Source organism: Halichoerus grypus, chromosome 10, assembly GCF_964656455.1.
Source record: "Halichoerus grypus chromosome 10, mHalGry1.hap1.1, whole genome shotgun sequence".
In the NCBI taxonomy this organism is placed as follows: domain Eukaryota; kingdom Metazoa; phylum Chordata; class Mammalia; order Carnivora; family Phocidae; genus Halichoerus; species Halichoerus grypus.
In genome coordinates, this window is record NC_135721.1 from 114477151 (window position 1) to 114599046 (window position 121896).

General features: G+C 45.8%; 3 protein-coding genes across 5 annotated transcripts in view; 2 read left to right on the forward strand and 1 right to left on the reverse strand.

Annotated features, from left to right (window-relative positions):
• PXMP4 (peroxisomal membrane protein 4) overlaps positions 1-619 on the reverse strand; it is a 19774-nt gene extending 19155 nt beyond the window's left edge. For both annotated transcript variants that reach the window (XR_004913192.2, XM_036079492.2), the window contains exon 1: positions 397-619. Coding sequence is in view for 1 of the 2 variants with exons in the window: in XM_036079492.2 (XP_035935385.1) it covers positions 397-509 (113 nt within the window). In the remaining variant the exon portion in view is untranslated. The remainder of the gene's footprint in view (positions 1-396) is intronic.
• Positions 620-5958: 5339 nt separating this feature from the next.
• ZNF341 (zinc finger protein 341) lies at positions 5959-48774 on the forward strand. 2 transcript variants are annotated; one of them, XM_036079495.2, is made up of 15 exons: positions 5959-6055; positions 11215-11325; positions 13721-13917; positions 15735-15884; positions 19646-19897; positions 24205-24400; positions 25975-26065; positions 28173-28366; positions 29836-30026; positions 33681-33889; positions 40555-40651; positions 42350-42482; positions 43975-44086; positions 44344-44414; positions 46229-48774. In XM_036079495.2, the coding sequence occupies exons 1-15, from the start codon at positions 6025-6027 to the stop codon at positions 46756-46758; spliced, it is 2565 nt and encodes an 854-aa protein (XP_035935388.1). In that variant the 5' UTR covers positions 5959-6024; the 3' UTR covers positions 46759-48774. The 2 variants fall into 2 exon arrangements, with proteins under 2 accessions (XP_035935388.1, XP_077913218.1); XM_078057092.1 differs by having other exon boundaries at positions 15735-15800.
• Positions 48775-60772: 11998 nt separating this feature from the next.
• CHMP4B (charged multivesicular body protein 4B) lies at positions 60773-113753 on the forward strand. The gene is made up of 5 exons (XM_036079499.2): positions 60773-61117; positions 108081-108258; positions 110384-110498; positions 111536-111662; positions 112881-113753. Exons 1-5 carry the CDS (start codon positions 60928-60930, stop codon positions 112943-112945), a joined length of 675 nt encoding a protein of 224 aa, XP_035935392.1. The 5' UTR covers positions 60773-60927; the 3' UTR covers positions 112946-113753.
• Positions 113754-121896: the final 8143 nt, after the last annotated feature.

Here is a 121896-nt window from a genome sequence, read left to right on the forward strand (position 1 = left end):
CAACGCGCCGCTGGCCTGCTAGATGCCAGTGGCCGCTTCTCATTGTACAGATGGGGCCGTTGAAGCCAGACAGACCCAAGGTCACAAAGCAGGGGGGATGGGGTGGGGGTCGGCCCAATCGAGGGGATACAGGGGCTGGAGTGGGAGGTGGTCAAGGCAAGTGCCCCAGGTTGCAAAGCACGGAGGACCCAGAAACAGCTTAATGGGAGCCGCAGCTCAGAAGGCGCAAGGAACCCCAAATCCCCAGCGCCCACTGTGCAGATGGTGGACACCGAGGCCTAGAAACACACTAGGGCTGCTCAAGGGCACACAGGGGGACAACGCGCCCAGAATCCGCTCCTCAGACCTCAGCCGCACCCATCCCTCAGCCCATGCCCAGCCCGACGCCCCACTCACACTGCCCCGTTCCGGAAGCCCTTAAGCATGGCCAAAGCAGCGTGGTAGCGGCGCTTGCGCAACAGTTCGTTGACCGCCTGGAGCAGGGCTAGTAGCTTCGGCGGGACGGCCATAGTGCGAGAGGCGCGCGGGGTGGGGAGCGAGAAACAGCACCAGCACTGACATCCCCGGTTCCGGCGGCGCCGCTGGCCGCGCTGGACCGAGCAGCGCGTCTTTGCGCTCATAGGCTGCATCTGCTGTCACTCTCACGGGAAGAGCCGATCAAAGGGCTTACTCGTCTCACACGGGGAACGAGATGCACGCACTCTCCCAAATAGCGGCCTGATTGGAAGAGTGGGAGAGTTTGTAACCAATCACAACGGGCTCCGCCCGACCAGCTCTAAGGAAGGTCAGAATCACACACGTGGATTTGTCCAACCAGGTAGCCTGTTTCCTTCGTGCTTGGCAGGAGTTATGTCACCTGAGAGCTTGAAAGGACGTTTCTTGAAAGAGGAGCCGCCCTCCCTAGAATCGGGAGGGTGACGCTGGGAGGAGCCAGGCCTCACAAGTCTTTACACAAGACTGTTCTGATTGGGTAACAGTGCTCCTAGCAAACTTATTAGGGCATAAATTATATGAGATCTCAAGGGCTTCCGTTTATTCTTCAAATCCAAACTCCTAACCACAGTCCACAAGAAAGACTATAATCTGGCCCCTGCTTCTTTCTCTAACCCCATATCCTGTCACTTGGCCCCTCGCTCACTCCTCTCCAGCCAAACTGGCCTCCTTGCCGTTCCTTGAGCATGCCAAGAAGGCTCCTGTCTCAGCGCCTTTGCACCTAATATTTTCCTGACTGGTATGCATTACCCCCATGGTGGGCTCCTTTTCAATCTTCAGGTTTCAGATCAAATGCCACCTCTTCGGAGAGGGCTTCCTAGATGTCCCATCTAAAGTAGCACTGCCCTCTCTTTTATTTCCTCCATATAACTTTTCACTCTTTGAAATTATTTGTTTGCTACATTTCCATTGTCCATTGCCCCTACCAGGCTGTAAATTCCATGACCGCAGAAACCTTGTCTGTCTTGTTTTCTGCTGTAACCCCAGCACTTAGCACATGGTGGGTGTCCAACATATGCTTGTTGAAGCAATACAGTTTGGGGTTGACATCTCCCAGAGTACTGGTGGGTGGAATTTATGTGTGTCACTATGTGGAGTTGTCATTGGATAACAGCTACACGTTGAGTGGTGGCTGTGGCTTGTGAGGGTATCCCCTAGGACTTGGGCCATGTGGTATTTATCTGGGATATTATTGCCTGGGTCAGTGTCAGAAGACGGTGTCAGAGGTCAGTGAAGGAGGAATTATACTTGGCCTATTTTAGCACCGAAACTGGATTTTCTTTCTTCCTTCCTTCCTTTTCAGTAATAGTGGACTGGTTTATTCAGGTAATCCTTCCTCTGAAAATAGTGGCAATGTTACACAAAATACAAAAATTTTCCCCTGAAAAACACTGAAAGGTTTATAAGTGATTGTCTTCTCCTCGTGTCTTCACATGGTCTGTAACACTGCCTGTGTGTACATGGTCTGCACATACCTTTGTCCAAATTTCCTCTTTTTATAAGGACACCAGTCATACTGGATTAGGACCCACTTATATAACCTCGTTTAATCTTAAATACTTCTTTTAAAGGCCCAATATCCAAATACAGTCACATTCTGAGGTACTAGGGGTTAGAATGTCAATATATGAATTCTGGGGGAAAACAATTCAGCCCATAGCAACCACCATGTTTTGCTGTCTCCTACCAATGCCAATGAACAAGATGTCAGGGCCCAGCATTGCTATGTGTGTCCTTACTTCCTTTCCCTTGCAACTGGGACTCTGGTTTAAGCTGCTCATGATTTCTCCCCTCCCCATGGAGAAGTTAACTTTTCTGGGGTGGCGGAGCACTCATTGTGGAGGGGGACACTGGAAGTTTCCCAAACTTTCCTTCTTCCCTACATGGCTCCATGCCTAGAATTACCATATTACTTATACCAGGAGTCTCTAAGCTGTGATTTGATTCAGTTCAGTGCCAACCAGCTGGCCTTAAGGAAATAGGACTGACAGATTTGGGTGGAAGAAGAGATGGAGGCGAGGAGCACAAAGTTCAGAGCAGGAGTCAGCCTGAATGGGGAGCCTGTTGGAAATGGATTCTACATCCCTGAAAGCTCATTCAGTTATTATATCAGCCAGGTGGTCAATTAACAAGCATTTCCCAGGTTACTCTGTGTCTAGCTCTGAGTTCCAACCAGAATGGATGCACTACCTCCCCTGCTCAGAGAGCTCCTATTGAGGGGTTGGAGGAAAGGGGAATTTCCAAGAAAAGTAACACATGACAGCAGTAGTACCAGGTACTGTGAGAAACGGGAACAGCAAGGGAGGGAGGGATCCCATCCAGGCAGATCATGGAAAGCTTTTTAGAGGAGGCACAAAGGCAAGCTTGTGTTGTTCCAATGAGGGTGGAAAAACAGCATTTGGTAAGAGAGAACACAATTTGCAAAGTCCTGAAGAAGAGAAAAAATCAACTATGTGCACATACACCTGGATATATGGAAATATATGGAAAACTGTCAAGACTTGTATTAGTGGAAACTTTTACTGTCCAGTGCCTCCCATCACCCTCAGAACTAAACTTCAACCCTCACACTGGCCTTGTCTGTCTCTCCATCCTCATCCTCATACCTCACTTATTATCCTCAGTTGTTCCTTTACATTCTTTGGCCTTCTTTCATTTAGACCTCAGGGTCTTTGCACTTGCCCAAGATGATATAGCTAATAAGCTCTGCATGTTTCCTTTTCTCCATGTGACTTCATATCATTTCTCAAGTCCACCTCCTCAGAGAGGCCTTCCCTGACCACCCTGTCTAAAGTAGCTTCCTTTCCTGCAGAGGAAAGAAAATATATAATCACAGAATATTTCTCTTTTTTTTTTTTTTTTCTTGTTTATAGTCCATCTTGCCTGCAGGACTAAGACTCCATGAAAGCAAGGATTTTTGTCTTTATGTTCATGGCTGTGTCCCCAGCATCTAGAACAATGTCTAACACAATATGTATATAATAAATATTTTATTTTTTTTAAGATTTTATTTATTTGGGGGAGAGAGAGAGAGAGAATGAGTGGAGAGAGGGACAGAGGGAGAGGGAGAAGCAGGCTCCCTGCTGAGCTGGAATCCTGATGTGAGGCTTGATCTCAGGACCTTGGGATCATGACCTGAGCCAAAGGCAGAGGCTTAATCAACTGAGCCACCCAGCCACCCCTGTAATAAATATTTTAAATTACAGTTAACCCTTGAACAACATGGGTTTGAACTGTGCAGGTGAATTTTTTATAGTACAGTGCTATAAATGTATTTTCTCTTCTTTTTTTAAAGATTTACTTTATTTATTTGAGAGAGAGAGCGAGAGCCAAGCGGGGAGAAGGGTAGAGGGGGAGGGAGAGAGATAACCCCAAGCAGACTCCCCACTGAGTACCAAGCCTGATTCAGGGCTCAATCTCACAACCCTGAGACAGTGACCTAACTGAAACCAAGAGTCCGAAGCTTAACCTACTGAGCCACCCAGGTGCCCCCTCCATTTTCTAAAGATTTTATTTTTAAGTAATCTCTACACCCCATGTGGTGCTCAAACTCACAACCCCGAGATCAAGAGTCACATGCTCTACCAATTGAGCAAGCCAGATGCCCCTCTTCCTTATGATTTTCTTAATAACATTTTCTTTTTTCTAGCTTTATTATAAGAATACAGTATATAATACATATACAAAATATTTGTTAACTGACTTTATGCTATTGGTCACGGTAGGCTATTAGTAGCTACATTTTTGAGGAGTCAAAAGTTGTACACAGGATTTTCAACTGTGTGCAAGTTTGGTGCCCCAACCCCCATGTTGTTCAAGGGTCAATTCTAACTAAATGAGTGTGAATGTATTAATATATTACTTGAATAATTTTTAAAAAGAACAGTTATATTGAGAAGCTCTTGAAGGGGAGAGATGACAAGAATCTGAGGCCATTTGATCAAGGGGGATGTTAAAGGAAAGACAAGGAGGTGGGAACCCTGGCCTGACTCCTGTCAGAGAGGCAATGGAAAGGGGGGTTTAGGCCTTGAGGAAGGCCCTGGGTCTCCAAAGTTCCCCGGGAAAGAGGGTGAGGCATACAACCTGGGAAAATGGTAGGTTCTCTGTGGGGGACATTTGCTCAGGGCTTGCTGTGCAAGGGTGAATAGGAAGGGGAAGGTGTGTAGTGTTGGGGAAGACAGGGGTGGTATTTGGGGCAAGATGGGGAGTTCACCAGTAGAAATGGGCCTTGAGGGGGTGTGTAGGTGGACGGTCTGTGAGGCAACTTATCAGGAACAGTGGCTGGTAATGTTCCATAAGGGCAAAGGACCTTTGAACAAAAAAAAATTTTTTTTTTTACTCTTAGGAGTTACATATTTATTTAGTGAATATGAGAAAATGAAAATTGTGATTCTTATGGTTATTACGTTGGATGAGACTAAAATAGGTATTTAAGAAAAAACAATGAGAACATTTAGAGTCAAATCCAATAGCCAATTGGAGGATTTGGCCACATTCATATGAGATCATGATTGAGGGCACCTCCCTGGTTGCCTCTCCCCTCCAACCCATTTCCCAACTCTTCCTTGTGGTTCCAGTGTACTTCTTTGGAACCACTGTCACACCTGGTAATTAATTTTTAAGATTTAATGTCTGTCTGCTTCCCCCACCCCTAACTCCAAGGGAAAGGAGCACTGGATCCTGGAGCTATTATAGGACTTGGTACATAGTAAACTCTCAATTAGTGGCTAATGGAGCATGAACTATGAAGAGAGAGCGGTGTTGGATTGGGGGGGGGTGTCCCAATGAGGATTGGAGTGGGGGGAAATACCTGGGAGACCTGGATAGGCTTTCTGTAAGGCTGGGCTAAAGGTTGTTAAGGCGGGATCGAGGTTTTATTTGACAGAATTCCCCAGGAGGCAGGGATGGAGGTCTGGATGAAGAGAAAATGGAGGTCCCCAAAAGGTGGAAATGGGGGGTTAAGCAACAGCCATGGGTGAATGTCTGAGATGATGGGGGATTAAGACCGGGTTGAGATGGGAGGCACTTCAGGAGACTCCCAGTAGGTGTGATGGATGGGGCTCACTGTAGTTGGGGACAATAAGTTTATGGTAAGGAGTGAGAATCAGTGTTGCACAGCTAAGGCAAGGGTCTTGGGTTAGGTGAAAGTCCTTGTCACAGAGTTGGGTGGTCCGGGTTAGGTGGGGGATACTGTGTGCGGTGGAAATACGTTCCATGTTGCATAACTGGGGGTCTCACGTGCAGAGGCGGGGGTGGCAGGTCCAGATAATATGAGGGGTCCAATACCCAATTGGGAGGTCCGCTGTGTGCGGCTGGGATGAGGCCAGTGTGCAGAACTGGGGATTCAAGTGAGACAGGGATGGGGGTCCACATGCCGGTGACTGGGTTATCCGGGGGAGCCATGGCTGAATTTCCCGGACGGGGGGGCTCGGCGGCAGCTCCCGAGCGCCCCCTGGCGGCCCTGGCCCCGCCGCGGTTCCCACAATGCTCACGTAGCCCCGCATCGGCTCCCGAGACGGCGGCAGCTCCAAGATGGCGCAGACGATTTTCGAGGCCCTGGAGGGTGAGCGGCGGCGAGGCCTGGGGAGTCGGCTGTTCCGCGTTGCGCCCCCTCCCGCCGCGTCCTCGCAGCGCCGGGCCCAGGGCGCGCGGCGGCCGCGGGGCGGAGGGCGCCGGGGCCGGAACAGCCGCGGGGCGGGAGGGGCACGGGCGGGAACAGCCGCGGGAGACGAGGCCCGGCGGGGGGGTGGGCACGGGGACGGGAACAGCGGCGGAGATAAGGCTCAATGGCGGAGGGCGGGGGCATGGGACCAGAACAGCCGCGGGAGCCGAGGGTCGGCTCAAGGGGGACAACGGGACAGGAACAGCGAGGAGAGAAAGCCCTGGGGGGGCGGGGGAGCACCGGGGCAGAACAGCCAGGGAGGCACGGCCGGGGCGGAGGCGGGGAAAGGCCTTGGACAGGAACAGCGTCAACCGCGAGGGCCTCGGGCCGGCGCGGGAGGGGCTTCCTGGAGGGAACAGCCGGGGAGGCCGCAGCGTGGAAGCCGGGACCCCGCCAAGGCTGCGCTGAGGGGGACGGTGGTGCGGGGGCGGGAGAGGCTTGGCGGCTGAAGCAGCCTAACTGACCACGAAGAACTTGTATCGAGCGTCAGTTGTGCCTCATGCCTTGAGGTAGTCTCTCAAAATAGATCAGGAAAGGATAGGTGCTACCTGTGTGCAAGGCCAGGACTCGGTGCTCACAGACCCAAACCAACAAACACTAGGCGCCTATTTTGTGTACCGTGCTGGGGTGCAGAGTTTTATGCACTCAGACCAAGAAACGATGGGTGTCAACGGTGTGCTTGGCTGGGACGCAGTACCCTCTGACGGAAACCTATAAACACTGGGCGCCAACTGATTGTCCTGTGCTTAGGAGATTCCTAGCATGGAAGTGGACCACAGGCGCAGGGAATCTGGGCTTTGGAGACAACAGACACTGAAGGCCTCCCTTTGCACCTGCGGGACATAGGTGGCTGGGGAGGAGTCCGTGACTTTAGGACCGTGGCACAGGGTAGATGTAGGCGGATACAGACCCGAGATGTTCTTAGAGGGGTGTGATAAGATCAGTGTACACATAATTAGGGTGAAGACTGAAAGTTGGCCAGACTAGTAGTATGTAGCTGAGACTTAGTCCTGTAGGACATCTCAGCCATGTCCCTTCACTTCTTAGAGGATCAGAGTTCTCACAATAAAATGGGGGTAAACCCTACAGCCGTCTGGAGAATTTCAATCTCAGGAATACTCACTGAGCCAGACACAATTCCTGCCCCACAGTCGGGGCAGGGGGCATGTGAGGGGAGGGAAGCATACAGAAATTATGGAACAAGCAACTATTGAAATTACAGAATTATAGAAAAGGTAAACCATAAAAGATTACCTTAGCTGGCATTTGGTGCTATTATGGGTGATGGACGTGGGGTACCAGGGTCAGTGTGGTTCTCTTCGGGAGACCAATAGAATAGGGTGAGGCCTACTTTCTCTTTAGGTTCCATGGACGTCCTCCATGTTTGAATTTTTACTACAAGAATGTGTTCATGTATTGAGTGATGAAATTAAAAGAAAAATCAGTTCCTAGGACAGTGTGATGCATGCTGGGCTAGAACAAGGACAGCAGAACTGTGGGGACCCAGAGATGACCCAGGCAGTAGGAACTGCATTTACAAAGCCCTGGGGGAAGAGAGGTCTTCGAGGATTCACAGAAGTTCATGTGAGTGAGGAGCTAGAGATGAGACTTGTGAACTTTATCTTGGAATCACTGTGGAGCTGAGAAAGGGTTTTCAGCAGGGGAGCAGCACAATTTGATGTATGTTTTATAAAGTTCACTCAGGCTGCTCTGAGGACACACTGGAGGGGGCCAGAGTGGCAGCAGGGAGGTGAGTGAAGTAGCTGCAGTTGTCCTGCTGAGAACTGATGGTGGCCTGAGCCAGGGGGACAGCTGCGGGATGGAAGAAAGTGGATCTGAGAGAGGCAGTGGAGGCAGAATAGGCTAGACTTGCTGAAGGACTAGAAATGAGGAGGAGGCAGGGAAACAGGTTGGGGAAAGAATAAAGGGGTGCCCCAGGGGCTGTGGCTGGGTGGACATTAGTGCTTATTCTTGTTGATGAGGATTACTGGAAGAGGTTAAACTGAGGGTTGAGGGTGACACACTTAGCTTGATCTCAGTTTTAGACAGGCAGCATTTTTAAAAAGACTGTTTTTTACTTTTAGCAGCTTTAGGTTCATAACAAAGTTGAAAGGAAGGTACAGAGATTTCCTGAATAGCCTCTGACCTCACACATGACTAGCCTCCCCCATTATCAACATAATTTGCCAGAATGGTACATTTGCTACCAAGGATGAATCTACATTGACACATCATAGTCATCCAAAGTCAGTGGTTTTTCTTAATGTTCACTCTGGGTGTTGCACATTCTATTGGACAAATGTACAATGACATATATCCATCATTACAATATCATCACAGAGTATTTTCACTGCTCTAAAAATCTTCTATGTTCTGTCTGTTCAGCTCTCCCCCAAAACCCCCGGCAATCACTGATCTTCTGATTGTCTCTATAGTTTTGACAGACAGTATTTTTTGAATCAAAATTAAAAAAAAAAAATTTAAGATTTTATTTATTTGACACAGAGAGAGAGAGCGAGAGCGCATGCACAAGTAGGGGGAGTGACAGGCGGAGGAAGAGGGAGAAGCAGGCTCCCCGCTAAACAGAGAGCCCGACATGGGGCTCAATCCCAGGACCCCTGGGATCATGACCTGAGCCGAAGGCAGACACTTAACCACCTGAGCCACCCAGGCGCCCCTTGAATCAAATTTTTTATTTTGAGATCATTGTGTTTTTTTCTGTATATTCATATATACCCTTTACCTAGTTTCCCTCAATGTAACATTGTGCAAGACTATTTTATATCACAACATACAGAACAGTTCCATCGCTATAAAAGGCTGCCTTTTGGTAGTCATACCCACCTCCTTCCCCTCTCCCTGTCATCCCTGATGTCTGTCAACCACTAATCTGTTCTCTGGTTCTAAAATTTTGTCATTTCAAGAATGTCATGTAAATGGAATCGTATAGTTTATGACTTTTGAAATTGGCTTTTTTCCACTTATCATAATTCCCTGGGGTTTCACCCAAGTTATTGTGCATATCAGTAGTTCGTTCCTTTTTATTACTGAGTTGTAGTCCATGGTATGGATGTACCACAGTTTAACTATTCACCCATTGAAGAACATCGGAGTTGTTTCCAGTTTTTTACTATTATGAATAAAACTGCTGTGAATACTCATGTACAGATTTGCATACAAATGCTAATCTACTCACAGTTTTGCCTAAAATAGGAGAAGATTTACTGAAGCTCATCCAGGGGAGCAAACCCCAGGTTTGGGACTCTAGATTTTGGGGAGAACTAGACGGGAGGTGAATGAGTCTGCCCAGGGAGAGGAGAGAGAATCCAGACTCAAGGAACCTTTCAAAACAAACATTTAGGGATGGACAGAAGAGAGCAGAGCAGTCTGTGAAGGAGTGAGCAGAGAGGTGGGAGAAGACCCAGGAGGGAGGTATCCTAGAGTCAGAGAAGGAATGTCTCAGGAAGGAATGTCCGATGCTGCCAGGCATTCTTTGGTGATTTTGGTGGAATGCTGGGGGCTTAAGCCCCATGAGGTGGGTAGAGGATGATTGGGAGATGGGTAGAAGAGATAGAAGGATGATTCATGTTGAAGGGAGGAGAGATAGGAACACGGGTTTAAGAGCGGTCATTCTAGAGAGACCTGAGCATGTGTAGCTGTTGATGGGAAGGAGAGGTTGCAGGCATACTGTGAAGAAAGGGACCAGTTGGTGGAGAGTGGTTTCTGAGGGAGCAGGAGGGGTTGGAGGGGAGAGCTGGCCTCAGGAGAGACACAGTATGCATTGTGAGAAGAGAAAATACAAATTCACTTCGGCTGCAGCAACTAATGGTTCTAATTTCCGTTGCCTTTAGAAGCTGGACCAGGTGTCCAGGTAAAAGCTGAGAGGTTGGAAGCAGAGCATTGGCTGTGGGGACAGAGAGAAGGAGGCATCCTCTGGGTTTTTTGGGAGGAAGGCAGTGTGCTTTGGTGCCCACTTAGGTGTGAGGTGACCTGTCCTCCAGCTGGTGACATGGCTGGACAGTGTACTACTGTGAACCTCAGCAGCAGTGACAACTGATTGGAAAACACGGAAGTACTCAGCCTCTCACGGGTGCCCTGACCGTAAATTCAGATTACACTGTTTACTGAGGAACTGAAAAGAGCAATACAACGTTGGAAAATAAGGGAAGCAAGGACGCCCAAGTGCAAACCGATTTGTGGGATTTGTAGGGTAGGATGGGAAGACTCGGTAACATGATTTGTGGAGGGCTTATGATTTAGGACCATACTGTTCCCTGAGGAAGAGAGAAGTCCAATCTAGCAGTGGTTTAAACAGGGTAGAGGTTTATTTCTCTCTCTCTCTCTTTTTTAAAGATTTTATTTATTTATCTGACAGAGAGATAGAGAGAGAGCATAAGTAGGCAGAGTAGGAGGCAGAGGGAGAGGGAGAAGCAGGCTCCCCGCTGAGCAGGGAGCCGGACGTGGGGCTTGATCCCAGGACTCTGGGATCATGACCTGAGCCAAAGGCAGACGCTTAACCGACTGAGCCACCCAGGCGCTCCTAGAAGTTTATTTCTCTATGGGAAATTTCTGTATGGGAGTCCAGAGGAAGATGGTCCAGAGCTCCAAGGATGGCTGTGTTCTACAAGGTTCTCAGAGGCCCAGGATCTTACCAGCTTTTGCCCTGCAATTCCTAGGGTATGGCCCTTTTCCTTATGATATGGGATGGTGGCTAGACTTCCCCAGTATCATATTCTTGTTGTAGGAAGCAGGATAGAGGATGGAGCAAAAAAGGGCATCACATACCAGGCAGTTTTAAGATAACTTCCCAGATACCACCATAGAACACCTTTCCTTAAATCCCATTGTCCAGAATTTAGACATTCCTTAGCTGCAAGAGCAGCTGGGAAATGTAATCTTTATTGTGGGGGGCCACATTTTCAGTCAAAAATCTTGGATTCTATTGCAATGGAAGTAGGAGAGAATGTATATTGGGGCACAGCCAGCTGTCTTTGCCACAGAGGGCTTGTGTTGTGTCTGGCTCGTAAGGGGGAAGTCAGAGAGTCCGTTTCTTTTTTCAGGAATGGACAATCAGACCGTCCTGGCGGTCCAATCATTGTTGGATGGCCAAGGAGCAGTCCCTGATCCAACAGGCCAGAGTGTCAGTGCACCTCCTGCTATCCAGCCACTGGGTGAGTATCTGCTCAAGTTCACGGTTCACCGGTGGGAAGGGCGGGTAGCTCCCTGTGAAAAACAGGTGGGGCTCATGAAGGGGTATAGGAGTGAATTGCCTACTGGGGTGCCCAGGATACCATCTGGTGTCTGAACCTTCTCCCCTTCCTCCCAGCCTGGGTTTTCAGGCTCATGTTTTTCTCTGCTTAGCAACGAGGACACACTTTCTCAGTCACTTAGTGAATGTGAGGATCATGACATAGGGAATGGCTAAGAGCTTAGTAATGCTTGTACCTTTGACCCAAAAGTTATTTCTTAACCTCCCCTCTATGGAAAGAATAGGCTGAACATGAATCTCCAATTTCCAGGCCAGGCCCCTGAGACACAGAGAAGGCAAGGAACTTTAGAGCCCTGTGTGAGTCTGTGTATTCATTTACTCATTCCACAAACATTTTTAAATATTTGGGAACCATTCTGGGCACAGAGAGATACCCACCTGGGTTTGAATCCTTGTTCCTGTAGTTAGTTCCTGGCTCTATGACCTTGGGCAAGTAAGTTAACTTCTCTGTGCCTCAGTTTCTACATCTGTAAAACAAGGATAATAGTCTTACCTCATAGAAACCTTTTGAGGATACTTGGGACTCACTTTCAGTTGTTTTGTAAATAAGGAACACAAGTTTCTTGTGGTTTGTACAGATGAATGCTTATTTCTCTCTCTCTTTTTTTTAAATTTATTTTTATTTATTTATTTATTTTAAAGATTTTATTTATTTATTCATGAGAGACAGAGAGAGAGAGAGAGAAAGAGAGAGGGAGGCAGAGGGAGAAGCAGGCTCCCCAAGGGGCAGGGAGCCCGATGCGGGACTCGATCCCAGAACCCTGGGATCATGACCTGAGCCGAAGGCAGATGCTTAACCATCTGAGCCACCCAGGTGCCCCTGCTTATTTCTCTCTTACACGAAGTCCTGATGTGCATTTGGGGGTGGGTATGGTCTTTCTTATGGTTCTCTTGCCCTCTGCCTACAGTCCAGGTTGGCTGCTCCAGCTTTCCACTTTCATTTCCACATTCTAGCCAACACGAAGGGAAGAAAGAACAAAGTGGAAGTCATACGCCTTCCTGTTTTTTTTTTTTTTTTAAGATTTTATTTATTTATTTGAGAGAGCGCGAGAGCAAGCGAGCACGAGTCGGGTGAGGGGCAGAGGGAGAAGCAGACTCCCTGCTGAGCAGGATCCCGATGTGGGGCTCCATCCCAGGACCCCGGGATCATGACCCACGCCGAAGGCAGAGGCTTAACCGACTGAGCCACCCAGGTGTCCCTATATGCCTTCCTTTTATTTTTTTGATGTAATTTTCTTTATTAATAGAGTAAAAAAGAACAACACGTATCATTCACAAATAGGTGTAGTTAAAGCGCTTGACAAATTCAACACCCATTTGTGATAAAAATCATTCAGCCAGCTAGCACTAGAAGGGGGAGATTTTCTCAATTGAATAAGGGGCATCTACACAAAATGTACAACTTACATTGTACTTAATGGGGAACTGTTATGCCTTCCTTTTAAAAGGAAGTTGCATAGACACTATACTTTTGCTCTCGTCCTGTTGGTCAGAATTCAGTCGCATGACATGTCTAGTTGCAAAGAAGGCTGGGAGATAAAGTCTTTAGTTAGACGGTCATGTTTCCCACTATTACTATCTAAGAAGGGAGAGTGGATGTTGAATGACAAATAGACATTTCTGCCACAACGTGTCAAGTGCTTGGCACCCCTCAGTGGGTGGTGTCCACTATGGCTAATCATTCATTGAGTTTCTCACTCATTCAGTAAATACCCATCGAGGGCCTCCTATGTTACCCAGGAGATACTGCAGTTATGGTAATAAGTAAGACTCATTTCCTCCCTTTCGGAGGACTCATGGTTTGCTGGTGCTGGGAAGAGTGTGAGAAGAGCAATGCACCCAGCTGGAGGAACTGTGGCGACTAGCTTTAGGAAGCCTTCCTGAAGGAGGTGACATGTGAGCAGAGTCTTGCAGAGTAAGTTGTTCTGAGAGAAGCAGCTTGCAGGGGGAAGAGGGGATGCAGAGACGTAGAAGGTCATGTAGCCCATTTGGGGACTGATGAACAAATTCAGGCAGGATAAAGATTCCGAATTTCTCAGCTTTGAAGCGTACCCACTCCACTATTTCCTGAGTTCTAATTTTTCGATACCTGGGTAGACATGGCTGGATATTCCTGCAGTTGCCTATGTGGTTTTGAAATCTCCTTTTGGAAGCACAGAGTTGGCACTTGACACAAACACGCTGAGTCACAGATTGCTGTTAGGTTTTCCCCTGTTTCTCACTGTGATGCCCTCTCATTTATCTTGCTTTTTATCAATGTTCCTGTCCTTCTGCTACCGTGTGGGTGTGACCCCTAGATGATGAGGATGTTTTTCTCTGCGGGAAGTGTAAGAAGCAGTTCAACTCACTGCCGGCATTTATGACCCACAAGCGGGAACAGTGCCAAGGGAATGCCCCGCCCCTGGCCACCGCCTCATTGGCCACTAACAGCATCTACACGCCTTCGGCAGCCCCCACAGCGGTCCAGCAGGCCCCACCTCCTACCAATCGCCAGGTATTCATTCGTTCATTCGTGTGTTCGTTCATTCATTCATTCAAGTCTTTTTTGAGCATGCACTATGTGTCAGGCACCGTGTGGGCACTGTGATGGACAAATATTCCACATCACTGCCCTCATGGAGGGTGAGATAGTACCCAAACATCTATGTAGAGATATACTTTTTTCAGGGGATGTTCAGTGCAGAGAGATGGGGATGCCAAGACAGGGATGGGAGGTTTTGTCATTTTGTATATGGTGCTTGGGGAAGAGCTCTGTGAAGAGGTGACATAGGAACGGAGGCCTACGGTGATGAGGGAATGAGTCATGCTGCTAGTGTAGGGAAGAGTATTTCAGGAGAAGGGATCAGCAAGTACAAAGGCCCTGGCGTGGGAGTGTGCTGGGTTTATTCCAGGACCAGCAAGGAGGTGAGCGTGGCTGGAGCTGAGTGAGTGAGGAGGAGGGTGGGAGATGATAAGTTCAGACAGGCAACGGGGGATCCTGGTGAGCATGTGCGCCTTGTGGGCTTTTCGTCTGAGTCAGATGGGAATCTTAGGAAGGTTTTGAACAGAAGAGGGACATAGTCTGATTTACACTTAAACTAGATTACTGTGGCTGCTGTACAGAGAATAGATTTTGGTGGGAGTCAAGAGAGAAACCCAGGAGGCTTTAGGGGGCTGTTGTACCAATCCAGGCAATAGGTGGTGATGGCTTGGTCGGATGGTGGCAGTGGAGGTGGAGAGAAGAGATGAGATTTTGGAAATGTTTTGAAGGTGGAGCCAAAAGAGCTTGCGGATAGGCTGGATGTGAGGTGTGAGATCAGGAGGAGTCAAGGGGGATCCACTGCAGAGGTGGAGTTGCCATTTACTGAAGTGGGGAAACAGCAAGAAGAAGATATGGGGGGATGTCAGGAGTTCAACTGGTCACGCTGGATTTGAGATACCCATTGGACCTTTAAGTGGAGGTGGTGAAGATGCAGACAGATCTACAAGTCTGGAGGTCAGGGGAGAGCAGAGACACCCTGGGTCAGGGGCTCTTAGAGGGATTAAAGAATCCTCATAAAGGAGGCTGGACATGTCTCAGGACACCAGGTCAAGGGGTCAGATTTCCTTCTGGCTTCCTCTTGTCTCCTTATTCCTTTAAAACGTTATCTCCATCCACTGTATAGACATAATTCCTGCCGTCAGAATAAAAGCATTCACCCCCAGACCCATAGGACTTGTACGCTGATACTTCTCAGGCTGCCACAGACCTCTCCTAATACAGAGCATGGTGATTCCCACAGGAATTCTATAGTGCTATTGTTTTAGAATTTTTGAAGTAAGAATATATAATCTGCATGTTATTACATAATTTGATTTTTCATGCAATACCTTTTATCTGTTGTGTAGTATTCTGTGGTATGACTGTATTGTATTGTTTTAGTCCGTTTCCCCTTTGATGGACACTGAGGTTCTTTCCAGTTATACACTATTTGAAATAAAGCTATATAGAATACTCTTGTTCACGGACTCCCTGTGGACATGTGTGAGTGTTTCTGTAGGAGAGATACCAGAAAGTATTATTGCTGGGTCATGGGGTATTTCTCTTACAGAGAGTTATGACTTATTCTCATTTCATAGATAAGGAAATAGAAGTTCTGAAAGGTGGAGTGACTTGCCCAGGGTCACACAGCAGGGAGAAGTAGAGGTGGAAATGAAACACAGGTCTGTGGGGTTCCAGAGCCCGAGTCTTTTGCATCATGCCCTGTTTCCTTCCAGAGCCTCAGACATATCTCTTCTCTTCTCTTCCCTTCCCTTCCGTTCTCTTCTCTCTCTCTCATTCACACTACCCAGATCTCCACGTACATTACAGTGCCCCCATCCCCGCTGATCCAGACCCTGGTGCAGGGGAACATCTTGGTGAGTGATGATGTGCTCATGTCTGCCATGTCGGCCTTCACATCCCTGGACCAGCCCATGCCCCAGGGCCCCCCACCTGTGCAGGTAAGGAGGGGGCCGGCTTCTCATAGGATCTTAATTCCAGACCTGTATATTGACCGCCATGGATTTGGAACCTTGTAGACAGAAGAGTGGATGGCCTCAGCTCTCATGCTGAAGAGAGACTGTCAGTCTCCCCTTGGCCTGCCCTGCTGTGGGTAGGGAAGGGGTCACTTCAGTTGGGACCTAGAACATGACTTTGGGGTTTCACAGCCATAGTCTGGCTATTTTGACTCCTATTTTTATTCTTTTTTTTTTTTTTTTTTTTTTTTAATAAGTAGGCTCCATGCCCAACATGGGGCTTAAATTCATGACCCCACAACCCCAAGATCAAGAGGCACATGCTATACTGACTGAGCTAGCCAGACACCTTCCTATTTTTATTCTTTTTTTTTTTTTATAAGATTTATTTATTTGAGAGTGTGAGCGAGCCCAGGTATGCGTGCGGGGGACGGGGTGGGGGGGCAGGAGGGGCAGAGGGAGAGGGAGAGAGAGAATCTCAAGCAGACTCCCTGCTGAGCACAGAGCCCCATGTGAGGCTCAATCCCATGACCCTGAGATCATGACCTGAGCTGAAATCAGGAGTCGGATGCCTTACCACCTGAGCCACCCAGACACCCCCTCCTAACTTCTTAACAAAAGTGTTCCATGTCCATTGGAAAACATTAGAAAATACACAATAGAAAAGTAAAAACAAAGTTTAATTACTCATAATCTGGAAACTAGAGAGACATGGCAACTGACTACAATGTGCGATTCTTTTTTTTTTGGTTTTTCTTTTTCTCCTGTATTTCCCACTCCCCTTCACCCATTTTGCCCACCCTTCCCCCGGCAATATGCAATTCTTGGTTGGATCCTGGATTGGGGGGGGTGGAGAATCTAAAGGCATTATTGGGACACTTTGGGGAAATGAGAATAGGAAGCTTTTGAATATTTTAGATAATAGTATTATATTAACATGTAGTTTCCTGAGTGTGATTGTCAAATTGTGGTTATATAGGAGAATATCCCCTTCTTAGGAGATGCATCTGAATACAGTATTTAGGAAAAGAGTGTTATGATGTCTGCAGCTGACTATCAAATGGCTTGCTAAAACACAAATATAACCTTGAATGTATGTACATATATACACACACACATATGTACATTGCAGATGTGGCAAAATGTTAACAACTGGTAAATTAGATGAAGTTTAAAGACTGATTGGTATGTTCTTTTTTTTTTTTTTTAAGTAATCTCTATGCCCGCGTGGGGCTTGAATTCACGACCCTGAGATCAAGAGTCACATGCTCTATTCACTGAGCCAGCCATGGTCCCCTGATCACTGTATTCTCCTTGCAACCTTCCTATAGGTTTGAGATTTTTCAGAATAAAAGTTGGGGCACACCTGGCTGGCTCAGTTGGTAGAGCATGTGACTCTTGATCTTGGGGCTGTGAGTTTGAGCCCCACATTGGGTGTAGAGATTACTTAAAATCTTTAAAAAAAATTTTTAAAAAAAGAATAAAAGTTGGGAAGTCAATCAGTTAATCAACCACCCCTACTCTCTCCCTCCAAAGAAAACACTATTAGAATTTTGGTGTCTGGCTTTCCTGATCTTTAAATGCAAATAAAGAAACAGCTTTTTATTTTATTTTTTTAAAGATTTTATTTATTTGTCAGAGAGAGAGAGCGCGCACAAGCAGGGAGAGCAGCAAATAGAGGGAGAAGCAGGCTCCCCGCTGAGCAAGGAGCCCCATATGGGACTCGATCCAGGACCCTGGGATCATGACCTGAGCCAAAGGCAAATGCTTAACTGACTGACCTACCCAGGCGTCCTGAGAAACAGCTTTTTATATAAATACATTTATAAAACACATATCTATATCAATAGACCATGTTAATATGCACTGTTCTGAAACTTGCTTTTTTTTATTTTGCCTTTTGCTTAAAATCATTATCTATGCCTACAATTCTATATCAGTATTTTCTAAAATGTTCCTCAGAAGAGTGGCTCCTTGGGATGTTCCATACAAAAAGAATCTCTGGTCAAACCAGTATAGGGTGGAGGCATTCTACTTCTTTCCTTGCCCTGTCCCTGGCTTTTTTTTCCTGCAGTAAAACACTTTTGATTTTTGTCACCCCAGATTTTTCCCCAAACACGTTTGACTGTGGAACCCAAGGAGCGGCAATTAAGAGGTGCATCCTTTATAAAATACTGATCACCATCATTTTTTTTTTTTAATTTTTAAAAAAAAATTTTATTTATTCATTTGACACACAGAGATACAGAGAGAGAGAGAGAACATGAGCAGGGAGAGAGGCAGAGGGAGAGGGAGAAGCAGGCTCCCCGCTGAGCCAGGAGCCCGATGTGGGGCTTGATCCCAGGACCCTGGGATCATGACCTGAGCCGAAGGCAGATGCTTAACCATCTGAGCCACCCAGGCGCCCCACCATCATTTTTTTTTTTTTTTTTAAAGATTTTTTTTTTTATTTATTTATTTGAGAGAGAGAGAATGAGAGAGAGCAAGCACATGAGAGGGGGGAGGGTCAGAGGGAGAAGCAGACTCCCCGCCGAGCAGGGAGCCCGATGCGGGACTCGATCCAGGGACTCCAGGATCATGACCTGAGCCGAAGGCAGTCGCTTAACCAACTGAGCCACCCAGGCGCCCCATTTTTTTTTTTAAGTAAGCTTTTTGCCCAACATGGGCCTTGAACTCACTACCCAGAGATCAGGAGTTGCATGCTCTACCAGCTGAGCCACCCAGGCACCCCTGATCACTATCATTTTAATAGCTGTTAAAGATTCCATCGTGTGGATGGGACATCCTCTATATAGTCAGCCTTCTGTTAACAGACATGTAGGTCATTGCCATTTTTTGCTGCTATAAAAACTACTGGAGAACCATCCATGTATGCATATCTTTGCCCACCTGCTTAATTATATTTCTATGGTATAAATTTCTAGAAGTCAGTGGCTGTGTTTCAGGGGTCCACAGCCCCCACAATTCGGTGACTCTCTAGAAATACTCCTAGGACTTGGGATAGTTGTACTCATGGCTGTGGTTTCTTCCTGACAAAGGATGCACAGCAGGATCAGCAAGGGAAAAAGACATCAGCTGGAGTCTGGAGAAATCCAGGCATCGGTTTCTACTGTTCCTCCTCTTGGGGCAATGGGGAGAGATCGCACAAAACACTTTTTCCTCCAGCAATGAAGAGCAGCAACGCATGTGCGTGTTTCTGCCCAGGAAGCATACCTAAGATTCGAGGCTCAGGGCTTTTCTTGGGGATTGGTCACGTAGGTGCCACAGTGACCAAAATTCCAGACTCTTAGAAGGAAAGGAGGTGTTCACCACAGATCACACTGTCTGTACAAACAATCTAGGTGACCTGGTACAGAATGGGCAGTGCCCCCAGATGATCAAAACAGCCTTATTGATCATAGGCAACCTTCCACAAGGTAGGTTCTCAGAGGCCATTCAAGAGCCGGTCCCACAAGCAACCCTCCTAAGACGGCAACAGTGGGGCTGCTAGATCAACTCAGTTGTGTCCAAGCTGGGCCTTTTTGTCGACTTTCCTAGAGAAAAGGGGTAGTGGCAGCTGGCTGATGCTTCCTCTGTATTCTTCCATGACTCTGTTGCCATGCCTCCCGTCAGCCCTGTCCTCTGAGCTGCCTTGTGAGGGGCTTTTCTTTCCACATGGCTGGCTAAGACAAATGTCCTTCCTCGCTGATAACAAGACAGCTGGTGTCAAGAGGGTGTGACACTTTAATTCTCTCTTCTGATTTCAGAGCAGCCTGAACATGCATTCTGCACCCAGCTACCTCCCCCAGCCTCCACCACCTCCTCCCCCACCTCCACCACTGCCCCCACCCCCACCGTCCCAGCCCCCACCACCCCCATCCCAGAGCCTGGGCCCCCCTGGGCGTCCCAACCCTGGCGGAAATGGCGTGGTGGAGGTGTACAGTGCCACGGCGCCCCTGGCTGGGAGCGGCACGGTGGAGATCCAGGCATTGGGAATGCAGCCCTACCCACCCCTGGAGGTGAGCAGAGGTTGGGGTTTGGGATGGAGGGGGAGAAACTGGTTATGGTTATCATGGGTAACCTGAACCTTTCCCGAGCACCAACTGTGTGTCAGACACTGTGCCAGAGGTAGCATGGGAGACAAAACCAGATCAGGGGGGTAGCCACACCCTGGGAGAGAAGGACTTTAATCAAGCCATCATACCTATAAAGGTAAAATGCAAACCATGAGAAGGTGGTATGAAGTAGAAGTTATAGCAGAAATACAAGCTACCCTCAGGGAGTGCTCAGAACATTCAGAGAACACCAATGTTGTAGGGAGAAGTTTCCAAAAAATTATCTATGTGAATGTCTCTTACATTTTAAAAAATTTTATTTACTTATTTTTTTAGAGAGAGAAAGAGGGAGAGAGCAGGGTGGAGGGGCAGAGGGAGAGAGAGAGGATCTCAAGCAGACTCTGTGCTCTGAAGCTTGATCCCGCGACCCTGAGATCATGACCCAAACCAAAATCAGAAGTCGGATGCCCAACCGACTGAGCCACCCAGGAGCCCCAGTCTCTTACATTTTTAACAGGCTAGATGTATGGGTTAGCTATGGCTGCGTAAGAAGTATCCCAGAACCTCAGTGGTATATGGCAAAATGTGTTTATTGTTCTTGCACCTACATGGCTTGCTTGGCAACTCTGCTGATCTTGGCTGGGCTCTCCCAGGTGTCTGGAGATGGCAGCTATCAGCTGCTATAGGATGGCCTGGGTGGGACGAGTTGGGTGACCCAGCTCTGCTCCGGCCATCTCTCATCCTCCAGCGGGCTCGCCAGGCATGTGCTCACAGCAGTGCTAGAGGTGCAGTCATGCAAGCAGAAATGCTCCTGGCCTCGTGGAGCTTAGGCTTGTGACCGGCTCTCTTCCGTTGGTCAAAGTAGGTCCCAAGGCCAGCTTAGATTTAAGGAGTAGGGAAACCGATGCCACATCTTGATGGGGAAATCTGCAGAACCACGCTGCGAATGGGCACAGGTACTGGGAGGGGGTAGAGAATTGAAGCCACGAAGCAGTCCGTGTACCCTATGTGCCACACTCATTCCCTGCTACAAGCTCAAGGTGCTCAGAGTTCAGAACCTGCCCCAACCCCAGTGCTAGGGGGCACGGTTCTGACAGCAAGAGCCTGCCTGAACTTGAGGTCACATTAACCCCCCCTCACCTTACAATCTGGCCATACAGACATTCCATGTTTAGAGAGCATGGTTCTCTCTAAAGAGAACCAGACCAGTGGGGAAATCTACCACCAGCCATGTGATGTTATGAGAGCCTGCAGGGGATTTATCTTAGCCTGAGGGAATAGAGCAAGCTTCCCTGTGTTGAGTTAAAAAAAAAGCAAATAAGTCAGTGAGATGCTGAGAGAATGATTGTGGCCTGGTAGGCAGAGGGGGCCAGAGCAGAGGGAGCTGCTGTTATTTATTTTCCATGTGGACGAGGGTGCTCTTTGAGGGCAGAGCCTGAGTCTTCTTTGATTTGGCATCCTTAGCCCCTAGCAGAGTCCCTGGCCTGTGGCACACCTATAGTAGGTGTCTGAAATAGGGCTCTCTGACCTCAGTCTCCTCTCCTCTGCAATGGGAACTCCCCTTGTAGAGCTGTTGAGGATAAAGAGAGCAAACCCAGTGGTAGTCACGTAATTACTCAGTAATGTCTTGCATGATGGGTGAATTCATCCATGTGATACTTATTTATTGAGTGCTGTATTGGTCAGGAAAATAGGGACCACTCTAGGTATTTCTGGCAAAGGGATTTAATGCAGGAGGTCAGGTGCTTACAAAGGTGGCTTCGGGAGAGCTAGATGGAGCAAAAGGCAGAGTTGGCAGGTGCCAGTGTTCACTGTTGTTCACTGTTCACTGTTGTTGCTTGGCCCAGAGGGCTAGGACGCTCCTGCTCTGCCCAGAGGTGGGGAAGCTGTAGGATTCTGTTGCTGTGCTGTCATCCTTGAGGCTGGTGGTCAGGAGGGGGATGTAGAGTTCAGCCAGCCACTCCAAAATTTAGGACTGCACACCTTCCTGTCTCCCATCACCTCTCCCAGAGGAAAGCAGTTTCTACCTTCCTCTGCCTTCCAGATCTCATGCAGGTGCTTCTTGTGAGCAGAACCTAATTTGTGCTCAGAACCTTGCTGGCAAGGGAGTCTGAGAATGTGTGTATCAGGAGAGAGCATGGAAGGGTGTAGGAATGGCGCCAAAGGCCAACAGGCGAGATCTAGCAGAAGCATCTACCATTTCACGTGGTGCCATATTAGATGCCCAATACATGCATCCACTGATAGCAACTCTTCTGGTTCCTGGACCTAATTCTAATGTTGGGTGGGGTCCCGCCCCCCCCACGCCAATGCCAAGCAATTCTCAGACACCAGCACAGTGTCCCAAGAATTCCAACTCAATTCTGATGCTATCTACCCAGAGATAACAGCAGATCCCACAGGTTAAGGGTTCAGTCCTGCAAGATTGCCCTCACCCCCACTTTAGCCAGTTGCAAGCAACCTATGCTTCTGATGGACAGACCACAGGTGGGAGGTTCCAGCGACCTCCTCCTTAGGTTCTATTAATTTGCTAGAGTAGCTCGTAGAACTCAGGGGAACATTTACATTTACTAGTTTATTAAAGGATATAATAAAGGATACAAATCAACAGCCCAATGCAGAGATACATAGGGTGAGGAGTGGGGAAAAGGGCATGGAGCTTCTGTGTGCCACTCACCCCGTATCTCCCTGTGTTAATCAACCTGGAAGCTGTCCAAACCCAGTCCTTTGGAGTTTTTATGGAGGCTTTATTACATAATCATGAGTAAGTCATTGGCTGTGGCTGATTCAGCCTCCAGCCCTTCCTCGCTCCCCAGAGGTTGGGGGATGGGACTGAATGTTCCAACCCATCAGTCACATGGTTGGTCCTCTCTGCAACCAGCCTGCCCTTGGATCAGGGCCAAAAGTCACTTTCATTAATAATAAAACAAAAAAAAATAGTAAGATACCCATTTCACTTTTACAGCTCTGAAGCATTTCTAGGAACTGTGGATGAAGACCAAATCTATCTGACAAATATATTTTGGTCATCTGAATGAACAAGTATATATATATATTTTTTTTTTTTAAGATTTTTTTTTTTTTCTTTTTTATCTGAGAGAATGGGAGACAGAGAGCATGAGAGGGGAAGGATCAGAGGGAGAAGCAGACTCCCCGCTGAGCAGGGAGCCCGATGCAGGACTCGATCCCGGGACTCCAGGATCATGACCTGAGCCGAAGGCAGTTGCTTAACCAACTGAGCCACCCAGGCGCCCCACAAGTATATATTTTTTATGTATCATTATATTATAATATATAAATGAATTCACTGGTTCAACAAATATTTACTGAATGCCCACTCTGTGCCTAGGATTACTCCAGGCTTGGGGATAGAGCAGTAAACAAAAACAGACCAAAAGTTGCTGCCTTCATGGAACTAGGCAGATAATAGATAAGTCCGTAAAACACATAATTTATTAGATAATGGTAAGTCCACAAAGAAAAAAAAAAAGCAGAGAAGGATAGGAAGTGAAGTTTTGGATAGGCCAGCCTGGAAAAACCAATGAATGACGAATATATCATTGAATTAATGAATTCTTCACGATGCCCCAGTGTCATGATGTAAGCTTAGTGTTAGCTAGGTTTGAGTGGCTCAGAAGTCATTCGGTGTGAATGAATTTCTTGTGACTTCAGTGTCAGTTCTCAGTTGAGAGATGCGTGGTGGTGTGGCATCAGGCAGGGCCAGTTAGGAAGTGGGGTTGCTGGTGAGGGCACAGACCCTTCTGATTTCCTGGTTCTTCTGTGCTAACAAACTACTACTACCAATAAAGCAGTAACAGCAGCTAATGTTTATTGAGTATTTACTGTATGCCAGGCACCATTCTAGCTGTTTACATGTTAACTCATTTTTTTTGTAAAGATTTTATTTATTTATTTGACAGAGAGAGTCATTTAATCCTCACCACAACCCAAGGAGAGGAGTACTCTGATTATCCCCATTTTACAGATGTGAAACTGGGAGATGTTGAAAGACTTGCCCAGGATCACTTAGATAATAAGTGGCAGAGTCAGGATTTGAACCCAGACTGCTGGCTCCAAAGCTGCTTCTAGCCTGCTGGCTCCATGAAGTTCTATAGGGTCTTGGGAGTGACTGGGGTGTCTGAGCCAGATGGAGGGGTTAGGATCGCGATCCTGGCTGAGATTAGCCGGGGCCACAGTGAGGGTCCCCCTGGCTGGTATAGCTCTTTTCTATCCTTCCCAGGCCTCTCTCCCTCACTGTGCTGTCCTTCTAGGTGCCAAACCAGTGTGTGGAGGCTCCAGTATACCCCACCCCTCCGGTGTACAGCCCTGGCAAACAGGGATTCAAACCGAAAGGACCAAACCCAGCTGCCCCCATGACCAGCGCCACGGGGGGCACGGTGGCCACCTTTGACTCCCCACCAACGCTGAAGACCTGCCGGGCAAAAGGGGCCAGTGGACTCCCAGAAGGTGGGCCTGCCACCTGCCAGGGGCATCTTTCCTCAGCATTCTCCTGTCCATAAGGCTGCCTAGTTCTGGTCTTCCTTTTTATGATGGTCAGGATTAAGTGTAGTTGCATGTAGTGGAGTGACTTTAAAATGATCGAATTTTATTTTTCTCCTGTGCAAAACAAGGCCAGCGGCAGGCAATTTGGAAATTGTGTGCTTGTATGGTCATTTCTTCTGTCTTTCTGCTCTGCTACCCTTAGGGCATAGCTTCTGTTATCAGGGTGCCTCATCATCTAAGATGGCTGCTGGAGTTCCAGTCATCAATTTCATATTCCAGGCAGTAAAAAGGATAAAAGGGGCATCTCCCAGCTTCCAGAAGTTCTGCATGATGCTTTTACTTCCATCATTGATCACAATTTAGTCACATGACCCTATCTAGCTGTAAAGGAAGCTGGGAAATGTCTCTTTTATTTTTTTATTTTTTATTTTTTTTAAAGATTTTATTTATTTATTTGAGAGAGAGAATGAGAGAGAGAGAGAGAGAGCACATGAGAGGGGGCAGGGTCAGTGGGAGAAGCAGACTCCCTGCTTAGCAGGGAGCCTGATGCAGGACTAGATCCCGGGACTCGATCCTGGGACTCCAGGATCATGACCTGAGCCGAAGGCAGTCGCTTAACCAACTGAGCCACCCAGGCGCCCCTGGGAAATGTCTCTTTTAGCCAGAAACATTGATGTTCCCATTATTTGGGGGATTTGTGAGGAAAGAAGGGGGGCAGTGGATATCAGGCAGGCAGGCAGTGGTGTCTGTCACCCCTTCAGAGATGCTTGCGATGGGACAGGGCAGTGTTAGAAAGTGGTGGTGGAGGAGGAAGGCACAGAAATCAAGAATTTTTCAGGGGCTTTCCAGTCAACTACTTCCATCCCTCCTTCCTTCCTTCCACAGGTATATGTTGAGCATCTGTGTGCCAGGCTCAGTGTCAGGTGCTGAGGATCCAGCATCATGGTCCGTGACTTCTCCACCCTCTGTTACAGTTAATGGGAGAGACAGACAGGGAAAACAGGCTAACTGTTTATGGGTTGCTCCAGGAAGGAGGTTAACAGGGTACTATGACTGAGAATACTGGGGAGAGACTGGAAAATGATGCTACCTCTCTATCTAGGGATGAGAAGGAGGCAGCTTTGTGGCTATCTGAGGGACGAGCAGGAATAGCAGGTCCTGAATAGGACCACACTTGAGGTCTTTCAAGGTTAGCAAGGAGTCCACTGCAGCTGGATGGAGAGAATGATGAGGTTGGCAGGAAGCAGAGGATGCATAGCCCTGTAGGCCGCAGCACAGAGGTTGGATTTTTATCCGAGGGCAGAGGGGAGCCTTTCAGAGGTGGTTCTGCTCTTCCAGGCAGAGCATCGCCCGGGCTTTCCTCCTCCAGGCGCTGTGAGAGGCTCTGTGCTGCTTCCCCTGCCTGTGTGCAGGTGTAGACCTCCCCTGGCTTTCTGGCCCCACATCCAACGGGTAGAGTGGTAGGAGGCTGCCCTTGTTGCCTTCAGTTACACCCCCAGCCTCACCGTTCCCAACCCCCCGCCCACCTTGTTTTTCAGCTGCAGGGAAGCCAAAGGCTCAGAAACTCAAGTGCTCATACTGTGACAAGTCATTCACCAAAAACTTCGACTTGCAGCAGCACATCCGAAGGTACCCAGGCGCGGTGGGGCCGGTGCTTCCTCGGCAGCCCTGGCTGGAGGGCCTTCCACAGTAGAAGCAAGGCTCCCTTCTCAGTCCCCTTGCCAGGGTGGTGACCAAGGCCCCATCCATCCTGTCATGGTTCTCAGACCTTCGGTCCAAGTCAGGTCGGTTTTCCCTCTTCTGTCTCAGGAGCAGTAGGAGGGATCTGTGAAAGTTGTGGGGCCTGCTCACTATGGTGGAGAAGGTCCGAGCCAGGCGGGGTCGGGGAAGAAATGTACTCGAACTGTGGGGCCTTTGCAGGAGTGAGGGGTGCCTCAGTCCTCACCTCTGCAGAAAGGTCTGACCTCGAGGGCTGCCATACCACGCTGTGGGAATGTGACTACGAGTTCCGCTCACTCAGGACTAACCGTCCTGTCCTGTCCTGTCCCAAGGACATGCAGGGAGCCCCTTGGGGCCTCGGCTTTTCCATCTGTGAAGTGGGGGTGGGGGGTCTTGTTCCGTGTTTCTCACAGAAAGGGATACATTGGTACCTGAGATGATTTTAGGTGGTTTGTGGTTATGGTGTCGAGAAGTTCTGAAAGATGTAGAAAATTATTCTCTTTTCAAATTCTTTCAGTCCTCGGCGAGTCAAAGGAGAAAACCTCGGTTTGGTGCTAGTCTGTGTTGAACACCTTTCACATACTTGCTCATCTTTTATAGCAAAGAGAGAGAGAAGGAGAGAGCACGTGGATGCATGCGTACGTGCACACCTCAGATTCCAATCGTGACAGGCAACAGCTTCTCACTAGACCAGGGTTTCTCAACCTTGGCACTATTGACTTTTATTTTCTTATTTATTTATGTCTGTCTGTCTGTCTGTCTGTCTGTATGTATGTAAAGTAGGCTCCACACCCAGGGTGGAGCCTGGTGTGGGGCTTGAACTCGGGACCCTGAGATCAAGACCTGAACAGGCCTGTACCTCTGAAACCAATAATACATTATATGTTAATTAATTGAATTTAAATTAAAAAAAATTTTAAATTAAATTAAGTTAAATTAAAAAAAAGTACCTCACAAGTCTACACTAGCGCTGCTCAATAGAACTTTCCGCAGTGATGGAAATGCCCAAATTGGCAGTGTCCGGTAGGGTAGCCACTGACCATATGCGGCTGCTGAGCACTTGCAATGTGGCTAGTCTGACTAAGAAACTGAATTTTTTTTTTATTAACATAATGTATTATTTGTTTCAGGGGTACAGGTCTGTGATTCATCAGTCTTACACAATTCACAGCACTCACCACAACACATACCCTCCCCAGTGTCCATCACCCAGCCACCCCATCCCTCCCACCCCCAACCACTCCAGCAACCCTCAGTTTGTTTCCTGAGATTAAGAGTCTCCCTGTCTGGTTTCGTCTTGTTTCATTTTTTCCTCTCTTCCCCTATGATCCTCTGCCTTGTTTCTCAAATTCCTTATATCAGTGAGACCATATGATACGTGTCTTTCTCTGACTGACTTATTTCGCTTAGCATAATACCTTCTAGTTCCATCCACATCATTGCAAATGGCAGGAAACTGAATTTTTAATTTAATTTAATTTTAATGAATTTAAATAGCCCCGTGTGTCTTGTGTCAACCTTACTGGATAATGCAGCTCTATAGATCTTAATGATGTTTTATAAATTATTGCATTTTTGGTTACTTTGTATTTATGATAAGTGGTTTTCCATATAACAACAGGAAAGCTTAATTTTTAAATTATTTAAGAGCGGATTGATTTGAAGGGAAATACTAAATAATGGTACAAGTTCTGTGCTGCGACTGTGCCATTTCTCCTTCAGAGAATAAATCCCTGTTTGAGAGGGCTTAAACAATTAGGAAATGTTTTCTCTCACCGTATGGAGAAGGCCCACAGGGAAGGTCAGCTCCGGGGCTGGTTGATTCAGCAACTCAGTAATGTCACCGAGAGCTCAGGGTCTTTCTGCCTCTGGCCTGCCGGCTTGTCCTCATGGTGTCACCATGATGGCCACCAGCATCCGCATGCTCTGTCTGGGCCTTCTTGGGGGTTGTGAGCTCCTGTGCTGAGGTCACATCCCAGTTCCACATGAGGGTGCTGACAAGCTTTGTTTCCCATAGCCACACCGGTGAGAAGCCCTTCCAGTGCATTGCGTGTGGCCGTGCCTTTGCCCAGAAATCTAATGTCAAGAAACACATGCAGACTCATAAGGTGTGGCCTCCAGGGCGTAGCGGTGGCACCGTCTCTCGCAGCTCTGTGACTGTACAGGTCATGGCCCTCAACCCCAGCAGGCAGGAGGACGAGGAAAACACAGGTAGGTAGAAGTGGGGAATGCCATTGTTCCCATACCTGTCCTCTGAAGCTTCATGGGTTTTATTCCTAGCTGTGTGACCTTGGGCAGCCTCCTTGACCTCTCTGGGCTTCAGTCTACTTTATCTATAAAATGGGGCATAGCGTGAAAGGAGGGATGACAAATGTACAGTATGCCTGGCCTTACTCTAATACTGTACCCGTGGAAGACGACACTAATCAATCACCTGTCTTTTGCTGTGCCTGGATCCTGCCTCAGAATCTACTTTCGATATATGGCTCCAGGCAGTCACTATCAGTTAACTTGAAATTGAAACCTACTTGACTTCCATGGGCTTAAGTTTCCAAAGCCCCTTACACTTTGTAGAATTCCCATCCGAGCCATCGCTTGTCCCTGAGCTAGTGATCATGTCCCTGATACTGGTTTAATTCCTGTTCTGTATGGGGGTTGAGGAGTCACTAGGCCTGGAGCAGTGCTGTTAACAAAAATGTAATATGACCAACATATATAATTTAAAAACTTCTAGTAGCTACATAAAAACAATACTTAAAAAAAGTGAAATTAATTTTAATCATATGTTTTATTTAACCTAATATCATCTTAGTATATAAGGAAATTATTAATGAAATATTTTATATTTTTTTATGCTAAGTTTTCAAAATCCAGGGTGTATTTATGTGTATAGCGTATCTGGATATGGACTAGCCACATTTCTAGTTCTCAGTCACCACATGTGGCTCGTGGCCACTGTATTGGACAGCGTAGGGCCAGAGCTAAGCCCTTCCGGTATAGTCCCCCGAGTGAGCAAAGCCCGCCACATACCAGTGAACGAAGGGGGTGTTTTGCTGCATGAGCAGTCTGTGGCCACTTTTATTTGACCCTCCTACTGGAACTAGCCCTGCAGTGTGTTTAGTCAGTCTCTGTGTGCCCTGTGCATTTTTTTGAGCTCCTTGGGGAAGAATCTGTTTCTTATTTTTTTTCAAAATTCCTACAGTGCCTAGCACCAGGGGTTCAACCATATAGCAGATATTTATGGAGGCCTCTGTAGAGATGAGGTCAGAGGCCCCTGTCCTCAGAAAGTGAGAGAAGGGCAGCTAAACAGATGATTGTAACTGGAACGGGGAGCTGGGGAGGTGTGATGAATACAGCCAGGAGTAGTGTTCAGGATTTTTAACAACCGTGGAGAGGCCTAGGGAAAGGCCAGTGAGGGGAGATTTGAGGCAATAGCTGTTTACCAGTCAGGATGTAAGTAGTCAGGAGGTGAGCATCTGGAATGGCTATATCCGTGCGCAAAGCAGAATGTGAGTGCAGGGCCTTGAGTACAGTGTCCAACACCAAGCACGTGGTAGGTGGCTGGGTAGACCCAGCAGCACACAGGAGGTGCTCTGTGGGTCCTTCCTGAATGTCATGGCCCTCTGTCCTGACTCTTCCTCTGCCCTTCTCAGTGACTTCTTCCCTGGTTTTCTCCACAGGGTTGGGTCAGTCCCTGTCAAGTGCCCCACAACCCCAGGCCTTGCCTGCCGCAGGTGAGGATGAAGGGGACAAGCTGGAGGCCAAGCAGGTCGTCTTCATTGACAGCTCCTATCTGTGCCAGTTCTGCCCCAGCAAGTTCAGCACCTACTTCCAGCTCAAGTCCCACATGACCCAGCATAAGAATGAGCAGGTAAGTGGGTGGTGGGCAGCGGGAGGCCACAACCACCCGAGTGTGAGCCTTGGCTGGTGCTGGGGTCTTGAACACTGTCTAGAAAGGGACAGGAGTGGGCCCCAGTTGCAGTGAGCTACCATCTAACCACCCGAGATAGGCCAAGCTTTCCCTCTCTAGGTGGGGCCAGCTTACTGGGCTATTATGGTGCTAAGCCAAGGGAGGAAACCCACCTCTTATGGGTCATATAATAGAGAAACTGGACATGAGAAAAATTCTCAATACCCCAAGAAAATCTAATGTCTAAACACCTACCTATGGGGGATTGACCATAGTCTTTTTTTTTTTCAATCGAGATATAATTTGCATCCCACAAAATTCACCCTTTTTAAAGTGTACAGTTCAGGAGCTCCTGGGTGGCTCAGTCAGTTAAGTATCATTTCGGCTCATTTTGGCTTTCAGGTCATGATCTCAGGGTGGTGAGATTGAGTCCTGCATCTGGCTCCACACTGGGCTTGGAGCCTGCTTAGGTTTCTCTCTCATAAATAAATAAATAAATAAATAAATAAATAAATAAAATCTTTTTTAAAATTTCAGAAAAATCTAAAGAATATATAGGTTGAAGAATGCATTTATTAGATGCTGGACACCTTGCTAACTGCTTTACATTCAATATTTTATTTAATCTTCATAGCAACCTTAGGGATAGGCATTTTCAGTATATCTAAATGAAGAAACCAAGGCCCGGAGGGGTGAAGTGACCTATCCAGAGTCACACCACCAGTAACTGACTAGGTCAGGGCTCAAAGCCAAACCCCATGTCATTAACCACCTTGCAATATGTCCTCCCCAGAATGCAGCAACAAAATCCAGCATATTTTGTAGAGTTTGTGTTTTTTTATTATAATTGGGATCTGTTCACACATATAATTTTGAATTGTACTTTTTTTTTCCTGATAGCTTATTTTTTAAACTTTTTCTTTTGGAAGAATTGTAGATTCCCAGGAAGTTGTAAAGATAATAGGGAGAGATCCCTTATGCCCTTCAGTCAGTTTCCGTCAATGGTTACATCTTACCTATCTACAGCCTGATATCTACACCAGGAAACTGACATGGGTGTAAAGCTATGTATAGTTCTTTGCCATTTTACCACCTGTGTAGGTTTGTACTGCAATCACAGTATAGAACTATAACATCACCACAAAGATCTTCCTTGTTCCACCCCTCATTATTACACCTGCTCGCCTCTTCCCCAACATCCTCAGCCTCTGGAAACCACTAATCAGTTCTCTCTCTTTATAAGTTTGTCATTTTGAGAACATTGTATAAATGGAATCATCCGTATGGGGCCTTCTGAGATTGGGTTTTTTTAATAAGCATAAATTCTCCTGAGATTTCTGCTTTCTCTTTTTATTAAAGATTTTATTTATTTATTTGACAGAGACACAGTGAGAGAGGGAACACAAGCAGGGGGAGTGGGAGAGGCAGAAGCAGACTTCCCGCTGAGCAGGGAGCCCGATGCGGGGCTCGATCCCAGGACCCCGGGATCATAACCTGAGCTGAAGGCAGACACTTAACGACTGAGCCACCCAGGCACCCCTGTGCTTTCTATTTTTTAACCTAATTTTATATTCTGAGAATTTTCTCATGTCACTGTTTAAATAAAAAACATAATTTTTAAGCTACATTTTAAAAAATCCCATTTTTTTTTTTTGATTTTATTTATTTGACAGAGAGAGAGAGAGAGGGAACACAAGCAGGGGGAGCGGGAGAGGGAGAAGCAGGCTTCCCGCTGAGCAGGAAGCCCGATGCGGGGCTTGATCCCAGGACCCTGGGACCATGACCTGAGCCGAAGGCAGACGCTTAACGACTAAGCCACCCAGGCGCCCAAAATCCCATTGTTTTAACATGTAGGATATGAACTGTGTTTTGCTATTGTAAGCAAAACCATGGTGAGCATCATTATAATCAAATCTTCATCCAAATCTCTGACTTTTCCCTTACCCTAGATTCCCAGCAGGGGGGTTGATGGAATTAAGTTAGGATACCCTTGGGGAAAATCACAGAAAACTTTGACTCCAGCTGCTTAAACAATTAAGAGGTTTGTCATTGCACATAATAAGAAAACCCAAGATTGGGCAGCTCAAGGCCTGAGACAGTTGACACAACCCAATATCAAGGACCCTGTGTCCTTCTAGCTCTTGTCTCTGCCACCTCAGGATATGACGTTGTTCGATACTGACGGCTTACCTGTGGTCTTGGGATGGTAGTCACTCTTTCTAGGCAGTAGTCCAGTAGTCCAGACACAGCAAAAATGCGCTGTCTTCTCTGTGTCTCTTTCCTAGAAGCCCTCTGTAGATCTCTCATTAGTCAGAGCCAGTGGATACTCTCTATCACTTAGGAATTCATTATTACTCTGCAAATAATAGACAACTATCTTACTAGTTAGGGTTTTATTTCCCTAATGTCACAAGAAGTCCATAAGTAAGCAATGTTGGGCTTGTATAGCAGGTCAGATATGTCATCGTAGACTCAGGCTTCTGGTTTGCGGCCCTGCCTCCTTAGCATGTGACTTCCATCCTCAAGATTGCATAATAGTTGCTGTATCTCCAGCCATCACATCTGTATTCCAGTCAGGACAAATGAGAAAAGCAGAGGGGATTTCTCCTAGGATGCTTTTGCCTTTGTGTTCTGGAAGTAATACCTTCCCTAAAGACTACTGCGTGCATATCAGTGACAAGGAGCCACATGGCTGACACAAGGGAGCCAGGGAGATCAAGTGTTTTAACTGGGTATGTTGCCAGCCTGAACAAATCAGGGTTCACTTTGTTAGGAAGAAGGAGCAAGTGGAATTGTACAGGCAATCAGGATTATGCTTGTCAAAGTATAATTTTCAAAATTTAAAAATCTAATTCTCATACAAATAACATAGTGAACATGAGCCAGAATTTTACATAACTCATTAATAAGGAACTAGAAGGATGACAAAGCCGGTGCAAAAGAGGATCTAAGATACTAGTATTTATACTTACATATAATTATGTCAGTGAAAGAAAGGAACATTGAAATAAGATTGTTCGGGTAGATACCCGTGACCTTTGAGGGTATCTTTTCCACCTGACGAAAATCATTTATATTGGAGCTGTTTTCCGCAAGTTAATATTTAACTCTAGAGTCTGGATCCTAATCAATAGTCAATAATCAAAACAAGGCCCATCCCCCAGAGAGTGGGATGACCCTAGGCAGGCTTGTTAGATAGCACTTCTCAAAGTGCTAGAGCAGCAGCTTCGGCTTCCGTCACCTGGGCACTTGTTAGGAATACACCTACTGTGTTCCAAGCTCTGACTTATGGACATTGATCCTGCCACGCCTGCTGAATCAGATGCTCTGGGAGTGGTGCCCAGCAATCTGTCACTGCAGTGGATGCTCAAGTCGGAGGGCCACTACTCAAGTACAGCACTGGAAGGACATGATGTCATCTTTTCCTTGTATTTCCCGGCTTGGGGTAATTTTCCTAAATATACCCAGGTCACCCAGCACCTGAGGGAAAGGTAATGGGGCCTTGTGACTGGCTGAGAAGAGAGGGCTGTCTCGTCAAAATTAAACAGAGCTCCAGGAGCAGGGGAGCAGGGGAACAGTCTGCCTCCCCTTACCTGGTCTGTGGCTTCCCTCAAGGTTTACAAGTGTGTGGTGAAAAGCTGTGCGCAGACGTTCCCAAAGCTCGACACATTTCTGGAGCACATCAAGAGCCACCAGGAGGAGTTGAGCTATCGCTGCCATCTCTGTGGCAAGGACTTCCCCTCGCTCTATGACCTGGGCGTGCACCAGTACTCCCACAGCCTCCTGCCGCAGCAAAGCCCCAAGAAGGACAGCGCTGTCTACAAGTATGTGCCCTCTCCCTGCCCCCGCTCCCTCCCTGCTGGGACCCCAGGGCTCGGCAGCCTTGCTCGTTCTGACTGCTAAGGACCTGGGGGAGAAGGTGCTGGCCCTCCTTATATCATTCTTCAGTTTGGTAGACATTTATCCTAAAAAATAATCTGAAAAAAAAAAGGGAAACCAATATTTTTTCATTCAGAGTGGAAAACAGATTTTTTTTTCCTAAACTAAAAATACTATGAAAATATAATTTTGTCTGATGATCTACAAAATTTAGGTTACAGTCAGAATGGTACACCGATTCTTAGAATGAAAACAGAATGAACAAGCACATACTGGAAAGCAAAAATCATAAAAATAAGATTCATTTGTTTTATAATCTATAAAATTCAGGTTAAAGTTGAAGCTACAGGCTGATCTTTAGAATGAACAAGGAATGAACCAAGTGTAGATTTTCTTTGGGGTAGTTTTTTCTGCCAATCCTTTACAGTGCTTTAGTCTTCCATTGTAGTCATAGAGAGCATCCCTTTGGCAGAAATGAAAAAAGGCTCCCTCAGTTTTGTCACAGGCTTTTAATCCTTGAGTCTTCAAATCGTTCTCATTGAGCTATCAGTCCTGTGACCAATCATCATTGAGTTTCTCTTACTTGGTTGTTTCCTGGTCCCCCTTCCATACCCTTCTTAGTCGATGGGTTATCTGCAGGTGCCCAGTATCACTTTCATAACTGTGAAATCCCACATTTTTGCCCTGTAGCCATTTTACTGTGCATTCACCCAAAGCTGTCTGGAGCAGCCGCCTCACAAAGCCTAGCACATAGTGCGTGGGGATAGGTATTAGTGATAAGCAAGGAAGGGTATTTGTCAGGGGACTGCTCCCAGTTCTTAGTGAGTATTTTCGTGTTGGAATGGTTTTGCTTCTCTGTACAAACTTGTGTCGGTAGGGATTTCTCCAATAACCTCTGTTAATGAGGCGTAATTCCTGGGTGACGCTTCTGGGCTTCAGAGATAAGTAACAACAGACCCTGAGTTTAGAATGCACAGGCTTCTTAGGGAGACAAGTGTGTAAATACGCTTACACGTACTGTGATAAAATGCTAATGTATACGTAGATAAAAGGTATACGAGTACCACAGTGGGACGTAGGGCAGGGAAGGTGTCCCTGAAGCAGTGATATCTGAACTGGGTTTTGAAGGATGAATAGGAGTTGGCCAAGTAGGTAGGGTAGAGTGCATTCCTAGCAGAAGGAACAGCAAGCGTAGAGATATAAAATGAAAAAGCAAGTGGTTTAGAATGATCACTGTGTAGAGTGGAAGTGGGAGAGGATGTTTAGATGTGGCCTAGAGGAGAAAGTAGGTCCAGGGTAAGGGTAAGAAGGGCCTGTAGAAATCAAAAAGCTTTGAGAAATTGGCAGGGGGACTGGGACTTAAATGGGTGTAGGGCAGCTTGTCCTGGAGGAGGTTGGGAAGTGGAGCCAGAGAGGCAGGAAAACCAGGCAAAACTTGGGCCAGTCAAGGGGTGGAAATTTCTGGTTAGTGATGGATAATTCCCATTTGTAGTCAGGGGGCATTTTCTTTTGGTTTTGCCTTATGGATTTGTGGATTATTTGTGAGTTCCTGAGACTATGTGGCTTTCTGGAGTGAGATGCCAAGTAAAAGGAAGGGAGCACCTACTATGTGCCAAGCTCTGACTTAGGAACATTGATCCCTGCAATCCTGGGAGGTAGGTAGTTGTATTAGTCAGCTCCAGCTATAACAAAATGCCACAGACACATGATCTCTTTTTATTTTATTTATTTATTTATTTATTTATTTATTTATTTATTTATTTATTTAAAGATTTTATTTATTTATTTGACAGAGAGAGACACAGCAAGAGAGGGAACACAAGCAGGGGGAGTGGGAGAGGGAGAAGCAGGCTCCCCGCGGAGCAGGGAGCCCGATGCGGGGCTCGATCCCAGGACCCTGGGATCATGACCTGAGCCGAAGGCAGACGCCTAACGACTGAGCCACTCAGGCACCCCATGATGTCTTTTTATAAGGGCACTTTGTCATCATGAGGACCCCACCCTCATGATTTCATCTAAACCTAATCATACACACACACACCCCCACCAAAGGTCCCATCTGTAAATCTGTAAATACCATCACATTGAGGGTCAGTGCTTCAACATACGAAGTTTGGAGGGACACAGTTCAGTCCATGACAGTGACGTTCTCCCCATTTTGAAGATGAGGACACTGAGGCTCAGAGAGGAGAAGTGCACTCGTCAGTAACAGTGTCAGCACAGAGCTGAGATTCAAATTCTTGTCTGGAACCTTGGAAGCCTCACAGCTCTGGTCTTGGAATTTGTAGGCTAGGGGTTGAGCCCAATGCTGATGGCCCTGTGTCTACAGTCAATCTCTTCTCCTAGGTTCTCGTGTGAGGGTTACAGTGCCAGTAACCCTTTGTAGCCATTGGATCTCCTGGCCCAAAGGTAAGACCCGAGGAGGCAGGCCACCATCTGGATGACCCAAGGGTGGAATGCTATCTTGAGTAATGATAAGGAGCCACCTGCCTGTGCTCAAATCCCAGCTTGACTACAAGCCCAGGAGATGACCTTGGCAAGGTATTTGGCCACTCTGGGCCTCAGTGTCCACATCTTTGAAATGGGGATAACTATAGTGCCTACCATATTGGATTTATGAGGATCAGGTAAGACAACTATGAGGCTCTTGAACATGATACCTGGAACATCATAGGTGCTCAATAAATGTTATTGCTGCAGTTATTATTTGTACAATTTAGATACAGGTTTGGCTGCATGCAATAGAGGCTCCAAATAATAGTGGCATAAATGAGTGAGAATTTATTTCTCTCTCACAGTAATGTTTGAGCAGGTATAGGGCCTTCATCCTATTTTCAGGCATCCAGGCCCCATTGGTCTATCTGCGCTGCTCCCTTTGGACCACATTGCCTTGGCCTGTCTATGCTGCCTCCCCAAACCCCAAACCCTTCAAGTGAATTTTATGCATGCCACTCTATATATGCTATATATTTACTTTTTCCTTTTAAAAATAAGATTTATTGGGGGCGCCTGGGTGGCTCAGATGGTTAAGCGTCTGCCTTCGGCTCAGGTCATGATCCCAGTGTCCTGGGATCGAGTCCCGCATCAGCTTCCCTGCTCCTTGGGAGCCTGCTTCTCCCTCTGCCTCTCTCTCTCTCTCTGTCTCTCATGAATAAATAAATAAAATCTTTAAAAAAAAATAAAAAATAAAAAATAAATAAAATAAAATAAAAATAAGATTTATTGATTTTTTCCTAATTACAAAAGTTCCTAAGTTCAATGCAGAGAAAAAAATATTTTTTAAAGATTTTATTTGATAGAGCGAGCGAGAGAGAGCACGAGTGGTGAGGGGTGCAGAGGGAGAGGGAGGAACAGACTCCCAGCTGAGCAGGGAGCCCAATGTGGGGCTCGATCCCAGGACCCTGGGATCATGACCTGAGCCAAAGGCAGACACTTAACCGACTGAGCCACCCCGGCGGCAGCCCCGAGAAAAAAATTTTTTTTTAAATCGCACAAAAACCAAAACCCTGCCAAGCAAAAAATAATCCCTATTAACCTCTTGGTACATGTTATTTGGTCTATGTCCATAATAAGCATGTTTATAGATATAACTACCACAGGCTACATTGGAGTCAGGTCATCCCAAACACAATTACTGACTTTGGTGAAAATTCATCGAGCCATCTTCATGTCCCACAACTTCCAACAAACTGACTGAAACTTAATGGGATCACTCTGTACACGTGGTGTGCATTATCACTTGCAACTGTAACACGGACATCTTTGCGTCTCAGTACAAACAGACCTGCCCCAGCCTTTTCAGTGGCTGCTTACCATTCCATTGTACATGCCACATTTATGTAACTGGTCCTTGATTGCAGGATAGTCAGGTTATTTCCAGTTTCTCATCATTACATACAACACTACAGAGAACAACTTTGGACATACATCTTTGCTCACTTATAAATAAGTTCCTAGAAGTGATTTTGCAGGTCAGAGATCAATGCGGGAGGGGCATCTGGCTGGCTCAGTCGGAAAAGCGTGCAACTCTTGATCTCAGGGTTGTGAGTTCGAGCCCCACATTGGGTGTAGAGATTACTAAAAAAAAAAAAACAAAATAAAAATTTTAAATCAAGAGGGCTTTTAAAAAGATTGATTACCTACTTCAAAAAATAATTATGTGTATACAGTACAATATTTAATTATTAAAAAAGGGCATGAGTGAAAAAGGAATTCCCCACCTACTCCGAGCCCCTTCCCCATACCTCAATCACTTTCAGGAACTTATTTTGATGTAATTTCAGACTTCCAGAAAAAATATAAGAGTAGTACAAAGGATTCCCATATATATCCTTCACTTAGATTTTCCAAATGTTAACTTTTCACCACATTGGCTTTATTATATTCTGAGCTATTTGAGGATAATTTGCTGATGTGATGCTCTTTCACCCTTTGTCTTTAGTGTATAGTTTCTGGAAATAAGGACAACCTCTTACAGAAGCACTGTGTAGTTATCAAAATCAGAAAGTTAAATCAAGGGGCGCCTGGGTGGCTCAGTTGGTTAAGCAACTGCCTTCGGCTCAGGTCATGATCCTGGAGTCCCGGGATCGAGTCCCGCATCGGGCTCCCTGCTCGGCAGGGAGTCTGCTTCTCCCTCTGACCCTCCTCCCTCTCATGCTCTCTGTCTCTCATTCTCTATCAAATAAATAATTAAAATAAAATCTTTAAAAAAAAAAGAAAAAGAAAAGAAAGTTAAATCAATACAGTTCTGTTTCCTAATCTGCAGACCTTATCAGAAATTTCCAGTTGTTTCAATAACATCCTTTATAGACAAAGTAAATGTTTTTTCTGGCCTGGGATCCAAGCCAGGATCACAGGTTGCTTTAGATTGTGTCTCTTTATTCCCTTTAAGCTGGAACAGCTGCTCATTCGGTCTTTGTCTTTCATGACCATGGTGTTTTTGAAGAGTATAGGCCGGTTATTTTGTAGAATGTCCTCAATTTGGGTTTGTGTGATTTGACCTCAGGTTAGATGCGGGATTGGCACTCTTGGCAGGAAATATCACAAAGTAACGCTCTGTCCTCAGCACGTCATATCGGCAGGCACATGACATTGGTTTGCCCCCATGCTGAGGATGTTACCTTGGGTGACAGGGTGAAATTTCTGGCAGGAAGTTTTAATTTTAATGGTTCTGGCTAAGCTACCTCCCACAGAAATCGGTGTCTCCTCACTGCTGAAGCCTGGGGAGTCCTTGCCCTCTCCTACCTCACCAGCTTGCAAGGTCTCTGTCCCCCCGCTAGCTCCACTCCCACCTGAGCTGCTCTTTCTTTCTTGTCATCTGGAGGCATTTAGCCTGTGGTTTTCAGCGTGTGGTCTGAGGGGGTTCTGCTGGGCCCACCACAGGTGCAGGCTGCCTGTGCATTTCCCATGGTGGCCGTGGTGTACAGATGTCAGGGCCCATGTTTCTATTTTTGGCTTGAATTGCCCACCTACCTGTGGCATTCCTCACTGGAACCTCATCATAAATGGGCCCATTTGCTAGCAAATGTTTTTATGGTCGGGAGACTGGAGGGATCTTTTCTTCAGAGTGCTTGTGACCTGAAACTACTGTTTGAAGGCTTGTCAGCCAGTGATGTTAAGAGTGGAGACCCCGTTTATAATGCTTTGTGATTTATGAGCTGTTTGGCACACTTGTGTCCTTTGACTCTTGTGACAATCTTAAGAATGAACAAGGGGCATGTCCATTTGGGATTCCTACCCCATTTTGTGGATGAGGAAACTGAGGGTCAGAAACAAGAAGGTGCCAGGCCTGGATGCTTGCCTGTCTGATTCTTTCACATAACAGATTGTCACTGGTGCTCAAATCAGGTTATGAACAGGACAGATATTGTCCCTGCCTCCAGAGCCCAATTGCTGGTGAAAGAGACAGATCAAATCAAGTAAGCAAATACATAAATAATAATTATAGATAGTAAGTGCTAAGAAGAAAACAAAACTGGGTGATGTGGTAGGGAGTGCCCAGGGGTGGGCCATAGGGGACAACTTGAGACAGGGTGCTCAAGGAAGACATCTCACCTCATTTGAGGTGAGACCTGAAGGATAAGAAGGTGCTGCCCAAGGGAATACTTGAGGAAGAGTGTTCCAGGTAGCAGGAACAGCAGGTACAAAGGCCCTGAGATAGGAGAGTTTGGTGTGTTCAAGGTATATTAAGGAGGCCAAGGTGGCTGGAGCAGAGTGGGGTGGGCCGTGGAGAAAGATGAAGTCTGAGAGGTAGGAGTGGTCAAGCCACTAGAGCCTTGTAGGCCAAGGTGGGGGCTTTTAAGCAAGGATGTGACATGGTCTGATTTTCTTTTCTTTCTTTTTTTTTTTTTTTCATCAAAGACTCCCTCTGGGGCACCGGGCTGGCTCAGTCAGTAGAGCGTGTGACTTTTGATCTCAGGGTCATGAGTTCAAGCTCCACATTGGGTGTGGAGCCTACTTTAAAAAAAAAATTTTTTTTTTTTTTTAAAGGAAAAGAATGAATTAAACATAGAATTTTGCCTCCCAGTGTTGGCCCTGGGGGAGGAGAATGGCTGGGCCAGTCCAGCCTCCTCACACTGCTCTGTCACCTCTCCTGCTCCTTCCCATATAGGTGTGTCAAATGTGTCAACAAATACTCTACCCCCGAGGCCCTGGAGCACCACCTGCAGACCGCCACTCACAACTTCCCCTGCCCTCACTGCCAGAAGGTGGGTACCTCTGCCCTTTCCCGGCTGGGGCAACCATAGGGGGTGAGAGATGGTAGAGCAAACACCTCACACTCTCCTGGGCTTGTCTCCATAGACGACACTTCACCTTTGAAGAGTAAGAGCCCTGCCATCTGAGCCACTAGGTAGCACACGTGTCCATCCTGTGGCTGCTGCTGGGCCAGGCCAGGCCAGGCTGCGCCGATATGGGGTGAGGCCTCTCCTGGGCCCAGGCCCAGCATCTGAACAGTGGCCTCCAGCTTCCTGACCTATTATTATCCTTCTTGTTATGGGTTCTTCTTTTCAATGAATCTGAAAGCCATCGCTAAAGGCTGTCCTTCAATATCATCAGATATCCAGGCCATGTTCTAATTTCTAATTGTCTCAGAAACATCATAATTTTTGTCAGGTTTATTTGTTTGAATCAGGTCCACACACTCCAATTGGTTTATACAACCAAAGTTTCTGTTCATCAACAGGTTCCCACCAGTGCTCCTTTTTCTTTTTTTCCCTTTTAATTTATTTGTTGAAGAAACTGGGCCATTGGTCCTGTGGAGTTTCCTGAATTCTGGATTTTGCTGATTGCATCCTCCTGGTGTGATTAACTGGTTTCTTTATTCTACTCATTTTCTCACAGCCTTACATGGCAGATTTTCCAGGACAGCCCTGGTTTCACTTCAACAGCCTCATGGTAGATGTTTCTAATTATGTAGATAGCCTAATTCGGGGCTTTGGAATTTGTGTTTCAAATAAAAGGTATCATGAATTGAACAAGAACCACGTGCCAGATGCTGTTCGCAGCATTTTATCTGAATTGAGTCATTTAATTCTAGGAAGCCTACCTTTACTGTTCCCATTTTACAGATGGGGAAACTGAGGTGCAGCAAGGTCACCCAGCTAGGACATGGTGGGGCTACTAAGTAGTTGGGTCTGTAACCCTAACTACTTCTCTGTAACAAATGAATGAAAAAATGAATGAATGCTTTTCTTAAGGCCAGAGAGGAAGGAGATTTCGGCTTCCATGTTTCCTGGCTCTTTGTTATCTTTTCATTCAGTTCTTCAGTTCTGTATTCATTTTGTCATTCATTCTTTTGCATGTAAGTCCTTGGACCCAGGCCCTGTGCTGGTGAATGAAAGCTCCTCTGCCCTTGTAGAGATCTCATATAAGCAACAGGTTATATAATTCAGTGGGTCAGATGGTGACTTTAAAAACGTAGAGGAATAGGGGCACCTGGCCGGCTCAGGTGGTAGAGCATGCGACTCTTGATCTCGGCGTCGTGAGTTCGAACCCCACGTTGGGGGTAGAGTTTACTTAAAAAAATAATAAATAAACAAACAAAACGTATATGAACATTCAAGGGCAGAGTTTGTGTTGCCTTGTTTGGCATTAGAGAGTCAGAGAGGGCCTCACAGAAGCAGGGACACCTGAGCTGGGTCTTGACGGCCAAGTGGGAATTTGTCAGGCTAAGAGAGAAAGGCCTTCTGGGTAGAAAAAGCAGCCTGGCAGGAGCTCGGAGCATGCGTTATGGGTGAGTCGTGGGAGCTGTGAGGTTCTAAGGGCGGAGCCTGACGCTGGGCCCTGATCCCTGGTGGGCAGAAAGGAAATTGTTTCTGCAAGTGTGGGAAATGAGGGGCCCCTTAAGCTCAGGGGGCGGTGAGGGCTAGTGAGTCAGGCCTAAGCCAGCTCCTCTCTTCTGCCAGGTGTTTCCTTGCGAGCGCTACCTGCGGCGTCATCTGCCCACGCACGGCAGTGGTAGCAGGTTCAAGTGCCAGGTGTGCAAGAAGTTCTTCCGGCGGGAGCACTACCTCAAACTGCATGCTCACATCCACTCGGGTGGGTATACAAGGTATACAAGCACCTATGGCTAGGGCTGTTTTGGAATATGAGGATTGTGTTTTTCTAACAAAAGGGGGACTGTCTTAAGCTGTTCTACAGTTTTCTTTCCCCACGAGCAGTATGACCAGGAGCGTCTTTCCAGATCAGGAAACACAGATGGACCCTAATCTTATTAATGACTGCAGAGCATTCCATTGTAAGGACCAGAATTTCCTTAATCACTGGGTTGGCATTTTTCAAAAGTACTTTATTCATTCCAGAGGGAGAACAGGGAGGAAATAATGGCAGGAAATAAAAAACAGCCCAATAACAGCCCTTGTCCACAGGGCAGGTCGTGACCCCTGACCCCTGGCCCCTGTCAGGTGAGAGCTGCTCTTTTCCAGCTCCTGGTCCCCACCAGGCTCTGCTGCAGTCGATGTGGGGCGACTCAGGGGGACTCTGCGTGACACTGCTGGGCTGGCATCTTAGCTCACTAGGTGCAGACCATGACCTTCAGTTTTCTCATCTAGTACTTACCTTGTAGTTTGTGGTAACAATTCCATTAGATGAGGTGTAATTCCCCTCTCCCCTGTGGTGGACCCCATTTCAGTAAATGCCACAACCATTCACCCGTCACTCAGCCCTGCCTTAGATTCGTCCTTGACTCCCTTCCCCTCACACCTCACAGTCAATCCACTGGCAAAGGCTGCTGATTCCACTTTCCTAACATGATCTGTACTTGGCCACTTCCTGCGCCTCCACCCCCACCCCCACCCCTTCTGTCTGTTCTCTGCATGCAGCTAGAGGGAGCCCATGACACTCTTTTTTTTTTTTTTTTAAGATTTTATTTATTTATTTGACAGAGAGAGACCCAGTGAGAGAGGGAACACAAGCAGGGGAGTGGGAGGGGGAGAAGCAGGCTTCCCGCGGAGCAGGGAGCCCAATGCGGGGCTCGATCCCAGGACCCTGGGATCACGACCCAAGCTGAAGGCAGACGCTTAAGGACTGAGCCACTCAGGCGCCCGTGACACTCTTAAGTCAGATCTCTCCCTGCTCCACTCACCGCCTCTGGTGGCTTCTCATCTTGCTCCGAGTAAAAACCTAGGCCTTCCAGGCCCTTCCTGTTGGGCCCGGCTGTCTCGCTGACCTCCCCTTCTGCCTCATTCTCCCTTCCCCACTCTGTTCCAGCCACACTGGCCTCCCCACTGCTCTTCAGACATACCACACACTCCCCACTTTTCCTTTTTCCTGGTACCTCACTCCAATTTCCATCATGGCTCTTTCTCCAGCCACCTCAGGTCTCCCCTCTTGCCTCATCAGAAAGGCCTTTCCTGACTGCCCTATCTGAAATAGCCCCCTCTTCTTGGAAAAATAAATTGAAGAATGGGAGAGGCTGTTTCCTCCCAGGCCACTTCCCTAGAGGGGCTGCTATCCTCTAGTGGACCCCATATTCAGACTCCATCTCATGGGACTCTCGGTCCCTGCCCCCCATCTGTGTCTCCTCCTACAGGTGAGAAGCCCTACAAATGCTCCGTGTGCGAGTCTGCGTTCAACCGTAAAGACAAGCTGAAGAGACATATGTTGATCCATGAGCCATTCAAGAAATATAAATGCCCCTTCTCGTGAGTAGAGACTGGCATGAGTGGGAGGGGCAGATTTACCCAGCAGTGGGACAGAAAATTGTCAGGGCAGAGGTTCTGAAGGCCCTCTCTCCTTTTATCCTGTTGTGGGCCTTGCCTGCCTGCCTCACTCCCCACCCTGCTTCCTTGCCTGGCCTTTGGGATAGACAGGGAGTCCCTCATGCCCAGGACTAGCACAGAGACCAGCAAGAGAGTCCAAGTCTGGTGAGCTCCCCCTTACCAGTGGTTTTGGGTTCTAGGACACACACGGGCTGCAGTAAAGAATTCAACCGGCCAGACAAGCTGAAGGCTCATATCCTCTCCCACTCTGGTAAGTGACTGCTGGGCCTACCAGGAGGGTCTGAATCCCTGGGCCAGGCCGCCTAGAAAGAGCAGACACATCCCATGAGGCTTGTTATCACTGCCTGGTATATTCCAGCCAACAGACTTTTGCTCATGTGAGCCATGAGCCAGGTGTGCATTAGGGTCCTCACGGTCCTACGGAGGTGAGTCAGATACAGTCCCTCAGGCTGAGGGGGAAGCCGACCTGAGAGGAGATAGCTGTAAATCAGAGAGGTGCCCAGTGTGATAGAGATGTGGATCAGGCATGGAGGGAAATCAGATTCCAGCTGGGTCCAGGACACGGCCAGGAAGGTCCCTTGGTGTACCCTCAGCAGAGCAGGGCAGCTGGTGCATGGAGCAAGGGTCTCCACCCCACTCCTCAGTTTCCCAGGGGCTCTATGGCGCTTCTCTGTCCCCAGAGCAGGTTGGCTGGCTTTCCACATACCATTTGGTCTAGAACACAGTTTCTTGGAACTCTTGATATTTTGCAGTAGCTGATGCTTTGTCATGGGGGCCGCCCTGTGCATTGTAGGATGTTTTACAATATCTCTGGCCTCTACCCTCTAGATGTCAGTGGCATCTTCCCCACAGTTAGGACACAACCACAGATGTCTCCAGAGGACAAGCCAAAAGTCTCCTGGAGGGTGAAATTGCCCCTGGTTAAAAACCACGGGTTTACAGAAAGGATTCAGTGGCTAAAGGAAGTTTGAAAACTGGGAGAGTAGAGAGTTGAGGACTTGAAGACAGAGGGCCTGAGTTTGATTCTTAGCACCACCACTGTCCTGCTGCGTTGCCTCATGCAAGTCACTGCCCCTCTCTGAGCCTTCATCCCAGGGAGGGTGAGGGGAGCATGGCTCAGGCTGAGTATGGGCTGGAGTTGACTTCATGGTAGACACGGAGGCACCAGTGAGTGACTATTGAGAACCTATCACATGTCAGACTCTGGGGGTGACGTGGGGGAATCAGATGGGCAGAGCCCACCCTGCCTTCCTGGGGAAGCTTAGCATTTAGTGGCAGAGACTGAAAATGAACAGCAAACAAGTAAGTATATTACTGCGAGGTATGCAGAGTACAAAGACAGGAATAAACAGAGTGATGGGACAGAGAAAAATATGAGGCAGGTATCAAGGGGGGCCTCCTAGAGGAGGTAACATGAGACCTGTCCTGAGGGATAAGAAGAGCCAGGAAATAGCTTCCAGAAGGAGGGAGCAAGTGCAAAGCCTTGAGGCAGGGAAGAGACTGGGGGGTGTTTAAGACAAAGAAAGGTGAGTGGGAGGCTGGAGCTCATAGAGCAAGTGAGGGGAAGGAGGGAATGGGGCTGAGAAGTGAAGGGGGTGGTCAGACTGCACAGGGCTTTGCGGGAAACTTGGGGAATCACTGGGGGGTTCAGAGCAGAGAATGTCGGGGTCCTCCTGTGTATTTCACGAAGCCATCTCTAGCTGCCCTGTAGGGATGGTCTGAGGGGGCAAGGGTGAGGCAGGCAGACCAGAGAGGAGAGAGATGATGGTGACCTGGCTAAGTTAGCCAAGGTTTCGGGGCTGAGCATGCTAGTCTAGGCAGAGAGGAAACAGCAAGTGCAAAGGCCCAGTGGCAGGAGCCAGCTCGGTGGCCTGAGGAGAGCAGGTGTGGCTGGCTGGGTGTGAGTGGCTGGGCGAAGGTAGGAGATGAGACTGGCAGGAGCAGAGCCCAGATTGCACACATGGTCAGAGGCCAAGCCGAGAGACCGGGTTTGATCCTGAGCGCAGAGGCACGGTTGCAGAGTAAGGGGTCGGGGTGCCTCTCACGGACTTCCCCTCGCTCCAGGCATGAAGCTCCACAAGTGCGCGCTGTGCAGCAAGTCCTTCAGCCGCCGTGCCCACCTCGCGGAGCACCAGCGTGCCCACACGGGCAACTACAAGTTCCGCTGTGCCGGCTGTGCCAAGGGCTTTTCCCGACACAAATACCTTAAGGATCACCGCTGCCGCCTTGGCCCCCAAAAGGATAAGGACCTGCAAGCCCGGCGGCCCTCCCGGAGGAGGGCAGCACCCCGCAGCGGCAGTGGTGGCGGGCGCAAGGTGGTGACCCCCCTGCCCGACCCGCTGGGGCTGGAGGAGCTGAAGGACACCGGGGCTGGGCCGGTGCCCGAGGCCGCCCCAGGCAAGCCGCCCTTCTCGGAGCCAGATGCAGTGCTGTCCATCGTGGTGGGGGGCACGGTGGGGGGCGAACCGGAGCTGGTAGTGCCCGGGCATGCAGAGAGCCTGGGCTCCAACCTGGCACTGGCAGAACTGCAGGCAGGGGCCGAGGGCCCATGTGCCATGCTCGCTGTGCCCGTCTACATCCAGGCCTCAGAGTGATGGACCCGCGGTGTTTGCTCCCAGAGCCTGGCCTGATGCTCACCTGTGGGTCCAGGCCTCAGGGGCCGACGAGAGGTCCTTCCCAATGGAAGTGAGCCACTGGCCAAAATCCTTCTGGAGTGTCCTATGAACCCTGGCTGTGGCCTGCCTGCTGTGGCTCCTATTCTGCTGGCTAGCCCTGCCGCATTCTGGAATGTGAGGCAGGGCTGCCTACAGCTTCCAGGTAGGGGCACTGGAGAGAAGAGAGCTGGCCAGGCCAGCAGCTCAGGGTCTGGCTGGTCCAGGCTGGTGTCAGCCCACCTAAGAGAGAAGACAGGGTGGTCCTGCCCACCCCTCCTCCGGGCTGTCTTGGTGTGACCTCTGGTCAAGCTGCTTTTCTGGAGGCCTGAAATGGGTAGAGCCCTTATCTGCTGGACCTTTTCCTATACAGTTCCCCGTGGTTTCCACAGATGACTCTGTGATGTAGGCATTTAGGCGGCACTCAAGTGTCACGGCTAGAGTGCAGCTGTCAGTCAGATTTGGCTTCAAATCTAAGCACTGCTACTCACTTGCTGTGTGACCTTGGGTATGTCACTTTACTTCTCTGAGCCCTCATCTGTACGTTTCTCATCTGTACAATGGGACATATGACATTTCGACCTCATAGGGCTGTCATGGGGATCCAGTATGGCGAAATATGCAAAGGACTTGGCATAGTGCTTGGCACTTGGAAAGTACTGAATAAAGGTTTTTATGGAAATGTGTGTCCAATGGCTCAGGCCGGAGCCTTGGCAGTTTCCTTCTTTGCCCCTAGGTGGCAGCACTCCCTCCAAAGTGTTGGGGGACTGAGAGGTCCCATGGCCCCTTGCACACAGCTGTGCTGCTCCATTAGCCATGAGAGGTATGGTGCTCCCATATTTCAGAACATGGCCATGGAAAGGGTTTATACTCACTTTTGAAAATGCAGGATCCTGGGCCTTGCCCCAAACCCTTTGGCATCAGGAACTCTGATCAGAGCCAGAGGTCCATCTCAAGCAGGTCTCTAGAATCCGTAGTTGCCCCCACCGCCAGCACTCTGTCCCCACTCCCCAGCTAGTCCAGAGGAGAAGCAAACCAGGCTTATTAGGAGGCAGGGAAGAGAAAAGGGGCCTTGGCCAGTGTTTCCTCATTTCTATTCACAGCCACACTGTCTCAGTGATAGGAGACGAAACTGGGGCTCGAGGAGGGACAGGGCAGGATGCAGCAGATCTGTTGGACTCAGTTTGATATGTTCCCTTGAAGGCTGGCACGTCCCTCAGATATCTGTGCTGGGGCTCTGGGCTGGAGCTCAAAGCAAGCCCAACTTCCCCTCAGGAAGGGTATGATGCAGGAGGAAGGACCACTGAGGAAGTGGTACACAGCTGAGGCGGTGAGAGCTGTTAAGTGCACCTAGCCTTCAAGGCCAGAGGAGGGAGTGGTGAGGACAGAAAGTCTCTTCACGGGAGGTCACATTTGAGCTGGTCCTTGACACAGAATGTTTTGATGGATGGATAAATAGGGAAAGGCATGTCAGGGAGAGCAAAACATGAGCAAAGCCTTCAAGTTACGACAGTTCTGGGGCTGGTGAATGATCCAGGATGACCAGAGATCTGGGGGTAGTGGTTAGATCATAATAATCGCTAATATGTTTCAAGCTTCCACATGATGGACACTGCACATAGCACCTCAGCCCCATCAGGTGAGAATTGTTAATTTCCTTATTTTACAGATGAGGAAACAGAGGCGCAGAGAGGCAGAGCTCCTTGCCCAAAGCTCACACAGCTAGTAAGTCACAGAGCTGGGATTCAGGCTGGGGTGGCCTGCGTCTGTGTGCTGTTAGCCACTTTGCTGTATTGAAATATAAGTTGATGTTGAATCAGAGATATCCTTGGATGTTGGGTTAAGGAATTTGGACTTTATTCTCTACAAAATGGAGGAGTCATTAAACATTTTTAAAAATTGTGACATTAAAGAAAATGTTAAAAACGTCTCCATCCTAATAAAACTACTTAAGTTATATTTCTGTCTCTTCCTGCCTATGTACACATGCGTGTACGTTTATCAATAATCATGAGGACTCATGTTTACTAGGCGTAAGTGCATGTCCTAAGCACTTTGAGGTAGGTGCTACTTTTAATTCCATCTTACAGCTGAGATGAGGCAAAAGGCACAGTGAGGTTAAGCAGCCCCAAATCACACAACAGTAAGTGGTGGAGCCAGGCCACAGAACAAGGGACATATCAAGGCCTAAATTTGATAGATACATAGTTGGACTGCAGGGAAGGAAGCTGGGACCATATTGGGGTTCCCATAACTAGATCCCTCCTAGGTTGACAGATGGGAAGACAGGCTCAGAAAGGGGAAGGCCCTTGGTCAAGGGTCACTCAAAGTTGTTGACAGAGCTGCTCCAGGAACCCAGAGTCCCCTATAGGCCCCCCCCCCCGCAAGATGCTGGAGATGATGAAGTGTAAAGAGGGGCTGTCATGAGCCTCCAGGGTCCCACAGATTTTGGCATCGAGGAGAGCTAGTTTTGAATCCTGGCTCTGTCCCTTCCCAGGTATGTGGCTATGGCAAGTCACTTCACCTGTCTGAACTTCAGTGTCTTCATATGTCGAATCAGGGAGAATAATAGTACCTATCCAATAAGGTTATCACAATTCAGAGAGAGAATTCGGGTAAAGCAGAGATCACAAGTTGGCAGCCCATGGGTTGCATGCAGCCTATAGACAAACTTTGTTTAGCTTTCACAATGAAAAAAAAAGAAAAAACCAACATTTAAAAATAATGAAATTAAAAACCTACCGCAATGGTGAAAAGTGAGATATATTCCCTCTGTGTCAGGAACAAAAAAAGGATGCCTGCTATCATGATTCCCATATTATGTTGGAGGCCTAGCCAAAGCAATAAGGCGAGAAAAAGAAACAGTATAAGGATCAGAAAGGGTAAAATAATGGCAAGAATGCTGAAATAGCAAGATCAATATATAAAAATTTACTAGGTTCTATGAATTAAAAAAAATGCTGTTCCTATACTCCAGAAGCAATAAGAAAATGTAAGTAAAAATTGGGAGATTTGGGGGGCACCTGGGTGGCTCAGTCAGTTAAGCTTCCAACTCTTGATTTCAGCTCAGGTCTTGATCTCAGGGTTGTGAGTTCAAGTCCTACGGTGGGCTCCATGCTGGGCGTGGAGCCTACTTAAGAAAAAAAAAAGCAAGTTAAAAAAAAAAAATTGGGAGATTTTGGGATGCCTGGCTGGCTCAGTTGGTGGAACGTGCGACTCTTGATCTTGGAGTTGTAAGTTTGAGCCCCACGTTGGGTGTAGAGATAACTTAAAAATAGAATCTTTTATTTATTTATTTATTTTTTAAAGATTTTATTTCTTTATTTGACAGAGAGAGACACAGTGAGAGAGGGAACACAAGCAGGGGGAGTGGGAGAGGGAGAAGCAGGGTTCCCGTGGAACAGGGAGCCCAATGCGGGGCTCGATCCCAGGGCCCTGGGATCATGACCTGAGCCGAAGGCAGACACTTAACGACTGAGCCACCTAGGCGCCCCAAAAATAGAATCTTTTAAAAAATGGGAGATTTCATATAAAAATCTGGATTCTGACTTCTGTTGAATATAAGGATGTCTGGCATAGGGAGACAGCAGGCAGGTGGAGGTGAGTTAGCCAGCCCCTTTCAATGGGCACATGGCGTTCCAGATGCCATGGTCCCTGTTTTTCTGTAAGGTCTCCCTGACATTGCAGCTGAGTGTCAGTTGCTACTTACTAAACTTGTGTTGATTTATCTTAGAGAAATATTTCTAATTTCACATGTCTTTTGAGAGTAGAAAAACAAGATGGCCAGAGAGGGTCACATGAATTTTTATGTTCCTTGCCTACTCAACCATCTTTCTGTCTGGACCTGAGGTATATGACTTGAGGAACCCTGTAATAGTGCTTTCTTTTCTCCCTCCCACTGCCAGTCCTCTGTTTGCCTCTAAGCTAGCTGGCCTCCGTTTCTCTATTAATAAATGCGGGGAATTGAGTCATAGCTAACTTTACTTTCTATTAAGTGCCAAACCTTGTGTTCTGCGTCTTATTTACATGTCACTGACTCCTCAAAACACCCTTGGAAGCAAGCTCTCTTATCACGTCCAGTTTATAAATGGGGAAACCAAGGCTCAGCGAGGTGTAGCAACCTGCCCAAAGATTCTCAGCCAGAATGTGTGGAGCTGGGCTTCAAACCCAGGACTGACAGACTCCAAAGTTCCTGCCTTGTCTTAGGATCACTAAAGCTCTCACCAGCTCTGATAGGCCAAGGTTTTGGTTTTGTTGTTGTTGTTTTAATCACTTCTCCAAGGCTCCAAGCACTTTTCATCTCCTCAGCCATCACTGCCCTGTCCAGACTGCTAGCCTCTCTTGCATGGATGATTGCATCAGTCTTCTCTTTGGTTTCTGTGATTTCTCTCTCACTCCACCATGATCCATTCTCTTGACAGCATCCCAAGGGATCTTTCTAGATTATGCCACTTTCCTGTTTAAAACCCTCTAGTGGCTTCCAATCTCTCCCAGAATGAAATCTAAAGTTTTCCTGGTAGATTTCAAGGTTCTGCATGATATGGCCCTCATCTTTTCTTCTCTCATTCTACTCTAGCCATACCTGTCCTCTTGCTGTTCCTCCATCATGTTAGTTAGTTCCTGCCTCAGGGCCTTTGCATTTACTGTTCCCTCTGTCTAGAATGTTCTTCTCCCAGATTTTCATATGTCTGGCCCCCTCCCTCCATTTACCTTTGTCCAATAGTTATTTCCTTAGGACTTCCCTGGCCAATTTGTCTAAAATAGCCCCACCCCAACCTCATCACAATCTAGTCCCTTACTCTTCATTTTTATTCATCATCCTTGACATTATATTAGACATTTCTTTATTGTCCATTCCCCTTATTAAAAACAAAAGGTCCACAAGGACAAAGACTTTTCTCTGTTTTGTTCAATATTTGTTGAATGAACCAACAACAGCACTTTGAGAGAAGAAGACCCACTCTACCCATCCCCTTTTCCCTATCCATGGAGGCCAAGGGTAAGTTTCCCTCAGGAAGAATCTGTCATGTAGGCTGAGAAATGGCTAACCTAAAGCCCTGTAAAGCTCCATTTTCCTTGTCTTAAGAAGCTGAGAATATCTGGGACAAATGACAGAGGCAATGGCTTGGAACTTTCAGCTGACGCAGCAGGTATTGATGTGGCACAGGAGGACCAGTTGGACCAGTTTTGTCTCCCTTGGGGAGGCTAGAGTGGAGGTGGCAGCTGCAGGTGCTCCCAACCCCCAAGGCAGCCAGCAAATGAGACCCATGGGTTCTCAGGTCCTGTAGGTTGGTAGAGAGAGCAGATTCCACCTCCGGGGTGGGGCTGAACCCCTGCTCACCAAGGGTGGCTTGTGTAAGGTCAGGCACAGAATCCTGAGGCCAGGGGCTAAGGCCCAACTTCAGGGCCTTGGGCCCTTTGTAGAATCACAGAGAATGAGGCCCAGAGAGGGAAAGGGTCTTGTCCAAGGTCCAGCATAACAAGGCTAAATCCAAACCCAGTTTTCCTGCCCCCCCAGTCACTGCTACCTCAGCCCATTCATTTATCCATTTGACAAATATTTATTAAGTGCCTACTATATGCTGGGCATTGATGATACTACATGCAAGGCATTGATGATACATTGTGAACCAGAAAAATAATGATCTGTAGAGATCCTCTGTGGAAGAAGCAGAAGATAAACAACAAATAAGCAAGTATAATATGTTAGAAGGTGATGAGTACTGTAAAAAAAAAAAGAAAGAAAAAATAGAGGAGAGTAGTGTGTGTGGGGGTGCAGGTTGCAGCATGATATGGGGTGGCCCAAAAAGCCTTACTAGGAAGGAAACATTTGACCCTCTAGGGCACAGAGGGTCATAGCCTACATGTGCTCAGATGAATAGGTATGGAATAGGCAGGTGCTGTAACCCACCATTGGCTCAAGTTCAGGGGCCCCTCCAACGCACAGTCTCCGCCATTTCCCCTCTTGCCACTCTTCTACCCCTACTGCTAACTTTGCCCTATTCCCCAGGGAGGTCATACCTGCTCCCAGGCTCATCACACTTCATTTATTTGTGTTTATTTGTGCATATCTCTCTATCCATTCATTCATTTGGATAAAGGCAGTGTAGCATAGAGGTTAAGAAGGTTGTCCTACAGTGAGAATCTCAACTTTGCCCCTACAAGGCGTGCGACCTTGGGCAAGCTGTTCAACTTCTCTGTTTCTCCAGTACCTAATACATAAAATGGGGACGGGGCACCTGAGTGGCTCAGTCAGTTAAGAGTCTGCCTTTGGCTCAGGTCATGATCCCAGGGTCCTGGGATCGACCCCCCTGTCGGGCTCCCTGCTCAGCTGGGAGTTTGCTTCTCCCTCTGCTGCTGCTTCCCCTGCTTGTGCTCTCCCTCTCTCTCTCTGTCAAATAAATAAATAAAATCTTCTAAAAAAATAAAAAATAAAATGGGGACAATAACAATGCCCACCTCATGCAGTTGTGCGGGCTAAATGAGGTGATAGATGTAAATGCTCAGCTCAGTGTCTTGCTTAGCATAAAGTACTCAATAAAGATTTTCTATCATTTGCTGGGGGTTCAAATGCCAGCCACATCATTTATAATGGGATGACTTTGGGCAAGTCATTCGACCTCTCTAAACTTCTGTTTCCTTAGCTATAATCTGTACCTACCTCATAGGGCTACAGTCAGATAATTAATGAAATAGTCTTTGTAAGCCATCTGACTCAGAGTGAGGGCCCATAGATGTCAGTGATTGTTCTTTTTGTAACTATTATTGTTTATTTATTTTATAAATATTTATTGGATGCATAGTCTGTGCCAGGCCCTTTACCTATGTTCTTATTGAATCCTCAGAATGGCCTGGTAAAGAGGATAGGGTCTCTCACAGTTGGGGAAACTGAGTCAGATGGAGCACCTTGCCACATGGTTGAATGACAGAGCCTCAGCTCTAATCTAGGTTTGTGTGGTGGGCACCAAAACATGTTTTCATTACTTCAACACACTTTTTTTGGGAAATAAAATTCACATAACAAAACTCACCATTTTAACTATTTTGAAGTGTACAATTTAGTGCTTTTTAATTGGGTTGTTTGTCTTTTTGTTTTTTGAGTTGGAAGAGGGTTTTAAATATACATATATGTATATACATATATATATATTCTGAATATTAACCCTTTGTCAGATATAGGACTTGTCATTATTTTCTCCCATTTCATGGGTTGTCTTCACTTTCTTGATGGTGTACTTCGACGCACAGAAGTTTTTAATTTTGATGAAGTTCGATGTATCTATATTTTTCTTTTGTTGCTTGTGCTTTTGGTGACATATTTAAGAAACTGTTGCCTAGCGGCGCCTGGGTGGCCCAGTTGGTTAAGCTTCTGACTTCGGCTCAGGTCATGATCCCGGGGTCCTGGGATCAAACCCTGCATCCAGCTCCCTGCTTAATGGGGAGTCTGACTCATGCATGCCTGTGCTCTCTCTCTCTCAAATAAATAAAATCTTTAAAAAAAAAAAAAGGGGGCGCCTGGGTGGCTCAGTCATTAAGCACCTGCCTTTGGCTCAGATCATGATCCCACAGTCCTGGGATCGAACCCCGTGTTGGGCTCCCTGCTCAGTGGGAAGCCTGTTTCTCCCTCTCCCACTCCCCCTGCCTGTGTCCCTTCTCTTGCTGTCTCTCTCTCTCTGTCAAATAAATAAATAAATAAATAAATAAATAAATAAATAAATCTTAAAATAAATGAATGAATGAATAAATGAATGAATGAATGAATGAATAAATAAATAAATAAATAAGAGGAGCGCCCGGGTGGCTTAGTCGGTTAAGCGGCTGCCTTCGGCTCGGGTTGTGTTCCCAGGGTTCTGGGATCGAGTCCCACATCGGACTCCCTGCTCAGTGGGGAGTCTGCTTCTCCCTCTCCCTCTGCCCCTGCCCCTACTTGTTTGCTCACTCTCTCTCTTTCTCTCTCTTAAATAAATAAATAAAATCTTAAAAAAAAAAGGGAACTGTTGCCTAATTAAAGGTCATAAAGGTTTATACCTACATCTCCTTCTAAGAGTTTTATAGTTTTAGCTCTTACATTTATTTTTTCTTTTTTTTAAGATTTTATTTATTTATTTGAGAGAGAGAGAGAGAGAGCAGAAGCAGGGGAAGCGGCAGAGGGAGGGAAAGAAGCACACTCCCTGTTGAGCAGGGAGCCTGATGAAGGACTCGATCCCAGGACCCTGGGACCATGACCCAAGCTGAAGGCAGATGCTTAACTGACCGAGCCACCCAGGCGCCCCTAGCTCTTACTTAGATCTTTGATCCATTTTGAGTCAATTTTTTTATATATATATGATGTGAGGTAGGGGTACGCATTCATTCTTTTGCATTTGAATATCCAGTTATCCCAGCACTATTTGTTGAAAAGACTATTCTTTCCCCATTGACTGGTCTTGGCATCCTCATTGAAAATCAACTAACCATAGATGTATTGGCTTATTCCTGAACTTTCAATTCTATTCCATTGATTTATATGTCTGTTCTTATGCCAGTACCACAGTATTTTGATTACTGTTGCTTTATAATAAGTTTTGAAATTGGAAAGTGTGAGTCCTCCAACTTTGTTTTGGTTATGCAGGACCCCTTGCAGTTCCATGTGAGTTTTAGAATCAGCTCATCCGGGCACCTGGGTGGCTCAGTTGGTTAGGCGACTGCCTTCGGCTCAGGTCATGATCCCAGGGTCCTGGGATCGAGTCCCACATCGGGCTCCCTGCTCTGCGGGGAACCTGCTTCTCCCTCTCCCACTCCCCCTGCTTGTGTTCCCTCTCTCGCTATGTCTCTCTCTGTCAAATAAATAAATAAAATCTTTAAAAAAAAAAAAAAAAAAAAGAATCAGCTCATCCATTTTCTGCAAAAAAAGCAGTTCAGATTTTGATAGGGATTGTATTGAATCTAAATAAATTTGGAGTGTTGCCACCTTAACAGTAGTAAGTCTTCTAATCCATGAACAGGGGATGTGTTTCCATTTATTTAGGTCTTCTTTCATTTCTTTCAACAAAGTATTGTACTTTTCGGTGTACAAGACTTGCATTTCCTTGGCTAAATTTATTTCTAAGTATTTTATTCTTCTTGATGTTATTGTAAATGGAATTGTTTTTTTTTTAATCTCATTTTCAGATTATTCTCTGCTAATGTATAGAAATACAACGGATTTTTTTTTTTTAAGATTTTTTTTTTTTTATTCATTTGAGACACAGATACAGAGAGAGAGAGAACATGAGCAGGGGGAGAGGCAGAGGGAGAAGGAGAAGCAGGCTCCCTGCTGAGCCAGGAGCCCAATGCGGGGCTCAATCCCAGGACCCTGGGATCATGACCTGAGCTGAAGGCAGACGCTTACCATCTGAGCCACCCAGGTGCTCCTACAATGGATTTTTTAAAAGATTTATTTATTTACCCTAGAGAGAGAGAGAGCATGGGGGGAAGCAGAGAGAGAGGGAGAAAGAAACTTTTGCAGACTTCTGGAGCCAATGCAGGGCTCAATCCCAGCACCCTGAGATCAGCACCTGAGCCAAAAACAAGACTCCTATGCTTAACTGACTGCACCACCCAGGGGTCCCTCCCCTTTTTTTTTGAGAAAGAGAGAGAAAGCGTGCAAGTGGGGGGAGGGGGGAGGGGCAGAGGGAGAGAGAGAGAGAGAATCCTAAGCCCGTGAGAAGACCGAGCCTGATGTGGGACTTGATCTCACAACCCTGAGATCATGACCTGAGCATTTGGTGCCCCAAATATACAACTGATTTTTGTGTGTTGATCTTGTATCCCACAACTTTGCCAAATTCGCTTTTAGCTCCAAGAGTTTTTTGCGGATTCTTTTAGGTTTTCTTTTTTAAGATTTTTATGTATTTATTTTGAGAGAGAGAGAGAGAACGAGCAGGAGGAGGGGCAGGGGGAGAGGGAGAAGCAGGCTCTCCAATGAGCAGGGAGCCCCACGTCGGGACTCTGGGATCAATCCCAGGACTCTGGGATCATGACCTGAGCCGAAGGCAGACACTTAACCAACTGAGCCACCCAGGCACCCTCTTTTAGGTTTTCTATATAGAAGAGCATGTCATCTGCAAACAGAAATAGTTTTACTTCTTTTTTGATCTGGATGTCTTTTATTTCTTTTTTCACTTAATTGCCCTGGCTAGAATCTCCAGTACAATGTCAAATAGTGATGAGAGCAGCCATCATTGCTTGTTCCTGATTTTAGGGGCAAGGCTCAGTCTTTCGCCATTAAGTGTGATGTTAGCTGTGGGGTTTTTTTTTTTTAAGATTTTATTTATTTATTTGACAGAGAGAGACACAGCGAGAGAGGGAACACAAGCAGGGGGAGTGGGAGAGAGAGAAGCAGGCTTTCCGCTGAGCAGAGAGCACGACACGGGGCTCGATCCCAGGACCCTGGGATCATGACCCGAGCTGAAGGCAGACGTTCAATGACTGAGCCACCCAGGTGCCCCAGCTGTGGGTTTTTTCATAGATGTTCTTTATCAGATTGAGCAGTTCTTTTCTATTCCTAGTTTGTTGAGTGTTTTTATTAGGAAGGGGATATTGGATGTACTTGTTTTTTACAGTTAAAAATCAGCAAATCCTCTATTTGATTTGGTATAATTACATGAGACCAAGTTTCATAAGAATTTTTTTTATTCATAATTTGAAACCTATTATAAGTTTTATTAACTCAATTTTTCTTTGTTTTTGTTTTTTTTTAAAGATTTCATTTATTTATTTGACAGAGAGAGACATAGTGAGAGAGGGAACACAAGCAGGGGGAGTGGGAGAGGGAGAAGCAGGCTTCCCCGCGGAGCAGGGAGCCCGATGTGGGGCTCGATCCCAGGGTCCTGGGATCACGACCTGAGCCGAAGGCAGACGCTTAACGACTGAGCCACCCAGGCGCCCCTAACTCAATTTTTCTTGATGACATTTTATTTATTTATTTATTATTATTATTTTTAAAGATTTTATTTATTCATTTGACAGAGAGAGACACAGCGAGAGCGGGAACACAAGCAGGGGGAGTGGGAGAGGGGGAAGCAGGCTTCCCGCAGAATGAGGAGCCCGATGCGGGGCTCGATCCCAGGACCCTGGGACCATGACCTGAGCCGAAGGCAGACGCTTAACGACTGAGCCACCCAGGCGCCCCTCTTGATGACATTTTTAAGGAAGGTTACAAATAAATATATGTTTGAGAGTCTTTAACCATGTGACCTTGGGCAATTTCTATTCTCTGGGCCTCAATTTCTTCAACGGTAAGATGAAGATTGTATAGTAATGCTTATTTCTTAGGGCTTTGGTGATTGGAGATAAGATGAGATTTTGTTTGTGAAAGTATTTTGCAAACAAAAACTGTATGCTTCTGTTGCTGTTTTTACCAGAGAAGTTTTAAAAATTGCAATATAACATTTATTTAGTAAAGTATATAAAGTATGTAAAGGGCAGTGGTCTTAATTATGAAGACAGGTAAATTTGTATACACCCACATAAATACCACTAGATCTTGATATAGAACCTGTCCAGCACCCCATAAAGATCATTTTGCTTGGTCTATACCACCCCTGAAGATAACCACTATTCTTTTTTTAATGTTTATTTATTTAAGTAATCTCTACACCCAGCGTGGAGCTTGAACTCACAACCCAGAGATCAAGAGTCACATGTTCTTCCCACTGAGCCAGCCAGGTGCCCTGGTAACCACTATTCTAACACCTATCACCATAGATTAGTTTTGCCTGTTTTCGAACTCTGTATAAATGGAATTATATAGGCTTGTGTCTGATTTCTTTCACTCAGCAGAATATCTAAAAATCTTCCAAGTTGTTGCATGTAATGATTGGTCATTCTTTTCACATAATTTTTAATGCTAGTCAGTCATGGCTTGAAAAGGCTGTGCATTTGCCCAAGAGACCAGAAAAATGAAGTCCAAGGAAATTCACGGCTCTCCTGTGTTGAATCAGCCCACCATATGAATTTCTACCAAGGCAGTTGGATTCTCAGCCAGGATCGCAGCTATCGTCATGCCCTTATATCACCACTTCCTATCCCACACTCCAGACAGACATCACAAATAGATCTCAGCACATTTTTCAGGGAGTCCTGATGCAGCCTCAAAATTCTTCTCAATCCAGTAATCTGAGTAGCCTACACCAACTAATTGGGGTTGATACTCAAGATTAAATCTAAATGTTCTGTTATCATATCCCTAAGATGTTTTTCTGGGCTCTCAACGTTATGACATGAGGGATTCTGCTATCATCCTCAGTTTATCCCACAGCAGTATAAGACTGGTGGTGGTAAGGCCTCTAGTGTCTCCTGTTCATATATTCTTTGGGTCATGGCTCAAACCCAGCAAATCTTTTGCTACCTGTATGTCTGATTACAGCATGACTTAAATAAGAGGGGAGGAGGTGGATTGCTTAGATGTGGAGGAATTGCTGTACCCGTGAGGTGGCTTGATTGAAGTCTCCTTATTTATATTTTTTATTTTGATAAAAACATTGCAATACCTCAATTACAAAACAAGCACAAGTGTGACTTATGTTTCACAATTTATGCTGCTGTGAATCTTGACAGTTCTGGCATGTCTCTCACCTTTGAAAAATGTCTTCCAACCTGGAAAGTTGGGTGAAATAAACTCTCCCATCCTCTGGGAATTGTTCCCTGTATATGCAGGCTGGGATTGTCATTGATTACAATAAGAACAACAACATCTGAGGCATGTTTTTATCTACATGTAGATCATAGTCTGAGGAGACAAGACTTGTATGTGATATAATAAAAAAAATTCAGTCAAGCTCTCATTTATTTGAAACTGTTCCCAAGCAACTTCACATATTTGGAAGGTCCAGGAAGGAATAAAAAAGGACTTTGAGAAGCTATGTTTTTCTTCATTGGAGAGCACTTCAGACCCTCACTCAGAACTGGTTTACTCTTTGCTTTCATACAAGTCTAAGTGACAAGTAACAAGGCTTCCAAATAAAAGATTGGAAGCAGGAAATTAGAATGGTGGCTTGGGCCAAGTATTGGCTACTAGACACTGCCTTACTGTTAATGGATGGAGAAGTGATTCTTGACAGCAAAGGACAAGGGAAAACAATAAAATGTGGCCCCACAACTACAGCGGTCTGTAAAATGCAGGGGCAAAAAACTCTTCAATGCTTCTACTACTTTGGAAGTTTTGGGTCTCCTCCTAGTTTAATTATTATTGCGTATAACGAGGACCAAGATAAGGAATAAATTTTTGAGCACTACAGTGCTAGGCCATGCTCAGTAAGCATTTTACATTACCTGTCTCACATAAGCTTGGAGGCGGTCTTGTTATTATCATCTCCAGGGAGGCACACAGAGTAGGGGAAGTAACTTGGCCAAGTAAGTCATAAAGATGCACTTTGAGCCCTTGCACTCCAGTGCCAAGGCTGTTAGCTTCTACTAGGTTTCGAAGAACCTGTTAGGCGAATAAAGAGTAGAAAGGCATTCTAGGTAGAGGGTACAAAATATGGAAAGCCAGGGCTAGTCAAGCTAGTCAGTCACTCAGTTTCTCCGAGTCTTGGTTACTCACCTACAAAATAGGAACAGTATTATAGGTTTATAGGTTCATAGTCTTGTGAGAATTAAATGGGATAATGCGTGTAAAGCACTTTGTACAGTACCTGGATCATAGAATGTGCATAACGCTAATTAATGTTTTAAAAAATACTGTTATTTCTCTGCCTGTCCTTCTACCCCTACAGGACGGGTTCTAAGGAGACTACATTTCCCAGCATGCCACCTCGCCCTTTGACTCTAGCTAGACCAAAAAGACGCGCCGACGAGAGCTTCAAGCCGGAAGACTATAGTCTCCCGGCGTGCAGTGCGCCTCCTTCCATTAGATTTGAGGCACGGCTGGCGCGTTGCTCACCGGGAGTTGTAGTCAGCGACGTATTGCTCTGACGCCGGCCGGGCCGGGCGTGGGGGCCTGTGGGAGGTGGCGCGGCGGGGCCCAGCTGCGGGGCGGAGGCGGCGGAGAGGCCTGCGGAGGCAGGGAGCGGCGGGGCCGGGAGCGGGCGCTGGAGCCGAGCCGAGCCGAGCCGAAGTGGGCGGCGGAGGCCGGCGTGGCGAGCAGCCACCATGTCGGTGTTCGGGAAACTGTTCGGGGCAGGAGGGGGCAAGGCCGGCAAGGGCGGCCCGACCCCTCAGGATGCCATCCAGCGGCTGCGGGACACGGAGGAGATGCTAAGTAAGAAGCAGGAATTCCTGGAGACTAAGATCGAGCAGGAGCTGACCGCCGCCAAGAAGCACGGCACCAAAAACAAGCGCGGTGAGTCGGCCCGGTCCCCTCAGACTCTCCTTAGGCTCCCCGGGCCCGGACTCCACCTTCATCAGACACGCCCCAGGGTCTGCCCCGACCCTAGAACTCTCCCCGGTCAGACTCCCCTCAGGCCTTTCCGGACATCTCCCCGTCTGGCTCCCTTGAGTGTCTTTTGGGGCCTTGGACTCCTCCACCATCAGACTCGCATTCCTGCCTTTTCCCCTCAGGCTCTCCCCTCTCTGCCAGGCCCTTTCAGACCCTGGTTTCACTGCACTTCCCTCGGCCCTCCCTGGGAGTCCGTTCTCTTCCGCCTTCTCCTCTCTCAGGCCTGCCCTCACCCACCTTCGTGAAACTGCCGTCTTTTTCTTATTGGCTCGTTTCTGCCCCCCATCCTAACTCTTCTGTCCTTCCTTGTCCTACCCCTGCCTTCTCCTGACCCCTCTGTGGAGTCCATGAGCTGCCCCTGCCCTCTCCCCATCCCCCTGACTCAGAATTCTCCTTGAGAAGCCTTCTTGGTGGAGAGGAAAGGGGCCTGGGGGAGAGGAGACCCCTGGTTCCGTCTCTGTTTACTTGCTGAGCGAACTTAACAAGTTGCTTTCCCTTTGAGGCCTCCTTTTCCACGTCCATCAGCGAGTGCCTTCCAGATTCGTGATTCACTGCTTGTTGCCTCATAGCCAGGTCTTATCAGAGTTTCTGGTAGCATAAGCCTTCACGGGTGACTCACGGCTTCCCCATCCCTCTGAACCAGAAATAGGGACTCCATTCCTCCATTGGCAGTGACTCCTTCCCCGTCCCCACTCCTGGGGGTCAGGGTGGAGATAGTGAACCTTGAGGCATGCTTAATATACTTCCTCTTGCTGTATGGCTTTCTGGGCAAGTGCTTTGTATTCTTAGGGTGAATGTGACAATGCTTTAATAACTGTAAAGCAGTTTAGAAGTATTTGATCCTATTGGTGTTACGACAGTATGAGAGTGAACCATGGAGTGACAGTGCCTCCCCCCCAGAGAGGGAGGCAAAGGTGAGAGGAGTTGAGGAGCTGCACAAACAAGTATTTAATTTAGAAGTCTGCTAGTCATTAGCCACGTGACCTTGAGCTGGTTATTTTACCTCTTTAAAAGGAAGATCATGCATTTACAGTGCCCAGCACCTAGTAGAGGCTAAGTAGATGTTTTTTTCGTTCTAACAGAAGAACAAAATAGTCCATCCTGAGGATGCTCCTTTGCTGATAGTCAACAAATACTCTGGAAATTTTTTTTGAGAGCTTCCACCCTTATGCAAGAGAAGATAGAAACAGGAAAATAAATGAAGATAATATTGTCTAGTGGTGGTGGGTGCTTAAAAAAAGAAGAAGACCTGATGGGGAGTGATGGAGTGGGTAAAGGGGTGACACTTTAGATAGAGTGGTCAGGAAAGGCCTCTTTTAAAAAGTCAAGTTTGAACTGAGCCTTGAGAAGGAACCAGCTCTGTAAAAAGCTAGAGGAGGAGCCTTCCACGCAAGGGAAAACAGCATAGGAAAAGGCCCGGAGGTTGGCCTGTTCTAAGAAACAGAAGACCTCTGTACCTGGAACGTAGCAACCGAAAGGGAAAATGGTATGAAATAGGGTGAGGAGGGGCGTCTGGGTGGCTCAGTCGTTAAGCGTCTGCCTTCGGCTCAGGTCATGGTCCCAGGGTCCTGGGATCGAGCTGCACGTCGGGCTCCCTGCTCGGCGGGAAGCCTGCTTCCCCCTCTCCCACTCCCCCTGCTTGTGTTCCCTCTCTCACTGTGTCTCTCTGTCAAATAAATAAATAAAATCTTAAAAAAAAAAAAAAAAAAGAAATAGGGTGAGGAGTGGACCTTGGACTTCCTGGTAGAGTTTGGATTTTATTTCAAGTGGATAGAAAGATGTTGGAGGGTGTTATCCAGGAGTGTGTCCTTATCATTGATAGAGTTTAAAAACACCATCTGGCTGCTCTTTGGAAAGTAGACAGGTGTGGGATGAGAGTGGGAGCAAGGAGACATGAGGTAGTTGCTGTCATCCATTTGTGGCCTGGACTCCAGTTATAGATAGCCCTGGAGGTAGAGAGTAGGGTTAGATTTTGCTGCCTCTAGCTTTTTTTCTTTGATGACTCTCCCTGGGTCAGGATCCTCTATTGTTCATTAGTCATTGTTTTTACCAGTCTGCATTTTGGAATGCTTTGCCCATTGCAGGGTGGTGGGGGAGGAAGGTATCACTTTACCTCATCTCTCATCTGAGAGGGCAGTTCTTCTGAGGTCTTTTGGTCTGGAGCTGGTTTAGTTTTTGCAGTTTTAGAGGTGATTGGATTTGCTTTCAAGAGGCTTGGAGAGAGGGTACCAGCAGGCAGTGGAGGACCAATCTTAGTTGTAATAATTTTGCTGAAAGCAGCGCGTCTTCTTGAGTTTGCATGAGAGTTCAGGAGCTACTATAAGCTTGCCCTTCTTTTTAGCATGTTCTGGGGGAAAGGTCTTACCTGCTTATTGGGATAGAGCTGTGAGGTATTAACACCACCACATGCCATTCATTTAGTCACTTATTAACTTGCTACTGAGGCAGGAACTGGAGAATCAGATTAAAATACACTGTGCTTGCCTTCCAGGAACTCAGGATTGGTAGTGGGTGTGTTTTTGTTGTAGTTTTTGTGTGTATGTGTGTGAAAGAGAGAGTGAGAGAGAGGAGGAGGAGTGGGGGGGGAGGGGAACATACCAGTCACTGCTGAATGTATGTACATGGGTCTGAGGCTGCATAGGAGGAGGTTCCTGTCTGGAAGGGAAAGGGCAAGGGATGCTTCACAGAGGAGGGAGGGTCAGCAAAGAGTTTGGGGAGCAGTGAGGGTGTTCGTGGGGTGAGACAGCAGAGAAATAATATTGCAGAGTGTCCTTTGGCCTCAGGCCTCAACCTGGAGATGCTGAGGAGCCGCTGGCTGTCTTAAAGCAGAAGAAACGGATCAGCTTGGATTTCCAAAGAGCACACCAGCAACAGAATAAAAGTAAGGAGTATAGACCAATCAGGAAGGGGCTGGAGGCAGGAATCCATTAAGACATAAGGATAGACTCTCATAGACATGATTTGAGCCATAGATTTATCACTTACTAGCTGGTGCCTTGGGGCTGGTTACTGCACCTCATATTCCTCCTCCGTGAATAGGGGTACTGGTATCTCTTATTGGGTTAAATTGTGTTATGTATGCAAAGCTCTTAGCACAGTGCCTGCCATATGGTAAGCAATCAATAAATGCTTGCCATTATCATTATTATAAGGAGACTTGTAATTATTCAGGTGGAAACAAAGGGCCTAGAATAGAATCATGGAAAACTAGATGAGAAGTAATACAGTCAGACTTTTCTGGAGGAGAATCAAAAGAAGCTTGGTGATTTATGGGACTTGTGGGTAGGATGAAGGAGGGAGGAGTTGAGGACAATTCCCAAGTTGGACAACTGGGTGGATGATGATGTCATTAACCAAGTTAAGAAACCCAGAGGAGGAGCAGTACCTCATAACTGTGTTGTCCTTTGAGGTTTGTAAAACTTTTTTCATGAGTCTCAGAGCATCCACTGAAACTGTGAGCTCCTCCAGGTAGGATGTGATGGTTATGTTCATCACTGTGTCCCCTAGCATAGTGCCTGACATATGGTTATGGTTCAGTAAATATTTATTAAATGAATGGAAACCATCTTTTGAGCATATTTTGTTATTCCCATTGTACAGAGAAAAAAATGAGGCTCAAGAGAGGATGTAACTTGACTCAGAGACCAGTTCTTCTGGTGGCTATGGGTATCTTGTGTTCTGTGTACTCCCATGATGGCTGAAGGCATCATCATTACCTTTGTCATCACCCATCTCATTAAACACTCACTTGTGCAAGGTGTGGTGCTGAGTTGGGGGGAAAGAAGTGAGATAGGACCACGCCCTGCCCTCTTGCCCTGCCACACCACGCCCTTGTGGTGTGTACATTGGAAAGATGATAAATTGTCCTTTAAAACAAATCTCTGAAGCTCAAGTAGATTATTGCAGGGTGCAAGTGCGTTCCAGGAAGTGGTTTTAGTTAGGGTCCTGGAGCAAAATTTGGATTGGGTATTTTTTCCAAATTCCTTTTCCCTTTCTTTAGTCATGTATTCATTCTTAAGCATATAGCATGCTCTTGAACTGTGTCCCAGGCCCCATGCTCAGTGCTGGAAATATAGAGAAAACAAACATGGTCCCTGCCATTCAAGGGACTTAAATATCGTCACTTTCCTTTTCTATAAAGTAGAAATAATATTTATCTCACATTACTATGGTGAGGATTAGCTAAGAGAATATATGAAAGTGTGACACATTGTGGATATGAAAGTATACTTTTCTTTCCTTTTCTGATAAAGTTATTGCTGCTCAAATTTCTTTGGTTTGATTGTCAAAATGGAAAAGTTCTTTCACTGAGAACTGGATGGAAACCAGTCTAGGTGAATTGACAAAAGTCACTCAAACTTAGGTCTTTTTTGGTACCTTTCTACAGTGCCCTGTTAGTTTTCTCTAAGACAGATGGTCAAATATCAAAGATTTTTTTCTTCTTCAGGTGTTGTAACGAGTTATGAAATATCTACCTAAGTGATTCAGATTTCCTTTTTTTCCTGTTTAATAAAGATGAAAACAGTTTGTAGAAAGGGTCATATTTTAGTTTAACAAGAGAACTGTATGAGATTGGGAAATGGGTATGAGACTGGTATCTCAAACACCCTATACCGATACACTTCTGTTGGATTTATGGACGCAAATCAGTTCATTTACAGTTTAATTTAGGTTCAGCGGAAAATGTCTGATGGATGCAGAGAGGCTATGTGCTCACAAGAAATACATCTTCGTTAAGTCCTGTTCATTGCTGGAGCCACGGTGGCTCTCTCATGTCATGTTTAATAAAATTGCTTTGAAATGTTAGCATGTGGGAAGACATCTTAATAAGTTATATTTATAATCAGTGTGGCCTTTTGGTTCTCTGGACTCAGGGTATCAGGTTGAAAAGTACAGCATCTTGGGGCACCTGGGTGGCTCAGTTGGTTAAGCGTTTGCCTTGGGCTCAGGTCATGATCCTGTGAACCCTGCTCAGCAGGGAGTCTGCCCTTCCCCCTGCTCTCTCTCTCTCTCTCTCTCAAATAAATAAATAAAATCTTAAAAGAAAAGAAAAAAGAAGAGTACAGTATCGTAGTGGTGCATGTGTCAGCAGGATCTCCTCTTCCAGAGGCCCTGGAATGGAAAACCCAAAACCCACCCAGGGAACTAAGCAGTGGGAATTTCCCTTAGTGATGCTTAAGTTTCTTGTGTGAAGAAACGGTTGGCCAGATTGGGTTTGGTTTACTTTTTACGACAGATGGAGTGTCAGAGAGGCCTCATGTGTTGGCTCTCCAAACATGCTGGTGCCTTTGATTCAAACAACAAAATCTTTTTTGCCCCATTTGGCAGGGAGATTAAATATTTTTAAGTGTCTGCCAGTAGGTTTATAATGTGGTTTGAAATTCAAGATAGATTTTGTTTGGAAGTTGAGCTAAATGTGAGGACCTTTGAGCCTGGACTATTTTGCTCAGGGAAATTTAGTGTTGTCCCTGGTTGGGTTTGTGTGCGAAGAGCAAGGTCTTGGAAAACAGCCTGTGAAGATGTGTGCAAGCCCTACATCCCTGAGGCAGAAAGCCAGGACCTGATTTGTTTTCAGTGGTCCAGAGCCCTGAGGTGGAGCCAGGGCCTGCTGGGAGAAGGGAAGCTCTCCGGGTCTTGAGGAATTCCTTTGGGTAGGAAAGGTTTATGAAAACTTGGTTCTCTTGCCCAGAATTGTTTTGTGCTGTGCTGTTGTCTTTAAAAGAGTGAGAGAGAGGATATTCAAAAACAACTTTAGATTGGTCATTTTGAGGATAGATGGTATATTTAGAAGGAAAATTTGAACTTAGCAACAGGAAATAAGAACAGACCTAGTTGGATATAATCTGGCCTGGTTTTAAGGTGTTTGGCTCAAACGAGCAGATGTTTTTTGAGTTCATTCTAGGAGGAAAGCGGCGTGATGGTTTAGGCAAAAGATTTCTCAGTTTGAATGCTGACTTCACCACTCACCAGCAGTACCTTGGCAGTTACTTATCCTGAGTCTCAATGTCCCCATCTATAAAAAGGGAAAAATAATACTTAGGGTTCTTGGGAGGATCTGGAATAAGTTGATATATGTAAAGTGCCTAGCAGAGTGCCTGGAACATAGAAGAGATGTAAATGTGTCCTTGGTTTCCCAGGTATAGTTTTAGGCACAATAAGGGATATAAAGATGGATGAGACATTACTTTCTTCCTACAGGAGCTCACAATTCAGTGAAGAAGACTCATACAGTTACAAGTAACTGATAAAAGGCAAATCATGGTAAATGTACAAATGAAGTATTAGAGGAAAATACAGCTGGAATAGATTAATTCGTCTCTGAGGGTTGGGCACAATAAGGGATATAAAGGTGGATGAGACATTACTTTCTTCCTACAAAGGCTCACAATTCAGTGAGGAAGACTCATACAGGTACAAGTAACTGATAAAAGGCAAATCATGGTAAATGTACAAATGAAGTATTAGAGGAAAATACAGCAGGAATAGATTAATTCATCTCTGAGGGTTGGCAGGTTCATTTCACCCAGCCACCCATCCAATGCCCAAATTCCCTTTGCAGTATTCCTGCCAAGCGATTAACCTTTGATTGAACCTCTTTGCTGACAGGATTTGTATTAGCTGTTCTATCCTCCCATACTACAGCATCGTCTGTCTTTGGATAGCTCTGACTATAAAACCACTTTTTTTCTTTGGAATGATCTTTCTTCCTGTAGTGCCTACTTCTAACAGGTTGAGGTGGTAGCTCCGTAGGGAAACAGTTTGGGCTCGTGGAAAGAATGTGGTATCTGGAGTTAGAAGGCTTGGGGCAGATCCTCGCTCTGACAGTAGAGGATTGTGAACAGTGTTTCTTCCATCAGGAAAGCTAACTGCTAATGCTGTCTTTTGGGGCCAAAGAGAACAGGTCTAATCCTCCTTCAACAAGACATACCGGGGAAGATGGTACTTAATGTTTCAAGCCTGCACTTCTCTGGGACAGATCTCTGTTCCATTCACTGTTTGTTGCTAGGCGTTTCTCTTCTTTCCTTGTTACCCTCCTCTGAATGTGCTCCTTTTTATCAGTGTTGCCTTTAAGTTGTGGAGTGGGCAAAGCTGAATCTCTGAATATTCCAGCCAAGGTCTGAGCAACATAGCCCGGAGTATGCAGGGCTAGCCATTTGTCTAGGAATTAATTTGGTTCTATGTCTGAATGGCCCTGATAATTCCCGTATCACTGAGACTTGGTGTTTTGTTTTGTTTTGTTTTTTAAGCAGATTTTGCTTTCCAGTGCCCTTTCGTTAATAAAGGAATGAGCATCTAGTAACTAGTGAAAGTTTGGCCTTTAAGGGGCCTTAGCTGAAGGATTGAATGATTTAAGTTCTTAATAAAAGCATCTGGCTGGCTTGATTCTCCCTTAGCTGGTATTTCTAGTTCTACCTCCTCCCTCTTCCATACAGGCCAAAGCTGGCTGGAGGGTTATTTGAGGAATGCAGGAAAACTATACATCTTTGTGGTCATGGCTCAAAAGGTTAATTGTATGGTATATTGGAAAAGGTGATGGGCTTAGGATCAGAAGACCTGCACTCATATTCCACCTCTGCTGCTTGCTAGCTTTGTGATCTGCAGCAAATCTCCTTATATCTCTGAGCATCAGCTTCTTCAGCTGCAATAACAGTACATAGTATTTACTTTATAACTTTGCTACTCAGTGTGCAGTCTATGGAAACATTTGGGAAAGTGTTAGAAATACAGATTATCAGGCCCTACCAGCCCTACAGAAGCAGAACCTCCATATTTATGAGATCCTTAGGTAGTTTGTATGCACATTAAAGTTTGAGAGACATCTCTCTGTAGTTATTGTGGAGATTAAATGAGAATAGTGGGCATTTTCATATGCCCATGCCAGTCAATATTCATTCCTCACAAGGAGACACTCAGGGATGCTGTCTCCTTGGTCAGTTTGCTCACTTCTTTGGCTGCTCAGAGATTGAACTCTTATCCAGCTCAATTTTTTCACATACCTTCAGCTACCTCCAAAGCCAGTGAGGTCACAGAGTGTGATGGTTCAGTAGAATCTGCCTCCCCTCCCTTTGAAAAACTTGAAGCACTTTTTCTGCTGATGGGGTAATGGCCTTCTCCATGAAAGACGTCCGTCATCTGGGTAATTGACACGTATTCAGTCAAGCTGTCGGTCACAAGGACCCACCGGCAACCCTGGTGATAAGTTAGGGGCAGTTCCCATCCTTAGTAAGCACTGCTGCCTAGTTGGGGGACCAGTTGGTAAAGAAAGCATTTCTACCCAGTAAGGCTTGTGTAGAGTGCCATAAGAACCCCAAAGAGGGATTAACTCCACCTGGGGGCTGGGGGGTGGCTAGAAAATGAATTTTTTGAAGTCTTACTTTTTTTTTTACCTTAAATGATTTTTCAGTGAGTTCTGATTTCTTGGTTCAGTGGCTTTGTGGCTGTTTCCTCTTCTGTTTATATGGCATTGGTAGTGTTCTAATCCACCAGTTTTCTGCATCAGGAGGGACAGATGTTCTCTGAGAGCTTGGTGTGTTAGGAGCAATCTGAGATGCCATGTGGATTTCCAGGCAGTGAAAAAGACACAGCCTGGCCCAGTGGATCCTACAGTTTAACAGATCTGAGGCTCTTTCAGAGAAAAAGTTATCACAGCTACATAGCCCATACATTTTTTTTCATTGGAGTCTTACTACCATCCTAAGTGTTCCTTTCAGGAACTTACGGATAAAGTAAAACTTATGGATAAAGTAGAAAGTTCAAGGAGCTTCTCAGCCAGGAGAAAGGGAGTTATATGGGATGATGAAGTATAGATGATGGCAGAGGATCAGTGCAGGGAATTCCATCATCAACTTGCCCTGTTTGATTCTATAAAATGACATTTTTCTGGATTTGGGGTGATAGTGAATCAAGCATCACGCTTCTCGGGGTGGTAGGCCTGGGACTTGGCACAACCTGCTGAGGAAAGTTTCCTCCCATTGAACAATCAGGGCAGTTGAGTTTGCTCAGAGCTGGAGACTACAAGTCCCAAAGTAAAAGTTGAGACATTCACCTAGTGTTTCCTGCTCAAGTGTGGGGCTTGTCAAATGATCCTGCTCTCAGAAGGCCCATACTCTTGGGGGGGGGGCGTAAACTTAGGACAGGGATAATTACAGTGCAAAATTGGCTGTAAGTGCCACCCACAGGAGCACCCTAAATGGAGTGTAGTGGAGATTTGAAGAAGGGAGCAGTTCTCCAGTTTAGGGTTCTCAACAGAGAGATGACAATGTGATCTTTTGTGTTAGTCCTTTTTTTTTTTTTTTTTTTTTTTTAATTTTTATTTTATTTTTATTTTTATTTTTTTTTAAAGATTTTATTTATTTATTTGACACAGAGAGAGAGAGAGAGGAATCACAAGCAGGCAGAGTGGCAGGGAGCGGCAGAGGGAGAAGCAGGCCCCCCGCGGAGCAGGGAGCCCGATGTGGGACTCGATCCCAGGACCCTGGGATCGTGACCTGAGCCGAAGGCAGACGCTTAACGACTGAGCCACCCAGGCGCCCCAGTCCTTTTTTTTTTTAAAGATTTTATTTATTTATTTGACAGAGACACAGTGAGAGAGGGAACACAAGCAGGGGGAGCGGGAGAGGGAGAAGCAGGCTTCCCGCTGAGCAGGGGGCCCCATGTGGGGCTCGATCCCAGGACCCTGGGATCATGACCTGAGCCGCAGGCAGACGCTTAATGACTGAGCCACCCAGGCGCACCCTTTTGTGTTAGTCCTTAAAGGAGTAGGCAGCTAGAGGGTGGAGTGGGGTGGGTAGAGTGGGGTGGGGGTTGAATGTAGATACTCCTGTTTGGTATATGACACCACCTCAGGTCTAGAGTTACAACTGGAAACTGCAGAAGAACCTCTGTTTCATCTAGCTGTGTTGAGTATAGAGTAGTATATTTGAGAAAAGGAAACTAAGGCTTTTGAAATGGATTTGGATATTTTGTACTGTTTAGGGACCTTGATGTTGAAGTCCCAAATCTTTTTTGTCATAGTGCTGCATAGGTAGACATTGGCATTTCACTTCAGATGGTCCATTTTTTCTTACTTAATTTATTATTATTATTTTTTAAAGATTTTATTTATTTATTTAAGAGAGAGAATGAGATAGAGCATGAGAGCGGGGAGGGTCAGAGGGAGAAGCAGACTCCTTGCTGAGCAGGGAGCCCGATGCGGGACTCGATCCTGGGACTCCAGGATCATGACCTGAGCCGAAGGCAGTCGCTTAACCAACTCAGCCACCCAGGCGCCCTTTATTATTATTTTTTTTAGAGAGAGAGGCGCGTGTGTGTGTGTGGGGGGGGTAGAGTAGGGGCAGGAGGAGAGGAGAGAGAGAATCCCAAGCAGGCTCCATGCTCAGATGGTCCATTTTAAAAGAAGGTAGCTAGAAGTTATCCAAATTGGAAAGGAAGGAGTAAAACCATCACTATTTGCAGATGACATGATACTATACATTGAAAACATTAAAGACTCCACCAAAAAACTCTCAGAGCTAATAAATGAATTTAGTAAAGTTGTGGGATACAAAATTAGCATGCAAAAATCTGTTGCATTTCTATTCACTAATAAGGAACTATCAGAAAGGGAAAACAAGAAAGCAGTCCCACTTACAATTGCAACAAAAAGAATAAAATAGCCCCAGTCATTGAGCCACCACTGAGGACTCAGCAGCATCCCTCTTGAGCCCTCCTGTTTCCCAATTCTCCGTCCCAGTACCCATCCCCCCAGCTTTTCCCCACTCCTCCTCCTGCAGGCCTTTTCCACCAAAGAAAGGAATCATGTCGAATTTCCACTCTCCAGAACCTCCACTCTTGTGACTCCTTTGCTGATGCAAGTAAGGGTGATGTTCTGTTTCCTGCTGACACTGAGGATTATATATATAAGAATTCAACAGAGAGGGGTGCCTTGGTGGCTCAGTCGGTTAAGCATCTGCCTTCAGCTCAGGTCATGATCTCAGGTCCTGGGATTGAGCCCTGCATCTGGGCTCCTTGCTCAGCGGGGAGTCTCCTTTTCCCTCTCTCTCTGCCCCTCCCCCCTGCTCCTGTGCACTCTCTCACGCTCTCTCTCTCACTCAAATAAATAAATCATAAAGAAAAAAAAAAGAATTCAACAGAGAAATGGCAGGAAGACCCTTACTCTTGTCCAAGGGATTGCTGATGAGTACAATAAAAACTAGTGAAGGGTGTTTAAGAAGAAATTTGCCTGCAATGGTACTGTAATTGAGCATCCAGAATATGGAGAAGTAATTCACCTACAGGGTGACCAGTGTAAGAATATATACCAGTTCCTTCTTTGTAGAGATTGGACTGGCTAAACATGACCAGCTGAAGGTTCATGAGTTTTAAGTGCTTTTGGCTCACTGAAGCTTAAGTGAGGATTTCCATGTGATGAGTAGAATTTCCCTTCTGTCCCTTACCACAAGTTTAAAAACCTCATAGCTTATATAAGGTAACTATTTGGGGTCTGCTTTTAACTTGGACTAGTGTAACTCCTTTGTGCAATAAACTGAAAAGGCCAGGGGCACCTGGGTGGCTCAGTTGAGTGTCTGACTCTTGGTTTCAGCTCAGGTCATGATCTCGGGGTCCTGAGATCAAGCCCCACATTGGGCTCTACACTCAGTGCTCAGTGAGGAGTCTGCTTGAGATTCTCTCCTCCTTCTCTGCCTTCTCCTGCTCCCCCTCCCTTTAAAATAAATAAATAAATCTTTTTTTTTTTTTTTTTAAGATTTTATTTATTTATTTGACAGAGACACAGCGAGAGAGGGAACACAAGCAGGGGGAGTGGGAGAAGGAGAAGCAGGCTTCCCACGGAGCAGGGAGCCCGATGCAGGGCTTGATCCCGAACCCTGGGATCATGACCTGAGCTGAAGGCAGACGCCTAACGACTGAGCCACCCAGGCGCCCCTAAAATAAATAAATAAATCTTAAAAAAAAAAAAAAAAGAATAAAATACCTAGGAAAAAATTTAGCTAAGAAGGTGAAAGAACTGGGCGCCTGGGTGGCTCAGTTGGTTAAGCGACTGCCTTCAGCTCAGGTCGTGATCCTGGAGTCCCGGGATCGAGTCCCACATCGGGCTCCCCGCTCAGCGGCGGGGTCTGCTTCTCCCTCTGATCCTCTTCCCTCTCGTGCTCTCTGTCTCTCATTCTCTCTCTCTCAAATAAATAAGTAAAATCTTTAAAAGAAAAAAAAAAAAAGAAGGTGAAAGAACTGTACACTGAAAACTGTAAGACATTGATGAAAGACATTGAAGAAGACACAAATAAATAGGAAGATATTTCTGCCTATGGATTGGAAGAATTAATATTGTGTAAATGTCCATATTACCCCAAACAATCTACAGATTTAATGCAATGGCATTTTTCTTTCTTTCTTTTTTTTTTTTTCCACAGAACTAGAACAAATATAGAATTATTTGGAACCACAAAAGACTTGAATAACCAGAGCAATCTTGAGAAAGAACAAAGCCAGAGGCATCACACTTCCTTATTTCAAACTATACTACAAAGCTGTAGTGATGAAAACAGTGTGGTATTGGCATAAAAACAGACACATAGATCAATGGACTAGAATAGAGAGCCCAGAAATAAACCCACAAATTGGCCATATATGGCCAACTAATTTTTTTTTTTAAGATTTTATTTTATTTATTTGACAGAGAGAGAGAGAGAGACAGTGAGAGAGGGAATACAAGCAGAGGGAGTGGGAGAGGGAGAAGCAGGCTTCCCGCCAAGCAGGGAGGCCAGTGAGGGCCTCAGTCCCAGGATCCTGGGATCATGACCTGAGCCGAAGGCAGATGCTTAACGACTGAGCCACCCAGGCACCCCTGTGGTCAATTAATTTATGACAGAAGAGGCAAGAGTATATAATGGAGAAAGGACTATTGGGAAAACTGGACAGCTATATGCAAAAGAATGAAATTGCACCACTATTTACGCCATATACAAAAATTAACTCAAGGGGTTAAAGACTTGAATGTGAGATTTGAATCCATAAAACTCCTGGAAGAGAACATAGGTGGTAATCTCCTTGAGATTGGTCTTAGTGATGTTTTTTTGGATCAGACTCCAAAGGCAAGGAGAACAAAAGCAAAAATAAACAAATGAGACTGCATCAAACTAAAACACTTCTTCGAAGACACTGAAGGAAGCCATCAACAAAATGAAAAGGCAACCTACTGAATGGGAGAAGATATTTGCAAATCATGTATCTGTTAAGGGGTTAATATTCAAAGTATTTAAAGAACTCCTACAACTCTTAACAACAACAACAAAAAACCTATCTGATTAAAAGATGGGCAAAGGACCTGAATAGACATTTTTCCAAAGAAGATATCTAGGTAGGAATAGGCACATGAAAAGATGCTCAACATCACTGATCATCAGTGAAATGCAAATCAAAACCACAGTGAGATATCACCTCACACCTCTCATAATGGCTATTATCAAAAAGACAAGAAATAACAATTGTTGGTAAGGATGTGAAGAAAAGGGAGCCCTGTGCACTATTGGTGGGAATGTAAATTGGTAAAAACACTTTTGGAAAACAGTATGGAAATTCCTCAAAAAATTAAATATAGAGGGGGCGCCTGGGTGGCTTAGGCGGTTAAGTATCTGCCTTCAGCTCAGGTCATGATCCCGGGTCCTGGGATCAAGTCCCGCATTCGGCTCCCTGCTCTATGGCGAGCCTGCTTCTCCCTCTCCCTCTGCCTGCCACTCCCCCTGCTTGTTCTCTCTCTCTGTCAAGTAAATAAATAAATCTTTTAAAAAATTAAATGTAGAACTGCCACATCCAGCAGTTCCACTTCTGAGTATCTATCTGATAAAAACAGAAACATTAATTTGAAAAGATATATGCACCCCCATGTTAACGCAGCATTATTTATAATAACCAAGATGTGGAAACAGCCTAAGTATTAGTCAATAGATGAATGAATTAAAGAAGATGTGGGGTGTGTATTTGTGTGTGTGTATGTGCGTGTGTGTGTATTTCATAAAAAAGAATGAAATCTTACCGTTCATAACAACATGGATGAACATTGAGGGTATTATGCTAGGTGAAATAAGTCAAACAGAGAAAGACATATTTCATGATTTTACTTATAAGTGGAATACAAAAAAACAAAATAAAAACCCCAGACTCATAAATACAGAGAACAGAATGGTGGTTGCCAGAGGGAAGGGGGTTGGGGGAGCAGTGAAATGGGTTAGGGGATCAAGAGGTACAAACTTTTAGTTATAAAATAAGTCATGGGGATACAACGTACAGCATAGGGAATACAGTCATAATATTGTATTAACTTAGGACAGATGGAAACTAGACTTATATGGTCATCAGTTTGCAATGTATGTAAATGTCACAATGTATCAAATGTTAAATCACTATGTTGTACACATGAAACTGATTGTTTGGTTATACTTTAATTTAAAAGATGAAAGCTAGAAATTTTTGCTTCATTCACAAACCCATTTGATAAATATATATTAACTTGAGCTGTGTGCCAGATACTGTCCCAGTTTATTGGGTAAATGCAGATGAAGAGAGGTCATTGCCTCTGAATGCTTACAATCTAGCTAGAGTGACAAACAAGTAATCAGATATAATCAGGGTACCGTGTGATCTGTTCTAGAACCATATTCAGAATACAGGATATGCAATGGAAGGAACTGAAACAGTCTGTGTGTGTGTGTGTGTGTGTGTGTTGATTGAATCTATATTTTATTAAATAGTTATTTTGGAGAATAATAGATTGTTAGAGAGGAAGGAACTCAAAATGTATAAGTGCTTGAAACTTTAAATTAATAGAAAAACTTTTTGAGAAAGAAAACCCAGGAACATGGAAATATATCAACGCTTTTAAAAAGCACTTTGGATCAGGATCCGTTGTGGGGACATAAGAATGGATACATGTTTAACTTAGTTTAGTCATACAAGAATTAGTTTTAGAACACTAAAGTACAGCTTATTCTGATTATTACAAATTTGCTTTACAGTTGTCTTACTTCCTACAAAAGGAAGTTTTTTGGAATGATTTGAGGAATGATTTACTGTTTGCATAATCAAGAACTGTAAGTTTCTTGTTTGTAATCTTTAAAATAGTTGTGAAAGCAAAAATTATACTTGTACATGTGTGTAGCCTGGCTGCTGTTCTCTGCAGAGGTTGAAGAGGAGCTGGTACTCAACAAGGCCATCTGAAAAACTCCCCATTGGGGTGAGGCGTTTGATCAGCTCTGTGTCCCCAGAGTTCATTAGACTTTGAAACGTTGACTGACAAGGGTGACATTTAAAACTAAAATAATTGCTGGTTTCTTAATTCTCCATCAAGTGGATCAGTTGCTTTCACCTCTCCAGAGCATTTTTCCCTTTAGAATCTTGTGCAAGGTCAATGAATGGTTGCAGATTGCTTAGCAAGTCTGGAGTTAGAAGATTTGGGTGTTGAGTTGTAATGAGCTCTGATAGCCTTCTGTGGCCATGTCAGGCTAGGATCAGCCTGGCATCTAGCATGTTGCTTTTAGCAGACAGCGGTAGGACTGGTGGCTGCAGGCAGCCCTTCTCATGTTTAGATTTTAGAGGTAATTTTGGAGGTGTAAAGGGCAGAGCAGTATAGAAACACCTTTTCTTAGGTTATTTTCATCATTCATCAAATTGTATTTCAAAATAAAAAATATTTTCAGGAGAAAAATCTTCAGAAAATGAAAACATTCCCCCTGTGTTTGGGAAATACCATACATTTTATAAATTTGATCATGTTCTTTTTTTTTTTTCAACAGCCCATGCATTAAGTGGTATTACACCCCACACCCCCATTAGAGATGAGAAAGCTGACATTCAGATTACATGAGTCACTGGTCCAATCCAGAAGCCTTGGGGGATCCCAGGGTGGACTGTATCACAGTGGGTTTGGGTATTTTTGGTGTCCCATAGAGCCAGGACTCCATAGCCTTCAGTGCTCATAACTTATGAATGGAAAAAATCCTGTCATTGGAAATAAAAAAAAAAAATTTTTTTTATTATTCTTTACACTGTGTAAAGTACAGTGCAAGTTATTCTGCAGGGAAATATTTCACATTTGTATAGGATTTTATGGCTTCCAAAACACTTTCACATACACGATCTTGTTTTGAAAGTTAGAGAAGCCTTATAAGATAGGTAGGGCAGGTTGTGATTTTAACCCCATTTTGCAGAGGAGAAAACTAGGGCTCAAAGCAATTAAGTGGTTTCCCTAGGGACTGAGTCAAGGCTAGAACCCAAGTCTAGTGCTTTCCTACTACACCATGCACTGTTCTGGCTCCCTGTTACCTAATGCTCAGTTTCAGATTTCCTCGCCAGCTTTAGCAAGGCAATGTGTCAATAATGGGTGTGGGTCAGGTTGAGAAGGACAAGGTTGGGGGTACTGAGAGTGACTGGATTATGTTATCCACAGTGGGACTAGTGCCAGAGAGAAAGCTAAGAGGAGACTGTTGATGTGTGTCTGGAATGGTTTGAGAGCCTTTGTTCACTATATTCATTCATTCACAGTCTGCTACAGCATTAGCATTGTGCGTTTCCCAATCTGGTTTCCATTTCTTTTGCCATAATAAACTCAGTTTCCCAGTGGTCTTTAAACCAGTGTTTCTCAACCTTGGGACTATTGACATTTTGGACCAGAGAATTCTTTGTTTGGGGGGGCTGTCCTGGCATTGCAGGATGTTTAGTAGCATCTTTGACTTCTACTTGCTAGAAGTCCATAGCATTTCCCCTCCAGTTGTGACAACCAAAAATGTCTCCAAACACTGCTAACTGTCCTCTGGGGGACAGAAGCTCCTAGGGTTGAGAACCACTGCTATAGGGCTGGTCAAGCTGCACAGGTACAGCTCTAGAGCTCCAGAGACTGGCCTAAGGGTCAGTTGTTTTAAAGAGTAGAGCTGAGAGGATCCATTAGAGAACTTTTAATCCTACCCTTTTGTTGTTCTGCTGAGGACACCAAGGTCTAGAGATAGCTCAGGGCCTTCCAGCTCTGCTTTCTGGGAGTCTGGGTTGGACTGGGACCTAGATCTGAATCCCTCCTACTCAGGACTCTTTGACCAACACAGAGTTTTTCAGTCTTCAGGTTGGAGGATGCTTTTCTGGATTCATTCACCAACCCGGAGGTTTTCAGTCTTCAGGCAGGAGGATGCTTTTCTAATTCCAGAAAAAAATCAGGAATGGTCATGTGATAATGCATAGTTGTACTTTAGTACCCGTTAATTGGGAAGATCTATAATTATCTTCAGTCAGTATTTATTGAATACCCACTATCTGTGTCTCCATCCTAGGACTGTTTCACATGAACGGTAGTAGGTGGTCAAGTGGCACTTGCTTTTGTGGTTGTGTGATATCGTCACCACTTAGTGCACAGGCAGTGCTGGGTGGGCACATTTCACAGAGCACTGTAGTGGTAACCATGAACCCTATGAGCTCACAACCCATAGGTTGGAAACCAATTGATGCATTATACCATGAGATTTGGGAGAACGGCAGGCCTGAAACTCAGGGCTTTTCTTGAAACCATGAACTCTCTTTACACTCAAGATAGAAATCTCCACAGTCTGTGGAAATAAAAAGCCAGTAGGCTACCCAGAGTCCTCAGTGCAGCTCTGTCAACAGCTATACACTAGGGCATTCGTGATAAAAGGAGAGGCATTTGGCTGGAAACAAGCTTTAAGTTCTTAGCATTAGTTGGTAAATGGTGCATGGGTCTAAGGGGAGTTTAAAATAATGGCCTTGAACTTAAGAATATGTGTTTCCACAGCCTCTCATCTTGAAGCACTCAGCTTCTCTGACAAGAAATATTACTCTTATTTCAGAGGTAAGAGGCAGGGAGGCGAGGCTGCACAAACGGTCCCTGAAAGAGAACCAGCTACTCTCAGGTTTAGGACTGGAACTCTGGTTGGCATCCAGGATGGGGCTGTTTGTTTCTGTCAGATGATGGTGGGAAAAAGAAAAAAGTTGTTAGATTAAGTTCTACCCAATTTGGCCAACATTTTGAGTGCCCACCGTGAAAGACTCCATGTGAAGGGACAGTGTAGGACACAGATCAATAGGATTTGGGACAGAGGAAGCGGGTAGGGCCATTCCAGGCTGGGGGACTTGTGGGAGCCAAGGTACTGTGTATGTATGTGAGAGGGGAGGGGGGAAGTTAGGGGGGTGATGAGGGGTAGGGGTGGCTCAGGCAGAGTGACAGTTGGAAAGATAGGCTGCAGCCTCCCTGAGGAAGCCCTGGACCCTAAGCTGAGGAATCTCTGTGTTAGGTTGAATTTAGTGAGGCACATACTGAATGAACACTGTCTCTCAAACAGTTTGTGGGGACCAGCAGCCATCTTCCTGCAGCATCCTGGTGAAGTTACCCATTGGTAGGCTTTCTACCCATTATTACTTGAGAGAATGAAGTGGGTAGAGGGGTTGTTCCCTTATAAGGGAGGGCTCATGGGTCAGTACCCTTTCTCTCATTACTTCTTCCTGGTTCCCCTTCTGCTTTATCTGAAACCTGGAGCATCCTGGGCAACTGGGTAGAAACAGAACAGTAACTTTTTTCTGCTTGAGAGTATCTCAGTTATATGCTCTAGGTAGACAGGCAGATCTTCCTTACTTAAACTAGCTTGGCCCAGCCTCATTTATTAATCAGGTCCTTGACTGCTTCATGTTGTGCATTTCACTCCCAATGCCTGGCTGGCTCACTTAATTAGTTGTGATCTTTGAGATTATTTAATCTTCCCTTCATGTTTATCTTTGATCCAAGAGAGAGGGGATGGGGAGAATTACTTCCCTTGGCTGATGACAACGACCTTTGTTTCTGAGGCTATACATTTCAAGGTCAGCCTGGTCTCTGTCTGCTATCCTCACAAAAATCTGAGAGCTCACTCTTTTATTACCCACTCTTTCCTGAGCTTCCAGCCTCCTGTTTGCTTTCCTGTTTCCTAGGTGCTCCCTCCATCACCCAGGATGGCTAAGCAGAGCCCTAGGACGACATCCCCCCCACCCCACCCCCAGTTCTAGTTCTGATTCTGTCAACTAGCCTCTTTGGGCAAGTGCCCTCCCTTTGTTTTTTCAACAATAAAATGAGAAGGATGGATTAAGTGAATGCTGAGATTCTTCCTGTTCTAACATTGTCTGAGTCAACACGTACCATATTACAGTAACTCTCCAGAGGACCAGGTGTTGCTCTAAGCAGTTTTGCTGCATAAAAAGATGGAGCAGCTTCATGTTCATTTTGTCTTTTAGCAGCTTGGGTACAGCCCTGCTCATTGTAAAAGCTGAGAGCAGCCACAGACTGTTTTGTAGAATGTGATGGATGTCTTTTTACTGTGATGTCCCTGGTTCAGAGGCCAGAGCTGAATAATGGTTTTTAGCTGCTCCCGTGAGCCGGCATCCAGGTGAGCAGCACAAATGCCAGAGGGCATCTCTCCTGGTGTCTGAGCCTCCTTTGGATCAGTAGTCTGCCTCTGACTTGACTGCCAGCCTTTTGGCAAATCAGAGGCACACATTTCTTCTGGGGCTGAGCAGGCTTAAGCCCTGCTGGACAGAAAACCCAGCAGTGACCAGTTAAGCATACTGGGGGTGCTTCCTCGTAGTAGTTCTCGACCTCCTCACCAACCTGTTTTCAGGGCCATAGGATACAAAGAATTTGTCTCCTTTGTGAGGGGAGTGGAGAAAGGAACCAGGTGGTCAGGCCTGGCCTGACTTGAGTCATCTTATCTAAATCTGCTTTTTAGGATGGCGACTGAAGATGATACTGATGTCTTGGGGGAGAGCAGTGGTCTTCTCTGCAAAGACCTTGTGTGCTTGGTGTAAATCCTGGCACCACCATGAGCAGCAGCTAAACCTCTTAGAAATATGGAAGACATATACCCACCTGGTTCTAAATTAAGACCTTTAAAACCTCAAGCCCCTGCTAGTGCCCATTAAAAACCATTCTCTCCCTTTTATTAATTTTCATGGTACCTTCCTGTGTCTCCTAAGCAGCTCTGGAAAAATCACACAACTTTGGAGTTCTTCTTGCCCATACAGAGGGAAATCCCAGGCCCAGAAAGGTTAAGTGACCTGTTAAGAGTGACACAGCTCATGAAGACAAAAATCTGGGACTAGAACACATGGCTCTTATCTCCTCATTCCATTGAGTTCTGCTGCTTCACTGCTTCTCAACAGACTCTGGGGTGGTATGTTCCCAGAATGGTTTTGAAAATAAAATTAGTCGCCATGCAGGAAATAAAGTTGCCATGCAGAAAGCCAGCTGAGGGAGAGATGGAACAAACAGTTGCTATTTTAGGGGGTTGTTTTCTTTTGAGTTATAACTGGCTGTTGGTGGTTTGGCAGGATGGCATAGCCTGAGTGGAGGATCATAAACCTCGGGGTCCTGTTGTTGCTACCTTCCTGACTCTTTGTGTAACCAGGCTGTCTTTCCCTGCCTTCTAGGGGGGAATCCCTCCTATGCAAGGGATCAGAATAATTCCTACTTTTAACCCCTTGTATAGGACTCTGGGGAGGATTAGGAAGTCTATAAAGAGACCTAAGAAAAAGTTGGTACGTAAATGGCAATTTTGGTGCTTCTTAATTTTTTTTCTTTTTTATTGAGGTGTATTTTATTTATAGTAAAGCTGATAAGTCTTAAGTATACAGCTCAGTGTTTCTTTTACAAATGTATATACCCATGTAATCACCACCCTGATCAAGACGTAGAACACTTCTAGCACTTCAGCAGTCTTGATGTTTTCATAGCAGCTAAGGACTTGAGAAGAAAACAGTATTTGTTTACCCTGGCCCCCTTAAGAATCTCAGAGGTATTATATTATCCTTCTGTTACTCACTGAACATGTTTCCCAAACACCTAGTAGTATAGGGCGCTGTGTTAGGGAGTTCAGAAATGAGTAATTGTTGACCTCTGTCATGGGCTCACAACGCGTAAGAGATTACGACTAGGACCCCAGGGAGAAAGTGAGAAGGTCTCTAAGAAGCAGCTTGGAGGAAGGAGGCGGCTTCTGGCTGGGAGAGGCAAGTATGTATATTTACAGCCACAGAATTTCCCCCAGTCCTCTCACTATTCATGAATACAGGAAAGGAGCCAGGTTATGGACTTCTAGTCCCTTCTCAGCCAGTTCTTTGCATTTTTAGACCGTGTTGGGTACTTTGGAGAGGTGCAGGCCCAGCTGAAAATCTGCATCTCTGGTGTTAGCTCCGTCTTGCTTTTTCTGCTGGAGAGAACTTAGACAATATGGAAGAGAACAAAAACAAGGCTCTTCTCCCCACTGTGGCTACCAGGCTCTAAGGAGCTGACTTCCCTTCTCTCTCGGGTCTTAAGACTTAAAAGACCACAAATCTTTTTGAGTTAATTTTGGCCTGAATTTCTCTGCCCCCCTTTGGTCAAATAGTTTAAAACATAGAATTTTCTGTGTCTTAAGTGAAAACAGACTCAAGAATGACTTTTCTGATCTGTTTTCATGTGTGAAAAACAAGTTTTTTGTTGTTGTTGTTTTAATTGCTAATAAAGGCATATGGCTCTGTGGTTGGTAGGAGGGAAGAAGGCCATGTCTAAGTAGATGCAAGGTGATCCCTTTCTTTAAAGAAAGATTCTCCCAAGGTAGTGAAGACCAGTGCCTAAGACAGGGTTAGCATGAGGAGATACTAGTCTGGGACATCTAAACATTGCAGAGCTTTACGTTGGTACATGTGTAGATAGGAAAGAAAGAAGGGCAAATGTCTTAGCTAGGCTGCACCTTGTTCAGGTTCTGATGAATTACTGTGTCTTGGAATAATAAGAGACTTTAGATCATTTGGGTCCATTCCACAGATGAGGAAACCAAGACTTTGATTTGATAAGGGCTGGAACCAGAACCAGGTCCATGTCTAGTGGAGTACAAAGATGTTTTGTTAGAGTGCTCAGCAGGATTTCGAAGGAAGCATGGCTGGGAGAGGGTGGTTTTAGATGTGGAGGGTAAACAGAGTGATAGGAGCACTGGATGGTTCCCCCCAACAGTGGAATCAGGAAAACCAAAATGCTGGAGGTGGGAGAGGTAAGAGTGTGGAGGCAGGGAAGACTCTGAGGTTGTCAGTCATCTGACGGGGGTGCCCTGGGACCCCCATAGCAAGGGGATGTGGAGGCTGCTGTGGCCAGGATTAAGGTCTTTAATTGGCTAGAGAATCTTTGGCACTTAGCCTCCTTATCTTTTTGTTTTCTATTTGACTACTTGGGGACCCTTGAGGTGTTGCTTTCCTCGGTAGGAAGCCTGCCTTCTTCCTTTCTTTCAAAAATTTATTTGAGAGAGAATGTGAGCGAGCAGGGGCAGGCAGAGGGAGAAGAGAAAGAATCCTTAAGCTGCCTCCCTGCTGAGCATGGAGCCAATGTGGGGCTGGATGTAGGACTTAATCCCAGGACCCGATCCCAGGACCCTGAGATCGTGACCTGAGCCTAAATCAAGAGCCGGTCGTTTAACCAACTGAGCCACCCAGGCGCCCCAGGAAGCCTGCTTTCTGACATTCCTTTCTTTACATTCTTTTCTAAACAATCAGATAATAATCTATCACTGTTGGGATATATATATACACACACACACATATTTATATAATTATATGTATACATAATACATACACATATTTACATATATAACATAAAATTTACCATTTTAACTTAAAAAAAATTTTTTTTAAGATTTTATTTATCCGTTTGACAGAGAGGGATAGCGACAGAGGGAACACAAGCAGGGGGAGTGGGAGAGGGAGAAGCAGACTTCCCGCCGAGCAGGGAGCCCGATGCGGGGCTCGATCCCAGGACCCTGGGATCATGATCCGCGCCGAAGGCAGACGCCTAATGACTGAGCCACCCAGCCGCCCCTAACCTTTCTTTTTTAAATGTAGGCTCCACGCACAGTGTGGAGCCCAACGCAGGGCTTGAACTCACAACCCTGAGATTGAGACCTGAGCTGAGATCAAGAGTCAGATTACTTAACCAACTGAGCCACCCAGGCACACGTATTTTAACCACTTTTAAGTGTACAGTTTTGTGTTATTTTTTTGGTTTGTTTGTTTGTTTTTTTTTTTTTGAAGATTTTATTTATTTGACAGGTTGAGCACAAGCAGAAGGAGTGGGAGAGGGAGAAGCAGGCTCCCCACTGAGCAGGGAGCCCGATGTGGGGCTCAGTCCCAGGACCCCAGGGTCATGACTTGAGCCGGAGGCAGACACTTAACTGACTGAGCCACCCAGGCACCCCTGGCCAGGATTAATCATGAGCAGAAGGGTACTTAAATTTGATGCCTGCCGTCAAGATTAACTATTTGGTCTCATCTGTAAAACAGGAGTAATAATCATAATAAGACCTGGAGTCAGACAAACTGGATTTGCATTCAGGCTCTATCACTGACTACAACTTTGGGGAAGTTACTTAGCTTTCCAAATTTCCATTTACAGTCTTTTGCTATTGAAGGAGAAGGGAATGAAGATTTATTGAGCATCTATGATCAGGTATTATACTATACAAGTTGCTTTGCATGTGCTGCCTTGTTTCCTCACAGTGGTCCAGTGAGATACAGATGTTATTATCTTTATTTTATATATTTGGACACTGAGTCTCAGAATGATTAAGTGACTTGCCCATGATCACCCAATTAATAAATCTAGGGAAGAGCCTTTTGGGAATGACTATTATTGTACTTTCTGAAATGGGATTATTTTTTTCCATATGGATTCTGATTCAGTTAATTTTTGATGAACGTTTTTTGGGTGATAGGCATTATAGTTCATACCAGGATTATTTTATTGTCTTATCACCATTTTATAAATGAGGAAATGAAAGCTCAAGGCTCACCCAAGATAGCCCAGATTGTAGATGGTAGAGACAGGATATGGACCCAGGTCTGCTTGACTCCTACCTCACAGTACCTCAGGATTGATTACCTGACTGTGGCCCAGTTGTTTTTGGCAGTTGTTGGTAAAAATGAATTTCATTCCAGCATTAGAATTTGGTTAGCCCCAGGAAATTAATAACAATGAGATTTGACCTGAATCACAAAATAATAAAAGATGTTAAGGGAGGGCGATAAGGAAGGGGTTTTCCCAGCCATTATTAGCTTGTCTGCTCAGAAGTTTTGCAAAGAACAGAAACAGAGGACTGCCATCACTGTTATATTCCCAGGAGGTTGGAGCCAGTAACAGATTAATTATTCTCTCATTGACCCTGGGAGATAGACCAATGGGTGTCTTGTGATTTCATAAACAGTGAGGACTGGCAAGGATAAAAGTCTCATTAGAGCTCTCCCAAAGTTATGAGGATCTCAGGCTGTTGTTGGGGTTTCTATTCCATTGAGATAGTTTAAGAACTTTTTTAGTAGTCAGACTTGGTTCAAATAAACTCTTATGTGGAGAAGCAATGATGGCAGGTCCTTGGGCAGTTTTTAAGTGGATGACTAGACCATAGACATTGCTTCTTCCTCATTCATTCAAATGACACATGGGCTTGAACACCTCATCTCTGCCAGACGCTGTCCCCAGAAGGTTCATTGCACTCTCTGAGGGTATGCCAGTTACAGTATAGTGTTAGTGCTTTGAGGCAGCCTTCAGCAAGGGGAGGTTCAGGAGCATGCAGAAGTGTCCTCGCCTGGCCTGGGGAGAGCGGCGGGATTGAGAAGCTGCTGTCTGCATAGGCCTGCACGACCAGTGGGAGCTAGCCAGAAGAAGGGTGAGAAGAGCATTTGAGGAGAACTGGAAGGCTGAGGAGGCTGCAGAGAATGAAAGCCATACAGGGTTTTCTAGGCAGGGGAGTGGAGTGTGTTAAAGTCTGTGTTTAGAAAGGCCACTGGTGACAAGTAGAGTGAGGGTAACTCCCACCCCCATTCACACACACACTCTTCCCACTCCCTTCCCCAGCTCATAGAGCTCAACCCATAACCTTATGAGCAAGTATGCAACATAATCCTTTTGCCTCCAAGAAACACACTCAACATAGGGCTCTACCCTGGACATAGTCCACTTGCTCTTGGGTCCTGATTGCTTCCGTTGTAGGGAGGGCCCTTCCCCTGGTGTGCTTAAGGGTTAGGGCTTAGGCTGAAGATTTGTGGGCAGAGAGGCTTTTTGAGCCTCTAAGGAAGAAGAGGTTGAAATTGCTTTCCATGTTTCAGCCTTGATCCAGGTCCACCAGAATTGGGAGGAGTGGTAAATGCTGTGGGAGGTAAGGTAGAATTGTTAACTACCCAGCTCCTCAGTCAGGGAGGGTGAGTGTAGACATAAGAGGTATGTTCCCCCAGAGGTGAGGAAGTGCATGTATGTTTGTAAACAGGACTTTAGCCAAACTGCCACCTAATGCCCCTGACCCAGGTGGACTGGCAAGGTGCATGTAGAGGAAGAAATGGCCCTGTCCTCGTGAGATACCCTTGTGCTCCTCTTTTTTTGCCCTGAGATCCTCAGAATCTTTGCTATGTGTATCTCTCCACCATGGGACAGGATCTGTGACTGGGAAGAAAAAGGAAGAGGGAGGTTCTTACCTAATTCCTGGGGGTAGGGTGACCGTATATAGATCATCCAAACCAGGACATTTATGAGAGTGAAAGGAGATATCATTAATAACTTCTCTGGTCAGCAGGTATCAACTGGGACTGTCTCAGGAAAACCAGGATGTATGCTCATCCTATTGAGAACTTGAGGTAAACAGCCCAGCACAAAAGTTGCAGAGAGTAGAGAGTAGCAAAAAGAAATTTTAGCTCTATTATTTTCCTGGAGGCAAGAATATCGGTGCAGAGGCTGTTGCACCAGTAAAGGCAGGCATGAAGGAAGTTGGGGGCAGTAGAGCTAGGACATGGGCATAGTAAGGAAGTAGACCTCCAAATTTGGTGGACCAATCAAGAACTCCTGATAGATCCTCATCAGGAGACCCTGGCTTTGGGAATGTCTATCTCCTTTTTCTCAAGCTCCCTCATTTTTAATTATTTCGGGAATCACAGACCCTTTTCAAAATCTAGTAAGTACAGTTTTCTCCCAAAACTGCATGTACAATGTTTGTGAAATTTTGCAGGTTGTGATAGGGGTCCTGGACCCCAAGTTGAGAATCCTGTTGCAGCTTCTCTGTTGTTTTTCTCTACTGCTTCATTTCTTGAATTGGCCAGTTTGGTTTTAGTTGCAGGTGACAAAATGCCAACTCATACTGGTAAGCCACTTACTCTGCGGAGGGAGGACTTACTGACACATGACTATGGGAAAGGGCAGAGTGGAGCTGGTCTCTCTTTCGGCATGTTGACTCATTCTTACTTCCTCATGAGTCTGGGCTAGGGCCGCAGGCAGGCTGCTGTGTTTACAGCTTTGGACCCCGGCAGGGAAAGTATCACTACCTCCCTCCACTCTCCTCTGGAATCTCCTAGCAAATTCCAGAGTAGGAGTCTGATTGGCTGCTTGGGTCTTGTACTTGTGACTAGACCAATCACAGCAATGGGGGCGGGCAGCTGTTCTGCGGCCCAGCTTGGGTCACAGGCCTACTCCACCCTAGGGCCAGGGAGGCAAGGTTTGTTTGTAGAGGCTTGGGGTTTGAGGAGGTTGATCCTCAGGAAGCAATTGCCCCTGCACTTTTCTCCTCCTTCCTGGTAGAGCTCTCTGCTCCTGTTCATCCATTCTTTCCCAGCCCTAGCAGGGCTTGTGGGAAAAAACTAAAGACCTGGGTTCTGGTCCTTGGACCACCCTCTACCAGGGGTCTACTGAACATACACCCTGCTTGTGCCTCCCTGGGTCTTAGTTTCCTCCTCTGTACAAACAAGATTGGATTTACTCTCCAGAAGTGTGTTGTCCAGCCAGCCATCCCTCACTGAACACCTCGGTACTATGTACCGAGAATACTGAGATGGAAAGACAAGTCCCTTCCTCCCAGAGTTCACATTCTTACAGTGTGAAATTAGAGAGATGCATTAGGGTTCCAGGATGCTGAGGTCTGTGCCTCCATTTTTTTGTGGACCAGGGAAGACTGTTCTTTCCCAGAAAGGCACCAGCTAACTGTGGCTCCTCTTGCCCTCCATTCCTTGGAAGCCACCATTCAGTCAGGGAGGGTGATTTGTCTCTACCCACCTCATCGTGTCTGTCTGATTCTAAAACGAGAAAATGCTGGTTCGGTTTTCCGTCCTGCTTTGGAAAAACATTTCCTAGTGTTATTCTGCTGGCATTCCCCTCTCCCCTCTCCCCACTTCCCCACAAACGACTTCAGCCCCAGACCTCTGTTGTCATCTCAGTTGCCAGGGTGCTTTCGTGCTTGTTCAGGCAGAGGGGGCTTTTGTTGGCATGAATTCAGCTGGAAGCAGGGGAAGAAAAGCCAGTTGGAAAAGAAACATTTCATTCTAGCCTGGGAACAGAAACCAAGGGCAGGCTCTGCTTTTTCTCTGTCCTAGCCAAGAACCTGATCACTCCAAGTGAGCCGCGCTGAGAGCATACAGCCTGGGATGTGGTGGGTGGGGGAAGGAGTGCACACCGTGCCTTTACTCCACAGGTGGGACCAGACCACAGTTCCAGTGCCAGGCATAGTTGTTCTTAATAAATGTTTGCTTTTTTCTTTTTTTTTAAGGTTTTATTTATTTATTTGAGAGAGAGAGAGTGTGTGTGTGTGTTAGGGGTGGGGCAGAGGGAGAGGGAGAAGCAGACTCCCTGCTGAGCATGGAAGCCTAAAGCAGGGCTCAATCCCAGGACCCTGGGATCTTAACCTGAGCTGAAAGCAGACCCTTAACCAACTGAGCCACCCAAGTGCCCCAAATGTTTGCTCTTTTAAATATAATTGCCTTTTCATGTCTGGGGATGGAGCAGAAATTGGCTGTTTTATTTAAGTTACTTTTTTGTTTGTTTTGATTAGATCGACATGTAAATTGTACATAATTTTAAAAGTGCTTTCTCTGGGGGCACCTGGGTGGCTCAGTCGTTAAGTGGCTGCCTTCAGCTCAGGTCGTGATCCCAGGGTCCTGGGATCGAGCCCCGAGTGGGGCTCCCTGCTTGTCAGGGAGCCTGCTTCTCCGCTCTCTCACTCCCCCTGCTTGTGTTCCCTCTCTAGCTATCTCTCTCTCTCTCTCTCTCTGTCAAATAAATAAATAAAATCTTAAAAAAAAAAAGGTGCTTTCTCTGCCCTAGCCACTCTTTACCCCTCCCAGAGGCAACCAATTACAAGGCCCACAGATAGTCTCTGCAAATTACAAGCATATACCTATATATCCTCCTGACACACACATGCATAAATCATAGCAATTAAGTTGCCTTTGAATCCTTTACTCTTTACAAGAGTATGTAAGAAATTATTTAGATTGGACCCAGTCAGAAGTCCCTGAACTTCATCTTCATTATATGGATTTAGGGAATGTTCATTTAAATTTGAGTTTTGAAGTACACAGCCCCACAGAAAGACCTTGTGAGAATGGTTTCTCCCTTCCTGTCCCATCTTCTCTCCCCTGAGTCACTAGTCTCTGAGAAATGACATCTCAGCCACCTGGTTGCCCCAGCCAGAACTTGGGGGTTGTTCCTGACCCTGCATTTCCTTCCCCTACACATTCAAACAGGTGATACAGGCCCACGGAGTCTTCTTCTTGATATCTCTTAAGTTCACCCTCATCCCTCTGCTGTGGCCTTAGTTCAGGCCCTTGAAATCCAAATTCTGGATTATTGCTGTAGTCACCAGTCCTTTCTCCTCACAGCAGCCAGAGGGATCTTTCTGAAATGCAAATCTGATCACATGCCTGCCCAGCTTAGAATCCTTCAATGGCTTTCCTCTAACCCTGGGATAAAGTCTAGCAGCTCCTTAATAGGACCTACAAGCTTGTTCTTAAGTTTCTCTCTTGGGCTTTTATCTTTCCTTGCTCCCTCCCCCATTCTCTCATGCCTTTCTGTTCCTTCTGTCTGGGATGTGTCTCTCTTGCCTATCTCTTACCATCCTTTAAAGCGTGTGATAACTCCAAAGGTTAGGTCCCCACCTGTGGGCTCCCCTAACCTCCTGTGCCTACCTTTGTCATTATATCACATTGCCCATCTCTTTGCTGGTTTGTGAACTCCTTTAGCCTTGGTAATTGATAATTTTTTTTTCCTGATCATTCTGGCTAGAAGTTCTATTTTATTTATTTATTTTTTAAAAAGATTTTATTTATTTATTTGACAGAGAAATAGAGAGAGAGCACAAGTAGGCAGAGTGGCAGGCAGAGGGAGAGGGAGATAAGCAGGGAGCCAGATGTGGGGCTTGATCCTAGGACCCTGGGATCATGACCTGAGCCGAAGGCAGCTGCTTAACCAACTGAGCCACCCAGGCGGCCCTAGAAGTTCTATTTTATTGATCAAAGAGCCAGATTTTTATTTCATTGATTTCTATTATTCCTGTTTAATTTTTTCTTTTTTATTGAGATATAACTGACATATATTAGTTTCAAGTATATGACATATTGATTTGATAATATATATACTGTAAAAGGATCACCACAATAAGTCTAGTTAACATCCATCTATATTCTGTTTTATTGATTTTCACTTTGATTCTCATTTCCTTTCTTCTGCTTACTTTGGGTTTTATTCTTTTTCTAGTTTCTTTTTTTTTTTTTTTTTTTTTTTTTTAGGGAGAGAGCACGTGTGTTCAGGGGAGGGGGGACAGAGGGAGAAGGGAGAGACAATCCTAAGCAAGGTCCATGCTCAGTGTGGAGCTGTATGTGGGGCTCGATCTCATGACCCTGATCATGACCTGAGCTGAAATCAAGAGTCAGATGCCTAGGAGCACCTGGGTGGCTCAGTTGGTTAAGCGTCTGCCTTTGGCTCAGGTCATGATCCCGGGGTCCTGGAATCCAGAGAGAAACCATTCTCACAAGGTCTTTCTGTGGGGCTGTGTACTTCAAAACTCAAATTTAAATGAACATTCCCTAAATCCATATAATGAAGATGAAGTTCAGGGACTTCTGACTGGGTCCAATCTAAATAATTTCTTACATGCTCTTGTAAAGAGTAAAATAAATAAACCCCAAATCGGGCTCCCTGCTCGGCGGGGAGCCTGCTTCTCCCTCTCCTTCTCCCTCCTCCCCCCATTCCCCCGCTCATGCTTGCTTGTGCGCGCTCTCTCTCTCTCAAATAAATAAAAATAAAATCTTAAAAAAAAAAGTCAGATGCTTAACCGACTAGTCACCCAGGCACCCCTCTTTTTCTGGTTTCTTAAGGTGGAAGTTGAAGTCACTGATTTGAGGTCTTTCTTCTTTTCTAATATAAACATTTAGTGCTGTAAAATTTCCCCTAAGTACTGCTTTAGTGGTGTCCACAAATCTTGGTGTATGTTATTTTTCATTTTCATTCAGTTCAAAATACTTTCTAATTGGGGCGCCTGGATGGCTCAGTTGGTTAAGCATCTGACTCTTGGTTTCAACTCACATCATGATCTCAGGGTTGTGAGATCCAGCCCTAGGGTAGGCTCTGTGCTGAGTGTGGAGCCTGCTTAAGATTCTCTCCCTCTCAGGCACCTGGGTGGCTCAGTCGTTAAGCATCTGCCTTCAGCTCAGGTCGTGATCCTGGGGTCCTGGGATCGAGTCCCGCATCGGACTCCCTGCTCGGCGGGGAGTCTGCTTCTCCCTCTCCCACTCCCCCTGCTTGTGTTCCCTCTCTCGCTGTGTCTCTCTCTGTCAAATAAATAAAATCTTTAAAAAAAAAAAAAAAAAGATTCTCTCCCTCTCCCTCTGCCCTCCCCCGGCTCACTCTCTCTAAAAAACAAAACTTCTAATTTCTCATTTTATTTCTTTTTTGACCTATGGGTTATTTAGCAGTATGTTAGTTTCCAAATATTTGGGGAGTTTTACAGAGATCTTCTGTTTATGATTTCTAATTTAATTTTATTGTGGTTAGAGAGCATACTTTGCATGACTTGAGTCCTTTTAAATTTATTGAGATTTGTATTATGGCCTAGAATGTGGTCTATATTGGTAACTGTTCTATGTACACATGAACAGAAGGAGTATTCTGCTGGTGGTGGTGAAGTCTTCTACAGATGTCAGTTGGGTCAAGTTTATTGATTTTGAGCTATTCAGGACTTCTGTATCCTTTTTTTTTTTAATTTTTTATTTTATTATTATCTTTTTTATTTAAATTCAAGTTGGTTAACATACCGTGTAGTATTGGTTTCAGGAGTAGAATTTAGTGATTCATCACATATTATAACATCCAGTGATCACCGCAACAAGTGCCCTCCTTAATGCCCATCACCCATTTAGCTCATCCCCCTATTCTCCCCCACCTCCAGCAACCCTCACTTTGTTCTCTGTAGTTAAGAGTCTCTTACGGTTTGTCTCCCTTTCTGTTTTTATTTTATTTTGTTTTTCCTTCCCTTCCCCTATGTTCATCTGTTTTATTTCTTAAATTCCACATATGCGTGAAATCATATGCTATTTGTCTTTCTCTGACTGACTTACTTCGCTTAGCACAATACACTCTAATTCCATCCATGTTGTTGCAAATGGCAAGAATTCATTCTTTTTGATGGCTGAGTAATATTCCATTGTGTATATATACACCACATCTTCTTTATCCATTCATCAGTCAATGCACAAGATTTCTGTATCCTTATTGATTTTCTGTCTGCTCTATCAGTTGTCAAAGAAGGGTATTGAAATCTGACTATAATTGTGGATTTACCTGTTTCTCCTTGCAGTTCTATCCATTTTTGCTTTGTATATTTTAAAATTCTATTATTAGGTCTATACATGTTTCTGATTGTTATATCCTCCTGATATATTGAACTCTGTAGGATTATGAGATGATCTTTGTCTCTGGTAATTCTTTGCTCTGAAATTTATTTTGGTTTATTAATTAATATAGCCATTACAGCTTTCTTTTGAGTAATGTAACCTTGGTATATCTTTTTTCCATCCTTTTACTTTTAACTTATTTGTCTATGTGTGAAGTGCGTTTTTTGTGGACAGCATCTCGTTGGATTTTTTTTTTTTTTTTTTTTTTATTTTATTTATTTATTTGAGAGAGAGAGAATGAGAGACAGAGAGCATGAGAGGGAGGAGGGTCAGAGGGAGAAGCAGACTCCCTGCCGAGCAGGGAGCCCGATGCGGGACTCGATCCCGGGACTCCAGGATCATGACCTGAGCCGAAGGCAGTTGCTTAACCAACTGAGCCACCCAGGCGCCCCCATCTCGTTGGATTTTTAATCCAATCAATTAACATCTGCCTTTTATTATTTTTAGTTTATTAGAAGATCTATTTATTTATTTGAGAGAGAGAGAGAAGGAGGGAGAGAACATGAGCAGGGGGAGGGGCCGAGGGCGAGGGAGAGAGAGAATCCTCAAGTAGACTCCCTGCTGAGCATGGAGCCCTTTGTGGGGCTCGATCCCAGGACCCTGAGATCATGACCTGAGCCGAAATCAGGAGTTGGACACAACCAACTGAGCCACGTAGGTGCCCCAATAACTTCTGCCTTTTTTTTTTCCCCCAAAGATTTTATTATTTGTCAGAGAGAGCACAAGCAGGGGGAGCAGCAGGCAGAGGGAGAAGCAGGCCCCCCACTGAGGAAGGAGCCCGGTGCAGGACTCAGTCCCAGGATTCTGGGATCATGACCTGAGCCGGAGGCAGACGCTTAACCAACTGAGCCACCCAGGTGTCCCCTTCTGCCTTTTAACTGAGGCATTTAGAAAGTTAGATTTTATGTGATTATTGATATGGCTAAATATAAATCTGTCATCATGCTCTTTTTTTAATATGTCTCATCTGTTCTTTGCTCCCATTTTTTTCTTTTTTTTCTGCCTTATTTTGGATTAAGTGTTTTTATGATTCCGTTTATCTCCTTTGTTGGCTTATTAGCTGTAATTCTTTGTTATTTTTAATACTGTAGAGCTTATAATATACATCTTTAAGTTAATGTATTCTACTTTCAAGTGATATTGTCACCTCACATACAGTATCTGAACCTTACAGTAGTGCATTCTCACTTTTCCCCTGGTTTATGTGCTGTTGTTGTCATGTTTTACTTTTGCATATGTTATAAACTCCACACTACACTATGATTTGTTGTTGTTGTTTAAAGAGATTTAAATAATTAAAAAGCCTTACATGTTTATCCATGTATTTATCCTTTCTGGTGCTCCTCATACTTCTTTGTAGAGCTATGTTTTCATCTGGTATCATTTTCCTTCTGCCTAATTTGATCAGATGTCATATAGAAATTTTACCTTATTGGGTATTAGATACTTTTATATTCCTATATTCTTTTTTTTTTTAACGACTGATTTTTTTTTTAAAGATTTATTCATTTGAGAGAGAGAGACAGATAGTGACAGAGATAGCGAGAGAGAGTACAAGCGGGGAGGAGAGGGAGAAGCAGGCTCCCCCGGAGCAGGGAGCCTGATGTGGGGCTCGATCCCAGGACCTTGGGATCATGACCTGAGCCGAAGTCAGATGCCCAACCAACTGAGCCACCCAGGTACCCCTGTATTCCTATATTCTTTTTTCTTTTTTTAAAGATTTTATTTATTCATTTGAGACACAGAGATAGAGAGAGAGAGCATGAGCAGGGAGAGGGAGAAGCAGGCTCCCCGCTGAGCCAGGAGCCCGATGTGGGGCTTGATCCCAGGACCCTGGGATCATGACCTGAGCCGAAGGCAGACACCCAACCATCTGAGCCACCCAGGCGCCCCTGTATTCCTATATTCTTAAGCTTTGTTTGGCATAGTTAATTTTGTTGGTAACAATTTGTGTTTTTGGGTCCTGCTTTTAAAATTTGTTAGGTGGGGGGCGCTGGGTGGCTCAGTCGTTAAGCGGCTGCCTTCGGCTCAGGTCATGATCCCAGGGTCCTGGAATCGAGCCCCGCATCGGGCTCCCTACTCGGCGGAAAGCCTGCTTCTCCCTCTACCACTCCCCCTGCTTGTGTTCCCTCTCTCGCTGTCTCTCTCTCCATCAAATAAATAAATAAATAAAATCTTTAAAAAAAAATAAATTAAAAAAATAAAATAAAATTTGTTAGGTGGGCCCAAAGCAGGGCTGTTTATTCCCTACCATCGAGACAAGACCCTTCTGAATACTCCACCCAAAGCCCCATGAATTATGAGGTTTTTCAGTATGGCTGAGGAGCAGGTACTATAACCAGCCCCATGTGAGCACCTGGTACTATTCTCTCTAATCCTTTTGAGAGGTTCTTTCCTTGGCCTCAGATAGCTTCTTCACACTTGTACTGATGAGTATTTTGCTTCATACTTGAGGGGACTGCAGATCTCCAGGAGTTTGTGTTGTGTGTTCTCTTTCTCTCTCCCTCCCCGCCACCTCCTCCAGCTTTGTCTTCTCTGGTACTCTTTCTCCTGTGAACTCTAGCCTCTTTGGTCTTTCTAGACTTTCAGCTGTTATCTTGTCAACTAGGGAAGCCTGCCAGGCTCTGCCTGGGTTTTCTCTCCCTGCACTGAGGCCTAGGAAACTCTCAAAGCAATAAACTAGGGCAGTTGTCACCTAGTTTATTTCCCATTTCTCAGGGATCACTGACCTTTTTGTACCTGATGTCTAGTGTCTTGCAAATCATTGTTTCATTTTTCTAGGTAGGAGGGTAAGTTCAGTCCCTACCACTTTATCTTGGCTAGAAGCAGGAGGAATGTGGATTTGGATCCTAACTCTGCCAGTTATTCACAAGCTTTGAGCAGTTAGCAAGTTACATAATCTCTCCAGCCTCAAATCTCCTCATCTATAAATGGACTAATAAGACTAATTCCTTATTGTAAGGATTAAATGAAGGAATAAAATACAAGACTCTGAACAGGTGTGTTAACTCAGGTTAGTATGTATGAAAAGAACACAGGATCAAGGCTGAGCTCCATCCAACCACTTGGAATTGAGAAGAAGAGAGAAAGGATCTAGAAAAACCCAAGAAGAAATGATTGTGGGAGCCAGGGAGCCAGATTCTAGGGTATCTTCTAAAACTAACAGGAGAGAGGATTTCAGAGAGAGGAGGTCACCAGTGCCAGAACTTACAGGGAAATGGAGAGTGAGGGCATTTAGCTTTACATTGTAACTGTAATTACCTCTTCTCCCTGAATGACATATATGAATGACATCTGTGGCTAGTGTTGGGCATGAGTGCTGACTTCCTCCGCCCAGCTGGAGCAGCTGAGGGCAGAGGCTAGAAGTAGTCTATGATTTTTCTAACACAATTTGTGAAACCAGTTAAAAGAGATACTGCTAATTTTATTGGACAGGAAAAACTTGATTATGTGAAATACTCAGGAAATGGAGAGTATTGCTGTTAATTACATTTTTAAGATCACACAGGGTCAGTCAGAAAAAGCCTTTTGTGTTTGTTTTAATCAGTTACTGGAAATTTCAGAACTATACAGGTTCATATGTTATTAGGCCTGGAGGAACACCTTAGAGGGAGCATCTAATCTACCCTTCCTGTGTCCTTGATGAGGAGTCTGAGCCCTAAGAGGGACTTACTCAGTGACATAATTTGATCATGACAGATTTAGATCAAGAAGCTAGATCCAGGATCACAGGACCCATGTTTCAGTTTCTGTCTAGACACAAGTCTCCCCAAGAGTAGTAGAAAGAGGGGCACCTGGGTGGCTCAGTCACTGAGCGTCTGCCTTTGGCTCAGGTCATGATCCCAGGGTCCTGGGATGGAGCCCTGCATCGGGCTCCCTGCTCCACAGGGGGCCTGCTTCTCCCTCTCCCACTCCCCCTGCTTCTGTTCCCTCTCTTGCTGTGTCTCTCTGTCAAATAAATAAATAAAATCTTAAAAAAAAAAAAAAGTAGTGGAAAGAGCACTGTCCCAGGACACAGGGCACCTGGCTTGGATTCTTCTTTGGCCCTTACCTCTAACTTTGTAACCTTGAGCAAGTTGTTGAACCTTTGGTTGCTTGTCTTTAAATTGGTAATAACCTTAATTGCCTGAAGGCAAGGGATTGTCCCAGATAATTCGTAACAGTTTCCTCCAGATCTAAGATTAATGTCTAGTGTTATAGAGTGGTCAGGACATATAAATGAGTAACATGGCCATGTATATAAGAGTGGGCAGTGGTGGGCACTGAGGTGAACTAGAGAGTATGTGCTCCTTCTAAAAGGATGGCTGCTACTTAGTTCCATTGGATTATTGCCAGAAAATTTGCATTATCAAAAGGAAGCCAAAAATCTGGATTTTTTTGTGTGAAATATGTAACATTCAAATTTATGTATTAAGACATGGAACAACTAAGATATATCTTTGGGTTGCATGGGTGCTCAATTTTAGTTTCTGATAGCTATTTAAATGAAATTCTTCTGAACCTTGGCCTTGGATCCCAAAGCACAGGCTGTCTGACTGTGGCCCTCAATAACTAAAGGCAGATGACCTTCCTTCCTGGGATCCTAGTTCCCCCATCTGGCCCTGAGTTACCCTTGTCACAAGAGCTACTCCCTGGCTGCCTGCTGTATCGGGGAAGTGAAACACCTCTTCATCCTGCCCGAATTGAACCCAGCTGCAGCAGAGCCCTGGAAAGCCATCAGCTGCCCTTTTAGGAACAAGAGGAAGCAGCCACACAGGCCTTTGCACTGTTCCCCTGGGTGGGCCTGACTTCCCTTGGCCATTTTTTCTTCTTCCTTATGGCCTGGGCCACTCCCACTGGCTAGGTCTGGAACAATTTGCTGCTTACTCTGGGTCTGTGCTACTTTCTCTCAGATGTCGTCATAAGGGGAGGTCCTAGGCTCACTGTCACTTAAACAAGCCCCTGGACTCTGGTTTTAAAGTTCTAGGCATCGTGGGGCATCTGGCTAGCTCAGTCGGTAAAGCATGCGACTCTTGATCTTGGGTTGTGAGCCCCATGTTGGGTGTAGAGATTACTTAAAAAAAAAAAAAAAAGAGTTCTAGGCATCCCGACAGGAGTTAATACAGGAAAAAAAAAAGGGAGGCAAATGACAGAAGTTTGAGAACCTTTACCAAGTTCTTGTAGCTGTAGTCCCTGGGTCTTCTATAATATAGAGGGAAGGTTATTTAGGTCTTGGGAAAAGATCTAGAGGACATTATGGGGTGAGAGGACAGAGGGCAGAGCCCACTGGCCTCAGAAGAAATGACAGGGCAGGGCGCCTGGGTGGCTCAGTCGTTGAGCGTCTGCCTTCGGCTCAGGTCATGATCCCAGGGTCCTGGGATCGAGTCCCACATCGGGCTCCCTGCTCGGCAGGAAGCCTGCTTCTCCCTCTCCCACTCCCCCTGCTTGTGTTCCTGCTCTCGCTATCTCTCTCTCTGTCAAATAAATAAATAAAATCTTTAAAAAAAAAAAAAAAAAAAGAAATGACAGGGCAAAGTTGGGCATTATGGAGTACCCCGAAATCTTTTCCTTATGTCAGTGCTATTAGGGGCACAGAGATGTAGATTCCACTCTTGGGGAGCTTATGACCTAGGGAAGGTACAGGGCAGGCATGAGGGAAGAAGATATCCTTTAAAACAGAAAACAACTCATTATAGTCTCCCCAACTATGTAGAATTGTCAACCTACATGCAGAGGAGCTAATAAAATGGTTGGATTTTATCACATATACTTTTAACCAATTTAAAATCCACTGGAAAAAAAATTTGTTTTCAGCCAAAGGCTTTTACTGCCTATCCTCATGGATTACCAGTTAGTCAAGTGTTTCTGGGCAGACTGAGCTGCCTATGGATGCCCTTGGTGCCAGACTGCTAGCTAGCTTGTGGAGGGTGGGGAAGGCACGGGAGGCTCTCAGATCCCCAGACTCAGGCAAAAGCGGGCCAGCTGCCTGCTCAGTACAGGGTAGATGTTCCTCCATGGAGTAAGAATACGCCCTTTGCAGATAGGCAGCTTGGCATTGATCCCAGGCCTCCTACTGTCTAACCATATGACTTGGGCAAGTGATAAACTCTTTGAGCCTCAATTTTTATATCTATTAATGGGAGCAATAACAGTACTTACTTTATAGGGTTATTGGGAGGATCCGATGAACATGTAAAGCACCAGTCGTGGTGCCTGCTACCCAAGAAGCTCCTTATGTTAGCTGCTGTTCTATATTATAATATTCTCCACTGTGCCACAGCTGTATACTGTTTCTTGGAGAGACACATTGGGCTAGGGGGCTGGGGGCTAGGGGGAGGAACAGCACAGGGAAAAGAAGATCAGAGATCCCCAGAGAGAATATCAGACACAGGCAAGGAGAGAGAGGCAGAAGGTTAAAGAAGTGGGCAAGGTGGAGAGAAAGCTCACATTTATTGAGTATTTTCAGAGAGATTATCTTTCTCATTCATCTTTGGGATAGCACTATCACTCCCATTTTTCCATTTGATGAAGAGGTGAAATAACTTACCCCAGGCCAGAGGCAGAGCCAGGATTCAGACACCAAGCTCCATGTTCTTTTCTCTCTCCTCCGGTGCTGGTACGCATCAGCCAAGACAAAGGATGATGAAGCTTATGTTGGCTGAGTAATCAAGGTGGTTTTAAATTATTTTTTTCCCAAGCTATCTTTTTGGGGAGGAGGGCATGGTGGTGGTAATGGTAGTGGTTCTCTTTCTATTAAAACAGGCTCTGAGGGGCACCTGGGTGGCTCAGTCATTAAGCGTCTGCCTTCGGCTCAGGTCGTGATCCCGGGGTCCTGGGATCGAGCCCCGCATCGGGCTCCCTGCTCCTCAGGAAGCCTGCTTCTCCCTCTCCCATTCCCCCTGCTTGTGTTCCTGCCCTTGCTATCTCTCTCTCTCTCTCTCTCTGTGTCAAATAAATAAATAAAATATTTAAAAATAAATAAATAAATAAATAAATAAATAAATAAATAAAACAGGCTCTCAGAAGTCCTGCAGTTAATAATAAGACCAGTGACCAACATTTACTGAGCACTTGACCTTTCTGGCCCTGTGCCAGGTGCTTCACATACATATCTCATTTTTATCCTCACAATAACTCTATGAGATGAGTATTATTATCTGAGAATTAGTGAGGTTCAATAATTTCTCAGGGTTTACTTGATAGTGGAACTGAAACTCACAGCTGAACAGCTGGACTCCCTAAATGACTGTGTTAACTTGGCATGACCCAGCATTTCCTAAGGTTGTTCGAAGGTGTCTTATCATGCCTTTATCTGACCTTTGCAGAACGTACTTTCTATGTGTTGTTTAAATGATTGGGAGCAATTTGATATAATGTTAGATTGTTAATTGGGAGGCTTATTTCTTTCATATTTGTCCCCATTAAACAGATAAGGGGCTTCTTTCTTTCTCTCTAGAATTTTTCCTTGCAGTGAGTGCTGTACTCCCTGTGTGTTTGCTGATGAAGTCAGCAGGGTTTCAGACTCTACTTGCCTGGTCATACACAAGTACTTATTTTACCATCTCTAAATGGAGCACATTAGCTCCAGGCCATGGAGAGCAAATTAGGGGAACAGGGAGATACATCACAGAGAAGGAGGCTGCTCTGAAAAATGCCGTCTGCACCTCTCGCCTGCACTCTTCAGCTGTGTGGGCATAAATACAGCGTTCCGGGGCTTTTGCAGGATGAGGCCCTCTTTTCCACAGGTGAGCCTCAGGATACAGAGTGAGGATGGACACAGAACAGCCCCTGTCTGGGCTTAAAGGCGTATTTGGGTTTCTGAGACCTTTCTGTAGCTCCTGTAGATCCATGCTATTCCTGCCACTTTTTTTTTTTTTTTTAAGATTTATTTATCTATTTTAGAGAGAGAGAGCATGAGCGTGAGGAACAGAGGAAGAGAGAGAATCTCAGGCAGACTCCACACTTGAGTACAGAGCCTGACTCAGGGCTCAATCCCACCACCCTGAGATCAGGACTTGAGCTGAAACCAAGAGTCGGACACTTAGCTAACTGAGCCACCCAGGCGCCCCGTGCCACTTCTATACAGGGTAGAGAAACGAGAGCCCAGCCCCGACCCCATCTTCTGAACCTGTGGACAGGATCAACAGTACCCATTTAGGGAAAGTATTCTGGAACCAGGCAGATGTTGGATCTTTTTTCCATTCTTTTTTCTTTTTCTTCTAACTGGGGACTTCGGAGAGAATATTGGTAGCTTTCGGGTTCTTTCATGTGTCAGCATGAGCTTTTAAATGGGGTTTGCAAAGGGCAGAGTTTGGAAATTGGATGAAAGAGCATTAGGAGACTAGTTTCCTTATGGTGGGGGAACTGCTGATTTATTTGTAGCAACTTAATGTGGAGATAAGAGAGTTGAGGTGGTGGGAAGAGCCCTGGCTGTAGACCTGGGTTCTAGTACTGATTCTTTCTCTAACTCCCTATGTGATGTGTCACCTTTTCTGGGCATCATTTTTCCTCAGTCACCTAATGAGACAGGTCGGACTTCAGGTTCTCTGAGAATAGCTCAAGTGTGCACCCCTCCCCCTTTGATGCCAAAATTGTAACTCATTTAGTCAGGGTCTGGCAGGACATTTGATGCCATGTTGCGCAGGGATGCTTACTAACTGTCCCTGTAGGACAATGGCTTTCTTTGACATTGGTGATTAACTTGGTTGTTTTGACTTTGGGTCTTTTCTTGCCCACATTCACGGGACAGATGACAGGTGACCCCAGCACAGTGACTAGTGGCTTGAAGGCCAGATATGGTTCTCCTGGCTGTGAGGGTACCCTGAACATCTGAGGTTTATTCATGGGCATGATGAACAGGAACGTCTGAATGATTGCTAGATGCAGGCAAGGCAGGGCTCCCTCAGCTTCACTCAGCTGCATGCCTGCCAGTAGTCCCCACCATGACCAGGCTGCTGGTTCTTCAGAATTCCCACTTAGTGTTGCATTTGTGTGTAAGTGTCCTCTGGAGTGTGTTTGTGTTTGCTGTGTGCTGAGAGTGGGAAAGAACAGCACTCTCCTCCTTCCCTCCTAGTCCTTGTATCTTCAGCTAGATGAACTCAGATGTAGAATCTTGGGTCTTTGAAAGGACACCATCATTCATTCATTCAGTGAGAGGATATTACTGGGCCCTCCTTCCCACCAGTGCCGAAATCTCTCTGTACTAGTCATGAGTGTACAGTTATGACTTTTTAGCATCTGTTGAGATGCCCTAAGTTCGTGGCTCCTATACTGAATGCCCCCAGACCAGGGCAGGCAAACTTGCCCCTCTCAGAAACTCTTCAAAGAGAAGTCAAGTCTGCCTTTGCCTAAGAGAAAGGAGCATCCTATCTAGTTGTATTGAACTGATGTGTTCTCTGAAAATGGTTTCTGTACAGTCACTAACAGGTTCCTTGCAGAAGGAGTTTCCAGTCTTGGGTGAATGTCTTTTCAACTGGTCTCTCTGTTTCATAGGTTATCTCTTTCGTATTTTTCCTCCAGATAGCTGTTTAGAGTGTCTAATGAAGCGACTGTCTGGAGACCAATGTTTATTTCAACATGGTTGGAGTTGTTTTTGCTTCAGCTTTCAGAGCCAATAAAGCTGGTTATTAGATTCTGTAATTGCTGCTGTAATTACTCTCTTGGAACCGGCAGAGGCATAATTAAATATGGAGATTCCAAGGACTATTTTTTTCCATCTAAAAACAAACTCTTTAACTTCTGTTGGCCTGAGTTAGATTTCAACTGTTAAAGCCACTGTGTTTATGAATGACACTGAGGTTCTTTGACAGGAACGGGATTTTTTTGGATACCCCTTTGAATATTTGGTTTATGAACTCCTTGTAACCCCGTACTTGTTTTTATTTTTTTCATTTCCCCCCCAGTTTTATTGAGATATAATTGACATAACATTGTATTAGTTTTAGCTATACAGTGTAATGATTTGATGTATGTATGTATTGTGAAATGATTACCATGATAAGTTTAGTTAACATCTATCACCTCACACAGTTACAGTTTTTTTTTCTTATAATAAGAACCCAGTACTTGTTTTTTTAAACCCAACCATCTGGAATTTGGAGATGTAAAAGGCAAGACACTAAGAGCCAGCATATATTTATGTAAAACATTGGGCTCGGCCCTTTAAACTTTGGCTACATATAGAAGTAGATTCCTGTGGTCAGAAATAGGGTTGGGATGGATGATATTTTACTTTAAGTGTAACAGTATGCAGGAAGAGAGGCATTTTACTCCTTTAGTTTGCCCTAAGTTATACTTTACCACTCTGCCACACGTTTCTAAAGTATAGAGTGGTTCAAGTACTATGAATATTTAAGTTTACACATACTCTTTTTTTTAAGATTTTATTTATTCCAAGAGAGTGAGTGCACAAGCAGGAGGAGGGGCAGAGGCAGAGGGAGAGAGAGAATCCCAAGCAGGCTCCACGCTCAGCGCAGAGCCTGACACAGGACTCAATCCCACAACCCTGAGATCACGACCTGAGCCAAAACCAAGAGTCAAATGCTTAACCACTGAGCCACCCAGGCGCCCCTAATTTCAATATTACATTAGGGGTGCCTGGATGGCACAGTCAGTTAAGTGCCGACTCTTGGTTTCAGCTCAGGTCCTGATCTCGGGGTCATGAGATCAAGCTCTGCTCTGGACCCCGCGCTCCATGAGGAGTCTGCTTGAGACTTTCTCTCCCTTGCCCTTTGCCCCTCCCCCCCAAAATAAATAAATAAATCTTTTTTGGGAAAAAAAAAAAAGATCACTCATGAACCACATATGAAGGGAGAAAATGAATAGTGTACACTTTCTCTTTGGAGTTCTTAACTAGTTGAGAAATACACACAGGAGTTAGATTGGGGTAAATAAATCAGCTGTCCCTGCCAGGTACCATCCTGGAGAGTTCACTACATGGAGAGGAAGACTTTGTGAACCCTGCAGGCAGGAGGGGAAGCCCTAGAGGACCAGGCTGTTTGCTCAGGCCCTTTTCTTCCTCTCCAAGAGCACACCTTATGGTGAGGATGGAGGGAAGGGCAAGTGCTTACAAAAGTTGCTGTTTTATGGGCCAGGAGGGATGCAGGGAAAGAATCCTATCAAATGATTGTTTTAGCTAGTGTTTCAGTGAGACATTATCATTTCTCCTTTGAGTCACAGGGACACAGGAGATAAAATATGGGTGTACCACACATGAGGAACCCTGCATAAAATACATGAAAAACTTAAAATACAGATGAAATTAGAGATTCAGTTTAATATATATGAAGTACTTATTGTGTACCAGCCATTGTGCTGGATATTGGTCTGTAAACATGAATAATATAAACATTTCATTCATGGGGGGACTTGCTTCCTTCTCTAATATGTTTGGGTATTTGCTTCCAGATCATTTATTGCTTGGGGAATTTTATTTTTATTTTTTTATTTTTTTATTTTTTATTTTTATTTATTTTTTTAAAAGATTTTATTTATTTATTTGACACAGAGAGAGAGCGAGCGCAAGCAGGAACACAAGCAGGGGGAGTGGGAGAGGGAGAAGCAGGCTTCCCACGGAGCAGGGAGCCCGATGCGGGGCTCGATCCCAGTACTCTGGGATCGTGACCTGAGCCGAAGGCAGACGCTTAACTACTGAGCCACCCAGGCGCCCCTGCTTGGGGAATTTTAGAAGTAATGTGGAGATTAGAGAAATGTAAGATTGGCACACAAGGAGTCACTGCCAATTGAAAATGTAGGGAGGGCGCCTGGGTCAAGCCCCTGCTCAGTGGGGACTCCGCTTCTCCCTCTGCCCCTCCCCCCCACTTATGTGCTTGTGCACATGTGCACGCTCTCTCTCAAAAATAAATCTTAAAAAAAAAAGGATATGTTTCCTTAAAAAAAAGTATTAGAGAAAAAAATTAAAGCAGTTCTAAATCTAATATGTTAATAGGGAAAGAATAAATTTGGTTTTAAAAATCAGAATGTAGGGGCGCCTGGGTGGCTCAGTCGTTAAGCGTCTGCCTTCGGTTCAGGTCATGATCTTAGGGTCCTGGGATCAAGCTCCTGGGATCGAGCCCTGTATCGGGCTCCCTGCTCCACGGGGAGCCTGCTTCTCCTTCTCCCACTCCCCCCCGGCTTGTGTTCCCTCTCTGGTTGTGTCTGTCAAATAAATAAATAAACTCTTTAAAAAAAAATCAGAATGTATGGGGAAACTGGTGCTAAACCATTCATGAACACCCTGCTTCTGGGTTGGGGTTTCATACAAAGCAGAGCAGCTCCCTCTCTGTGATTTATTGAAAGTCAGCCCTCTACGCAAGGGTTTGGGGGAAAAAACAAACAAACCAAGAACAAAATTTGAAGAAAAAGACAAAAATCAGAATGTAGCTGACTATAAAATCAAAGCTCCTGCTACACTCAGGACACTGAAAAGCAAGGCAGGTGTGTCATCTCCTTGTTCATTCTTGAGAACTGTTCCAGTGTCACTTGCCATCATTCTGAGCCTGTGTGGGAAGAGCAGAGACTTGAGGGTTTACACAGACCAGTGGTTGAGCCCTCCCCTCTCCACATACAGCAGTATGACTTGGATGGCACTTCACCTTTCTGATCACCAGTCTCTTTGTCAGTAATAGATCTGGGATCTCTGCCCCACGACTGGGTAAGGAAGATTAAATGAGAAAGTGGATGGGACTGCCACAGCTTGCTTACCACACAATAGGCAGTCAAGACCCCTTGTTCACTTTACTCATGAACATGGCAGACAAGTTTTTATAGGCTGGGCTATGCCATGGGTGGTGGGGATGGCTGAGGTGGACCTGGGAAAGAGGCATCTGTGGGACATTGGCCTGAGAAAACTTGAGACTCATTTGTTGATTAGGATATGTCTGAGTTTGGGGCGCCTGGGTGCCTCAGTTGTTAAGCGTCTGCATTCGGCTCAGGTCATGATCCCGGGGTCCTGGGATCGAGCCCCGCATCGGGCTCCCTGCTCAGTGGGGAACCTGCTTCTCCCTCTGCCTGCTGCTTTGCCTGCTTGTGCTCTCTCTCTGTCAAATAAATAAAATCTTAAAAAAAAAAACAAAACAATCTGAGTTCGTTTCAGTGGAAAGGCAACACAGCACCAAGGAAGGCACAAGGAAGCAACGCCAGGCCCTGAGCACTTATATACCAGGTATCTTCCCTCTGCCATGCTCGTCAGTGGCAAAGGTATCCCAGAACCCAGCCTGTGGGGACAACCCCAGTCCCTTGCAGGATCTTACAGGCCATATCAAACCACGTGGAGGCTTTGTCGTGTGGGTACGGGGAGCTGTTGAGGGTTTTTAAGCAAAGGAATGACATGGATTTGCACTCCATCTTCTGTGTTCCCACAGTCTCCTTGACACTCCTCACTGGACTGGATGACCCCTCCAGGGCAGGATCCTGCCTTTTTCATTAAGTGGAAGACATAACAGTTATAATGGCAGAGTCCATGCTCTGGGGTTCCACCCTTGGCTTAATCCCTTCTGCCATTTACCACCTGATGACCTGAATTATGTAACCTCTCTGAACCTGTTTCCTCATCTGCTAAGAAGGGTGGTCATTTCTACCTTAAAGAGTTTCTGTTTTGTGAGGTACTTACATAGCATGTATGACTTAGTATTAGCAGGTGAAGGTGTTTAGAGTCTTGGGGACCCCTGGGTATGACTGCAGGTTAGATTTCTCGAGGTTATAGGTCATTCACACAGGAATCAAGGGAGATAGGTGGAATGTCTTGTCAACTTTTAAGGAGGCACATTTCATTGTTCTTCAGATTTTTTGCAATTTCTCATTAGCCTGCTTTATCCTTTGGCTGGAAGAATTTTCCTAGTGGTTTGATTTGCTCATTTTAGAGGAAGTATGGACTGCTTACCTGCAGTCCCTTGGCAGATGGTTCTCAGGATGCGTCCTAGGCTAACAGGAAGCATGAGTAGAAGGAGCATGGGACCTATTCATGTGATATATGGAGAAACCACAGCCCTATAAGGAAGATGATTGCATGTCCCTGAGAGCCTGCTGGAGATGGCTCTGGTTGGGAGCCCAGGGACATGGTGGAGCATGTGTGTGTGGGTACATACGTGTGTTCGTATATGTGTCTTAAGACTAGTGCTGTCCAGGCCAAGGTAGGGGCCCATTCGTTCTGGCTTTGATGCCCATCTAAGATGTGTACTAAAGATACCTTAGGTGCAAAGAGGGGAGTTGAGATGGTAAGGGGAAGGCACCTTGGGTTGTGAGTAGGGAGATGTGCTTTTGGCTCCTGCTCTGCCACAGATTCACCTTGGTCAAATTGCTTGTCCTGACTGGATCTAAGAACAAGATGATCCAGGAAGCATAGATGGATGATGACATTGACTTGACCAAATGGTCGGACTCTAGATTTGTCCCTGGCAGGGAATTCTGTCTTTATTTTAGTTGTGTTGTGTTTTCTATGATAGAGAATGCTACAGTAACCATCTTTAGAAATGAGGATTTTTGCTTTTGTTGAATACATTTCCAGAAGGAAATTACTGGGTCATAGGGCAGGGACATCATTATAGCTGTTGCTATGTGTTGCCATGTTGCTTTTCAGAATCAATGTATCAACTTACAGTTGTCAGCTATGTGTGAGAGAGCATTTTAACCCTAACTTATCCAGTATTTAGTATCATTATTATTTATTGTTTTTATAATTTAGTTGGCATAAAATGATACTTTAAAGCTGCTTTATAATAATTAGAGGTGCTGCTTTTTGGTGTCCACTATGTTTAAGTTGTGTTAGGTGTTTATATTCTCTCACTTATTCCTCACAATGAATCTATCAGGGAAGCTAAGTAGCTCACCTAAATCTGTGAGCTGGGATTTGAACCTAAAGCAGCATGGCCTCAAAACACATTCTCTGTCTCGGTGCCTCTCCATGCTTTGATTTGTGGGGGTGTGGTTACACAGTATGAACTTCAGCTTGTGTGCTTTGCTGCACTTTGAACTATGTGAATTTTGTATAGTTTTCTTAGAAAATTGAATGTGTTCTTTGCATAGAAGAGATTATTAACCCTGTGTTATAATGGAAGCAACAACTGAGGTGCATTTATTACAATTAGGGCGAAGACTCAAGTGAACTCTAGGATATTCTGGTGTCAGGCTCTCTGAAACTGTTTTCTCCCCCATGCAGCGGCCCTCCAGGCCCTGAAGCGCAAGAAGAGGTATGAAAAACAGCTAGCACAGATCGACGGCACACTGTCAACCATCGAGTTTCAGCGGGAGGCCCTGGAGAACGCCAATACCAACACTGAGGTGCTCAAGAACATGGGCTATGCTGCTAAGGCCATGAAGGCTGCCCACGACAACATGTATGTGGATACCCACTGGTGGGGGGGGCACCTGTGTGGCAGGGCCTCAGTCCCAGGACATGGCCTTGGGCGACCCTTTGACATTCAAAACCTGAGTTTGTTTTAATTTGCGTTCTTTTTTGGAACTCCTTTTATTTATTTTATTTTTTTAAAAGATTTTATTTATTTGACAGAGAGAGACACAGCAAGAGAGAGAACACAAGCAGGGGGGAGTGGGAGAGGGAGAAACAGGCTTCCCGCGGAGCGGGGAGCCCGATGCGGGGTCTCGATCCAAGGATCCTGGGATCATGACCTGAGCCGAAGGCAGACGCCCAACAACTGAGCCACCCAGGCGCCTCTGGGAACTCCTTTTAGAATGGATTTTATACCCTATTGCCTAAAGAAACAGATCTCGGGGTGCCTGGGTGGCTCAGTTGGTTAAACGTCCAACTCTTGATCTCAGCTCAGGTCTTGATCTCAGATCACTTAAAAAAAAGAAGAAGATTTCATGGAATGAAACAGTATTTCTGAGTAATTCAAGGTTATTGTGATGAGCAGAGTTTCTAGCTAGAAAGGTCCTACTTAGAAAGTTCTTTCACCCAGGCCTCTGATTATCAAGGTGGGGAAGCTGTGTCCCAAAGAGGGGAGGTGACTTGCTCTGGGTTATGGATGAGCTTGGATAGAACTGGGGTTAGAATCAGTGTTCATGTCTTCTTCCTGATGCTGTCAGGGTCCTGAAAGGGCTTCGGATCTCTCTGTTCTTAAATCTGCTTTTGATGGAATTTTCTGGCTCCCCTCTTGCTCTCAGTCTTTGGCTGTCATATTAACAATGTTCTTGGGGTGCCTGGCTGGCTCTTTCAGTAGAGCATGTGACTCTTGATCTCGGGGTTGTGAGTTTGAGCCCTAAGTTGGGTGTAGATTACTTAAAAAAAAAAACCAAAAAAAAAACCTTTCAAAACAGTGTTTCTGACCTCAGTGATCCTTCCCTTATGTGGCTACTTCTCATGTACAGTGGCCTAGGAAACTAGATAACCAAACTTGTTACGGTTGTAATTAAAGGCCAGGGTAACACTAAGTGCCAAATGAGGGCCTCTCCCATGAACGAATTCTGCATTTGTTGTAGTGCTTGGACTTGGCAGCATATATTTGGGGAGTGTTTAAAGTCCTTTTTTACTTCTTGGGGGTACTCAGCCATGTCAGGGATTGGCAGAATGTTGCCTGTGGGCCTACCACCTATTTAGTAAATAAAGTTTTATGGATACAGAGTCGTGCCCATTAATTTACATATTGTCAATGGCTGCTTTTGTGCTACATAGCAGGGTGAAGTGTTTATGACAGTTTGTATGGCCCACAAATTCTAAGATATTTCCTATTTCGTCCTTTAGAGGAAAAGTTCGCTGATCTCTGCTCTGGAAATGTGGGGTTGCAGGAAAAGTAGCCTTTAAATAAGTGAGGTATTACCTGAGGGTAGATGTTCATTGGGCTGAGCTTCCTAAGTTAGGTCCACGTCTGCTCCATTTCTGTGTTCTCCAAGATGCCTAGCACAGGGCACATCTCAATAAACCACTGTGCATGCTTTGAAATATATGTGTGTGTATTATCCTGATTAATTGTATGTTTGTAAGATTGACAGTGCATAGAAAGTAATACTGCATGTTTGCCTTTCTTTTGGGGCCTACTGGAGGAGCCATAAGTGGATTTGAGTAGAAGGGAAGGACCTATCAACTGGCACAGCTGTATTTTGTGATTTGTGATTTTATCTCTCCCTGTACAGAGTTACAGAGTTCTCCTTGACCTGAAGAAGAGCTATTGGCCCAGGAGTTAAAGTCCTGTAGTCTCATTTGACATGTTTATTACTAGCTTACATGAGAGATCATGAATGTGGCATCTAACTTTGCTAAGCCTTATTTCTTTAGGGTGTTGGACTAGATGATGTCTAAGAACACTTCCATCCTCTTGATTCTGTGATTCTCTTTTAAAAGGGGGAGAAAGATAATAAAGACAAACAAGTAAATCCTCAAAGGGAATAATTACAGGGGATAGGGTGGGAAGCAGATTGTGTGCAGTGGGGTTTCTGTTCCTGCCTCATAGACCCTCTTTACAAAGACTGATTGTCCAATATGACATCTGTCCATTTCATTTAAAGGGACATCGATAAAGTTGATGAATTAATGCAGGACATTGCTGACCAGCAAGAACTTGCAGAGGAGATTTCAACAGCTATTTCAAAACCTGTAGGATTTGGAGAAGAGTTTGATGAGGTGAGTGGTTTCATGCAGTTCACATAAGCTTCACAACTGTCACCCAGGCTGCCCTTTGATGTGCTGTTGAAGTCTCTCCGGCATGGTGTATGTGGTTTGGAAATCACCAGTTCTCATTCCTCCAGAGTCTTGGACATAAATAGATCATGGTATTAACTCTCCCTAATTCTGGATTTTGAGAAATGGCTTTCAATTCACTCTTTGGGATAGAAGTTTAGGTTGAGTAAAGGGACCTTCATAGGGACCCCTCAGTAGGCTTCAGGTCAATAATTGGTTTCAGTGATTACCTTGCACATTTCATGGGGGACCCTGGGCTCAGAGCTGGGGCAGCTGAGATGACCGTTCCTTGTAGAAGGTTACAGGATTTTCCCTTGGGCAACTCTGATTTGAGGTAAAGGTGAAGCCAAGGAAGGAGCATTTATATCTGACCCCTGAGGGATCCATCTGAACTCGGCCACCTACCAGTTTCTGCTGTAGCAATTGGGATCTTCAGTCTCTTAGGATTTAAAAATACAACAGGCCCTGTTGAAGAGATTTCATTCTGTGTTAGATTTGAGTCTGCTGAAGGTCAGGTCCTCCCGCCTGAACCTAATTCTTTGTGCTATCTGATTCCCACTGTAGCTGAAAAAACAGCCTGTGGCTCTTAGACTTGGCTCCCAGCACCAGGGTCTTCATGTTTTCAGACTGAAATTTGATGGACTAGTCAAGTTAATTTCAATTCAGCAAATATTCCTGAACATTCACTGAGTGTACCCAGTTCTGAGATAAAGAGGAATGAAAAGATGCAGTCCCTTCTCTCAAAATGCTGACAGCTAGTGCAGGACACTGGATATAGATTCTGTAACTGCTTGATAGGGTATTATGTTCACCAGTAGAACCATGTTTAAGGTTTGAGTCAGAGTATGGACCTGGAGATCATCTCCCTTCTGACCTTCCTAGAAGGGGTGTGTGTCCTCTGGGTCATCAGGAAAGAGGGACTGCTGCAGGGGATAGGAGTCCCAGGGACATCTCTCTCACTCTTGTGTTTCCTTTACCAGGATGAGCTCATGGCAGAATTAGAAGAACTAGAACAGGAGGAACTAGACAAGAATTTGCTGGAAATCAGTGGACCCGAAACAGTCCCTCTACCAAATGTTCCCTCTATAACCTTACCATCAAAACCCAGTGAGTACTTCTTACCCAGTCATGACATACCCCTAGTGCCCTGTGGTGGGTAATCTTGAGGTTGGTTGGCCTCAGTTTGGGTCCTGAGTTTGCCTAGGATTGAGAATCACAGAAGATCTGTTGTGATGGCCACGGAGACATCATCGCCTGTCTTTTCCTAGTTTCTCTATAGAACAGGGTTTCTTAACCTCGGCACTATTGACACAGCCAGGTAATTCTTTGGGTTGGGGGAGGGGGGTTTTATGTATTACAGATGTTTACACAGCACCCCTGGGCTCTGTCATCCCCAAGTTGTGACAACCAAAAATGTCTCCAGATACTGGCAGATGTCCCCTGCAGGGTGTGGGGGGATCACCCCCAGTTGAGAACCACTCTTCCAGAATGATTTTTCCTATGTCACCAAACAAAAGAAAGTTCTAGGCACTGGGAGAAGGTGTGAGAGTTTAATTCCAGGACAGCTGTTGGTTGCTGTCTAATATCCTCTGCTGTGCACATCTGCAAAAACTTGGGGCCTCAGAGGCAGCCACTGTGGGAAGGAAATATCTTTGGCTTTTAGAGACATGGTTCTATAAAACCTTCATTTCTTTCTGCCTGCTCCTTCTTCCCCCTCCCTCTTCCATTATTTCACCTTGGGTGGGTAGAAGTATTCCACATCAAACTTCTAGAAAAGGTACAGAAGTTTGACTTGGCATGGAGAGAGAGCCTGGGGAGCAGTGTAACGAGGCTATAGTCCTCTTACCCTCCCATGTATCCAGAAGAAATGGCCCCTTAAGTTGAGTTGGCAGCATGGTGGTGGGTTCAGGCAAAGGGGGTCCAAACACTGTTTAAGGGGCACCTGTGGGTGTGGAGAGGTGGTTCAAGCCACTTGAGGTGGGGGGGATTGCTGGCAAGGATTAGATCTCCTCTGGGGTTCTTCCTGATTTCCCCCTCCTTGAATGCTCTGGGATGAATTCTGACGGACTCTCAGTGTAGAATCCTTGTTTTGCCTGGCCCCAATGCTGGTGGAGGGGGGGTGCCGGGAACGTGTGCCTGTTATCTGGAGTTTTATGTTGCAGCTTTCAGGCACAGAAAAAGTCTGCTGATAGCCTGGCGATGAGGCTGGGTGCCAGGGTTGTGCTACATCATGTCTCTAAAACAGCCCTGCCCTTGCACCCAGCCAGAATGTGTTGAGAGCATTGTAACCAGTCCTCCTAAATAGCCCTTTCTCTCTTCACACAGCCAAGAAGAAGGAAGAGGAAGAGGATGATATGAAGGAATTGGAGAATTGGGCTGGATCCATGTAACTGGTCCAGTGCGGGCTGGGCCCAGACAGACTCTGGTGGCCTGTGCAGCGGGCAGGCGTGTGCGCGTGCGGGGCAGGCAGGACATGGTGCAGGCAGGTTCCATCGCTCCTGAGTCTCCCTCCAAAGCCTTAGGGCCGCATCACTGCTCAGTCTCTGCATAGCATGGTCTGCACCCAGCGGGACAGGGAGGGGGGAGGGGGGCTGGCGGGTGGGGTGGGAGGTGCCTGCTGTTTATAATGTTGAATTTCTGTAAAATAAACTGTATTTGCAAATCCAACATTGAGCTTCTGGACTACGCTAACTCCACTGCTGAACCTCAATGGAAAGGGTCGACCGTTTGCAGTTGAAATGATCTGAAAATGTAGCCTCTGTCCTTTTAAGTCAGTTGACTTGTCGCACCTTTCTTTGTAAGACTTGTATGGTACTGGCAGAAAAGTTTTTTAAAAGCCATAGGCTTTTCCTTGTCCTTAGCTGTAATAATGCATCTGACTTTGGTTTCCTTGAGAACTGTATTTCCGTCCATCTCCTGTGTACTGGCCCCTGTGTTTACCACTCTGCCTACCCCTCACTCCTGTTCCCCTGGTCTTTTGGAGTTTGTGACACTGATTTGAAATGGATGGTGTTCTCTTGAGAGCAAGTGAGATTGTAGAGTTAAACCCCAGCTATACATTTTTCTAACATAGCTCTAAGGTCCTTGTTGCTGTTTGTGATAACTGATAGATAACTCATTGGAAACATGTGCATACATTTATATTCAGATGAAATTATGGTTTGCACTGTCTATTAAATATCTCAATTAATTTTCATACTTTGCTGTTGTGTTCAATCTGTCATTTGCTTCGGGAGCTGACTCTTCCGAGGCTAGCGTGGTGTCCAGTGGCGTCTGTGGAAACCTACACAGGACTTGAGCATGACCGGCATCAACAGTCTGTACCAAAGAACAGAGTGCATCTTACTAGAAATGTTTCTAAGTTCTGGAGATCACGGGTCTGTGGCCTTCATCTTCCTTGGGGACCCTTGGGTACAGTTCAGGAGTGAGTGGTTCTTGTGCAGTTCCGTGGTCTTCCCTCGTTTTTCTCTGTCAGTGTCCATGGGCAGCGCCCACAGGATGGCAGAGCCTCCCCCTGTTGGAAACATGGTATTCCTACTGACTGGGCCCATCTGGTGCATTGGTTTAGTGAACCAGTCTGGTACATTGGTGCACTGAAGAAAATGGCCTTGGGGCGCCTGGGTGGCTCAGTTGGTTAAGCGACTGCCTTCGGCTCAGGTCATGATCCTGGAGTCCCTGGATCGAGTCCCGCATCGGGCTCCCTGCTTGGCAGGGAGTCTGCTTCTCCCTCTGACCCTCCCCCCTCTCATGTGCTCTCTCTCATTCTCTCTCTCTCAAATAAATAAATAAAATCTTTAAAAAAAAAAAAAAGAAAATGGCCTTTCTCATGGAGAGAAAGTGTAGGGCAGTGACTAAGAATCTAGGACACAGTAGTCTCAGGTCTGCTGTGACTCACAATGTGACCTTGGCCCAGCCTCTTCCACTCTCTCTACTTTTCTTTAGTCTTAGCCCCCCTGGAGAATCTGATGACCACTATGGACCTTCTTTAGAAAAGTGGATCTATGAACATGTGTTCTTAATTCTGCATGCCAGTTGGCAGAATTTGAGAGGATCCCTTCTCTAATGCCTATCCCTAAACCTCTTAAGATTAAAATCACCTTGAGGCTCCTGGGTGGCTCAGTCACTTAAGCTTCTGACTCTGGATTTTGGCTCCGGTCATGATCTCAGGGTTGTGAGATTGAGCCCCATGTCTAGCTCCGCACTGGGTGTGGAGCCTGCTTGGGATTCTCTCTCTCCTTCTCCCTTTGCCCCCCTCCCCCAGAAAAGATTAAAATGACCCTGAGTTCACAATTAAAACACTGCCATCGCTCACTGGGTACCTTGGGGCTAGTTGCCCACTTTCCCTGGATCTCATTTTCCCATCTGTGAAATAAGGGGGTGGGACCAGATCATCGGAGGTCCTGTCTGTGAAGTTGCTGATGCCCTGTGCCTCACTCCTCGTTTCTCATCTTCCCTGGCTGCCACACTTAGGATTAGACTTGACCACCATGGCTTGGAAATTCATGACTTGTGTGGAGGTTGGGTCTGGCTATTCTCAGAAGTTCTTTTCTTTCCACCTCAAGAAGAATCTAGTGGCAACACTTGCTGCCAGCTTCCCACCCTCTTGGAGCAGTTGGTGTAGCCCCTGGGCATCATTTGGTGTGGGGGGTCCAGAGTGAACATTCTTAAGTCTTCTCATCAGTTGTCTCAGGGGCTTCTCACCCAATGTCTGAATGAGGGTAACTCACAGGTCCAACCATCCAGCTCTGGCAGGCCTGAAACCAGGTTCAGGGCAGTGTCTGGGGCTCCTCTGAGAAATAGCTGCTTATTCCTCTTAAATGTGGACCCTGTGCCAGGCTGTGGGTTGCAGTGTTGAATAATGCTCAGTCTCTTTCCTGCTCTTAGGAGGTTCTCAGGCTGGAGAGAAAAGTTACTATGTCAGGATTCCTTGGCTACAAGCTACAGATGACTCAATTGACTAGTATAAACAGTAAAGTCATCTACTTACCCATTCAAAGCTTACTCAACAAATATTTACTGAGCACCTACTGTGTGCCAGGCATTGTTCAAGGCACTGTGAGTGCATGCAACAGACAAAGTCCCTGCCCTCGAGGTGTTTACATTCTAATAAGTCTCAGGACTAGAAATCTTGGGTTGGTAGAGGGTTGAATGGGAGTGGTGAGGGCAGGGTCGGAGTCTGGGTTTGAGGCAGTGGCTCAACCATGTCCTCAAGAACTAGGATCTTTGCATCCTTCTGCTCTGCCACTCTCCATACATTAGCTTTCCCTTATTGGGCTTGGTCCCTCTTGGTCATTAGATGGCCTTTCATCACACATCCAGGATCTAGAAGCAGGAGGATCAGAATAGCCAGAGTTTCTTTCACCTCTGCCCATGTTAACAGGAGGCAAACCTTTCCCAGGAGGCCCCACACAAACTATCCCTATATCTCATGGACCACAACTGTTGCATGGTCATTTCTTGCTGTGAAGGAGTCTGGGAAAGTGGGGACTGTACAATAAAGGGTCCAATCAGGATTCTCCCCTTGGGCTGGGGATGGACCTCCCTTCTCTGAGCCCATTACTATTTTTAAGAAGGAAGAAGAGGGGATGGTTGCTGAGTTAGGTGGCACCAAGTGTCTACCACAGAGGCCGACACTGAAACAGACAGATACGAGATTAGCTCTATCCATTTATTCCAAAAAGCGGATCAGCCCATGATGTATTCCTTTCAAATCCTTCAATCTGCCTCCACCCTCTCCTCTTCTGTGGTTGGAAAACTAAGGTGTGTTGGAATTACCCAGGGAGCTTGTTAAAAGTTCCGTGTCCTGGGCCCCATCCCCTGAGCTGGGTGGGGATCCAAGAATTTGCATTTTAACAAACCCCTCGGGTGATTCTGATGTAGGGGTCCTGGCGCTACACTTTGGAGCACTAAGGTGGACAGGATCAAGACCTCAGAATGTTTACATGAATCCTCCATAAGCTGGAACCTCTCCCCATGTCTCCCCCATACTGTTATGCAGAATCTCCTGTCTCCTACAACATGTGTTCTCTGCCTCCCAGCTGTTACGTGGGCTCCAGTTCCCTAGCCTTCCTCTCCTGAGCACAGCCTGCCTCATTCCTGCAGGGATTTGCTGCTTCCTTCTCTGCTTCCCACTTCCCACACTCTTGTTAGGATTCCTTACTTTCTTCCCAGACAGATCACTGCATTTACTCACCCCCTAGATCTGCCCGGCACAGATCAGCTACTCAGCGATGTTTGTGTGAAAGCATGTATATGGTCAGAGGGGAGTGTGCTGTTGATTGGGTGTGCCAGGAGGAGGTGGAATTTGAGCCTGGGCTTGAAGGAGTGGATTCTTGATGTGTGCCTGCGATGAATGGGACATTCTAGACCAAGGGAAGCTTGTGAGAGGAGACAAGAAGGCAAGGAGGTGAGGGCTGCCTCAGGAGGATTTGACTGGGGGACGGGCTTGCTTGAGAAGAGGTTGAGGTAGAAGTGGAAAGGTAGGTTGGGGTTAGACTGGGATCTCGAGCATGAGACTGAGGGGTCTACATAGTCAAGAATCAAGCAGGGAAGGAAGGGAGACAGGGATGGTAGGGGAAAGAAGGAAAGAAAATCAGTTGCTCAGGCAATAGTTTTGGGGCCAGAGGAGGAGTAGAGATGAAGCTTTTTAGGTTGCCTCCCATTTCCCTCAGTGAAGTGAGGGGTGGCAATTTTAGAAGCAGCAGTACCATGGGGTAAATTCCTGCGTCTTCCAAGTGGAGGCTGGACAATGGGCTTGTGTGTGGGCAACAGCAGGCCAGGATGTAGATGCCAAGAGCACAAGGCTCTGGAGCCTGGCATGTAAGGTTCAGATCCTGCCTCTGTAGTGCAGGGACTGTGAGCCTCGGGAGGTGACTTCATTGCCTAAGCCTGGTTTCTCATCTGTAATGTGCAGGTCCTAAACACCTGTCTTTGTTTCGTTTTCTAGTGCCTCCATAACAAATGACTACAAACCAGAGGCCTTAACACGATAGAAATCTATTCTCTCACAGCTTAAGAGGTCTGAAGTCCAAAATCAGCAGGGCCATGCTGCCCTCAGAGGCCCTAGGGAGGATCCTTCCTCACCTTTTCTAGTTTCAGGTAGCTCGTAGCATTCTTTGGCTTGTAGCTCTGTCACTCCAGTCTGTGCCTCGTCTTCTCATGGCTTTCCTATGTGTCTGTGTGTCCTTTCCTGTCTCTTATAAGGACACTTGTCATTGTTAGGGCCCACCCTAATTCAATATGATCTCATCTTGATCCTTACTTTAATTATATCTGCATAGACCCTATTTCCAAATAAGGTCACATTGTGAGGTTCCAGGTGGACATGAATTTGGGGGGACACTATTCAACCCAGTGTGCTGCCTCATAGAGCTCTGAGGTCACAGCCTGCAAAGCACACAGCAAGGTTTAGAGAGCTCTGTGAGGTAGAGGTGGGAAGCCCAGCTATTATGAGCCCCACTTGCTAGATGTGAAAACTGAGGCTTTAGGGAAACTTTGGGTCCCACTGCTAGTAAGTGACAGAAGAAGCAGATGAATTGCTTATTCTATGAAGGCCATTCAACATCTGTATTTTGGGCGTCTTTATGCCAGCTCATGGTTTGGTGGAAAAATTAGTTCATCATCCTCTTCATCATCATTGCCATGACAGGCTGGGTAGTCAATGTAGTGAAACCCTTTGAGAAGAGGGAGGGTACCTGCCCCAGGAGGGCTTGTGAGAGGAAGTACTGTCTTAGCCAAGATTGAGGGGTACTGAGGAATCAGCAAGGGAAACAGTGTGAAAGACAGGAGTTAGGATAGTTTTCAATGGTATGCGCAAAGGCCTGGAGGCCACCCTGGGCTTCTGTGTGGGCCTGGGCTGGTCAACGACACAGAGTCAGTAGACCTTCAGCTATGTATTTATGAAATGAGGGGCACCTGGGTGGCTCAGTCAGTTAAGCATCCGACTCTTGATTTTAGCTCAGGTCATGATCTCAGGGTTGTGGGATGGAGCCCCATGTGGGGCTCTGCACTTAAAGCAGAGTCTGCTTGAGATTATCTCCCTCTTCCTCTGTCCTTTCCCCTGCTCACACTCGCTCGCTCTTTCTCAAATAAATAAATATTTAAAGATTTTATTTATTTATTTGACAGAGAGACAGGGAGAGCAGGAACACAAGCAGGGGGAGTGGGAGAGGGAGAAGCAGGCCTCCTGCAGAGCAGGGAGCCCGATGCGGGCCTCGATCCCAGGACCCTGGGATTGTGACCTAAGCGGAAGGCAGCCACTCAACAACTAAGCCACCCAGGTGCCCCAATAAATAAAATCTTTTAAAAAAGTATTTATGAAATGAATTACAGATGGGGAAACAAAGGCACCAAGGTACTTCAAGTCCCATAGCAAATACTGGCAGAGCTAAGACATGAACTCAACTCCCCTGTCTCCCTATCCAGGTCTCTTCCTGTCTGCCCCGGGTACCGGGTGCTGCAGAAACAGCTTCCTTCCTCCCTGCTAAGCTGCATCCTGGCCTTGGTCAGACAACAGAGGAGTCAGGTAGAGCTGGGATAGAAGCACAGACCTTTGGGTTCCACAGCCGAGACTGCACCGATCGCGAGCTGGACTTCCATGAGGCTCTAGCTAAACTGGGCCCACATTCCCACAGGGCAACTCCCGGGCTGAAGCGGAGGGGAAAGGTCCCCCTGTTTAGAGCAGAAATATGTTCTCTTGCCCACTAATGTTACTTGCCTGGACTTGCTGGTTTTCAGTAAGAACAACAGCCTAAAAGAATGGCAAGTATTGAGGTATTTACTAACAAGCACTTAATCTCCTTCATCTTACTTTATCCACCCAAGAACTATTTCAGGGTAGGACCACACATTGCCCTATTTTACAGCTAAGAAAACCCAGGCTCAGTGGGATAAAGTGACTTGCTCAAGGTCACAGAGCTGGGGAGCAGTAAAGCCACAAGAATCCAACCCCCACCTTCGCCCCCCCCACAGCCCTTCTTTGCCACAGTGGTGGGGGAGGGGCAGGCTCACAGAGTCTCTTCCCTGTCTCCCTCAGAAGGTACCAACTCTGAATGTGACCAAATGATCGGGTCCAAAGAGGAGGCCAACTCTCTTAGGAATCTTCCTGCTGAGAGCAAAAAGACCACAGGCAACAGGATCTAGAATCATCCAATGTGACCTGGACTGGAGCAGTGGTGTCAGAACCATGCAGCGGAGTCAGGCTCCTTCCGCAAGGGGCTTTGGAAGGTGGGACCCCTCTGGGGCTGGTTTGCCCTCCCCACCCTGAGGCCCTACCTATTCCCCGCCCCCCCAGACCATCTCACTGATACTACCTCTGTTTCCTTCTCTCCCTCCTCAGCTTGGGTAGCTATGTGGGGGACAAGCGGTTCCCTCACAGGAAGTGTGGACAAAGATACCACGGTACGTAAGGATGGCAGTTCTGCTTATCTATTGTTACACAATAAACCACCCTGTAACTTAGTTGTGAAAAGCAACTATTTCATTATGCTCACAGATTCTGTGGTCAGAAATTTGGAAAGGGCCCAGTGGGAACCACTTGTCTCTGTTCCCTGATAACGGGGGCCTCACCTGCAAAGACCTGAAGGCTGGTGATTACTTCAACGGCTGGAATCATCCAGGGGCCTCTTCAGTTCTTCAGTATTTGTGGTCGTTGATGCTAGTTATTGGCTGGGACTTCCACTGGGACTGTCAGCAGGAGCACGTGCCCTCTCCTTGTGGCTTGGGCTTCCTCACAGCATGGGAGCCTCAATGTAGTCCAAGCTTAGGGCTCTAAAAGGGATTGCCCCAGCCAGGGTGAGGAAGGTGCATTACTTTAATGACCTTGCTTTAGAAGTCATGCAGAGCCACTTCAATGCATTTTACTGGTTATGAGTGAGTTATAGACCCACCCAGGTTCAAGGGGAGGGGAATCAGACTCCATCTCTCTCTCTCTCTTTTTTAATTTTTAATTTTTATTTTTTTATTATTTTTTAAAGATTTTATTTATTTATTTTGACAGAGAGAGAGCAAGAGAGGGAACACAAGCAGGGGTGGGGGGGGTGGGGAGGGGAATGGAGAAACAGGCTTCCCGCCGAGCAGGGAGCCTGATGTGGGGCTTGATCCCAGGACCCTGGGATCATGACCTGAGCCGAAGGCAGATGCTTAACGACCGAGCCACCCAAGCGCCCCTCTCTTTTTTTTAAAGTTTTATTTATTTAAGTAATTTCTACACCCCACATGAGGCTCAAACGCACAACCTGGGGATCAAGAGTCACAGGCTCTTCCAACTGAGCTAGCCGGGCGCTCCTACATTCCACTTCTTGATGAGGGCATGGCTAGTTCTAAAAGACCATGGAGGACAGAAGGTATCATTGGGCTTATCTCTGGAAGATACAATTGGCCATGATAGCTAACAGAGTATTTACTATGTGCCAGGAATTGAATTCACTCATCTTGTCTCCAAACCCCACCCCATCCAGAGAATTCTTTTGAGTATATGTTATATCTATCTCTGTCTATCTATCTATCTATCTATCTATCTATCTATCTATCTATCATCTATCTTTCCTTTTCTCTATATATTATATATAATACAAATATATACATGAATAAATTATATATATGTACCACTGTACTAATATATTGTATACGTAGTACATATACAACCCCTTGAGGTTTTAAAAGGCTGGGATGAGAAATAAAGATAATCAGAAATTTCAGTGTTGTCTTCCTGTATTTCAAAGGAGTTAAAGGATTTACCTTTGAAATCTGTCCCCTCTCCTTCCCATCCATTGCCACCACCTGGTCCAGGACACCATTAAATCTCAACTGAGCAACTTCAGCAGTAACTTCCATGGTCTCTCTGCCCCAATCCTTCATAGTAGCCAGAGCTAGAGTAATCTTTCTAAAGAGCTGTCACTCTCGTTTAAAAGCTCAGTGGCTTTGGGGCGCCTGGGTGGCTCAGTCGGTTAAGCATCTGCCTTCAGCTCAGGTCATGATCCCAGAGTCCTGGGATCGAGCCCCGCATCAGGATCCCTGCTCAGCAGAGAGTCTTCTCCCTCTCCTTTTGCTCCTCCCTGCCCCGCTCGTACTCTCTTGCGCTCTCAAAATAAGTAAGATTTTATTTATTTATTTATTTATTTATTTATTTATTTATTTATTTATGAGAGACCCAGACTAAGAGAGCACAAGCAGGGGGAGCAGCAGAAGGAGAGGGAGTAGAAGGCTCCTCATTGAGCAGGGAGCCCGATGTGGGGCTCGATCCCAGGACCCTGGGATCATGACCTGGACCGAGGACAGATGCTTAACCCACTGAGCCATCTAGGTGCCCCAAATAAAAAATCTTAAAAAAAACAAAGATAAA

What these genes read in the sequence shown, in the direction of transcription:
- CHMP4B (XM_036079499.2), top strand. Translation starts at nt 60,928, where the DNA reads ATGTCGGTGTTCGGGAAACTGTTCGGGGCAGGAGGGGGCAAGGCCGGC. An exon ending in TTGGAGAAGAGTTTGATGAG is followed by an intron (nt 110,499 to 111,535) that starts GTGAGTGGTTTC and finishes TTCCTTTACCAG; the next exon opens with GATGAGCTCATGGCAGAATT. An exon ending in AACCTTACCATCAAAACCCA is followed by an intron (nt 111,663 to 112,880) that starts GTGAGTACTTCT and finishes CTCTTCACACAG; the next exon opens with CCAAGAAGAAGGAAGAGGAA.
- ZNF341 (XM_036079495.2), top strand. Translation starts at nt 6,025, where the DNA reads ATGGCGCAGACGATTTTCGAGGCCCTGGAGG. An exon ending in CCCAGCATAAGAATGAGCAG is followed by an intron (nt 30,027 to 33,680) that starts GTAAGTGGGTGG and finishes GCTTCCCTCAAG; the next exon opens with GTTTACAAGTGTGTGGTGAA. An exon ending in CCTGCCCTCACTGCCAGAAG is followed by an intron (nt 40,652 to 42,349) that starts GTGGGTACCTCT and finishes CTCTTCTGCCAG; the next exon opens with GTGTTTCCTTGCGAGCGCTA.